Source organism: Cynocephalus volans, chromosome 2 (genome assembly GCF_027409185.1).
Source record: "Cynocephalus volans isolate mCynVol1 chromosome 2, mCynVol1.pri, whole genome shotgun sequence".
In the NCBI taxonomy this organism is placed as follows: domain Eukaryota; kingdom Metazoa; phylum Chordata; class Mammalia; order Dermoptera; family Cynocephalidae; genus Cynocephalus; species Cynocephalus volans.
The window spans coordinates 177,040,312-177,147,269 of record NC_084461.1 but is presented as its reverse complement, the minus strand read 5'-3'; the positions used below and the strand labels follow the sequence as shown (position 1 = coordinate 177,147,269).

General features: G+C 48.4%; 3 protein-coding genes across 5 annotated transcripts; 2 read left to right on the top strand and 1 right to left on the bottom strand.

The window, feature by feature from the left end:
- The first annotated feature begins 27,777 nt into the window (after window positions 1-27,777).
- P2RX2 (purinergic receptor P2X 2) lies at window positions 27,778-30,721 on the top strand. Of its 3 annotated transcripts, none has more exons than XM_063086935.1 (12): window positions 27,778-27,953; window positions 28,151-28,286; window positions 28,390-28,461; window positions 28,546-28,621; window positions 28,699-28,795; window positions 28,969-29,049; window positions 29,150-29,288; window positions 29,631-29,761; window positions 29,939-30,029; window positions 30,178-30,243; window positions 30,323-30,400; window positions 30,680-30,721. In XM_063086935.1, the coding sequence occupies exons 1-12, from the start codon at window positions 27,778-27,780 to the stop codon at window positions 30,719-30,721; spliced, it is 1,185 nt and encodes a 394-aa protein (XP_062943005.1). The 3 variants fall into 3 exon arrangements, with proteins under 3 accessions (XP_062943005.1, XP_062943004.1, XP_062943003.1); XM_063086934.1 differs by having other exon boundaries at window positions 30,323-30,402; window positions 30,616-30,721; XM_063086933.1 differs by having other exon boundaries at window positions 30,323-30,721.
- A 2,939-nt stretch (window positions 30,722-33,660) lies between these two features.
- On the bottom strand, window positions 33,661-88,536 carry POLE (DNA polymerase epsilon, catalytic subunit). Its single transcript, XM_063083109.1, has 49 exons — window positions 88,457-88,536; window positions 83,220-83,361; window positions 82,585-82,665; window positions 82,144-82,188; window positions 81,917-82,009; window positions 81,460-81,614; window positions 80,076-80,217; window positions 79,859-79,939; window positions 78,834-78,941; window positions 78,402-78,512; window positions 78,040-78,125; window positions 77,684-77,803; window positions 76,011-76,143; window positions 75,727-75,840; window positions 75,186-75,398; window positions 74,731-74,838; window positions 71,194-71,322; window positions 71,014-71,116; window positions 70,773-70,919; window positions 70,289-70,434; window positions 66,105-66,253; window positions 64,926-65,018; window positions 64,652-64,796; window positions 61,890-62,047; window positions 61,129-61,324; window positions 59,779-59,993; window positions 56,922-57,024; window positions 56,405-56,485; window positions 56,203-56,325; window positions 51,633-51,845; window positions 51,223-51,432; window positions 50,886-51,029; window positions 46,424-46,564; window positions 46,076-46,229; window positions 45,893-45,999; window positions 45,488-45,664; window positions 45,180-45,403; window positions 44,863-45,083; window positions 44,468-44,672; window positions 44,042-44,215; window positions 43,014-43,139; window positions 41,068-41,200; window positions 39,896-40,085; window positions 38,739-38,870; window positions 38,399-38,592; window positions 35,394-35,594; window positions 34,874-34,999; window positions 34,137-34,226; window positions 33,661-34,046 (listed from the first exon to the last, which is right to left on the bottom strand). The coding sequence occupies exons 1-49, from the start codon at window positions 88,516-88,518 to the stop codon at window positions 33,933-33,935; spliced, it is 6,858 nt and encodes a 2,285-aa protein (XP_062939179.1). The 5' UTR covers window positions 88,519-88,536; the 3' UTR covers window positions 33,661-33,932.
- A 271-nt stretch (window positions 88,537-88,807) lies between these two features.
- PXMP2 (peroxisomal membrane protein 2) lies at window positions 88,808-99,630 on the top strand. Its single transcript, XM_063087308.1, has 5 exons — window positions 88,808-88,979; window positions 90,860-90,973; window positions 92,518-92,680; window positions 95,830-95,949; window positions 98,609-99,630. Exons 1-5 carry the CDS (start codon window positions 88,858-88,860, stop codon window positions 98,675-98,677), a joined length of 588 nt encoding a protein of 195 aa, XP_062943378.1. The 5' UTR covers window positions 88,808-88,857; the 3' UTR covers window positions 98,678-99,630.
- Window positions 99,631-106,958: the final 7,328 nt, after the last annotated feature.

Sequence of the window (106,958 nt, the reverse complement as noted above, 5' to 3'; positions counted from 1 at the left end):
TTGCACATGTCACGGGTGAATTGCTGGGTTTGTGAATTTTATCTCAATAAATCTGTTAAAAAACAGCACTAGTGGCTTACACAGTCCTTGTTGTTGGGTCGCACCCATTCAGAGACTCCAAGTGGGAGAGCCGCTTGCAAGAAAAGGACCTCTTGGACGGGGGCTGAGTCTGGGTGAAAAGACATCCTGTGGAGACCACCCTTTCCCACCCCAGGTTGCTGGCCCCGGACTCTGTCCCCCTGGGGTTAGCAGCTGGCTTCCCCGTGGCCTCCCAGAGGAAGAACTGGCAGGGCTCTGAGAAAGAGCAACCACAAAGTTGTGCCAGGCTCCCAGCACTCACCGATCCTGACACCCACCCACCCTTGGGCCAGAGAGGCAGATGGGCAAACTGGGTGGGATTGAAACTGCTCTAACCCCGGAGACGTCCAGCTCCTCAGACTCAGCGCAGAAGAGCAGGCTCCTGTCCCTGCACCACAGGTCCCTGGATTAGAAGATAGAACCTGGGTGTTGACATTGGGCAGTTTCAGCAGCTCTGGAGGCCACAGGAGGAGCTGGAGGCTGGCGTGTGAGGGCATCGTGGGGCACATGCCCTGTCCCCCCACCAATACCCTTGTCCTGCACACAGGCCCTGGCAGGGTGAATTTCAGCCACATCTGCACCAGGAGAGGGTCCTGGCCAAGAGGTGTTATGATGGCAACCAGAGGGAGACCTGCAGACCCCAGACCCAAACCCACACTTCCTCTGGGGCCATGAGGGGAAGGGTGGAGACTGCTTCCCTCGGGTGGCTGGCCTGGCTCCTTCCGGTGCCGAAGTCTGAGGAGGTGGGGGCCCTGCCCTTCCACCATTAGCCCCCCAGACCCCGTGGGCCAAGTGCGTGTGCTGCAGCTCCCGGATGCTTGCTCCAGAGGGAAGCGAGGCTGGGAAACGCAGGCCTCTTTACCACGAGCGGCCACCTGAACCACAGCTGCGTGCCAGGTGCAAACCTCCCCTCTGCACCTGCTCCATGTCAGACAGACTTCTAGGGTGTGGTACACGTCTTCCCAGAGGTTATGATCCCTGACATGCTGGGAAGGCCTAACAACTGGTTTTGTCAGGGGTGGGGACCTGATGTAGCATTTGCCAATTTCCGTGGTGTAAATTCTCCTGCCCTAGCTGATATCAAGTTACCAGTGGTTTAATAACAAGTTCGCAGAGTTCCTGAAAGTTTAAAAGCCAACTGTTGTGAGCTGGCAGGGGCTGTCTGCAGCGCACCCTCAGCAGCTCACACACTAATCATGAAATGTGGTCAAAGTGTCTTAAAGAAGCCCTGTGTCAGGAAGAATACAGAATGGCTGTGTATACAGCGCTGTGAATTATTCTCGTGCCCTTTTAGTTTGGAGAACTCTACACACACAGGTCTGGGCTGTCAGATCCTTCCAAATCTCTCAGACTTCCAGCAGTGGGGGAGGCCATGGAGAGCGTTCTCAAGGGTTCCCACTTTCCTCAGGCCATTACTCCACCTGTCGTGGAGACAGTTAAATGAGGTGACAGGTGTGCAGCTGCCTGACACACAATCCTGGAAGTGGCTCTCAACTCTCCCCAACCCCACACATGTGGCTTCTGTGCAGCCCCAGGGACAGGTTGTCTCTGGCCCCCGCTCTCTGGGGAGCCACACAGGAGTCTCCCTTGGGACTGGCCCAGGAAGGAGGCTGCACTTGGCGGCTTCTCCCGGGGTTCTGAGTCCCGGGATGGGGAGGTGGGGGGAAGTGCCTGACCCCAAGAATGATCCAGAGCAGGGATACAAAGCTCTGTGTGTGCAGCTCTCTCCCTGAAACCCCCCCCCCAGCTACCCTCCCTGGGCCTGCAGCCTCTAGGTAAACTGGGGGGATTTCACAGTCTGTGGAGGAACATGATCATGAAAACTGCCGCAGGCCTCTCCAGAAGCAGGGCACTGGCTGTCCTAAGGCCCCCCATCGCCATCAGGTGGCCGTCCCTGGAACTGCATGGGGCACTGACTAGTGGCCATTCACTGGGCACTTTTCTGGGTGCTGCGTCGAGGACTAACTTTCCATGAGGTGAGACATGAAACAAGCAAATTGTAAGTATACACAGAGACAAGGAAGGGACAAGAAGGTGAGGGAGGCAACCGTGTGGGTACTGGAGGGAGAGCATTCCTGGCAGACGGAGTGGCCAGTGCAAAGGTCCTAAGGCAGGACCGCAGAGAGAAAGGGAGAGAAGAGACCCGGCTGGTCACTGCCAGACTCTGCTCCGCTCAGGGTGATCCCTGGAGGACTATGAGCTGTGGAGACGGTGGTCCCTCTGGTGTCTTTGGTAAGAACAGGATACCACTTCCTGCCACAGGGTGACAAATAATAACCAGTGTGTGGAGAAGCCGGAACCTTCACGCTCCACGGGCAGGAATGTAACATGGTGCAGTCACTCTGGGAAACAGCCTGGCGGTTTCTTAAAAGGTTACACATAGAATTGCCATATGACCCAGTCTCCCAGAGCATTGAAAACTATGTCCAAAAGAAAACGTGTACAGGACTGTTCACAGTATTATTCCTGAGTCAAGACATGGAAACAATTGGATGTTCCTCCACAGATAAACAGATAAATAAAACATCGTTTCTCCACACAATGGAACATTATTCAGCCCTAAAAAGGAATGAAGCTCTGACACACACAACGTGGATGAACCTTGAAAACGTGATGCTCAGTTAAAGACACCAGACACGAAAGGCCACATAGTGTGTTTCCATTTACATGAAATGTCCAGAACAGGCAAATCCAGAGACAAAAAGTGGATTCGTGGTCAGGGGCTGGGGGAGGGGGATGGAGAGAGACGAGGAGTTGGGGGAGGGGTTCTTTTTAGTATGAAAAAAGTGTTGTGGGATTAGATAGTCGTGATCATTGTACAAACTTGTAAATTCTAAAAACACATTTTGGTCAATTTTGTAGTATGTAAACTGTGTCCCAAATTTTAAGAAAAGGCGGGGGGGATGTGTGAACGCTCGTGCAACTTACGTTCGCGTGGATCTCGCCCTGAGCTGCTCAGCGTGACCGAGAGCAAACAAGATACGTGCAGAGCATGAGGACAAGGTTAAGTGACGGCCCACCCCGCCCCCGCCTGATACGTGAACACCCTCAGTGATGCTTTGCATCCAACCTAACTCAGTATTGAAAACTTTTTACTTCTGAAAATACATAGACCGTTAATCCTTAAAAAAAATCATGTGTTCATCTTTGCTTCAGTCTTACTTTTCCACATTCCCATTCAGATACATTAAATGTTTCTTCCGTATCAATCATCTTAGTCTGAACAAGTGAACAAATCATATCCCAGGATGATCTCATCTTTGCCAGGCTGCACACACACGCGCACACGCTGCACGCGCACGCGCACACGCTGCACACGCTGCACACGCTGCACACGCTGCACACGCTGCACACGCACACGAGGCGCCCTGCAGGACGGCGGGGTGGGGGTGCAGGGCCGGGCAGGTGGGCCGCGGCTGTGGGGCAGGTGGGGCAGTTCTGGAAAGGTTTCATAGGTGTGGCTGATGGGTTGTGCTGACGGATCTCACTTGGGTTATGAAAGCAAGAGAGGAGCCAGGGTCGAGTCGAAGCTGTCCCAGCCTAAGCCCCTGCAGGATGGTGAGTACATCCGCTGAGCCTAGAAGGCTGGAAAGGGCGGGTCAGGGCAGGGTCCAGGAGCTGAGCACTGGGCACTTGAGTGGGTGCCCGCGTCACCCACGGGTGCTGTCGAGCAGGCGGGAGCTGGAGGGGAGAGGGCTGGGGAGCCCCTGGGCTGCAGAGCTCGGGCCCCTTCCTCTCTATATCTTCCCTCTGCTGGGCTGTGGCGCAGACGGCTGCCCGGGTCGCAGCCCACCGCAGGCCATCATCACTATTATTTTTTATAGCACCATGGGCCACAACCTCCGCTGATCGGGGCTCCGGCACTCCGGATTCTTCCACACAGCATGGCCTCTAAATGCAAACCTGTGATTCCACCTGGCACTCAGCTGAAGATGTACAAATCTGTTCCAAATCCTAAAGACACAGGAAACTTATATTTCGGATGACATGAATTAGGAACGATGCTTAGCTGCCAGGAGTACAGAAATGAAGACGCAGGGACTCCAGGGAGGGGTTCCGTTTCTCAACAACAACACACAGTCTGGAGGTGGGCAGCCGAGGGGGTGCTTGTCCTCCGCAGCGTCATGAGGATCCAGGTCCACTTGGGTTTCCTGTCCTTCCAGCCTGGGCTCATGGCTTCCTCGGGGACACAGGATAACCGCTGGGGCTTCACCCGTTGCCTCTGGGTTCCAGGCTGAAAGGAGGAGAAGAGGCGGACCCCAATCTTCCATGAAAGCCCCCCTGACACTTTTATACAGAAACCGTTTTATCAGAAATATGTCACAAGGTCACCCATACCTGTAAAGGAAGTGTCTTAGTCTGTGTGCACTGCTGTAACTGAATACCTGAGACCAGGTAATTTATGAAGACCAGAAATTTATTTCTCACAGTTCTGGAGGCTGGAAGTCCAAGGTCAAGGTGCCGCAGGTGAGGGTATAGTCTCTCTGCTCCCAAGATGGTGCCTTGGATGCTGTGTCCTGTAGCCGGGGGGATAGCGTGTCCCCGTGTGGCAGAGGAGCAGAGAAGGCAGGGTGAGGCCCTCATGACACACATACCTCATTAGACCCCAACCCATGCTGTTGCACTGGGGGCTGTTTCAACATGGGCTTTGGAGGGACAAAAACATCCAAACCAGAGCAAGATGGGAAATTAGTTTATAGCTCAGACATTGTAATCCCCAAGTAAAATGAGGCTTCTGATGATTAAGCAAAAGAGAAGAACAGAGATTGGGGAGGACCCGAAGTACTGCCTGGACTCACCTAGAGATGCCATGTTGTATTGGACCTGAGCCTCATGAGCACAGACCTTCTCCTGCCTGCTCCCGGCCATTGTGCCTCTATCGACCTCCTCAGCTGGACTCACGGTTAACACTCAAGGCCAGGGGGGTGGAACCAAGAAATAAAATGTCACTCACTGTCCTCCCAAAGATGTTCCAAATGGCTTCTTCCTGCAAATCTCCTGGAGACATGTCACATGCCAAGTAAATGATGCCATGGAGCATCCTGCTGAGAGTCCACAGCTCGTGTGACACCAGCTGGCCAACACCACATCCTGTGTCTTCATACCTCTCCTGGCCACACAGTCCAGGGCTAGCACCACCAGGTGAAGGATCAGGCTGTAACCCTTGCCTCAGGCTTTGCTTCCTAGAGACCAGCTAGGACGTGGGCTCTGCTCCACCGAGATGCATCAAGTAATGTACATTGTACTTCATGAGAGGTTTAAATCGCTTTCAAGGACAATTATGTGTGACTTTTACCCCATGTGCTGAGCTGAAGAGCTCAGGGTGAGATGCAGAAGATGGTGCTGGGCCGGGCCTATAACCTCCAGGGAGCATTTCCCCGACCTGTGAACCGCCAGCATCCATGATGCGTGCAGGTGGATGTTGAGAAATACCTCTCGCAGCCATGTCATAGGTTCTTCTCTGTTTCATTTTCTGTCCCTGCTCATTAAAAGCATTAGAAAATTGGTAGCTTAAACAACAAAAATTTGAATCTTACAGTTCTGAAGGCCAGAAGTCCCACATGAGTCTCCCCAGGGTAAAATCGAGGGGTCGGCAGGACTGGTTCCTCTGGAAGCTCCAGGGGAGACTTCGTTTCATCAACTTCTCCAGATTCTGGGTTCCCAAGTCCCTGGGCTGGTGGCCCTTCCTCCATCTCCAGAGGACCAGGTCCCCCACGCTGCTGTCCCTCTCCTCTCTGTGGCCAGGAAAGGCCCTGGTTTTTCAGAACTCTTGATGACACTGGGCCACCTGGGAAATTCAGGATCCTCTCCCTCAACGTCCTTAATCTCAATCCCATCCACAAAGTCCCTTTTGCCCTGTGAGGAAACATGTTCACAGGTTCCAGGAAGTAGGATGCGGACGTCTTTGGGGACCGTGATTCTCCTTCCAGCTCTTGGCAACCTTAAATCACCGGCTGGTAACTCTCCAGATTCATAAAATAGGGCTGTGAGGTGTCCCATGAAAGGTGCCTCCAGAAGGACATCTCTGACTCTGCTCCAGTCCTGGGACACCCCTCCTACAGCCAGGCCTATTACCGCAGACCAGTCCCGAGGGCACAGGATCAAGGCCAGAGGGTCCCATGCTGACCCGTGGACGACATGGTCTGCATCACTGAGCCCCTGTCAAGTTCACACAGAAGAAACTGGTGCATAGAGAAAGCTGATTCAGGCTGTCTTCTAATGCAGCTCAGACGAGAGGGCCTATCAGATCCCCGATCACATACCAAAGAGAAGAGAACTCGGGTGGATCCTGAGGAAAGGGCGTTTAACAGGTGAGAGAGAGGCGGGTTTATCTGTCCTGGTCTTCAGCCTGACCAAGATCCCGAGAGCTCCAAATCCAATTTCTAGCCAACTGTGTGAGATCAGCTGGCAAAGGCAGATAATGAACTGAGTCACCCAAAGAAGAAGTAACACAGAACAACTGTCTCCATCCTGGCCCGGTCTCTTAACATGACTGCCTGGTTATAACAGTGGATTCTGTGCCCAGAGAGTTTGAGGTGGGATGCCTGAGCTCTGGGGGTTCCCCCACAGCACACGTGGCTCCCACAAGCCTGCAGAGCTGGAATCACATCAACGGCCTCGCAGGCTTCAGCACCAGGTACTCAGTTCCACCAAAGACAGTTCATCCTCAACCCTAGCATCCTTGTTTCCCTATTCCTGCCGTCATTTTCCCAGCAAAGGAGTGTTCCTGTTTAGTTGTGTCTTGCTTTTTAAGGTCTTTTTAAAATATAAAGAACCCCACACACCCCTCACCCAGATTCATCAGTGGTTGACATTTTGCCCTGTTTAACTCTTTTCTGAACCATGTGAGAGAGCTACAGTGTCAGGACTCTGCCCACAAATGCTCAGTGTTGTCTCTTACACAAACACAGCACAATGGGCAAAACTGGGAAATTTAACATGCACACGCAATTCAGTCTACAGCCAATCTTCGTACATCACCACCTGTCCCAGTAACATCCTCTCTAACGTTTTTCCTGCCCACCATCCAAATCAGAACGCTCCACCCCATTTAGTTCTCTGTCTAGGCTTTTTCAATCAGGAAGGATTCCTCAGTCTTTTTTTTAATGATGTTGACGTTTTTGAAAAGTACAGGTCAGTTGTTTTGCAGAATGCTCCACAGTGTGCTTCATCTGCTTGTGGCTTGAGGGCTGCGTGTGTAACGCTGTCTCCCCAGCATTTCACACCAGGAGGTGCAGGACGTTCCTGGTGAGGGAGACGTTGATCACCTGTGCACAATGAGGTCCCCCAGGTTCTGTCACTGTTCATTTCTTCTATACTTATTTGTCAATTCACCATAAGACAGAAGTGTCTCATTTATTTAGTGACACACGGACTTGCAATCTCTTATTTTGTGGGTTATAATCCATTCCTGGCTTTTAAGTTCTGATGCTAAAATTGACCCAATCTTTTCCTTTTTGAAAATCCCCTGCACCTGCATCGAGCAGCTCCCACCTGTGGTCTTGGGAGGTCATTTTCCTCATGCGAGGGTAACTTGTTCTGTGGTCTTGGCACTGCACAACACTCAGGTGTGCAAAATGCAAATTTCTTTATTTCTGTAATTCCTTTCATTTCTGATCTAAGCCCCACTCATGGAAGCAGAAAACCTAATCTAAGCAATTCGGGGGTTGATGCGGGGGTGGGGAGCATGGGGTGTTTGACCTTGTGGTTTCTCAGTGGCTGGTCTCAGTCCACCTTGGCCCCGGGGTAAATGTCCATTCAAAAGTGACCCTGGTGTGGCCTGAACCCCACCGGCTCCATGGAGTCGGCGAAGCTTGGATTTCAGGCATGTGACCACCTCCCTCTTGGGATGTGGGCTGACACCACCCAACCTTTATCGCTCCAGCTTTTCACCTGGTCTCATCATCCTGCAAACCCTTATTGGAAGGAAGCTTTTCAAATATCCCATAGGCAAAAGCCAAGTGCCCGCGAACCCCTAAAGCCCCCAAAATCTATCACCACTATCTTTGTGAGCTCGCAGGCTGCGAAACCTCCAGATGGTGCTGGTCGAGACTCCACCGGCAGGCCTGTCCCCTCGGCTGACCCAGGTGGCATCAATGTGAGGGTGCAGGCCTTTGGGGGCAGCCCTGGAAAGGTCATGGTGGTGGAGGAAAACCCATGCTTTAAATGTACAGATCGAGAGCTCATGGGTGGAAAATCAACAGACATATTAAAGTGTAAGCAGAAAATTCAGTTCTCAACAATTCCTAATCAAAATGGCAGTTTATTTCCATTTATTATGGAAATCACATTAAGTATAATTTATCAGAAGATCTGTGTCTGTGGCACAAATCTAGGGCTGTGTTGCCAACAGCAAGTTATCTAGATGTGAAGTTACATGTTCTAAGTGACATCTATCAGAAAAAAATTGAGCTCAATCTTATCCATGGGAAGACTAAATTCATTAATTTTTATCCTCTCTATAGAAAATATTATAAATGTTAACTTGTAAACATGTGATCCAAGACTATGAAGTCAGGAAAATAGGGGCAAAAGTGTTATAGAAGTGTTAGCAATTAATAAAAACAGTCTAATTGTTTTTTCTGGATGTTTGCTGCTTATGTGACTTGACTTTTCTAAATTCATCGTCTGTTGTGATTTTCATCAGTGTAAATTAATATATGCTTTTATACTTAATATTTTGTTATTCCTTTTCATAACGAAGGTCACCACAACTGTATGACTTCCAAGCCTTGCAGAGCCTGGCCACGGCCTGGCCACAGACACGCATCCGTGCTTGGGGTCCCTCCCCAGGAGGAGGCTGATGGAAGGCCTGAGGATTCGGGGAAGCACCCAGGGAGCAAAAAAAAAATTACTACACAGCAGCACAGCTGAAAAGGCAGGGGCCATGGGGGACAGAAACAGAGGGATTTCTGGAAGGACATAAAGCAGACACCGTCAGACAATGTAGAAACCAGACAGAGCTGAAGAATCCACGACCCCCCACAGGTGAGGTTCACTGGAAGGGGGGTGTCATTTTTAACAGAGCCCAGAGCAGGTGCAGTTGCAGGAGATGGGACATGGCTCCTGGTGCCTGGGAGCATGGAGAGCTGGCTGTGGCATCTGCCCCAAGAACCCACTGGTGGGAACATTCTCTATGTAAAATAGGTGTCCTTGCGTGAACCTTGTGGCCGGAGGGACGGGGGGAGGGGCCCAGGAAGCAGGTCATCCTCCAGGAGGTCTCGGCTCGGTCTGGGCTTGTGACCCAAAGTCATCAAGCACCTGTGTCGTTTGGACGGTCAGCAACATTTAAGGAAGCCTTTTCCGTTTGGAACACCCAATGTGCTACTTTTGCCTGCAGTGACAAAACCCACTTTCTTGTTTTATTATAGAAACTCCTGTCGGGGAAGGTGATGTAATAGCAACTAAGCGCCCTCGCTCCTGCAGCCGCTTTTCTCTGTGAGGGACAGCCATGGTTGCAGCAGGATCTTTGATTCGACAGGGCTTCTTAGCAACTATTGCATTAGACCTGGGCAGACTCCGCTTTTCTACGATCTCTGGATTTTCTACAAATTGTAATGCTTTTATTATCTGAAGAAAAAAGAAGGGACACAACACACTTTCTCATCCAGTCAGTAACATTTATTTCTGCTCAACAATTAAGGTGCATGTCCCAGAACCTGCAACTTGTTCTCAGATGCTTCACATCACTGGTCCCAAGGAGCTCATTGTTAAGAGAAAGTGACAGACGTCTCTAATTCCTATGGATTTTCAGAGCCCAGAAGGAGAGCAGTGTGAACTTAAATCCAGCCCCAGTCTTGATGAGATCCAGAGTGAGCATCATTGGGGACCGGGTTGGTTCTTCAGCACACAGGTGCACGTTCATATCACTAAAGAAACACCAAAAATTAGGAAATGAAGAGGAGATTCAGCACCTACGAAGAAGGAGCAGATGTCAGCCCTGGGTACAGCCGTAGTGGACACATCTGCACCGGCACTGCCGGGAGGTCAGCCTGGCAGGGGGGTCAGGACATCCGCGGGAGTCAGATGGTCTCAGCTCATCCAGCGAATATCTGTGAGCACCTGCTACACGCCTGGGACCATTCTGGGTGCTGATGACACCGACACCGTCGCCAAACAAGACATGGTGGTGCTCACAGACACTTGTGGTTCTTAACACTTGGGGGTCAGGCGGGAGTGGTGGACTCAGGGCCACTCTTCCAGCTGTGTCACGGGAGCTCTTTCCCTCCTGGTTTCCAGCTAGGTTCAGCCGGTGGAAGGCACCGGAAGAGGAGTCGGGGGGTGGGAGGAGAGAGAAGCCAGCAGGTGCCCGCCCTCCCTCCATGCAGCTCGCCGTCCCCTACCCCAGCTCCCTGCGTGGCCTCTCCACCCCCAGGCTGTGGCAGCTCCCGTGGGAGCTCGTCCCTGGCCCCTGCCCACAGGCTCCTGCCCGGCTCAGTGACAGCCTAGCAGCCCCACTCTGCCCACAACCTGCTCCCTTTCTGAAGCCCCCTGTGCGGTCTCGCATTCTGTGAACATGTCTATGGATGCTGCTCTCCAGGCGGCAGCCTCTCCCGGCGGGGACACCCACACTCTCCTTGCCCATGGCAGGTTCAGGTTCACAGCTGCCTGCCTTCCACCAGCAGCTCAAACTTGGGCAAATCCCTGGATTTCTGTACGACTTAGCTCCTTGTTTTGTGGATAGCTCGTGCAGAGGCTTTAGGTTAGGGAGGGACTGGAGGTCTCATTCCTCCAGCCAAGTCCCCCTGCCCCCAGGGACTCACCAGGGGCAGGCACTGGGCCAGGAGCCCACTCCGGGGGATGCAGCGGTAGGGGCTGACCTCGGTCAGCTGGAGGCAGCACTGGCTCCTGCAGTCCCCGTGGCTGTTGCAGTAATCTCCATTGGGCTGGGGGGACATGGGCCGGAGGTTGCTCCCACCCCAGGGCAGCCTCGAAATCCTCCCTTCAGGGTCAGGAAACAAAAGGCAGCTGCCCTCCCCTCAGCACTGCCTGGGGATGCCAGTGTCCCTCGGCTGCCCTCCTGCCACCCATGGGGGCTCACCTTGTGCCAATCCATGCACTGCAGGAAGATGGTCTTGGGGGTGCAGAACCGCTGGGAGCTGTAGCTGTTCCGGACGCAGCAGTTGCTCCGGCACTCATAGTGTTCTGAGCAGGTGTGCCTGTTCGGCTGCAGGGGACAGGAGACCGTGTCCTTTCAGCCCCTCTCCACCGCGACTCCTTTCTCTGGCTCTTCCAGAAGCAGGTAGGAGCATGGGGCAGTACAGCAGGCCTCAGTCCTCTCTGCCCCTGCTGCCCGTGCCCAGCCACACGGGTGGACGCACCTTTCGCCACGACAGGCACTGGAGGAGGGTGGTCTGGGGGGTGCAGAACTTCTGCGGGTTCGGGCTGTTGGTGACGCAGCAGTTGCTCAGACACTCGGAATGGTTTTCGCAGGCCTCTCTGATCGCCTGAAACATCGGGGCTCCGTGTACCTGCTCCAGGGCAGGCCCTGCAGACCCAGCTTCTCGATGCTGACTCAGAAACGGCCTCCACCCGCCTCTGGCTTCCCTGTGTCAATTACCCGTCAAACTCGAGTCCCACGCCACATCGCCTGGGAAGTTTCTGGAGCATGCCCAGGCCTCAGTAGATCTGGTAGATCAATGGTAGTGTACCCAGCGGCAAGGAAGGAGAAGGGAACGCCTGCCGTGAGCCATACAGACAGAGGCAAACCGAGGCACGGAGGGTCTAGGGGATGCAGCGGGCAGAGGGTGATGGAGGAGAAGGCTGCAGATGCGCCTGCAGGGCGGGCTCGGTGCCTCCTATGCCCAGCATCTTACAGGCGAAGAAACTGAGGCTTGAAGAGGGCAAGTGACTTGCCCAGGATCACACAGATCGCAGGAGCTAGAGCTGAGGTTTGAGCCCACGTCTGCGGCTGGCCAGCCCCAACCCCTCGCCCTGATGGCCGTTGCCACCATGCAGAAGGCACCAAAGTATGTGTAGCTTTGGACAGGTTTGGGCTTCATCCGTTTTTTAAGATTAAAAGGGGTTTTGAGAGCTGTGGTGGATGTGGGTTATACCTATTGACTTTTATGCATCAGACACGAACACTGAAAAGTTAACATAAGTAAAAATTTTTTTATGAAAAATAGGTATCTTTTCAAAAACAGAAGCGCAGGCAGAGCAGCCCCGTTCTGTGTCTCAACTCAGCTCTCTCAGGCCAGGGTTGTCGTGGCTGCTTCTGACTGCTGGGGCCTCGGGGGACAAGCAGGACTGGCAGCAGAGACAGATGCACTCTCGGGAGAGAATCATACACAAGGAGACTATGGGGCTCCTGCCGCCTTCAACAAAGGAGATTCACCAAAGCGTTTCCATCTAGGGAGACTTTTTGTTTTGTTTTGCTTTTTTTTATTTAAAGGTCTTATTGACTGAAGGTTAAAGCTGGGATTGCTTTAGAGAGACTGAGGCCAGGAGCCCAGGGGAGGATTTGCCCCAAAGCAGGTGAGAAAAGGGGAGCCCTGAGGGGAGGGCGTCCCTTCAAGGCTATAGTGTTTAGTGTGTCAGATCAACAGGACCTGGCCAGGTTGGTTTGAGGGAGGGATCGAGGGATCTTTAGGAATGTCCCCTGAGGTCTGGGGGTGTTTGTACAGGAGGAAGCCAGGAGGGCCCCTGGGGGGAAAGGGCCCCCACAGCAGAGCATGTGGACCACACCCTGTCCCTCATTGGTGACCCACATGCGTGCTGGGATTGGCCCACTGTGAGGTGGGGCCATGCAGCAGGATCCTGTGGGTTTGGGGGCAGAGACAGGTGCAGACATTCAAACTGCATGCTGTGTTTACTGTTTACAATCCACTGGCCCCATTGCTCCCTGTCAGGCTGCAGCAACCCCCCCCCCCCGCGCTGTCGTCATCCGCCCCCACCCTCCAACTCCCCACCCCCACCACCCCCACCCTTGCCTCCATACCAGGTACCTCCCCCACCTGCCGCCTCGTGCTGGGCACAGGCCTGAAGTTCCAGGCAGCTCCAACCTGTGTGAAACTGAAGTTTCACTGTTGGGTTTCTGGGCAAGGGTCTACTGTCCTTGGGACTGCAGAGCTTTAGTGGAGAGGATGCACTCATGTGCACCTCCTGTCCAGGGACCCCAGGAGAAGGCGTGGGCACAGACAGGAGGGGCAGGTGTAAGGGGCAGGTCTGTGGCCCGGCGCTCACCTTGTGGGACGAGATCACTCTGTTCCTTGCTAAGGACGCAGGCAGCACCCAGATCAGCAGCAGCAGCAGCGTCCACCTCGAGCCAGCCATCGGGCCCCAGGCCTACAGTGGGGGTGCGCCCGGCCTCTCAGCCCCCATGCAGGCATCGCGCTCCCTCCCTGCCCCTTCCCACTCCTTCCTCTTGCAAAATGATTTTTTAAAATTAATTAGACTTTATTTTTTAGAGCAGTTTTAGGTTTATAGAAAAATTACGTGAGTTCTCATATACCTGCTACTCTCCCCTGCCTCAGTCTCCCCTATGATTAACATTTTATATTACTTGGTGCATTTGTTGCAGTTGGAGAACCTATCCTGACACATCATCATCACTAATGTCCACAGTTTGCATTGGGGTTCACTCTTGTGTGGTATATCCCATCAGTTAAGACAAATATATAATGACATGCATCCACAATTGTGAAATCATAGAGAGTAGTTTCCCTTCCTTTAAAAATCCTCCATGCTCTGCCTATTTTTCCCTCCCTCTCCCCAACCCTGTCAACCACTGATCTTTTACTGTCTCCATAGTTTAGCCTTTTCCAGAATGTCCTAGAGTTGGAATCATACAGTGTGCAGCCTTCTCAGACTTCTTTCTTTCACTTAGTAACATGCACTTAAGGTCCCTCCATGTCTTTCCGTGGCTTGATAGCTCATTGCTTTTTAGAGCTAAATGGAAAATGGATTTTAAACAACTTTTCATTTGTTTTTCCCAGCAAATGATCATGCCCTTTACTAATTTAAACAGGAGCTTCTGTGTCAGCACTGAGCAGGCACCTGCAAGCCAGACTGTGTCCTCACACACAGGCTTGCTTCTCCCCACATCTCTCCTGGGGTCCCCTCTCAGAGAGGCCTTCCCTGACCAGCCATGTAAAAACACTGTCATCAGATAAACCCTACGACGTCATCCCATCTATAGTGCTTGTGGGCTCTTGGCTATCAGGGATCAGGTGCCCATGCATCTGTGTGTGTCCCAGCCTCTCATCAGGAGCCCACTCTGCAGGACCAGGGCTGGGTCCTTGTCCAGGCACGCCTGGCACATCACTGGCACTCAGTAGATGTCCGCTGAACAAACGACTGTTGTCTTTGCCCAGCATCTCCACAGACAAAGGAGTCTGCCCCGCCCAGAGTGGCGCAACCCCTCTAGCCACAGGGACAGGCCCAGGAGAGGTCACAGAACACTGAGTTGGACCAGCAGGACTCCTTCCCAGGGATTTTTCCAATAGAACTTGGAGGAAGAGGTTTTGGGAGAATATCTCTTTTTCCTCCCAGATTACAAAGCTATAAGGAAAAATCCAAGAGACCCTACAAATTGTCAGAAGTAATAAGAGAGTTCAGAAAATGGCCAGGTCAGGACCAACTTAGAATTCAAAACTATTTCTCCAGACCAGCCACAAATAACCAGAAAACAGAAAATAAAATACCATTTACTATAACAAGAAAACTATAAACTAGGATGAATAAACAATGCACAAGTCTATATAAAGAAAAATGTTAAAATCTCTCCTTCAGATACCCTCTCACACCCCAAAGTGTCTTGCGTGAGATTATTTGTCGCTGTGCTGTGCGCATAGGTGGAAATGGCGACCACGTGAACCCATCATCATGTAGTTGATGGCAGGTGCACAAACTGGAACTCTACAAAAGCACTAAAAGAATGAGGAAGCTCTCTACGTGCTGGTGCAGAACAACCTCCATGATATATCAGGTGAAAAAATCAAGATTCAGAACATGGCATAGAAAGCTGCTGTTTGTATAAAAGAGAAGAGCAGTGTTTCACATATAGGCCTGAATCTGTGTGAAACATCAAGGTGGCACCACAAGTCAATGGGGAAAGGATAGATTTTTTTTCTATAAATGATTTAGGAAAAGCAGTTTGCTATAGAGAAAAATTAAACTGACCACCTCTCCACCACGTAAAAGGCAGACTCCACATGGATTACAGGTAAAACCAAGAGGAAAACTCCACGAGGCCCGCGAGGTCTGGAGGAGCAAAATGCGCTCTCTCGCTCTCTCTCTCTCTCTCAACATTTTGGATGATATGCTGTTGGTAGTCTGCATTCTGTTATGTATCTAACAATATTATCTGATTGTTTTAACATGACTGGACTCAAACCCCAAAGTCTGTCTCCCGCGCAGCAGCAGCAGCCAAAGCCTCTGCTCAGGAGTTTCAGTCTCAGCACAGCTGCCAAGTTCAACCATCAGCCAGACGCGTGGGCTGAGTTCATGTGCAGAATTGGGGCTCCCTCCCCCCAGGGCTTTTCCCATTCCCCCTGCTTCCCAGCTGCTGTGGTACCTGCCAGTAGCTTGGTCCCCGCACCCTGTCCCCGCCTTGCCGCCATCAACGCAACCACCCACGAGTTTCCATGCTGCTTGCAGCTGCCCTGTCCTCAGCCAAAACGCCGTAAGAACTCACTCAGTGCTGTTCCTTCGTCCACAGCGACTCCCTCCAGTTCCCACCTGCTTTGGTCCAGTGCCTTCAGGTCACCATGTTTTAAATTTTGCGCAGAGTCGATTGTGTTGTCTGCAAGAGGCTTGATCCAGTACCAGCTGTTTCGCCCACACCGGCTGTGGGTGTTGCCTGCCTCAGAGCTGGCTCAGTCTGTGCAGTTAACCGCACAGGACCTTCACCTCCGTGGTCTTTCATACCTCATCATGGCACTGATCCTGCCCTCTTTAGATTCTCTTTTAAAGACAGACAAGCAAATCTGCCATGTGTTAGTGGTTTACAAGATGGTGTTGTGCACTTAGCATTGGTTGAGAGGGCAGAGCCCATGTTAAGTGTGCTTATCACAAAGAAGGGGGCACAAGGACACTTGCAGGTGGTGGATGTAATTTATCTCTGTGATTGTGGGGCTGGTATCACAGGTGTGCACACCTGTCCAAACTCATCGAATTGTACATAGCAAAGGTGCGGTTCTTTTGTGTATCAATCATACCTCAATAAAGCAGTTAAAAAATAATAACTAAAAACCTCAACTTGCTTTTTCCCCTATTTATCAATAATAGTACATCACCATCCCCAAGAAACAGCACAACTTCCTCCTGGTCTTTTCCTACGCCCTGAGCAGAGGAACACGTTCTGAGTGGGGGGGGGGCAGCCCTCCCTCCACACGTTCCTGCCTCTGCCTCAATCCCTCCCGCTGAGGGCTGGTGGCTAAAACACTCGGGGTCTCTGCTCTTTTTGCCTCCTCCTCCTTGGTGGGGTGGGCCAGCACTGCCACAGACCTTGGGTGGTGCCTACCCAGAGTGGAGTCTCCCCTGTCCCCGCCTCGCTCTCCAGGGCTCCAGCTCCATTGGGATCGTGGCTGGCCTTCCTTGTCCCTGCCCTACCTGCCCTGGCATAATGGGGGACCTAACCCCTGCAGCAGTTTGGGAATCCCAGCTACAGCAGCAGCCCCACAGGCTTGTTCGTGTGCAGCCCTAGTTCTAGATCCACAATGGAAGGCTGAGGGTACAGGCTTTGGGGTTGTTTGGTTCATGACTGTTCACGGAGCTGGCAATTTGTCCTCAGTTTTAGCTCCCAGTACTCTAAGTTGAGTTGAGACTCACAGAACATAAAATTAACTATTTTAAAGTAAACAGTTCAGTGGCATTTAGTGTACTCAAAATGTTGTGAAGCCACCCCCTCTACCTGGCTCCAGACTTTCCATCACCTCCAGGTAGTGGCTTGGGTCAAGAGCGGCCTGTGACCTGGATGGCATCCTTCAAGTGTTGGGTGCAGCCAAGCTGGTGCCCAGCAGGCCATATCAGCCAGCCCTGGCCATGTGGCTCCATACAGGTCATGTCCAGGCTGCAGGATTGGGCATGACCCCCGAAGGGGCCCCCAAGCTCCATCCCTTGACAGTACTCAGTGACACGAGCCCCACATGCCCACTTTCTGCTCTGCCCCTGAGGTAAACACCCTTTTATTCTTACTCCCCCTCCCAGATTCTAGACTCTCACAAACGCCACTGCCTTTCCAGTGTAGATTTCAGCCCCTCCACAAGGTCTGAGGCGACTTCGCCCCCAGCCTGCTAGCTTGGAGCCCACTACAGGCAGGATGTGGTGCCTTCCAGGCCCCTGGTCCTCAGAATTGCAGCCAGCACTGGGTCCTGGCGACCATGAAGGAATTATGGAGACTTCCTGGCACTTGGTGTCCTACCCTGTCAAACAAGGGCTCCTGATTCAACGTCCTGTCTGAACCTTGGTCTTCAGATGATTTCAGTGAAATCATGCTGTTCCGCTACCTTTGCTCTTTGCTGGGATCCTCTGTGTTGCAAAGCATGGTTGAGTTCTCTGTTTTTTTCCAGGCGGCTGTATGGGGAACCGAACCTTTGACCTTGGCATTACAAGGCTGCACTGTAACCTACTGAGCTAAACCAGCCAGCCCTGAATTTGTTTTTTTAACTTCCAGAATGGAGGCACAAGCACAGAACGGCTGATTCCTGGAGGGCACAGAGGAGAGGCAGAGATGTCCAGAGCTCAACCTCTGCATCTAGATCCCCGAATGGTCAGGCCTTGGTCAGTGACCACAGCTTCCCTAACTTTTGCTCCCACTTGTTCTGAAGCCAGCTGGGCTTCACGATTCCCACAGCCCACATTTCGCCTACAGGCTGGGTGGCTTCCCATCTACGGGCTCTCTCTCCTTTCTGTTTTCCCTGCTGCTTTGTGAGCTTCACGAGGTCAAGAACTTGAGGGACGGTCAAGAACTTGAGGGACGGTCAAGGCGCACAGGAACCCATTCTTATTTCCCTCACAGTAAGTCAAGGGTCTTGGATGACCCTTGTCACTGATCCTAGAGATGTGACACCAAGACAATCCAGTCGTATAAACATTTTCCAAAATGAATGGGCAAATCCATAGTCTTTGTACAAACATAGGAAACCCTATTTCCATATCATATCAAACCTAATCAATATAATTTTTATTGTATTAACTACATACAAGCTAAATTGAATAACAACTTGAACATTTTTACATTTTAAAATTGCAGTATTCTTTTCATCCTTTGATCCCAAGAAAAGCATGTTTTTTTCTGGTCTCAAACATTTTCATAGGCCTTTGAAACTTTCATTGGCTCTGTTTCCAAATTGGGAACTATGTGCCTGACAGATCAAACAGCCCCACACAACACAGGAACACACTGCTGCCCACGCTGAGAAATTCCAGTTTCTAAAAGGCCACGGGTACCCACTATTCATAGCATCATTATTCACAATAGCCAGAAGGTAGAAGCAACCCAGTGTCCACCGATAGGTAGACGGATAAACAAAATACGGTCTATACATACACTGGGATATTGTTCTGCCTTAAAAAGGAGAGAAATTCTGACACATGTTACAACATAGATGAACCCTGAGGCCATTATGCTCAGCGAAATAAACCAGCCACAAAAGGACAAATACTGTATGATTCCACTTATAGGAGGTCCCTGGAGTCCTCAGACTCAGAAAGTAGAATGGAGATTGTCAGGGGCTGGGGGAGGACGAATGGAGAGTTGTTAAATGGGGACAGAGCTTCAGTTTTAGAAGAAGAAAGCTCTGGAGATGGATGGTGGGGACGGTTGCTCAGCACGTGTGTTAACACAATGTGTACCGGATACACTGAGCTGTGCTCTTAAAAATGGTTAAAGTGGTCAATTTTATGTTAAGCATATTTTACCACAATAAAAACAAAGGTCCCAGGCCGACCTCAAGTGCCCTGGAGGCACAGTTGTTTCTCAACTTGGAGAACAGTCCAACCACAGCCCCATTATTTTGAAATGTTCATCTATACAAGAGTCTCTTTTCCTGGACACTCATTTATAAATCTCTCAGATCAGACACCTCTCCAGTTTTTCCTTCCAAACATCAATGTCGGGTTTGATTCCACAGTACAGCAATCTGCTAAATAAAAGCTTGATGCCAAATCTTGCGAAGACATTATAAATCCCAATAAATGATTCCCTAAATCATAGGTACCATTTTTTTAGCATAAGCCCCTCAGATTAATGCCATGTCTCCCCCACCTCCCTGGCCTATCTTTTAACCTTTACAGCAGCACAGATGACTGGGACCAACAGGAGATGGTGGGATCACCACCCAAAGGTGCACCCCTGACAAGGGGCAAAACTTGCTCTGCGGGACCCCAATCAGGGTCCGTGCAAGCGTCCTCTTGGACATTCACATACAGAAACACAGCGCATGCAGGAGAGCTCAGGAGATTGGATTTCTCTTGCTGAAAAACTTCTCCTGGTAGTTGATCATTGCTTGAGTATTCAGTGGTCCTACCTCTTTGTCTTAGGTTCTACCTGCTTTTCTGTGTAGAAGTGAGGCCAGCCAGCCTGCAGTTTCCAGACAAGACACCAGCCCCAAAGAGAGAAGCACACAGGAGCAGGTCCCAGGCAGAGCCTGGCAAAATCCCCCCAGTCCAGCCTCTTCGTCCTTCCCTGTTCCCGCCCTCAGCCTTTCATCATTCCATGTGCACGATGGCCAGACCACACATAATATCATGACCGTGGCCCACATGAGAAGCTGGAAGCCACACAGGCCTCTGCAGTGACTGGCCCATCAGCCCCAAGATTCAGGACCCACTCAGTGACTGCTGCTTCCGTCCCCACTTCCAACTCAGGACCAACCAGAGAAAGCCAAATAACCCCCAACCAATCACAAGGGATGCCCCTTCTTGTCCGCTGCCCCCACCTTCCCCAGGGCCATGGCTGGGAGCCCTCCTCCTCAGTCCAAGCCTCCTGCAGCCCCTACCTGCCCAGAGTCTGCCATTTGCTCTGAGTCAGCAGCCTGGGTTTGTTCTCACGTGGGCAGTCTTCATTTATTTCTGCATAGGTCTGTTTGCCAATTCAATAAGCATCTACCTACTGTTTGTTCGTTGTTTATTCATTACGGACTATGTGCCAGGCACCGTGCAGGCTCTAAGGAGGAAGAGCCTGTCCTGCTCCTGGCAGCGAGGTGATCTTGGTCTGTTTGGGAAATGGCCATGACTACAGATAAATGTGCAGAGTGTGGTAGACAACTTCAGGCGGGGCTGCCAGGAGGGGGCCAGCTCCGCAAGGCAGTCGGAGGAGGCTTTGCAGGGACAGTGACTCCTGCTGCAGAGAAGTCAGGCCCAGAAGGTCATGCATGAGAGAGAAGACCTCCAGGCACAGGGAAGGCAGTAGGTGGGGAGGGGGTGGGAGGAGCCAGGCTAGGCATCATGTCCTTTTCTAACAACTGGGTCATTGAAGGGCTCCAGGCTCAAATGACAGGCACGCTGTGGCCTTCTTCTGGGACAGGGTGAGGCTGGAGCCGAGGAGGCTGTAGTCCAGGCAGGGCTGGTGGGAACACAGGTGGGAAGGGAGGCCCCAGGGTTCTGGTGACAGGTGTAGATAGGAAAAGGTGTTTAATGTGTTCATTTTGGCTCACTGCACAGCTGAGCGCTCCAAAGCCCAGAGGCCTGAAAGGATGTGTTCTTACTGCTAAGGTCCATGGATTGACTGGGCTCAGCTGGGCAGTTCTCCCTGCAGGGGCCCAGGCATGGGCAATCAGAGTGGCTGGGCTGCCTAAATGATCAGAAGACTCGACCGGGTTGAGAGCCCAAGACAGTTCTTCCCTCACATGCCTGGTACCTGGGGGTGGCTGGAGCAGCTGGAAGCGATGGGCATCTCTGCCAGCCTCCTGCGGCTGGCTTGGGCTTCCTCACAATGTGGCAGCTGGGGAGAGGGGCACCTGCTCTCCTGTGGCCACCTTCCCCAGAACACATGCTCCAAGAGTGCCAGGAGGAGCTGCAGGTCCCAAGGCCACGAAGCATTGAGTCTGCTGCATCCTATTTGTCAGAAGCAAGTCCCAGAGACAGCCCCGGGTCAGTGTGGAGGAGATAAATGGAGTTATCTGAGCTGGGCTGTATGCTGGAGAGCAGCCACTCGAAACCGTGGGTGTGAGTGGACACTGTCACCCAATGAGAGCGTGTAGGGTGAGAAGCCACATGAGGTGGGGAGGGAGGGGTGGGAGGGCGATGGGTATGGGGTTTCCTCCTGGCGTGACGGAAATATTCTGAAATTAGACCATGGTGATGTTTGCACAGCCCTGTGAATCCCTAAAAACAATGAATTGTACACTTGAAGTGGGTGAATTATATCATATGTGAATTATATCTCAAAAAAAACTGTTATTTACTGGGGTTGGCTGGTTAGCTAACTTGGGAGAGTGTGGGGCTGGTAACACCAAGGTCATGGGTTCGGCTCCCCATACCAGCCAGCTGCAAAAAAAAAAAAAAAAAAAAAAAAAAAAAAAGCCATTATAAAATTTTCTAGAGAGAAAAGTTATATAATTTTAAAACAAAAATAAATCTGTTTATTTATGCAATACGTCTAGAACAGGTAAATCCATAGAAAAAGAAACTAGTGCTGGCCAGTTAGTTCATGGGTTAGAGTGCAGCATTATAACACCAAGATCACTGGTTCAGATCCCTGTACTGGCCAGCTGCCAAAAAAAGGGGAAAAAAAAGAAACTAGATTAGTGAGAAAAAAACCTAAATGTCCTTAGACAGATGAATGGATAAAGAAAATGTGGTCTGTACATACAATGGAATATTACTCAGCCTTTAAAAAGAAGGAAATTCTGACACAGGCTATGACATGAATGATCCTTGAGGACATTGTGCTGAGTGAAATAAGCCAGTCACAACAGGACAGATCCTGCATGAGTCCACTTAGAAGAGGTATCTAAAATAGCCAAATGCACAGAAGCAAAGTGTAGCCCGGGCCTGGGGGGACGAGGAAATTAGGCGCTCCCAACAATGAGTATAAAGTTCTAGCCAGGCAGGATGGTAAGCTCTGGGGGTCGGCTGCACGGGCTGCACAGAGTCTCCCCCTATAGTCGACTGTAATGCAGGGTGCACTTAAAAGTCTAATGGGGTCCATAGCTTAGGGTCAGTGTTCTTACCACAATAAAAAAATAAAGAATCTTAATAATAAACCCTGCACTTAAAAGTCTAATGGGGTCCATAGCTCAGGGTCAGTGTTCTTACCACAATAAAAAAAATAAAGAATCTTAATAATAAACCCTGCACTTAGAAGTCTAATGGGGTACGTAGCTCAGGGTCAGTGTTCTTACCACAATAAAAAAAAAAATCAAAAACTTAATAATAAACCTGCACTTAAAAGTCTAACGGGGTACATAGCTCAGGGTCAGTGTTCTTACCATACAAAAAAATAATAATTAAAAAAAAAAAAAGATTAGTGGTTGCCTAGAGCTGGGGGTCGGGGACTTGGAAGGTAAAGGCTAAGGAGTGTACAGTTTCTTTTAGGGGTAATCAGAATGTTTCGAAACTGACTGTAGTGATGGATTCACAACAATATACTGAAAGCCAAAAAAAAAAGGTTACAATAGTCAATCAAGGGCTGACCAGTTAGCCCACTTGGTTAGAGCACTGTGCTGATAACACCAAGGTCAAGGGTTCAGATCCCTGTACTGGCCAGCTGCCAGCAAATTTTTTAAAAAGATGGTTTCAATATACATAAAGCCATTGAATTGTACACCCTAAATGGGTAAGTTGTATGGTGTGTGAATTTTATCTCAATTTTAAAAAAAAGCAATCTACTTAAACTTTAAACTTTTGTTTATAACTTGGTTGTTTCACGGGTTTTTTTATAGATAATTTTTAAAATTTTACTCTTGCCAGAGATTTCCTTTTAGGTGAAGGTTTTAGAATTCAACTGAATAACTTAATTTTTTCACTGAGAAAGTGCCTTTTCAAAGTAAAAAACCGTTATGAGACTCAGTCCTCTGAAGGCTAATCTCTTTAACCTATTTAAATGTATTTATGCAAAATACGGATGTTAATTTACACTGTGGTTGTCATTACAGATTCTGTGTCTGGGGCCCCAATATGGATTTTCTTTCAGCCTGCAGAGTTTGCATTAGGAGTTTTCACTTGATTTCTTAATTTGCCTCCCAGGAGGCTTTGAGATACCTTATCTGAAATTCATTGTGAGCATTGTAGTCTCCTGAAACCGACCAGACACGGGCTCCTCGCTACACGTGAGGCCACACGTCCTCATGTCTAGTCAGGGGGACGCTTCCAAAGGAAGCTCAAACCTCTTGTCATCCCATATATTCCTCACAACACAGGGCAGAAACCTCAGCAACAAGTCTCAAACAACAGATCACTAAACCCTTGGACAAACTCGCGACTACACAGCATGCCTTTTCTTCCAGGAAAGGATAAGGGAAAACACTCCATCTGCTGAGAAGAGAAAACCCCGGCCACAGTGGGGAGGCCACCGCGCAGCGCCCCCTGAGCTTTGGTATTTCACCCAGCCTTTCTAGGTGTGTGCATTGTTTGAAGTCGTCCTGCCTGGGTGGCAAAAGTCGGATCAATCTGTGGACTCAGGTCTTCGTCCACAGGGGAAACGTTTTCTTCGGCGCGCGTCGCGGCCCGCGGCCTCAGTTTCCCTTTCTGGACGCGCAGTGGCTCAGCCTTCTGCACCTCTCCTCAGCGCTGCTCCCACACCCCCTCTGCGTCCCGCCCCGTGCCGTTTCTTCTCCTTGGTTTTCACGACAACTATTTAGCTTTGGGGGATGAGTGTGCTATTTTCGTTCATGAATGGATCGTGCCCCGGGTCCCAGGTTTTCTGGTGTCCTGACCGCGTCCCACCGCCAGTCCTGCTGACTTTGTCCCACTCGCCGGCTGCTCGTGGTCTGACACAGTGACCAGCCCAGGGCCAGCGGAAAGCCCTGGGTGGCCCGTGCCTGTGACCCCCGCTCGGGGAGGAGCCTCCCGCCGGCAGCAGCTCCGGCGGGCTGGGGACAAGGCTCTCCCAGCACCACAGGCGACCGGCGAGCGGGAGCTGCTTCCCCAAGAGGATTTGCAGGCCAGGTGGCTCCGAGCCCCCTGGGAGCCTACAGGGATCGTGACGAGGGCCATGAAGGGTCACGGGGGTCTTAGGAACGGGCCGAGGCACCCACTAAGGGACTCTCGGTGACATAAGGCAGCCCGCCCCTGAGGAAAAGCCCAGGGTCCGAGCTCCCAGAGGTCCTTCTGCCGGATGGCCCTTCCCACCGCAGCACCAGGACTCTTTAGCCATCACTCCCCAGGCCCCATTCCCAGGCCCTGGCAACCGGTAATCCACGTCCTGTCTCTATGGATTTGCCTGTTCTGGACGCTTCATATACACGGACTCTTACAATATGTGGTCTTTGGGGACTGGCTTCTTTCTCATACTTAATGCTCTCAAGTTTCGTCCATGGTATAGCATGTGTCAGTACTTCATTCCTTCTCATTGCAGAATAATATTCCGTTGTATGGATAGACCACACATTATTTCTCCATTCATCAGTTGACAGACATTTGGGCTGTTTCCAATTTTGGCTATGACCATTGCTGCTATGAACATTCATGTGCAAGTTTCTGTGTGAACATGTTTCCATTTCTCTTGGGTATTCCTCCTACAAGTGGAATTGTTGGGTCCTATGATAACTGTAGGTTTAACCTTTTAAAGGACTGCCAGATGGTTTTCCAAAGTGGCTGCACCATTTACATGCTCACGAACAGTGTAGAAGGATCCAATTTCTCCACATCCTTGTCAAAACTTGTTATCGCCTATTTGATTACAACTATCCTAGTGGGTGCAAAGTGGCTTCAATTTGCATTTCCCTACTGACTGATAACGCTAAACTTTTCTTTTTTTATGTTCATGTGCTTTTTGGCCATTTGTATATCTTTCTTGGAAAAATCTCTATTTGGATTCTTTGCCCAATTTTTAAATTGGTTGTCATTTTATTATTAAGCTGTAAGAGTTTTTTAAACATATATTCTAGGTATAAGTTCCTTATCATATATATGATTTGCAAATATTTTCTCCCATTCTCTCTTTTCACTTTCTGGATGGTGTTCTTTGAAGTGAAAAAGTTTTTCATTTTGGTGAAGTACAGTTTATCTACTGTTTCTTTTATTGCTTATGCTCTTGTCATTTGTAAGAATCCACTGCCAAATTTAAGATCACAAATATTTACTCCTATGTTTTTTCCTAAGATTTTTACAGTTTAAGCTCTCACATTTAGGTCTTGGATGCATTTTTAGTTCATTTTTGTCTGTGATGTGAGGTAGGGGTTCAACTTCATTCCTTTGCATGTGGTTGTCCAGTTGTGCCAGCGCCATTTAATTGCTGTCATAAGGCTGAGCTCTAACCAACTGAACTCATCAGCCAGCCCATTTTATTGAAAGACTACTTTTTCCCCATTGAATTATTTTGGCACAATTGTCAAAAATCAATTAATTTTATTCTATTTTACTTATTTTCATTTTATTTCTGGGCTCCAATTTAATGTATAGATCTACACTTCCATTCTTATGCCAGTATGTGAAATTACTGGTCCTGTGGTGACTTATGTTGAGTGCTGGCACTTTGTAGCAAGTTTTGAATTTGGGAAGAGTATGTCCTCCACCTTCGTTCTTCTTATTCAAGATTGTTTTTGCTATTCTGGGTCCCTTGCACTTCCATGTGAATTTTAGGGTCAGCTTCTTAATTCCTGCCAAGAAGCCACCTGGAATTTTGATAACGATTGCACTAAAGCTGCAGATACATTTGGGAAGTACTGATAGTTTAATAATATTAAACCTTCGGGTCCATAAACATGGATATCTTTTCATTGATTTAGATCTTCTTTAATTTCAATATAATGTTTCATAGGTTTCAGAGTATAAATTGTGGACTACTTTGGCTAAATTTATTTCTAAATATTTTACTCTTTTTGCTGCTTTTGTAAATGAAATTGTTTCTTTTTCTTTTTCTTTTTCCACAAGTGAAGGCCACTGATGAAATTGTTTCTTAATTTCATTTTCAGACTATTCATTGCAAGTATTAGAAATATAACTAATTTTTGTAAATTGATTTTGTATCCTGAAACTTTGTGGAGCTTGTTTACCAGTTCTAATAGTTTTTAGTGGATTCCTTGGGATTTTCCATATACAATATTAAACCGTCTGCAAGTGGTTTTCTTTCTTCCTTTCCCATTTCTTGCCTTCTTCCTCTAGTTAGAATCTTCTATTCACTGATGAATAGACGTGGTGAGACAGGACATGCTTGTCTTATTCCTGGTTATAGGGAGAAAGCATCCATTCTCTCCACCATTAAGAATGATGTCAAATCACAGAAGCAGACACTGGGGAGAGGGGTAATCAGGGAGCTGCTATTCAATGGGTATAAAGTTTCAGTTATAGTTATAGTTAAGAATAAGTTCTAGAGATCTCCTGTACAACATCATGCCTACAGTTAACAATACTGTACTGTACATTCAAAACTTGTTTAAAAGGTAGATCTCATGTTAAATGTTCTTACCACCATAATTTTTTTAATGATGTTAACTGTGGGTTTTTTGCAAATAACCTTTATCAAGTTGAGAAAGTTTCTTTCTATTCCTATTTTGTTGAGTGTTTCTATCAAGAACGGATGTTGAATTTTGTCAAAATTTTTTTCTGCATCTGTTGATATGATTGTGTGGTTTTTATTCTTTATTTTATTCATATGGCAATATTACCCAAAACGAACTAGAGATTCAACGCAATCCCTATCAAAATTCTAACGGCCTTTTCTGCGGAAATGGTAAAGCTGATCCTCAGATTCATATGGGATTGCAAGGGGCACCAAGCAGCCAAAACAATATTGAACAGAAACAAAAGTGGAGAACTTACAATTCCCTATTTCAAAACCAACTACAAAACCGTGTGGTACTGGCATGTTTTGGAACTAGACAGAGGCGGTGGATGCACCATATTGTGAATGTTGTAAATGCCACCTTAAAATGGTTAATTACATGACATGTGGATTTCACCTCAGTAAAAGAACAAAGTGTAAATCATCACCATTTTGTGAAATACTGTGATGTCTCAGATTTGCTTCAAGATAATGCGGGTGGGGAGGGAATATAAAAAGTTACAGAAAAACAACTTTGGTTTGCAAAGAAAAAAAAGGACCACAGGCGGATAGAAGCAGAGCAGAGAGTCACTGCAGCAACCCTGGAGAGACCGAGGCCGAGCCGGGGTGGGGAAGGGGCAGGAACCGACAGCCCCGCGCGCGTCTGTAGGTGGAAGCGAGAGGGCGGCTCCGGACCCGAGCGCCGGGCGGGCGATGGCGCTCCGGGTGGGCGGGCGGCGCCCTGCGGGGCTTTCTGGTCCTGGCTCCCGATCTTGGAATTCCGATTCTGCAACTTTCAGTGGGTGGGGATGTCCGGGTCCTCCCCCATCCCCTCCGCGCCCCCCACCTGCGCCCTCTCACCGAGCTGCGGGGTTGCGGCGACCTCGGCTACGAGCTCCACCTGGCGACACCTGCCCGGTCGCTTGTCGTCGGGGCCTGGCTGAGGGGTGGAGTGGGGTGGGGGACTAGCCGGGGCGGGGCGGGCGCTCGAGGCCACGCCCCCGGGGTGTGGCTCCCCCCGCCCCGGGTCAGCCGCGGGGCCGACCCTCGCCGAGCCGGGTGCGGGGCGCATCCCAGCGGGTGGGCGCGCCGTGGGGGCCGCCCGCGCCATGGCCACCGCCCAGCCCAAAGCCCCCGCAGGGGCGGCCGCGGCGCGGCGCCTGGCCCGGGGCTGCTGGTCCGCCTTCTGGGACTACGAGACGCCCAAGGTGGTCGTGGTGAGGAACCGGCGCCTGGGGGTCCTGTACCGCGCCGTGCAGTTGCTGATCCTGCTCTACTTCGTGTGGTGCGCGGGCGGCGCGGGCGGGAGAGCGGACCGGGCACGCGGAGCTGGGGGCGACCCCCTCGGGGGCTGGGGGCGCGGGGGGGCCCAGACCGGTGGCGCAGCCGGCCGGCAGGGGCGGGTGTCCGCGTCCCGGCTCCCGGCCGGGCGAGCCTCCTCCCGGGGTCGCCTCCGGAGCCGGCGCCGCCGCTGCCCCGCAGGTACGTGTTCATCGTGCAGAAAAGCTACCAGGACAGCGAGACGGGCCCCGAGAGCTCCGTCATCACCAAAGTCAAAGGCATCACCACGTCCGAGCACAAAGTGTGGGACGTGGAGGAGTATGTGAAGCCCCCCGAGGTGCGGCTCGACCCCGGCCCTGTGCCGCCGCCGCGCCCCCGGCCGGGACAGGGACGGTGGGGGGCGCTGCCGCCGGCCAACCGCCCCCTCTCTCTGAGCTCAGGGGGGCAGCGTGTTCAGCGTCATCACCAGGATCGAGGTCACCCCCTTCCAGACTCAGGGAACCTGCCCCGAGGTGAGGCCGTGGAAGGTGGGGCTAGGGGGGTGGGGCGCCTGGCATCAGCTGCGGGGACCCCTGACCAGGCCGTCCCCACCCTAGAGCGCGAGAGTCCACAAAGCCACCTGCCACTCGGACGATGACTGTGCGGCTGGGGAGCTGGACATGCTGGGGAACGGTCAGTGTGGCCGGGTGGGGGGCGGGGCGAGGGACAGAGCTGCGCCCTCACCGCCCCCTTGCGGCCTGTTTCCGCAGGGCCACGGACCGGGCGCTGCGTGCCCTATTACGACGGGTCCTTCAAGACCTGCGAGATCTCCGGCTGGTGCCCGGTGGAAGACGGCGCTGCTGTCAGGTGTGGCGCCAGCGACACCACCCTCCGGGCCTCGGCTCCCAGCCCTGCCACTCCGCGGCTCCTTAGACCAGATCGCCGGGGGAAGGGGGCGACATCGGGGGAAAGGGCAGAGCCCCTACTGGGTGGGGGGCTTTCAGAGGGGGACTAAGCAATCCCTGTCTGTGCCTCTTCAGCCAATTTCTGGGTAAGATGGCCCCAAATTTCACCATCCTCATCAAGAACAGCATCCACTACCCCAAATTCCACTTCTCCAAGTAAGAGCCGCAGGCGTGGCAACGGGACTGGTGTGGGCGGGCTGCCTACTGGGAATGCATTGTGTGGGCTCACGGCGTCTCCTTTCTGCCACATCTGCAGGGGCAACATCGCAAACCGCAAGGACCAGTACCTGAAGCACTGCACGTTCGACGAGGTCTCTGACCTCTACTGCCCCATCTTCAAGCTGGGCTTCATCGTGGAGCAGGCTCGGGAGAACTTCACGGAGCTCGCGCACAAGGTGAGGGCAAGGGTGGGCTGGGCAGCGGGCTGGGTGCTGCCTTCCAGCTGCGTGGGAAGGGTCTGTCACAGCTAAGAAGTCCCTCCTCAGGCAGACGAAAGAAACGTGACCTGCCCGACTCTTCTGTGTGTTCATGGCATCTGCCGAATTATTGACACCTGGTCACTGGTGGGCCACGAGAGCCTGTTCATGCCTCCCGGGTCCCCCTTGCTGTCGGCCCTAAACTGCCCCGTGGGCACTGTGACGTGTATCTATGCACAGCCACGGGGCTGTGTGTCCCAGCTCTGGAGGGTTCCCTCCCCTGTGCACTCCTCATCCCATCCTTGACTCCCTTCTCGGCAGGGCGGCGTCATTGGGGTCATCATCAACTGGGACTGTGACCTGGACCTCTCTTCAGCAGAGTGCAACCCCAAGTATTCCTTCCGGAGGCTTGACCCTAAGCACGTCCCCGCCTCCTCGGGCTACAACTTCAGGTAGCCTGCCCTGGGATGCCCACCCTGGCTGCTCCTGCTCTCCAGAGCCAAGAGGGCAGGTCCGAAGGCAAGAGCTGCCCCAGGAGCAGCCCTGGAGCTGGAAGGCGGAGGGCACCTGCCGCAGCCACCACTGAGTCAGGCAGCCTGGATACAGGTGTCTGGGTCATTCCGTTCCAGGTTTGCCAAGTATTACAACTTAAACAGCACCACGACCCGCACACTCATCAAAGCCTACGGGATCCGCATTGATGTCATCGTGCACGGACAGGTACCGCAGCCCACTGGGGTCGTGCTGCCTGGAGTTGGGGGCTCCACGTAGAGCTGGGCTGGCTCTGCTTGTCTCCCTCATGCACTCCTTTCCCTTGAACACCCTCACCCCAGCAGCCCCTGTCTAAAGTCAAGCCTGTTCTCCCCAGGCAGGGAAGTTCAGCCTGATTCCCACCATCATTAATCTGGCCACAGCTCTGACCTCCATCGGGGTGGTAAGGAACCCACTTGGGGGTCTGGATGGGCGTTGGGGGGGTTGCCAGGCCTTTATACTCTGGTCTCTGCTGGCCCCAGGGCTCCTTCCTGTGCGACTGGATCTTGCTAACGTTCATGAACAAAAACAAGGTCTACAGCCATAAGAAATTTGACAAGGTGTGTACACCAAGGCACCCCTCAGGTAGCTGGCCTGTGACCCTTGCCCTTGTTTTGGGCCAGGCCCCTCCCCCACCGGGTCACTGCCCTGAGGACCGGCCATCCAGCCCTCCATCAACCCTCGGTCCAGGAGAGCTGACCTTGGGACAAGGGGCAGAGCTAGTCCCAGCCGTCCTGCCCCCACAACCTTGTCCCCTCTCTGCCCCATCCGAGAGGATGGTGGACGCTCCCGATCAGAGTGTAGGACAAAAGCTTCCCACCTCCAAGTCTCCCCAGCAGGATTCCACACCCACGGACCCCAAAGGTCTGGCCCAGCTTTGAGCTTCCTGTCCTTCCCATCACACTGCACTGCAGACCTAGGCTCAGCAGGGTCACAGAGACAGAGTCCCCACTGCCCCGGCAGCCCCACTGGGGACCTGGCACAGTGGACCTGGGCCCCTGCCCAGCCACCTCAACAACCAAGTGTTTCCATGAGACTGGGAATCAAGGACCCCCGTGCAAGAGGATAAGGGGCTACGCTTCTGCTGCTGAGGCCCACCCTCCACCTTACCCACAGCCTCACCAAAGTCTGTAGGGAGAGGCACGTTCCTGCCACCCCCTCCCACCAGCTGATCACCCCACAGGCTCCTCAGCCCTTTCCTGCCCACCCACCACCCTCTCACACTGCCACCTGAGTGCTGAGGGACTCTGCCCCTGCTCTTGGGGCCACAAGGAAGCTGCTCTTTGCCCCTTCCACACAAGCTTTGTCACTTGAACTCTGCCTGGACCTTTCCTCAAGAAGTCACAACATGCTCAGAGTCCAATAAACCTGTGATCAGAAACTTTTGGCCTCATTCCTGGGGAAAATCATCAGGAAAAGTACCATGAACCCATGAAATTAGTATGAGATGGCTGGTCCCCTTCCCCAGACGCTTCTAGTCTCAGTGGGCTGCATGGTGTCCTTAGTCTGGGTCATTTCCCCTCTCCAGCCTGGGTGCAGAGTGTGCAGGACACACGCCTGCCTGCCCCCACATCCAGCCAGGTCTCGGCCACATCTGCCACGTTAAGGAACCAGGGCAGTGGGGACACAGGCTGAGTGCACAGGACTCCGGGCTCATCCCAGTGCTGGCTGCTCAGTCCACCTCATCAGTGCACTTGCCAGCATCCTGCAGGGTCACCCCTGACCCCAGACCTGTGTCTCGAACCCATGTCTGCCTCATCTCAAAATGTGGGAAAGGATGGCATGACTCCGAGAAGGGGGAGTGAAGCAGAGGAAGGCATGAGAGCTGTGCATGGGAAAGCGAAAGCCACGTCCATGGGCTCAGAGCAAAGGGCCTGTCCACTCCCCAAACCTCTGCTTAACACGGGGACTGAGGGGCAAAGGAGGACGGATGTGGATCCCAGGGAGCCAGCACTAACTGCATCAGGGACCGAGTAATCTGGTTACTGCCTCCCCAGATGCTTCTACAGTCAGACTGGCGCCTGCCAGGCCAGACGCTGCTGGAGGAGACCAGGGCTTGGCCCCATGGCAAGTGAGCTGGTCCAAGCAAGGCTGTACAGAGGGCCTTGTGCAGACCTCAGTGACAGCTGCAGATGACATCCCATCTCACAGACAAGGAAACCAAGGGGGTAGAATTCAGACCTGCGCCGTCTTTGGCACAAGTTCCTGGTCCTGGCACCATCATGTTTGCAGGTAGCTTGGGGTGAGACAGGCAGTGAGAAAAGTCCCCCCCCCCCCCCCCCCGCCCACACATGCCAAGCCCCTTCCACACTCAGTCATCAGCCTCCAGGATCACCTGGATGCCTGTGCCATCCCCAGGGTTTGGTCTGCAAGATATCCAGCTCTAGTTTTGGAGAAACTGGCTTTTCCAGTTGGGCCCCTTGGCCCGCAGCTCTGGAAACAGGGCCAGGGGCTCAGGTTTCCAACTTCCAATTCCTCCCCACCCCAAATGCCCCAGCCCTCAGTGGACCTCAGAGTGAACCCAGGCCAGGCTGGCACCACACCCTGCTGTGGGTGCTAGGCTGGGGACAGCTGCTCTCCTTATCCCCCAGGCCCTCTTCAGCTTTCCTTCCTGGAAGCCTGGCTAGCTGGTTCTCTCCTCCCCCAGCTGCCCTAATTTGATTAGATCTCCACTTGAGAGGCCTCGCAGCCTGCCTGGATACAGGGAGTCAGGTTTCCCTAGCAGGTGGCCAGGGCCTGAGTGGCCTCCAGGGGTCACACACATGCCCATTGGAATCTGGCCTTTGAGACCCAGCTTCCTGCACAGATATGCACAGCAATGATTGAAAGAAACTTTAAAAGTAAAAAAATAAATACTGTGTAACTCAGACATAACAGACAGCAAGGATGAATTTAAGGCCAGCTTCTGGGCCAACAGTGACGCAAGCCTGTGGGGCATGTGGGTCCCCCCAGCCGCCTTTGTGAGTCACACTTAATACTTGTTTGCCGCCTTGCTAACTTGGAGTATTCTTCCTGCTTCTGGTTGGTCCTCTGCGGGAAGTGGAGGTTGAGGGATACACAAGAAAGTGAGACACATTTGTTTCCTTGAGACTGATGAGGGGTCCTGAGTTGCTAGGCAAAGCTGTCCCGAGACCCGGGACAGCAGAGTTCCACCTGCCGGCCAGGCCCCACCTTGGGAGGCCTCGCCTGCTGCACTGACCACAAGGCAGCCATGGCCTTCCCTGGCCACCAGGAAGTCAGGACTCCTGGGAGTGAGTTGATCCCTCTGAAGACACAACTGCCACTGCTTTTCCCTCCTCTTCCCCCACCCCAGCCCCTATCCCCAGAGCTGAAGAACCTAAAATCTTGCATGTGAAGAAATATTTTCCTAAAATCCAGGTCTTATCATGTGACATTGAAGCCCATGATAAATGACACCTCAAGACCAGAGATCCCTGTTGTGGTCGTAACAGAAAAGGGTGGGTTCTGCAGGCCCGCCTCGGGGCCAAGCTCTGGTCTGAGGCCCTCTTCCTCGGCCTAGACTCCAGAGGGGTCTCACTGCTGAGACCCTCAGTGTCATGGACACTCCCCTCCAGACCCTATTTCCACTGACAGGAGCAAAGTCCAGGTCCCCATGGGTTCAGGGTCTGGATTCCCTGGAAACCAGCCCATATCCTGCTCCCGTGAGGCTGTGGGGAAGCATGCAGGAGCCCACTTGGCCCCAGGTCCCACCTCAGCCCAATCTCAGGGAGTCACAGCCCCCGAGGCACCTCTGAGAGGACTCTCCTAGTGCTCCCAGCAGGCATGGATAGCAACAGAGCCAAGGAACGTGTTTATTCAGAGAGAAAAGATCCCTCAGGACCCTCCAGCCGCCTCTCAGAGCACAATCTGCCTCAGTGGCGGCTCTGGCGAAGATGGAGACATCTGCTCCTGCAAGTTCATGCCACTTTTGAGTGCCCCGAAAATGGTTTTCCTTGGCTTGCCCCTGTTCCCTGCACTGTGGTCACAAGTTTGGAAAGTCAGGTGGTCAGTGGCCCAGTCACTCGGAGCTGAGGACGTGGACCTCTCTGGATCTGAGGATGCCTGGTGTCCCATGAGCCCATCCATGGGCTTCTAACGGCCCCACCGAGGATTCTTCTGCAGCAACCACTCCAGGGCCTCCATGAGGTACGTCATGCCATAGTGCTGGGCAATGTTCCGGAAGATTCCAATCTGGTCCATGAAGACCTATAAGAACAGACAGCCACAGTGAGACCCCAGTCCCACCCAGAGAGGAGGAAAAGGAGGCAAGGCTGAGCTGAGGCTGGGCCCACCCACCTGTGTCTGGATGGTGAGCGCGAAGTCCCCTGTGCAGCCGCAGTACACGGGCATGTTGGTCTCCTTCACACCACGACACTTGAGGCAGACCTGAAATGAGGGAGCAGCCTGTCAGGCATTGGCCCACCCATCCCTGCTGGACCCTTGCCCACCACCTGCTTGCAGCCTTTCTAAGGAGGAACTGATCATGGAACCACTAGCAAACTTCGGTTCCCTGCTGTTTGCAGTCAGGCCTCAGTTGTAAATAAAATTCAAGATTTTATCCTAACCCTGCCAGCTCCTTCCCAACACCCCCTCCTTTGCTATGGGCATCCCAACCCCAAACTGCCAGGGGCTTCCTCCACGCCCTGTGCTCACTCTATCAATCACGACAGGCCTGGACACCACCCCCCAAAGGCCGCATGGGCACATCCCTCAGATCTCTGAACAGATACCCCTTCGGCAAGTCCTTCCTGTGCCTTGCTGGGCATTGCAGTAAACCCTCTCTATCCTGTTCTCCTCATGCTCGCCACCACTGTCACACTGCAGGACTCGTTCTATTTCCCTCCACTACAGTGAAACTCTAGGAATCCAGCTCTGGGCCCAGGGTAGGTGCCCAACAGATGTTGACAGAATGAGTCAACGGCCCATGGGCCTGGACTGACCCGCTGAGGCGGTCACCTTAGAGGACACTCAGGACCTTCATGCCCCTGGCTTCCTGGGAGTATAGGCCGCACGGGGTGGGGCCTGCTGCTCACCAGGTCCTGCAGGGTAAAGGCCATCAGCTTCTTCTGCAGGGCTTCCACCAGGGCCATCTCAATGGCAGACAAGTCGTAGGCGACCTGACAGTTGGAGCAGAGCCACTGTGGTAGGACAGCCCCATCCTAGGCAGAGCAAGGAGAGGAGTGAAAGGTCACCCCGGCCATGGCCCCTCAGCCACAGCCCACCCAGGCAACCGTGCCATTGGCAGCATCTCCACAAGAAGACCCCGTGTGGGAGAGGAAGGGGCTGGAGAGAGTTGCACTCCGTGCTGCAGGGCTCAAATTACTTCATGCAACTGCACAGGCTCAGCCCTGGCCCCACCTGCACTGTGCCTTTACTGGGACAACTTTCAGGCAGGTGGCAGTACAGTGGCTTAAGAGGGGCACCTGTTTCTAACCCAATAAGAACCAGCAGGGGGAAGCAGTGTGACCCACAAAGCTGCAGGACCCTCTGATGGTCTGGGATGTCTGCATGTTCTGGCTCCACCAGCAAAGGGTTGTTGCAGCTGAGTCCCACCTGGGAAAAGGAGGAGTCTTTGCAGAGGTCCAGGTCTCGGCAGAAATTACAACTGTGGCAGATGACCTCGGGGAGCACGTAGGAGCGGCAGGGGTCTCTGAACTGGGCTTCCTCAGAGAACTCACCCACGTCCACCAGGCGAAGCAGGTCTCGGTTCAGCTTATTCACCTGGTTTGTGATGTTCGTGTCCAGGGACAGCACCTGCAGAGACCACAGCCCCTGTCAGGAAGCAGCTCGCAGGGCCTCCCTGCTGCTGTCTGGACTGGAAACCTCTAAGCTGATTCTTTCAAGCTATGGTTTCTCAGTGTTGTCTCCTCCCTTCCTCCGTCACCCCTTTAGACACATCAGAGGAGAGAGCTGCCTTCTCTACACCAACAGTTCTCCGTTATAGTGCAGAGGCCTCACTGGTGAATCTACCAAATATTTAAGGAAGAAAACCTAAGAGGGAGAGCACCCCAACTCATCCCATGAGGCCAGTACCACCCTGATATCAACACCAGATACAGAACAGTACAAGAAAACTACAGACCATCGTGAGCAGATACAAAAACCCTCCACAAAATATTAGCAAATTGTACCCACCAATATAAATATATAAAAAGAGAATACAGAAAGAGACCCACACAGATATGGCCAATTAAGTTTTGAAAAAGGTACAAAGATGACTCAATGGAAAAAGAATCTTTTTTTTTTTTTTTTGGTAGCTGGCCAGTACTGGGATCTGAACGCTCAACCTTGGTGTTATCAGCACTGCACTCTCCCAAGTGAGCTAACTGGCCAGCCCTAGAATAATATTTCAAACAAATAATTCTGGAATAATTGGATATCCTTATGCAGAAATATGAACCTCAATCAACAACGTGCACATTGTACAAAAATCAACTCAAAATACATCAGAGACTAAATGTGAAACCTAAAACTATAGAACTTGCAGAGGGAAACATAAGAGAAAATCTTTGGTTAAAGGAAAGCCTCCTTAGATAACAACACCAAACGCACAACCCATTAAAAAAATGGTAAGTTAGATACAACTTAAAATTTTTTGCTTATTGAAAAAGACTGTTAAGAGAATTTTGAAAAGGCAAGCCGAAGTTTGTTAGGAAATATTCAGAAATCACATGTCTGATAAAGGACTTGCATCCAGAATATCTCAAAATGCAAAAATATATAAAGAACTCTCAACAATAGAAAAAAAAAAAACCCAATTTTTAACAATGGGCAAAAGATTTAAACATTTCACCAAAGAGGATGCATGGATGGCAAACAGGCCCATCAATAGATGCTCAACACCATTAATCATCAGGGAGATGAAAATCATCATCATAATGATGCACTACCACACCACGACCTGAATATTGGAAATTTTAAAGATGAACAATAATGAAATCCCGGTGAGGATGCGCAGCAACTAGACCTCTAGTCATACACTGCTAACGAGAGAGTAAAACAGTGCAGCCACTTCAGAAAACAGTGGGTCAGTGTCTTATAAAGGTACACATACTCTTACCGATATGACCAACAATTCCCCTCCTGGGTTTTTTACCCAAGAGAAAATAAATTTATGTTCACGCAAAAACCTGCATGAGCATGTTTACAGCCACTTTGCTATTAATCACCAAAAAGTGAAAACAACCCAAATGTCCTTCAACCAGTGGGTGAACAGCAAACTGTGGCTCTTCTATACAACGGACGCTACTTGGCCACAGGAAGGGGAATGTTCTGATTTGCAACAACAGTGTGGATGAAGCTCAAGTGTGATTTGCTACGAAGGTAGACCCAAAAGGTTACATAATACATGATTCCACTGGTGATATTGGGAGAGGAGGGACTGACCCCTAAAGGCAGCATGGGGGATTATTTTTGGGTGGTGACTGTTTTCTGTCTTAACAATGGTGGCACAACTCTACATACTTATGAAAAATCATACAGCTGCACTCTACAAAGAGTAAATTTTAACACGTGAAACTTTTAAAAAATAACACAGGGACAGCAGACAGATCGGTGGCTGCTGGGAGTTGCAGGAGGGGGAATGTTGGGGGGTTGAGGGAACGTTCTGTCTTGACTGTGCTGGTGGACACAGGGCTGCACGCCTCGTCCAAACTCACAATGCACACTGAAATGGGTGAATTTTACTGTATGTAAATTATACCTAATAAAAATAAATCTAAAGCATTTTAAAGGATACAGAGAAATTAAAGTGGTAAACTAAAAACATTTCTTTACCACAGTCAAAACTGAGGCAGTCACTCGATCTTGAGCATTACCCGACTCGTGTGTGAGATGCAGTTTGCTGGGAAGGCCAAGTAACGTAATGGACAGTAAGTGCTCTGTGAGGGATGACACCGCACGGTCGTTATCTGGTAATAATATCCTCTTCTTGGACTCAGCCTGCCTTTCCCATTAGGGCACCAGCGTTCAACCAATCTCTCCTCTCATCTCATCTGGTCTCTGGAGTCCACTTCTGGTTCTTCATCCAGCCCACTGGCCTCACGTGACCCTCGAGCACCTTCCTCCCTCCCAGCCTCTTTCACCACTTGCTCGGCCTGTGACTTTCACCACCACACCCCAGGGCCTTTACACCTGTGCCGCCCCCTCTGCCCACATGTGCTTCCCTCTGATCTGCACGTGGTCCCTGTGAGGCTTGGCCCCAGTGCCCCTCAGAGGCCTCCATCCTCACAGCACACGCACCTCTAAACTGACCTGTCCCTTTGCTCGTTTACTGTCTGCCCCATCGGGGCACAGTGTCCATGATGGCAGGGCCTTTCCTCAACTAAGCCCAAATGCCTCTGCAGCGGCTGCATGTGACAGGGTTGCAGTAAATGTTGGTGGAATGAATGATCAATTTATGCCTGGCCCCTTACCTCACACACACATCGTCATCCTCACCTCGCACGTGTGTCAGCCTCACCTGCACACGTGTCACAGCCTCACCTCACACACGTTTCACATCCTCACCTGCACACGTATGTTGGCATCCTCACCTTGCACACAATCAGCGTCCTCACCTTGCATACGTATTTGATGAACTCCAGAGCAGGGTTACTGAGCAACAAGTGAGAACCAGGGAGGAGCGGAAACATCGCTGAGAGCTCAGTTGAGTTCCGAGAGCCTGTGACTTTCTTTTGAATCTTCTGAGTTATGGTGAAGAAGCTTTGAGTGAGTTCATTTGCCACGTAATCTTGAGAGAAGGTGATCATTCCTGGGAAGAAACATGATGCTGAGGAGAGAACTTGGGGCCAGCCCTGATACTGGGGACCTCCCACCTGTCTGCCTGGACCGGGAGGTACACAAAGGGGTCAGGTCACTGGCACACAGCAGTGGCCTTGTGAGACAGGGACTGCTCACCAGGAAGGGCTCCGGCTGCCCCCTCGGCCTCCTGGGAGAACTGGCTGGACCCCCTCCTCTTCATGGGGGTGCTCCCAGGGGCACTGCGCCTCAGCTCGTCCTTCATGCTATGGTACACAGCCACAATGTACGCTGCAGAGAGAGGCAGGCATGAGCCACAGGTCCTGAGGGTCAGTAACACTGGGAAATGCCCCCAGAATCTGAGGAGATCCTGTGGCTGGTCAAACTGCCAGACAGACTAGGCTGAAATGTCATTATTAGAGTTGATTTTCTTTGCTGCCTTTATTTTTTTTTTATTTTTTTTTTATTTAAAAAGATGACCGGTAAGGGGATCTTAACCCTTGACTTAGTGTTGTCAGCACCACGCTCTCCCAGGTGAGCAAACTAGCCATCCCTATATATAAGGATCTGAACCCGTGGCCTTGGTGTTATCAGCACCACACTCTCCCAAGTGAGCCACGGGCCAGCCCTATTTGCTGCCTTTAGATGAGCCAAGTCAGTCAGAGAAACGGGAGTAAGAGGGAACACTTGTTGACACTGGGTTCATCCTGAGAGAGCAATGCACACATAAGACAACATGTGTTAACCATCACAGTGGACAGTGAGTGAGAAAGTGGCTCCTAACAAAAGCAAGGCTGGACTCCTGTTATCAGCAAACTTCTCGAAAAACTCTGGGCCTGCACACTGGAACATTTCAAAAGAGGACTTAGACCAGCTTGTGGACAGTTGATTAAGGATGTCTCAGGGGTTCATCTTAGTTACTGTGTGTGCACAACACAAATGTCCCCAGGGAATTTGTGTGACTATGTTACTGAAACAGATCTTGGGAGCAGAACTGGGAAAATCCCTCAGTGACACACCAGTGGCAGCTGCTCACCAGGGGCTTTCTTGAGAGAACAAGGCCCGGAGGGAAGGACAGTGACCCTTCTCCTTCCGTCCTTGAGGGTAAGATGAGCCTGGAGCAGAGGGAGAAGGCACAGCAGCTGGCAAGGGCCGAGTCTCATGGACTCCTGACCATTGGGCACGCACCACCCAGACCTGATTCCAAGTGTCTCCCTTCCTGTGATGCTATCACACAGAGCCTCATTTAGTGACCACTAGCCGTGGCCACAGGAAAGCTTCTGTGGGGCCTGCCCCACCCTGTACTCCCAGCTCACCTGAAACGATCATGAGGAAGTAGCTTTGGCAAGAGGCTGCCTGAGGCAAAAACTGCAAAATGTTCCAGTTGTTTTCCAGTAACTCCTCCACATCAGATTCCTGTACATCCTCCTCCTCTTCTGTTTCTTCGTCCCCATCGTCCTCATTTTCCTGCTCGTCCTCTGCTCGCCCCCCTCTCTCAGAGTCTTTCTATAACAGAGACAAAGACGCTGTGTGTCCACATGGCAGCACCACAGTGGGGAGGCACTGGAGCAAGTCTCCTCAAGCCTGGGTCCATCTGACCCCAGCTGACAGTGTGGCTTCACACAGTCTGACACACAAATGCTCTACACATAGGTGACGAGGACTGACCTTAAAATTATTCACTCCTACCTCCAAGGAAGGGAAGCATCAACCAGAGATCCCCTGACCAGTTCTCCCTAGTTCAAGAATCTCTTCCTGGGATAGTGACAATCTGTCACAGACCCAGCTTTACTGTGGACATCCCTCCCGTGTGGGCCTATCTTCCCACCACAGCATGGGTCACTTCTATATGTAGACACCAACACCCGCTGCACCTGCCCTGACCACATGCTGGTCCCCTCCTCAGAGCTGCTGTCTACACCACCTGCCCTAACTGCCTGTACCTCCTCAGAGCTGTCGTCTCCACTGCCCGCCTTCTCTTCTCTCCTCAGCTGTTTACACCGCCTGTCCTCTCCTCAGAGCTATCATCTACACTGCCTGCCCTGACAGCCTGCACCTCCTCAGAGCTATTGCCTACACTGCCTGCCCTGACCACACAAACTGGCCCCTCCTCAGAGCCGTCATCTACACCACCTGCCCTGAGGACAGAGGCCTGTGTCCTGCATGAGTGTCCTCACAGAGGGAAGAGAGGAAGCTGTCGGTGGGCAGGGGGTGCAGGGAGCCACCTGCCGAGGCGGCCCACTTCACTCAGGTCTGTGCTTCCACCTTACACTGCAGAGCCACCGCCACCTCCTGCCCCCACAGCGAGCCCTCTGCCGCAGCAAGGCAGGTGCTGCGTCCTACCTGTCCTTGTCTGTGGCTCATGTTCTCCCCTGAAAGCTGATGCAAGCAGGCCCAGTGCCCAGCGCATGAGCCCCAAGCACTTGGTACCACTGCAGGGAAGAACGTGGAGCCCACAGCCACTTCAAATGCCAACCTCAGCTCCTACCTGTCCACAGTGAACACCAGATGATACTCTTCCTTTGATTCCACCATAGTTAGATGGGTCCATCCAGAGAAGAAACTCCCAGCATCGAGAGAAAGAAATTGTTAGGGAATGGAAGATCTCTCTAGAGTGGATGCTGTGGAAGAAGCAACACAGAAACCAAGGAGATGCAACCAACACCTTTCCCATTTGGCACTTTCCTCCTTTTTTCTTTGTACCTATCTACTTACCCGCCATTTAAAAATGAACTTAAAGTGGGTGGCTGGCTGGTTAGCTCACTTGGTTAGAGCATGGTGCTGATAACACCAAGGCCCAGGGTTCTATCCTTGTACCAGTCAGCTGCCAATCAATCAATCAATCAATCAATAAAACACTGTTAAAAAAAAGAAGAGCTGGCCTGTCAGCTCAGTTGGTTAGAGCTCAGCCTTATAACACCAAGGTCACGGGCTCAGATCCCTGTACCAGCCAACCGCCAAAAAAAAAAAAAAGAACAAAGTGGATTCAGACTCCATTATCTCTCAAACCTCCTAGGGAAAAGTGATAAACATAACACCAAGGAGACTGGCCACAGGTCCAGCTCTACCCCCAGGAGCTGATGAGAACAATGAGGAAAAGGAGATGGCAGTATATGCTGGGGGCAGGCCCTGAGGCTGACTGCCTTTGCTCCCTGGCCTAGCAAGCCTGCAGCAATGCGTGGCCAACAGCATGTGTCCTGGTACCCAGCTCTTATGAGTTATCTTCCCTCTCATCACGCCTTAGTCAAGCTGGTCTCCCTATGATTAACCTTGTGTACCTGCGGTCCATTAAAAAAAAAAAAAGAAAAGAAAACTCAAAAAAAAAGAAGGAATGAAGGAAATCCTAAACAACAATCATCGTTAAAATGCAGCTAAGTAAACCAAACCATGACTCCTCCAGAAGGACTTTTTATATTCTCCCCAAATCTGCTCTAAGGGTGAGAATGGTAGCCTGTCTCTCAACGTGACCCAACCTTGGCCCCCCACCCCTGGACACTCCAGGAGCTGTGCCCACAGCCCACACGGTGGGTGGGAGGCATACCCTTCTTATTAGTGCCTCAGCCACACTGTCTGAAATATTATTCTGGGCTCAGTCAGCCCTATCAGGCACATAGCATGACCACCAACAGATCAAGAGCTCATCTTGGAATCAAAGGGTCACGCTACAGACACAAGGGCACACAGCAGGTCTGTAGGAACACAACAGCGTTTTGTGCTTCAAATTACTCCAGTGCATGTGCTTTGATCGGGAATAAAAGTCTCCACTCTACCTCCTACCATTCAGCAGTAAGACAACTATTAATACCAGCTTTTCTGCGGTGCCCCTGCACTGCTCCTGCACTCTTACCCAGACCAGATCCACCCGGATTCTTGTGCCTCCTTTAGCAAGTTCTCTCTCTGTGCTTAGAAAAGTGTTTTGTTCATGTTCAATGTAAACGCACGCTGGGAGTGTGAGCTCCCCATAACAAATCAAACAAAAGGAGGAATGCGGTCGTGGAGATGCCGCTGTTGCCTTGTCTTCTATTTACGTTGAGAGATACCTAGTTACGACAAGGATGGCCAGGTCCAAGAAAGAGCCTCAGGAATGTCCTGGAATGCAGCCAGGCAGTCACTGCTGGCATGCCGCAACTACAGCACCCAGCTGTGGCCGCTAAGCGCTTTGCACAGACTGACCACCTGGAATCACATGACTCTCAGCTGCCTTATTGATGTGGTGAAAAGTTTACATCAACACTTTACTTGCCTGCATGCCTGAGTGCAGCCTACAACACGTAGACGGCAGTAACCCCCACTGTTCATGCAGTTGCTGCTTTGCCCTCAGTGTGTACTGTGCTCCTAAGCACCGGCCAGTCTAGCCCAGGACACTTGGCACCTCAGAGGGTCCCTTCAGCATCTCTCCCAAAGCCAACACAGGCTGTATCACCCCAGCCCCACCTGTTGGTGATGTACTCTACATAGGCAAGGGCATCTTCAATCCGGCGCTTCTTTGTACAGAGGATGATGCGATTGAAGTTGGCATAGATGACCGATGACCCCAGGCGCTTGAACTCAGCGATGAGCCTGCGGAGCAAGTTCAGAACCAAAGCTGGAGATGGCATGATGCAAACGAAGCCAGAGAACACCAGGAGAAACCACAAGGAAAAAACCTGATGATCCTGATGTGGAAAACTCTCCTAAATGTGAGTGAAATCCAGAAGCAACAAAGAAGAGCGAAGATTTCTGCACGGCAAAAAATCACCATAAACAAAAACAAGAGATAATCAAAAACCAAGGGAAAAAACATCAAGCTCTTACCACAGAAGAAGGACCACTTTTTATACAGAGAGAGCTCATTTGACTTTCAGTAAGAGAAAATCCAACAAAACTACAGAAAAATGGACAAAAGACATGAGGAGGAAGACGGACTTCATTCATATTATAGATCACAAATCAAGACTCTACCCAGACAACATCTTTATCCCACCAGAGTGACAATAGCACGGACTTGCAGGTAAGGTTGGGGCGGGCACGGGCACACTCAGGCACAAGCCTCTGCGGAGGGCTCTCTGGCAATATCCATATGTACCTCGTTACAGGTCTACCTCGTTAAAGTACCCCTCAGAACACAAGGCTAGAAAGAGCCTCAGTGTCCACTGTGTGGTGTATCCACACACAGGTCTCCAAGATATATGTGTATTATTAAGTAAAACAAGGTGTACAACAGTAAACACAGTGTACCTTGACCTGTGCAAAAAAGGAGCAAAAAGACCATATATTGCCTGTTATGCTCCGGGAGGACACACATGCAAAGCTGCCTCGGCAGTTAAGTTTTCCCTGGGATCGTTCAACTGTTATGTGTCATTAACCCAGGAATAGGTTCTATTTATCCCAGAGGTCCTGGCTAGGCCACCTCTCTGGTTTGGGGAACTGAGAGATCAGCACAGCCAGAAGGCACAGTCCAGCCCCAGGGCCACCGCACTCACTGCAGGAAGAGCTTCTTCATCATGTTATGGAGTGTCCGGTGCAGGGCGGGGTCGTGCAGCAGAGAGCACGGCGACCGGAGCCAGCGGTAGAAGTGCACCACCTGGTTGTCTGCGTAGACATTGTGGTACTGCATGATCTCTTTCACCCAGCCCACCACCATGCTCTTCAGGATCCTGAAAGAGAGGAGCTGGAGGACGACCCCGCCGCCCACATGCCAGGGCTACACTTCTGACTCCACATCTCCCCCCAAGGCAGGACAAATGACCAGATGGGAAGCCCAACCATGGAGGGTTTCTGGGGAAGTCTTTGGGACACTGTCTTAGGCCTTTGCTTTCCAAAATAAGGACACAGGGTAAAACTGCATCAAATGTTCCTTCCTTAGGAGAGCTGTGCATACAGAGAAGGAGAGGGGGCACTGGTGGCACCTGAAGGTGCTGGAGCACAGGGCTGTCTCGTCATAGCTGGCTGGGGCACTAGCAGCCTGGTTGCCCGTAATCATGTCCTCCAGGGAGGCCTGCGGGATCACGTCGAAGCTGATACCCATGCTGTCGGCGCCCTCCATGTCGTTCACATGGTGAGACTGGAGGATAGTGTTGACCGCCAGGTTCTGTACGTCCAGCTCCACACACACTGCACAAGAGATGCTGCTTGACCACACACCTGCCAGCTCCCAGGCTGACCCAGCCCACACCACCTACATGACAGTCAGTACTGCCCTGCGAGGCCACAGCACGACATGTCCTCTAACCAGCACAGGAGGCCCTGCCAGCCAGTGACCCCAGGATACCCTCTGCGGCCTCAGCTCTGGCACCCAACTCACCTGTAGAGTAGCAGCCTGAGCTGTTGATCTCCACTGTGGCCTGGTCATCAAACTCCATGACCAGGCGGTTGTCATCAGCCTCCTTCCCACCCAGATCGGGGCGGGCTGTTGGGGACAGCCAGAGCAGGTGATTGTGTCGTTGCAGGTGGCGGGCAAAGAAGAGGTCGGAGCCAAAGGTGGAGATGTCTTCTGGCAGGTTCCCAACGGGAATGTGGAAGTACCTGCATGAGGCACAGGCTCAACTGCGGGGAGAGGCCCGGGCGCTGCAGAGGCCTCTGAGGCCACTGAGACCACTGAGGCCGCCCCACCCTGCTCACCTGCTCATCTCGAAGGCCTGTGAAAGACAGGTGTCCAGGTTGAGGTAGTGCCGGATCATGCGCCGGGCTCCATGGCGCTGCCAGTCCAGGACTCCATAGCTGATCTTGTCGGCCACGCGGACAGGTACCAGTGGGAATTCCTCCAAGATGGGAACTTCGGCAGCCAGCCGCTTCAGGTCCCAGCTGGACTGGATGGCGATGAGTGTGGGCCCCCGGCGCTCCTCCTGGGTCAGGGCAGAAGGGAAGAAAGGACTGGGGTGAACCCAGCTGGGGTGGGGGCACCCAAGTGGGACCCTAACCACCCTCACCTTGTAGGAGAGCAGGAAGCGCTGGATGGCTCTGCAAATAGTCTTCAGGTCGGTTTCAGCCCGAACTTCAAAGGTGTGTTTGAGGGGCGGCAGGAGCTCAGGGCCCACCTTTTCCAGCAGGAGGCTATGCTCCGCTGAGTACAGGGCACTGAGGCTGGGCATCTGGTTGCTGCGCACCTAGACCAGTGCCACTGTGTCAGCCCCTCCCTGTATGCAGCAGGCAGGGGCAGCCCAGGGGACAGACCCCACCTCTGCTATCCCATTCCTAACTCAACCATGATAGGCACTCGTGGGCAAAGGCCTCAAGAATGAGGCCAGGAACGCCCAGGCAGCCTGGCAGAAGGAAGCGTCCTCCTCCTCCAGATCCTGCCCCAAGCAACGCACTCCCACAGCCCTGGGACTCACAGTGTCCAACACGAACACAGACGCTCTGCGTTGTGAGGGAATGAAGATCCCAAAGAGTGCTTTGTGGCCCTGTGAGTGGTGATACAGGTAGATGTGGCGGATGCTTCCTGTGGAAGGAAATGTGCCATCACTCCAAGATGCATGGGAGGCAGGGTGCAGCAGGGTGGCCAGCACAGCCCCTACCTGGTTCCAGGTAGCTGTACTGGGCCAGAGATCGCATCTCCAGGTGCTCGAGAGCAAAGGTGTCTGCCTCCCAGCCTGAAAGGTGTCTCGCCAGCTGTTTATTGACCACACACACACAGCCCAGCTGCACAAGTGCTCGGAACAACAATGGAACCTGGAAGAGGCAGGTGGATGGGGCAGGCTCCAGGACCACATGCATCCTGGAGCATGTGGCCACTCTCCACAACCGCGGGCCTTCCGCCTACAGCACAGCCCACAGCCACCACTGTCCACGGCCACACCCTGCGCTGGTTTCTCTCCTCTGTCCTATCCAGCTGAGCCCTTGAGTGTGGCTGAGGAAGACAGTACCTGAGTCTCATAAACGCCCTCAATGTCTGGTGCTGACAGCTCCGTATTGATCTCGTTGATATGTTCCTGGTACACGTCCTCTGACACCGAATACTCATAGAGATTGTAGACCACGTTGGAACGAGGAAGGACTCGATTCACCTGGTGAAGATGTGGTGGTGCCCTCGTCATGGCTTAGGTGGGCACACCATTCACAGGGTCCTGGGAACCTCAAGGACAAGGTAAGCCCCCCAGAGCCCACATCTCCCAGGGACTACAACAATGTTAAAAAGCAACCTGTGACCTCTGAAAAGTAGACAAGAACCCTCAGACTGGGGATGCAAAAGCATGGGAAGGGGTTCCCTGTGTATTCCCTCCTGGCCCCTGTTCTCTCTTGGGTTTAATCCAAGGGTAAAACCACAAGTTCCTGGTCAGAGGGCTGGAAAAGGAGCCCCTGAGGGGTCCTGGAGAGGAGAAAGCTGGAAAGGGGTGCCTTCATGGTGTGCAGGACCCAAGCTGTGCTCGCACAGGCAGACCCAGAGTGGCCTGGCCATGGCTTTGGAGACTGAGCTGACACTGGGCTCTACGCAAGAAGGCAAGACAGACTGGGGCCTGCAATTCACTGGGTTGGTTGGCTGCTAAGACAACAAGAAGAAAATCACATTCGCTAAAGAATTTTTTAAAATACCCAGTCTCACAATAAAATATGCAAAACGTCCAGAATGCAATAAAAAGTTTCTTGACATAAGAACCACCACCAAGAAAATCTGAATAATCCTCAAGGGGGCAGAGAAGCAGCAGGTGCCAGCCCTGGGGTGGCCCAGCAGTGACGGTACCTGTGCACCACAGGTGAAGGTGAGCAAGCACACTTGAAATGAATGGAAGACAGAAGTTCTCAGCAGAGAAATAGAAACAATAACAAAGAGCCAATGAACCTTTACAACTGAAAAATACAATATCTGAAATTAAAATTCTCTGGATAAGTTCAATAGTAGATTGAAGGATAGAAAATTGTCAGTAAACTTGAAGACAAGTCAACAGAAATTATCCAATCTGAAAAACAAAAAAAAATTTTTTAAGTAAAAGGAATAGAGCTGGCTAAACTATAGTACTCACACTCCACCCTGTCCCTCTCAAAAATGCACAGAGCAGCCATGTGAGGACTCAGAGGAGCAGAGGTGGCCTGTGGACTGGGAAGGAAACTGGCATTCAGAGTAAGCCCAGCTGGCAACTATCCTGAGTGAAAAACGCTGGACTCAAAATGCTGAATACTACATGAGTCCATCAACAGGACATTCTGGAAAAGGCAACACTGTAGGGCCAGAGGACAGGCTCAAGAGATGGGGTAGAGGGAAGAGATACGAGGGAATTTTCAGCATGAGGAGATTGTTCTGTTCTTGACTGTGAATCCGCTGTTGTAAGTTCATCCAAACTGAGTTTTACTGCATTTAAATAAATAAAAGAAAGCCTGGAACAATAAACACCAAATGAATGGTAGATATTTCCTTAACAGCTAGCTGGAAAATGGGAGACGGGAAATGGGAACGATGAGAAAGAATGTCTCCATCTCATTCTACATGTTCCTTGATGCTGCTGACAAGGACCACGTGGGCACACACTACATGTGCAGTGACCCCCACACACCTCCACGGACACAAATGACCCACATACAATACCAACCACAGGTAGTCATCACAGCTTTAACTGCTACAGCAAAGCCTTAAAACAGTCCACCTTTCCATCCACAGATGAGTGGCAGAACCAACCCAGCCACATCACACAATAGAAACAAAACTGCAAAACATTGAGAATGAAAATTTCTATGTAATGATTTGGGGAGATTTACACAATAGACTATGTTGGAAAAAAAATCCAGATGCAGAATCATGTACACAGTGCATCGCTTCATATATAAGAAAGGATGTAGCTATATTTGCTTATTTTTGCAGAAAAAACTAGAAAGGTAAACCAAAAACTAATAAAAATGACTACCAACAGGTGCAGGATTGGGGAACAGGGTGAGGTATAGCAACTTCTAAGTAAATCTTATACATTACAAAGTGTTAATTTCCAGTGAAAAAATTAAATCAAATCTAACTGGAAAAAATCAAACTCCTCCTAAAATTAACAACAGAAACAACTAAATAAATCTAACTATTTATTAATGCAACACCATAATCATTACCAATCAGAGAAAAAATCCCACAATACTTCTAAAAAGAGAACTCTCACTATACCTTCTTAGGAGATATTCCAAGGTCAAAAAGAAGAACTAAAAAACAATTAACCTAGCAGTCTAATTATTAGTACTATTGGTATTGATTTCAAACTATTGGGCAGATATGCAACTATGTTAATATCATTAACAAGATTTTCAGATTTTTTTAGTAAACTGAAATGAGATTCAGATACGAAAATCAAAGCAATTAGTAAAAAATTATGTCATGATAAATCTGAATTGGAATAATTTGTGTAACTTCATTATTATTTATATATATATTTCTTGGCTGTGTCCACTGATGGGATTTTGATGAAATGACTCCTAGAGGTAACAGACACTTCTCATGCCCTCTTCTCAGTTTCTCAATACAATCTACAAAAGGCCTGAGGCTCCTTGGAGAAATGGCAGGGAAAGTATAAGGTGAGCCTGGATGTCCTGGTGGCCAGAAAGCAAGGACGTGGTCAGAAACTCACAGAGACATATCCACAAGGACTTGGCAGCCAACTTGCAGGGACCCTGCTGGCCCACCATGGGATAATTTCAGTATCAAAAAGATAATGACTGTCCAAAGAGTCTGCTGTATGATTTCATATGAAGCTCTAAAAACTCAAATGCATCTAGTTACAGAAATACAGAGATCAGCAGATGCATGGTGAGGGGACAAGAGCCCTCTCTGGGTGACAGAAACGTTCTGTACCTGGACAGGGCTGTGGGTGACATGGGTACATCATTCGTCAAAACCAATCAAACCATACATTTAAAATCTGCATTTAGGGCTGGCCAGTTAGCTCAGTTGGTTAGAGCATGGTGTTGGCAACACTAAGGTCAAGGGTTTAGAGCCCTATTCCAGTCAACCACCAAAAACAAAATAAAATAAAATAAAATCTGTATTTAGCTGTACGCAAATTATACCTCAATATAGTTAACATGGGAGGGGGGTTGGCTATAATTGATCTTAAAACATTAAACAAATAAAAATTCACAAGTCCACAGTAATACTTTAAAAAGAGAAAAAGCAAAAGGAAAAAACTCCATTTACCACTCCCTACCTTGAAAATTAAAAATAATTTAAGGGGAAAAACGTAAGCATTTATCTTGCTTTTTTAAGGAAGAAACTATAGTCCACTTCCAACTGATCTGCACAAAGCTCTTCTTTATAGAAGGACACCAGCTAATCAAGTAGAAGAATTAGACAATCTCCATTCTGTTGCCCCAGATGAGATCACAGGTCCAGGTGAGATCATCGATGCTGATACCTTGAGTGAAACACTGAGGCCAGGATGTCTACACAGGGCCTGGGGATCACTCCAGAACGAGCTGATAACCAAAAAGGAAAAATTATCCCAAAAGTGAGGACATCCCCCCACATGATCACATCACCATACTGCATCTAAAGAAAGTTACAGGCATTCCAAAATATGCATGGTCTAGATGCATGTCCAACTGACTCCTCTGGCTGGAACCAAGTTTCACCTCCAGAAAGCCCCTCATCCAGGTACAAACACACACATCTGTCTCTTCACCCAGATGTCACCTGTTGTGACTTGCAGCATCCAACCCAAAGATGTGCACACAGCAGCCCAGCAAATGAGCTTTGGGCTGAGGAAACATGTGAGTTAACTGGGCAGCTCAGACTGAGACACCACATAAGAAGCCACAAAGACACATAGCCACACAATGATCCTCGAAAACAAGCCCCGCACAAAGGGCCACCTGCCATCACACAGCCCTGAAATGTCCAGAACAGGCAAATCCAGACAGTGTCAGTGGTTCTGTGAGGCTGGGGGAGGACGGTAACAGCTAAGGGGTACATGGTTTCTTTCTGTCGTAAAATTGACTGGTGATGGCTGCACCACTCTGGATGCACTAGAAGCTGCTGAATTGTATTTTAAATGATGAATTGTATGGTGTGTGAATTTATATCCCAATAAAGCTGTTAATAACAAAACAGCCTATTGAGAGAGACTGCAACCTCTGACAGCTGTCTACCCAGCACACCCCATGCCACAAGGATGTCACGCTCAGTTCATCAGGGCAAGGACTGCTGCTGTTCCTGTCCCACAGGGCTCTGTGCTCAGAACTCACCGACATCCTCAGTTAATTCTCACAACATCCCAGGAAGGTGCTCAGGAGACAGAGGCTTGAGGCCACTCAGTTTACTACAGCTTCGTGTCTGCAAAGCCGGCACTCCTGACTGACTCCACGTGGCCTCCCACTGCTGTGGAAACCACCTCCAAGGCTGCTGAGCAGGGGGTTCCCTACCTTACGATATGAAGGTCCCTCCTCGGCCTTGGCCACTCGCTGGTTCACGTAGAACACACGGGGGACGCTCAGCTTGATGCAGTGCAGGTCACTGTTGATGATGGCCCACAGCCGGAACAGGCCAGGCTGGCTGGTCTCACTGATCTAAGGGGAACATGTGGCTCGTCGCACAGTACACAACAGCCTGAGCAAGGCCCCGCTCAGGACCCCTGGACAGGCAGGAAGCTGAAAGTCTGCCCTTATCTTCCATCCCAGACCCCAGGGCCTGGCCTCCTGGCCATAGGTGGTGCTGCTGCCCCCCAGGGTGTCCTGCCTCCCCTTGGGTAACGGTCCACACCTGCACGATCTGCCATGGAAGGTCCAGGATGCTGCGGGCCGTTCTCCGCAGGAAGCTCCCCAGCCCTGTGGTAGGCCCTTCTCGAATGGCCCCAGGCCTCGGAGCACCCTCTGCTGACTCCAGACGCTGCCTCTTCCTGCGGGCGAGCCGCTGTCGTGCCTGTAGCTGCCACTTCTTCTTGTGGAACCGGAGCCAGACCAGCCACTCTTCCTAGACAGAGAGCAACCAACCAGTGAGTATGTGGTGACAGACACCTCTTCCCGCGACAACTGCATTCTAGGCCTCAGTGGCTCCCATATGCCCTGAGGAGTCCTCTCAGGGGTCAGGACTCCCCTTGGGGTCCCTGTGTGACCCCAAGGAGACAGTGCCCCAGCTCCCCCCGCAGCCCTGCAGCCTCCCCGACTTCTCACCTGAGTGGTTCCGAGTACAGGGGGCTGCCCCAAGATCTCCTGCCAGGGCACAGTCAGCTCCAGATCCTGAGACTCCTCCTGGCTCTCCCAAAGGACTCGCTTCCTCTTTGTAGCAATGGGGACTGCTGGGTGGGGTGGCCTTGTAAGGCCGAAGTCCTCCATGTCAGGAGTCCCTGGCCTTGGGCTGCCTTCTAGGACCTGGGCTGTCACAACCTGGAAAGACCAACGAAGCTTAAAACTCATGATCTCATCCCTGTAAACTCCATCTCTAGAAATATAACAAATACACCCAGGTCGCTAAAGTACCACCAATGAGTAAATGTTTGCATTTTACCATGCTTACTCCTGAATGCTCCCTTTTTATAACTAATATACATGTTTATGGACCATTTTTAACTTTCGTACATTCCAAATATCTTCTTCAAATTGTGACTTGTCATTTCATTTTATGGTGACTTCTGTGTTATAAAAAAGTTTGTTGTTTGGTTATTTGTTTACTTTCTATTATGAACATTTTCAATCATAATCAAAAAAAGTTCAGTGATAAATTTCCATATTCTCATCCCCCAGCTTCAACAATTACCAACTTTCTGCCATTCTTGTTTCAGACTATAGAAGATTTAGATTTTAATTAATTCATCAATCTTTCCCTTTACCATCTGTGTTTTCATGTGTGCCTTAAGAAGCCCTTCCTGTCCCATTATTGCAAAGACAGTCTCCTGTGTCTTCTTCCTAAAGATTTTAGTTTTCTTTCTCAATTTAGATCTGTACTCTACTTGGAATTTGCTTTTGTACTTGGTGTGAGATAGCAACTTCCTTCTTAGAATGGGAATAACCATTTCCCCAGCATTATTCATTGAATAAGCAGTCCATTCCCTAATAATGTGTAGTGGTTGCTCTGTAACATACCCCATTCCCATTCAGATGTGAATCTGTTTTCAGGACCCCAGTCAGTTGCACGGTATTGCTTTATTGTCTTACCTTTCAAGGATACAATGAGGTGCGTGTTACACAGTAAGATAAAAATCCCTTCCTTATTCTTCAGAATTGCTTGGTTATTCTTATCTTTCACTTCATAGGTATTTTAGGATTAGTCCATCAAGTTCTATCCAAAAAACTTTTTGCAGATGTTTTCATTGGAATTACATAGAGTGTTATGGATTACTTTGGGGCAAACTGTCACATGCTAATACTGAGTCCTTCCACCCATGAAGATGGTATGTCTCTCCTCTTAGGTAGATTTGTATACATTCAATATAGTTGTATAACTTTTTCCATAAATGTCTTACATACATTTTGTTCCCACAGATTTGGTGCATTATTTGCTACTATTATAAATGGTATCTCTCAAAAAATATTACCTAATTGTTTCAAGTGTAAAAGAAAGCTAGATTTCTGTGTGGCTGAAATGTCTTATTAATTAAAACAGTATCTGGGTTTCCTTACATTTTGTGTTAACAAATACCATTTTCTGCAAATAATGACATTTATGTCTCCCCTTCAGTCCTTAAAATTCAGTCATCCTTGTTTATTTATGCTGGCTGGGACCTCTGAACAATTTAGAATAGATGCAGTGGTAACAAGCACTGTTTCTTGTTCCTCACTTTAATGCTTCCAATGTTTTGCTGTTAAGTGTGAGATCTGCTGTTGGGTTTTGATAAGTACACTTTATCAGGTTAAGAAACATCTCATCTATTCTGACTTTGACTACTGAACAGATACTAAAGCTTATCAAATGTTCTTTCTGCATCTATTTGAGATGATCCTATGGGTCTTCTCCTTTAATGATGAATTAAATCAACAGATTTCACTCAAGATAAACCAAATTAGCAGACTTCTAAAGTTAACAATGCTCCCTAATCCTGGCATAAATCCATTTCATCATAACGCTACTGTTTTAAACACTGCAGAGTTTGTTAATCTTTATGCGTCTATTGTTCGTAACTGAACATGGTCCACAATTTTCCTTTCTTTTATTGTCCTCAGTCTTGTTATCAAGGTAACAAGTGGTTACCTAAGGACCTTTTTCCTCTTTTTTATTCTCTGATACAGTTTGTATGGAAAGTTTGGTAAAATTCCTCTGAAAAACCATTTGGGTTTAGTGTCTGTTTCTTTTTAACTATAATTCAATTTCTTTAATGATTAAAGTTCTCTTCAGGTTTTCTATTTCTTCTTAGGTCAGTTTTCATAATTCTTCTAGGATACTGCACATTCTATCTAAGTATCCCAACTGTTTAGCAGAGAATGATGATTTTTTTATTTTTCTAAGCTTTACACATCTACCTATAATTATGTCTAATTTCATTAGTCTTGAAAAAGACGTGTCTCTTTCTTTTCAAGAACAAGGTTTTGACTGCTGAGAGAAATTAGAGAGGATACAAGAAGATGGGAAGATATACCATGCTCTTGGATTGGAAGAATCAACATAGTGAAAATGTCCATACTACCCAAAGTGATATACAAATTCAATGCAATCCCCATCAAAATTCCAATGACATTTTTCTCAGAAATGGAAAGAACTATCCAGACATTTATATGGAATAACAAAAGACCACGCATAGCCAAAGCAATGCTGAGCAAAAAAAATAAAGCTGGAGGCATAACACTACCTTACTTTAAACTATACTACAAAGCTATAATAACAAAAACAGTATGATACTGGCAGAAAAACAGACACACTGATCAATGGAATAGAATAGAGAATCTAGAAATCAACCCACACACCTACAGCCATCTGATCTTTGACAAAGGCACCAAGCCTATACACTGGGGAAGAGACTGCCTCTTTAGCAAATGGTGCTGGGAGAACTGGATATCAATATGTAGGAGAATGAAACTAGACCCATACCTTTCACCATACACTAAAGTCAACTCAAAATGGATTAAAGAATTAAATATACACCCTGAAACAATAAAACTTCTTAAAGAAAACATAGGAGAAACACTTCAGGAAATAGGACTGGACACAGACTTCATGAATACGACCCCAAAAGCATGGGCAACCAAAGGAAAAATAAACAAATGGGATTATATCAAACTAAAGAGCTTCTGCACAGCAAAAGAAACAATTAACAGAGTCAAGAACAAGGTTTTGGTTTTGTTGCTTGTTTCACCTATTCCTGCTCCTGCTTTCATAACTTCCTTCCTGCTTCCTTGTCTCATCTGCTGTTCTCTAACTTCTTCAGCTGGAAACTTATTTAATTTTCTACTTGTTTTCCTTTTCTAATACATGCTCTTAGATATACAGATGTGCACACAAGTGCTCTTTAACTGCATACTACAAGTTTTGGTATTGTTTTTACTTCCATTCACTTCTAAGTATTGTCTAATTTCCATTGTAACTTCTTTGATCCATGAGTTACTTATAATTTTTTTTTTTTAATTTCCAAACATAAAACATTCCAAACATTATTATTCTATAAATAAATTATTTGGAATCTGTTGCAACTTACTTTGCAGGATATATATGATCATTATTGTGTGTGTTCTGGAAAAAAAATGTGTATTCTCTAATTACTGAGTGCAAGATTATATTTGTTCACTAAATCTAGCTAGTTACTAAATCTCAGCAGTTAATTGTGCCATTCCAACCTCATGTATTTTTACTAATTTTTGGTCTGCTAAATCTACCGATTGAGATGAGTTAAATAAATCTCCCAGACTGACTGGATGTCAATTCTTCTTATGATTATTGTATGTTATATAATTATATTATAATTATTACAGTTATAATAATGTAAATTTTTACGTAACTTAATTTGAGGTATATTGTTATAATTATTACACATTTCCAAGTGAATTATGACTTTCAGTATTATTAAATGACATCCTTATGCCTAGCATTATTCAATGACCATTCTTATGCCTACTAATATTTTTTGGCTTATTTTGTCTGGCATTAATAGAGCCACATCACTTTTCTTTTGGTTAATGTTTACCCGGTATATATTTTTTCTTATCCTTTTACTTTTTTCTGTGCTGTTATCTTTTAGATATAGCTCTTATAAATAAGATATGCGTAAGTTTTTAAAACCTATGTGAGAATCTGTTTTTTATCAGATAAGTTTGTATACTGTTCTGATTTATAGCTCACTTTTAATTTTTTAGCACTTGAGAATCTTGTTTTTGCTTTTCTGATTTTAGCTGTTACCTTTCAACACACTGTCTCCAGTGTTTCTAAGTGTTTCTACAGGGAAGAGTTTCATTTTACATTCAGAAAATGGAGGCCTCCAGGTATAATGATTCATTCCAAGTCACGGAGTCTGATTAGTATACCCTAATCACTACATATAGTAAGATTTTTCTTCCCACTCACCTGATGATTCACAATGTGTTTCCTATTACAAAAGAGTAGCAATGGGAAAATTAAAAAGTATCAAGGTGTACATTTTTAGAAAAACAAATCCATTTTAGAGGCTTGAATGGAAGCTTCACAAAATTACAGACAGCAACGTGAGCACATTGGCACCCTGTGAGCCAACAATGAGCCAATGACTGGCACCCCATGAGCACAGGGATGCTGCTCAGCCAGGTCACCACAGCCTCTGCTTTCCTGGGCCAGCCCTGTTACCTGTCTCTTGCCCTCAAGGACGAAGAGCTCACTGATCTTCTTCTGCTTGTAGATGTCATTCTTCTCCAGCAGCTTTCTGTGCAGCCAGTCAGGGTGTTTGACGCGTGGCACTGGGTTCTTCACCTGCATGAAGACAACATGACAAAATATCAGGGAAAGACCTTGTCTAACTCCACTCGTTTTCAACCACGTGGGGCCTCACCTGCTGCAGAGCTGCAGGGATTGTGATGATCTTCTGTATGGCGCTTCCCAGCCGCTCGATGTAGTAGTCCCAATCCAGAATCTGAGCATGCAGGAAACCAACAAGAAACAGCAATGGGAGCAACCACTGGTTAAGCTTTACTTCATGCTGAGCCCTGTGCTAAATGCTTTGTGTCTTATTTAATCCTCTTAGAGATCCTATAATTAAAGGTACCCATTTCATTGTGAAGGAAATTGAGGCAGAGCTTAAATGACTCCCCCAGCATCACAGGGATAGTAGGTTGTTGAGCCAGCACCTTGGCCTTGCTCCACCCAGGAGAACAGTTAAAGGACCTCCCCAGCATTCATCTTTTTCAGTTTTGCCCTAAAGGGTTACTATTTCCTCACCTGTCACACATCAGAAAGAAGAAAGCTAAGAGTGAGGATTCAACAAAAACGACAGCCCATGTCAGACACACTCTGCTTGGTCTCAATTTCTTCCTAAACTTTTTAGAGTAAAAAAAATAATTTGCACTCACTGTCCGAATATCAAAGTCCTGAAGGGAAGAGCTCTTGAGCCACTTCCGGAGAAAGTGTTTCCTCACCGTAGGCTCTGCTTGGAAAATGGCAAGTGGGATGGCCCTGGATGAGGAAAAAAGGCACAAGATCTACAAATGCTGAAATTCACCCTAAATCTGATTATAATTCTCATCAAAAGTACATGGAAATAAGGATCTATAACCTAGTTTGTAACCTACACTTTTATTTAGTGTTATTTTGTACAAACCATACCTTGTATGTAATGTTTATAATATTTAATAACTAAGTAACAGACCATCGTATTAAACACCCTGGTTTCATGCGCAGCCACCGCCACTGGCCTTCTGCCTGTTTTTGGTGTTTCGTCACTGGTAACAGAGCAATTTATGAACATCCTACATACATTACACGCAAACAAGTAAACATTTCTAAAACGTTATTTGTTGGGTAAAATATAGAAGAGTTGGGATGCTTTCCACAAAGAATGAGCCAGTTTTCACATCACCAGCAAAGCAACTGTCAACTCTCAATACCTCTCTTTCACTGGAGGAAGCATTTTTTAATGTGAAATATTATAGGGAAACTTAAAGAAACACAAATCTGTGCACCCACCCAACTCTACCCAGCCTCAATGCTCTGCCACCTTCACTTCTGTATGTAAGAGGACAGAGATCAGGATGAAGCCCTATGCAGCCCCAAACTGTCCCCTCCTCACACAAAAGTAAACACGACCCTTATTCTGGTGTTTATCCCATGTATTTGTTTATGCTACTCCTATCTGTAAGTAACCATTAAAAAAAAAAGCAGTTCTCATGTTAAGTTTTACATAGAAGGAAGTACATGTCATCCTGCAACTTGCTTTTTGGTTCAACACTGTTTCAAGCACTATCAGTGTTGTGACCTGTAGTCACAATTCAATCTTCTGAACTCCTGTATAGCATTTCATTGCCTAAAAATACATTTATCCATTTCAGGTCGATGGACACTTATGCTATTCTCAAAATTGGTGTTAAACACACGCAGTGTGCACATGAGGCTGGACAGGGCACATGCTCAGATGTGCCAGGCAAGTCTGTCCAGCTCCTCTACTTCCCCATGTCCTGCCAGGCTTCTTTCCAAGTGACAGCAACACTCATGCTCCCACAGCACAGTATGAAGGCAAGTCTACCTGTTCACCAACAACTGTTATCATTACACCATTTCTAGTCCAACAGATGCTTTAAAAACCTACACCACTGATTTCTGTGTGTGAACATTTCCACATATTAGCCATCAATTTCTTCATTTGAGAATTGCTTGTTCACATCTGCTGTCCACTTTTTCTTTGAGTTGTTTTCTTATTGATATGTAAAAATTCTTGGGCTGGCCAGTTGGCTCAGTTGGTTAGAGTGCAGCTTTGTAACACTAAGGTCAAGGATTTGGATCCCCGTACTAGCTAGCTGCCAAAAAAAAGGAATTCTTTATTTCACTCTACATACTAATCTATTTTAGCTTTATGTCAAGTTTCTTCTCCTTTTGTTATGACTGAGAATTTCTTCTTACAGAAATATTTGCTCGGCCTCATTTATTATCTCTTCCCTCCAGGTCTTTCTAGGTAGATGACTGTTCTGACTGAAGTCACCAGCCTTATCAGTTACCCGTTGCTATATAATAAACCACCCCAGAACTGAGTGGATTGAAAAATAACCACATTCTAGGGCCAGCCCATGGCTCACTTGGGAGAGTGTGGTGCTGATAACACCAAGGCCACAGGTTTGGATCCCTATATAGGGATGGCCAGTTGGCTCACTTGGGAGAGCGTGGTGCTGACAACACCAAGTCAAGGGTTAAGATTCCCTTACTGGTCATCTTTAAAAAAAAAGAAAAAGAAAAATAACCACATTTTTACTGAGAGTGTAATTTGGGTGGTCTCGTCTGGGGTTCCTCGTGTAGCTGAGCAGCCTCTCTCACAGGGAGGCTGGGCTTCCCGCAGGCCACCACAGGCAAGAGGGCATACACAGAGCTGCCAGCCCCTGTAGATGGGGATAGGGAGTCTCATGTCTCTCCCACCACAGTCCATCATCCCAGCATACCACCAGCAACCAGGCTCCAGGCAAGGGGAGGCAGACAGCTCTCTACGAGGTGAGCGAGGAGGTTAGGAGGTGTTGTGGACACTGTGGGGGCCACACTGGCCTCCAACTCTTTGGGATGATTTCTGGGACTTTCCTGCCTTGACCACTTGCTCTCAAGGCCTCCCCATGTGGTAGGAAGCATGACCACCATCAGACACTGGGATGAGTCCTTTTTATTCCATGTATCAACAGGAAAAGCCACACCTGTAACAACACAGTGTCTTCCTGTTTCCTTCGCACAGTCCCCCACAGCTCCAGTGGCCTCTGTTATTGCCCTGATGAGTCCCAGGAGTGGAAGGACATGTCCTTCTCGTCAGTGAAAGGGGGCTGAGGGGCACAGGCAGTGAAAGGCATACTATGTGGCCGTGGGGCTGCTCTACCCAGGCAGGGGCTGAGTCCCCTGGGGGCAATGAGTGACCCGGGCCCTGCTCTAAAGCAGAACTCGACCTCGTGAGGGGCCCGTGGCATCTGACCCCACAAGACACCACCACACCTCATGCCCACACGAGGGAGAGCTCTTGGGCTGACCCCCACAAACTCACGTGCTTTGGGCTCACCACACCTTCTCAGGGCTCCTGCCAAGACCCCAGCAAGGCCTTCCTATGACTTGATCTGCAGGGTAAAGACCCACCCTGCCTTCTTTTAACACCTAACTGCCATGTTCTCTCCATGGAGAGATGCCAGAGGTACCACAACAGGCACAGATTTTCAAGGCCAGCATCCATATCTTTGAAAAAGCCCCTACCTCTCGGTGACAGGAGAGCCCTCAGGTTTGCGGGAGATGATGTAACGGCAGCTCAGCCCTGCGTCCTTGACCATCTGGTCTCCCAGGAACTCGGCCAGGCGCTTTGCGGTGCTGATGGACGTAGACTTCTGCTCCCCATAATCTTCCAGTTTCCGAGACATGGAACGGTTCTCAGAGATCAGCTCAAACAGCTCAGAGTCAGGCATGTTAGCTGCCTAGAGTAAGAGGCAATGGGTAAATATCACTTCAGAAGCCAGGAAGCCTCAAGCCTAAGCCACCCAGGACATGGCTCCTGTAGGGTTGTATTTCTCTAGCCTGAGAAGCTGATGGTAGGCTCTGTAATTTCAAAGGGCTTCTCATATGACTCTACAGTGATACCTTAAAACACATACACACAAAACCTTAGTTTTTATTTCATCAGTGTATAAAATAAGTCACTGAGCAATAAGCACCAAGGCTGCAAAAAAGGAGGAAGCTGCTCTGCATAAGACAGGAAGAGCTGGTGATTTTTCTCCTGAAAGGAAGAGAAAGGTGGGACAAAAGGAGGCAGAAGGAAGGAGAACCCTGGTCAGGTGGAGAGCAGGCAGAGCAGTGGAGGACCCCTGGGACTCTACAGCAAGTAGGCACCTACCACACCAGCTACGGCAGGGTCACCTGTTCCCTGACCACCGGTCCCCTGTGTTTATTTGCACGGGTGGGTCAGCCTATATAGCCTAAGACAACATGCCAGAAACAGAAGCCCACAAAGCAAAGCCAGGAAAGTTTTCCAAAATATTCCAGGATTCCTTTTACCCAAATAGCCTACTCCTAGAAAAGAAGCAGGAGAGGAAGAAAAGGAAATTATTGATAACACCAGAAATCTGAAACCCATCTCACAGTCACCACCAGTGGACTAACTCAGTAGATTAAGGTATGCAACTGATGAAGTGTATGTACCCAGTAAAATACAAAGACTACAGAGAAACTTAAGAGTAACTAAACATTCTATGAGGAAGTATAACTAAAAATAAGCCAACACTGTCATTTACACTGTAAAAATTCTGTGTGCATTTACAGGACCTACAAAGACTTTAAAAATCATGAAATGGATGTGCTCCTTTGTAAACATCCTCTGAGCCCTTTTTATTATCATACTACTTTTAAAAATATTTCTCCCACAGAGCTGTGTCACGAACACAGACACTGAGGGAAATCAGGGGTGCTGGTGTGGAGAAGGTCTTAGGATTTTATCAGAACCAGCCCTGAGTTCACTCGTCACCTGGCTCTCCAGGAGCCCTAGAATCACTGGGCCCCCTTCCTGCAGGATCCCTCATCTTCAGAGCCAAGAGAGGAGCCAGGGCAGGCCCTTACTTTGCTGTACAGCACGTCCAGCCAGTAGTCAGCCACCTTGGCCACAGAGGCATACACCTCTTCCAGTGTGCTGCCCTTGAGAAAGGCCTCAAACACTGAGGACTGGAAGATTTTAATCAGCTGCAGCTCCCCACGGCGCTTGACCTCAAAGCCCTTTAGTTCAGCCAGGGAACCATCTTCATTGAATACAGCATACCTAGGAAAAAAGGTTAGGAAAAAGGAGAGCAGAGAAAACACCCTGTGGTGTGAGCTGCTTCTCTTCTCTCCTGCCTTCCTCCTGCCCTTTCTGACCCTCCCTTCCAGGCAGCAGGCATCTCTCCACCCTCAAAAATAGGAATGACTGGGGCCAACCCGTGGCTCACTTGGGAGACTGTGGTGCTGATAATACCAAGGCCACGGGTTCGGATCCCTATATAGGGATGGCCGGTTAGCTCACTTTGGAGAGCATGGTGCTGACAACACCAGGTCAAGGGTTAAGATCCCCTTACCGGTCACCCTTTAAAAAAAAAAAAAAAAAAATGATTGAAAGGCCTGCAGCCCACAGAACCAGAACATAACAGGTGGTGAACTGAGTTGGTGCACTGGTGTCTACAGGATCTTTCAAACTGAATCAATAAGACCAAAAAAAAAAAAAAAAAAAAAAAAAAAAGCCAAGGTCTGTTCCCATCCCGGCTCCTGGTCCATTTTCCTGCTTGGGTTGTTAAATGTAATCCAGCTCAATCCATTTCCTTCCTGAAGCACAAAGGCTGTGAGATTCCTACCTCTTCTTCAGCTTCTTCCCTTCCTCTTTGGAGGCTGGAAGGATCATGGCAAGGTAGGGTCCATCAACCTCAAAAAAGATGCTATTCTCTGAGCGGGTGACGTAGGTGAGTGATGAGGGATCAGCCAGCTCTTGGTACTGGTTGTTGGTGAAACCTTCCTAAGAAGCAAGGGTGAAGAAGGGCTGCTGCCTCCCTTGTACTGGCCCAATTCCAGAAACCACCTATTGGCCCTCAAGAGCGGCTGGATCACACAAGACAGGCGCCCTGGATGACACGCCCAACCCAGTCACAGAAAGGATGGAAGTTCTGACACGCACACAATGTGGGAATCCCAACTACATTTTGCTAAGTCCAAGAAGTCAGAACCAAAAGATTACGCACTGTAAGTTTCCATTTATACAGCATTCTGGAAAAGGCAAAATTATGGCACAAAAAATACACTGGGGGGGCTTTGGGGATGTTGGGGGGGGAATGGGAGAACATGGTTGTCCTGTGCTGTGCTGCAGTGGTGGACGCATGACACTGTGCATCCAATAAAACCTACAGAGCTGTGTGCCACCAAGTATGACCTTCACCATATGCAAATTAACAACCATTCACCAGGGCGTCAGGGATTCCAAGAGGAATGCAGGCTGGGACCAGTGAATCTAACCATGTTATCTGTGGGTGACAGAACCATGCTGAAGAGGGCAGGGAGAAGGGAGCTGAGTTTGCAGCCTGCTTTAACCAAACAGTGTAAGGCTGAAGACAAAGGTAACTGTGAACATCGTACTGTAGCTGGTGAGTTTTTTCCTCACAGGGGTACAATTCTGAAAAGTATCTTACACACATACACAGGTAGGCAAATAAATACACTGAAAGCATGAGAGACAGGTTTATCACTGCAAGGGAATGAAGTGACAAATGAGGAAAGGGGACTAGATCAGAGGTAGGTAAAGCACGATGGACTCTTTATGTATCTAGAAGCACATCCATGGCAGTTACAGAAGCAAACATGGGTGTGTGTGTGTGTGTGTGTGTGTGTGTGTGTGTGTGTGTGTGTGTGAAGCACATCCATGGCAGTTACAGAAGCAAACATGGGTGTGTGTGTGTGTGTGTGTGTGTGTGTGTGTGTGTTACAGAAGCAAACATGGGTGTGTGTATGTGTGTGTTAACAGACACACACATTTCGCAGCTCAATCCACTACCACCAACTGGAAGCTGTGACACCCCAGGATGACGGGTACAGCAAGCAGCACCACCCTGCGACACTCCAGGATGACAGGTGCAGCAGCACCACCTTGTCTTTCTAAGCCATTCTCCAAAAGAAGGAACCTGGCTTCTGGGAGAACTGGTGACTCCAGGGAAAACACAAGATGAGGCTGGAACTTCTTGTAGAACCGGGAAGTAAAAAAGGGCTCAAAAAACAAACACACAGAATGGGGCATGTCCCAAGAACATAGGGCAAACATGCAGGACACCCTGGCCAGAGGGTAACAAGCTAAGCAATGAAAAACATAAGGATCATGCTGGATTACTACCCAAACATATAGCATATCCCACAATCCATGCCCATGTGAGTGAGTGGGCTGGCAAGGTGACGGATGAGGGAAGAGGAAGTGACTCTTCCTTACAGAACTCCAGCTGGTAAAGCAGTATGGAGGAGGAGAAATGGAAACCCTTGGTGTTTCACCAAAGGAAACACCACCACCAGCTAGACCCCCCAAAAGACGCCAACATCAGCGGCCAAAGTTTAAGGAGCCAGTAGATATTTGCACAGTCTCAAAACACCTGCTCCACATATTCATTAATTACTGTAGTGGTTTCTGTATACATCCAGAAACTCTGACACTCCTTCCTCCAGGGAAAGTTTAATCCTCTCCCCTGGGAAGTGGGTTTACTGACTGAAGAACACTGTAAAGAGATGGGGCATGGGAACTCCACAGTGGGGCACCCGGCAGCTGGCAGCTCAATCTGGTGATTGGGCCAACACCCCAACTTCACAACAAACACTGATCAGTGGACATATCCATGAGAATGTGACAGGAGGACCTGTTACCCCGTGGTGCTCCTCCAAGAAAGCCTAAATAACCCCAGTCCAATAATGAGAAATAACAGACAATCCCAAATCAAGGGACAGTCCAGGGACAGTCAACAAAGCATGAAGGTCCTGATGACATGGAAAGACCAAGGAACTGTCACAGACTGGAGGGGACCGAGAACACCTGATGTGGCCAGAGAGCCTGGCTGGGATCCTGGACACTGGAAGGACTGTGGCAGTAAAATGGGAAAATCCGCATGGTCTGTGGTTAGTAATGGGGGCGGGGGCGCCAACGTGAATTTCTCAGTTTGGACAGTTGTGCCATGGTTTAAGTAAGATGTTAAAACCAGGGGAGGCAAGCTGAAGGGTGGATAGAAATTCTCTGCACTATTCTTGTAATTTTCTATAAGTCAGAAATTATTTCAAAATATAAAGTCAAAAGCAAGAAAGCCTGGGTGCTGTGCTGAGGAGAAAGCAGCAGAACTCACTTAACTTTTTCTTTTTCTTTTCTTTGGTGGCTGGCTAGTACAGGGACTCAAACCCATGATCTCAGGGTTATAAGACTGCAGTCGAGCCATCTGAGCTAACTGGCCAGGCTCCCTGGGTAATTTTTGAGCCCAGCAGTTTGACCACAGATCTTCAGACTACAGAAAAAGCAATCTGAATGGCTGACCAGTGTGCTCTGAAAATAGGAAAGTGGGCATGCTAGGGCCAGGCCCAAGGCCCCAGAGGCCAGACTCACCTTAACCATGATGTTCAACATGGCCCCAGGGTAGGAGATGGTCACCTTGGGCTTCTTCACATTGGTTGTCTTGATGACAAAATTTTCTGGGAAGCTATTGGGCAGGATGCACCATATTCCATCTGTGTCCAGCTCCAAGGGCCTCCTTCAGAGGAGCAGAGGAGTGAGGCCTCCTGGACACTGGGCCATGGCCCCACGGACTTGAGAACCAAGCATCAATTCCCCATGACACTTTCCCAGTGGGAGGCCCTCTGCGGATGGCATGCACACTCACCCAATCTGTTCAATGAGCTCACGCGCCTGGGTGATGATGCTGGCTCCCGTGAAGCAGACGATGCCTGCCATCTCCATGGAGTACCAGCGCGCCCTGGAAGGACAGCCACGGCAGTGGGCAGGCTAACACCAGGCTCACCTCAAGGGAAGTGAGAAAAGGCAGGGGAGAGGGAAGGACCCCCAGAAGGGACCATGGAAGCAGCCAAATATGTTTGGAGCAGGATAGAACTAAGACGGAACTTGGATCTGTCCTGAGGACACGTCTGTCCCTACTTCCGGGTGCCAAGCATGGCTCTGGAAAGTTCTGGAAGGATGCGGTGTGCTGCCACATCAGCTCACACCTGCAGCCCCAGGAATCTCGACACCACCCCAGACCCATCTCATGCCTTCTCTACTTGCTGCACACCTCCTCCTAAAGCCCATTCTCACCTGGGTCCCCGCCAGCCCACCTGACTGCCATCCTGCTGCTCTCGTTCCAGGGCTTGGCCCTGCTCCCCATGGCCTACCCTCTCCTCCACACTCTGCCAGGCAGCATTTAACATGCTCCAGCTTCTCAGTAAGTATTAACAACAAATACACACAGCCCTCCCTCAAACCCAACCCCCAGAGCCACCCTACTGGCCGACTCTCGCCCTCCACACCACCAACCCCAGCACCACGCCTCAACTAGAGCCCCTGCCCTGCTCAGGCCACATCCAACTGCCGTATGTCCAACAAACACAGCTCATGCCCTGTCCCCATCGCCCAACCCTACATCCTACTCTTTCCTCCTGAGAACAGTCTCCATCTGGGCTCTGAGACCCCCCGGCTCCCCCATGCCCCTTGTTGGCTGTTCCTCTGCCCATCCTTTGCATACACACAGGGCTGCTTCGCAACTGCTGAGTGCTGACACGTGCCACAAATGTACAGCAGACCAGCAGCTCACGCCCCCACAGCACTCAGACAAGTACACCCAGTGTGCTCAAGCACGCATCTCTCCTGGATGCCTCAGACCCCCAGCTGGCCTGGCTCCCACTGGCATATACTTCCCAGCCCACCCTATCCTCATCATCCCCTCGTCCAGGCCTGAGGGCTCCCGGCCCCACCACACACTGACCCAGTCACCCATGGAGGCCCTTAAGCTCACTGAGCCACTTGCTCACCCCACAGGTACAAAACGAGCCCCTCAGCCCCTCCGCACCCCTTGCGCATGACGTAGCCGTAGAAGGAGTTGAGGATGCATTTGTGGGCCAGCTGCAACGAGTCATATAGGACCTCCATGTTCCTGCAGCGCTTCACCTCTGCTGCATCGCCCGCCTCCACAGCCGCTGCAAGCTTCTTCTTCCATACCTGGAACCACACAGACACTGAGCACCTCACAGGATCTTCCATCCTACACTTCACAAAGCCAGTGGCCCAGGTTTTTAATACTGTGAAAAATTCCAGCTCTATAGAAAACCTGAAAAAACAGCACAACGAAGACTGCATGTTTTCCCTAGACTGGCCAACTGTTAATATTCTCTCGCTCTACTAACAGACCATTTGAAAGCTGTGGGTACATGACCTGATGCTTCTAAATACTTCAGCACACTTTCTAGGAACAAGGACATTCCCCTATATAATCACAGTACTGCTACTATAACCAAGAAATTTAACATGGATAGGATATTGATATTAGAGTCCACATACAAATTTCCCTAACTGTCCCCAGAATGTCCCACGTAGGGGTCGGCCACATCCCCTGACCCCAAGAGCCAGTCCAGAGCAATGTGCTGTGCTGGGCTTTCATATGTCCTATGCCACCTTTAACCTAGAACTGCCCCACATAAGGCCGATGTCCCCAAAGGAGCTCTGAACACTAAAGATCACGTGCACGTTACATTTTTACTTCTGTGAGACCAAGGACTAGGAGAAAACAATCTATTACAGCAACAATCCATTTAGCTCATACTTTGGGCAACCTTCAACCCCAGAACAGAACCCAGGTCTGAAAACAAGCTGGAGAGACAGGAAATCAATGTCTGAGGAGCAGCCAGAGGCCTCCTGGCTGTTGGTGGAGTCCTACGATGCACCCAATAGGCTGAGCTGCGGGCTTCTCAACACCAGATCTGGGGAATTGCTCACGGCAGCAAACAGAGTGTGTGCCATTAGAGGCCACATCCTTATACAACACTGTTTCCACTGGTCAGCACTGATGGACCCCAAGTACTCATCAGGTCCTGCCATGCTGGACACAGCAAAGCTGACAGAGGACATCTGAACCAAATGCACTGGGGTGGGGAGTGTTTTTAACTGTGGTGGTGGTGGTTACATGACTGTATGCATTTATCAAAATTCACAGAATCATATATGCCTGAAAAGAGTGAAATTCGTCCTGTGTGAATTCTACCTCACTAAGAAAGTGGACTTAACACTGCTGAGGGAGGTGGAGCTGCTGATAGAGTCACACTTCTCCCACTGTTTGCTAAGTGAGGTGCTGTCAGGTGATCAGTCACTGGACATTCTCCTGTCTCAAACATTTCACCTCTGGTTGCCCCAGCTGATGTGTTTACAGTAGCTGGAACAGTGTCTGGCACATAACTGGCCCTTGACAAATGTCTTGAGGCAATGAGAGGCTTCTGATAGGAGCCCACAGATCACAAATGCTGGCCCCTGGTTGCTGTGTCCTGGCAATGCCCTGGTGCCAGCTGAGGGGCCCGGGCCCCTGGTACCACCTGGCCCTCAGGCTTACAGATAGGCTGAGTTTTCTGAGTCAGCTCCACAGGCTCTCCTGCCTCATGTTGAGGAGGACGAACTGTTATGGGGGAAGGAGACAGAGCTGAGCTGAAGGACCACAAAGGGTTATGATATAACGACATGAGTCTCAGCTAACACATACTGTGCAGGGCTGGGGATGCCGCATTGCCAGTTTTGATCATGTGACTGGCTGTGTTGAGCCAAAACGTCCCGGGATGGAGGAGCCAGGTTTGTCTGCTGCCACCAGACTCAGGGAAACAAGAGCTACTTGGGAGGACCTGGTGAAGGGAGGTCAATAAAACAGAGAAGGCCACACATGTTTCAGCAAATCCCCCAGCTATCATAAGAAAATAACTTAAAGGCTTCAATGTCCCCCAAGCTCATGTCCAAACTTAATTCCAATATGGTAATTGAAAGGTGGGGCTTTGGGGAGGTGACTGGACCATGAGAACTATGCCCTCGTGAATGGGTTGATCAATTCCTGGATTAATGGGTTAATGGTTCGGTGGGTTATCAGGGAGTCAGCTCTGTCTCCTTTCCCCACAACAGTCTGTCCTCCTCCACATGCGGCAGGAGAGCCTGTAGAGCTGATTTGGGAAGCTCAGCCTATCTGTGAGCTGGGAGTTTCATAAGGACAGCAAATGAGTACGTAAGAGTGCTCTGGCTCAGTCCTCACCAGGTGACACCCTGGTCACCACAAGGACTCTGCAGAGACCCCCCACCAAGAAGACAGCCCTCACTAGAAGCAGCCCAATGGACTGTGGACTTCCCAACCTCCAGAACTGTAAGAAATAAATTGTTTCTTTATTTTCTTTATAAATTACCTAGTTTGTTCTCTAAACAACAGAAATGAACTAACACACTTGGTATTTAAAGAACAAAAAAGGGCCAGCCCATGGCTCAGCTGGGAGAGCATGGTGCTGACAACACCAAGTCAAGGGTTAAGATCCTCTTACCAGTCATGTTAAAAAAAAAATAAAAATTAAGTACTTATTGTAAGTGCCTACTATGTGCCAAGAACTCCATTAGACTCTAAAGAAAGAAACAGTCACTTCACTTTTAGCACTTATCTGATGAGGGAGACAGATGAACAAGTAATTTAGTAATTGCTTAATTAAAATAAAGTGAGATGGAATGACAGTTCCTTAAAAAGTTAAACAAAGAGGGCCGGCCCGTGGCTCACTTGGGAGAGTGTGGTGCTGATAACACCAAAGCTGCGGGTTCGGATCCCTACAGAGGGATAGCCAGTTAGCTCACTTCGGAGAGCGTGGTGCTAACACCAAATCAAGGGTTAAGATCCCCTGACCAGTCATCTTTAAAAAAAAAAAAAAAAAAAAGGTTAAATAATTACAGTATGATCCAGCAATTCTAATTCTGGGTATACATCCAAAAGAATTTAAAGCAGGGACAGGAAGAGAGATTTGTAACCCACGTTCACAACAGGATTACTCACAATAGTTAAAAGGTGGAAACAACCCAAGCATCCATTAACAGAGGAATGGATTAACAAAGTGTGGTGAATCCACACAGTGGAATACCGTCCTACCAGAAAAAGGGATGCAGTACTGACACGGGCTACGTGTGGATAAACCCCGGAGACACTGTACTGTGTGAAATAAGCCAGACACAAAGACATAAACACTGCACGATTCCGCTCATAGGAGGTCCCTGGAGCAATGGAATTCGCAGAGACAGAAAGTAGAATGGCAGGTGCCATGGGCTAGGGAGGAAGAATGAGGAGTGAGTGCTCAATGGGGACCAATTTGAGAAAATGGAAAGTTCTGGAGATGGATGGTGGTGATGGCCGCACAACAGTGTGAATACACTTAATGCCACTGACCGCGGTGCTTAAAAACCAGTAAGTTTCAGGCTACGTGTATCTCACCACTATAAAAAAAAGAAAGCCGATACAATAGGAACAAGGTTGCCAGATTTACACAGCAGGGGCCTTCCAAGTCCAGCAGGAAAGGAAAGTCTCTCAGGAGAAACCTGGTTTGAGGGCCGGCCCGTGGCTCACTCAGGAGAGCGTGGTGCTGACAACACCAAGCCAAGGGTTAAGATCCCCTTACTGGTCATCTTTTAAAAAAAAAAAAGAAAAAAGAAAAAACTGGTTTGACTAAACATAAAACCATCACCTCTTGATACTACAACTGAGGTATCCCTGTGTATTTTCCTTGTTCTTACCAGATGAAATATACTGGTAAAAACATTACCCTAATTCCTCTAAATCAGAGGTCAGCAAACTCCCGGACCAGAAGGTGAGTCTACAGGTGTGAGGCCTCTGCAACTGTTGGAACTGCTCCCCTTCATTGCAGAGGGAAGCAGCCAGACAGAAGCCAATGCAGTGAACTCCTCCAAGACTTGGTCACAATGTCTGCCCAGCTGAAGTCTGCTGACCCTGCTCTAAACAATCATCTCAGAAATGATCATGCAGAACAGTCCTGAGGCCTCAGGCTTCCTCTCTGGCCATTAGTTTCTCAGAGTTAAAAACAAAGGTGCGTTTACTGTCTGAGTGCACATGCCAGCTCTGAGCTGCTAGAGATGCCAACATATCCTGGGGGCCTGGAATGTTGAGACAGAGCTGAGCAGGGATCCCCTGACCAGAAACCCCACCTAGCCCCACTTTCACAGGAGCCCCTCGGCCCTCACCTTGTGCAGTCCTTTGAACTCATAGCGCCTGTCCCGGAAGGCACGCACTGTGTCCACATAGAAGGAGTTCTCCCGCTGGCAAATGGTGGTGAGGCGCTCCTCCACCTTGGTGACATGGATCTTCTTGTAGGCCTTGCGGCAGTAGTCTGTGCACAATTGAGTGCGGAAGTTTCATGAGACCAAGGAGCAGAAAACTCTGGTATGCTGTTAGTTTATTATTTCAGAAAAAGACAGCTCTGGGTTTGAATAGGCTGAATACTTCAAGACCACAGAAGAATTTAGTTCCTCCACAACAAGAAAGGAGAAACAAAGGAACCCTGTATGAAGAACATGGCTTACAGTGATACAAGACAGGTCATGATCTCCTTTAACTTTTGCTGACCCCACCCTGCAATGCACCAGCACAGCCCAGCCCAGACAGAATGCAGAAGGCCAGGGCAAGAGGTGCAGCATTTAGAGAGCCACAGCCATGCCAGGTGCTCACCTGCCAGCCTTCGCTTCTCATATTTAGCCTGCTCCTCACGGGACAGCTCATGAAAGGCCCGAGCAGGCCCCTCTGGGAACAAGGGGGGGAATTTCTCTGACTCCAGCTGGTGCTGGATCCGATGGTATTCGCTGCGACTGGCTGGCACTGGGAAGGAGGCGACAGGGGCAGGTTCAGAAGAACAGCAGGTGGGAACAGATCCACCTGTTTCTTGCCAGTGCCCTGGGAAGCCAACACGCACTGAACTCGCCCCTCCACTGCCAGGCCATCCTCCTCTGGCAATTTGCTCCAGGCTTGTTGAAGTCACAGGCGGCACAGGTGGCCTCGTCCACCATGGCAGAGGGCTGTGGGGACACGGTGAGAAAGCAATTAGGGTCTGGACAGAGCATCCCTCAATGCTGATGTGGGAAGTACATTTCACCTGCAGGCGGTTTGTCAGGATGATGTTTGGGTACATGGCCCCCACATCCAGGTGGTAGATGAGGGGACACTCAATTCGGTTAGGAACCTCCTTCAGGGAAGTGAGCTTTGTCTTGATCTGATCACACACCTGTGGAGAAAAGGCAAACGAATGGAGGTAGCAGCCAAGGTAAAAACTGGGAACTGCCCAGAGTAACCAAGATAGCAGCACTGGTCCCAGGTGACCCAATAGCTACCACACAGAGAGCCAGATATGTGTGATGCCTGCCAGAAAAGCAAAGCCAAATGAAGACAGCACCAATGGAAGCAAGAGCCTCTACCCCAAGAGAACTATTGAGGCTGGGAGAAAACTGTACAGGCTCGAGCTGCAGACCTCCACCTGTGACCCCCACATGGCATGAAAGGTGTGGCCTGTCCGTCAGTGAGCAGCAGGGACCTGGCCAGAGCATCAGTAGCCGCTGTTCCTGGGTGCACCTCGGGTGCTGATGCAGTGCCAAGCGCAGGACACACAGTCCCTGAGGGACAAGATGGCTCGAGGTTAGCATGGGCTCGTGAGACAGACCTTCCTTCTTAGTCCAAACCCTATGCTCTGAGCCCCTGCATGGAACTGTCTCCTGTAGCACTTTATAAAACAGTGATCAGACTTCTCTTTCCAGCCAAGGGTTGAGCTGTTAGCCTAAAAGCCTTCCAGATACCAAACACCTCAAAATCCTGTAAAAAATATGAAAACTATCCCTGCAAATGCAGAGCTGAACTTCTAAGCAAGGAACAATCCCCACAGTGCAAAAGCAGTGCACAAACTCAAAACAAGAGCAGTTAGCTGACATGGTGGGTGCCCTGGTGGGAGTTGGACCCTGTGTCCTTAGTGGGGGACTCACAGCCAAGACACATCCCAGCAAAGGATGCAGAGCGCAGTCAGCAAAGGGGAAAGGGTGGGTGAGGTCAGGAGGGAGCCAGGCATGTGCTCCAGAGTCCTCCACCCACGGAGTCACCCAGGACACATGCTCTTCTTGCAGCTTCAAATGGTGACATCACGTGTGTCTACCAGTGCCCAGGGGTTTTATTGGGTCTGGTCATGCAGGTACCTCTGCCTGGCACATTCCCAAATTCCAGACTCCCAAAGGAAAGCAGATGCTCAACATAAACCACAATGTTCACACAAACAACACAGGGACAGGGACAGCCTCAGAGAATGTCAGGAAATTTCCTGTAACCCAAGTTCCCAGATGCTGGCTGAGGGCCAGCCATGCACACCTTTCTGAAGCCAGCATGGTTGGCACTTTCTGCACACCTTCTCTCACTTCCTTGGGGAGAGACAACTGCACACCCAGGGAGGTGAGATGCAGAGCCCCAAACAAAGGCAGGACTCTCAAAGGCCACCTTCATGAAAGGACAACTAGAAAGAGTCTGCTCACCAAACTGCATCTGAATGAAGAAAAAGTCTTCCACAAGCACCCCTCTAACAGGTTTTGGTTTACATATATTTTCTACAAGGTCTGGGAATCCCCAAGTCAAGCCTGTGACGCTCCATGGGGCCAGGCAGTGACAAAAGGGAAGCCACCTGACGGCTCCCAACAGACTGCCCAAGCAAACTCCAGAATCACAATGCATGGGAGCAAACACTCACCATGACCAAGCACAGCGGGGACCCCAGAACTTCAGAAATAAACCCCCTGGACTGAACACACTAACTTGAGCATATTAAAAATACTAAAGACAAAAAAGCCCAAATCACAGGAAAAGAAAAACAACATACTTTGGAAAACAAAGCAGATTTTAAAAAGAACCAGTGGAGCTTCTGGAAATTAAAACATTGTCCTAAAAACAAAAATAAAACCCGTCACTGAAACCAGGTAAGGCTGCAGCTAAACAGGCTTCTCAGAGTCATATATTTTTATTCACTCCCCAAAACAAAATACCTCATTAAATCAGAACATTAGGTATGTGCTTACTTGATAAATTCATTTTGTACAAAATGCATGCAACACCAAGAGATGCAATACAAAGATTTAAGAACTGTTATATCCAGGAGTTAATCTAATAATATTTATTAGAAAATTTAATTCTAAGAGCCACTCTTAGCTTGCTGCTACCACTTGATAAAAACAGGCCCCACCTGCTGGCTTGCCAAGCCCTGCTTTAGCTATTGAAGAGTAAAAAAAGTTTAAAAACATCTAAATAGTGCAAAAATTTACCAGAAGAAAAGAGTTAACCATAAGGGTAGCCATTGTCTTTATCAAAATATTAAATTTAGAGTGAAAAAGAAATACATTACACTTGGTAAAGTCTTACTAGAAAATCACTTGAACACAAAATTACCCTTCGCATTAAAAAAATCCTTAAAACACTGCAAAGTAGTAAAAAAAACAGAAAACACACCTAAAACTGTAACAAACGATTATGAGAAATGACACCTATCACATAGAACAGGAAACAGCACAAACATTAATGCTTATTGTTTCTACTTGAATTTTAGGCAAACAAATCAATTAGGAAAATAATCTCCACTCAGTCCTTTCTCACCTGACAGCCGCATGTTCTGAAATGCTGCGAGGTCCCGCCCAAGCTGTTGGGAGGCCCAGCTGATGCCCCCCAGCCACCCTCTGCACCACAGCAACACAAAGGTGAACCTGTCCCCCTCATCTTTAAAGTCCCCCTGGGCTTCCCATTAAAGAACACTTTGTGGGGTTTGGGGAACAGCTAACAAGACGGACTGTCATCTGCAGAGCTTACTTCCAGCTCACCAGGAAGCCTGCAGTCCCTGGACCTACCCCCTCAGGCCTCACTCTATTCGCCCATTCCGTTGTTTCAGACCTTAAGTAGCATCTTTGCTCATTCTGAGAAGTTTTTCAACTCATATTTGTTATTCAGACTAGGCTGTCTTTCCAGACTATTTCACTGAGAATTGAGGTATAATAATAGCTATAGCTGACAACATCCAAATAGCACTTTACAGTTTGCAAAGAGCAAGTATACACTCCTTTGAATTTTGCGCAGTGAATCTATTACAAGATGTTTCTTCACATCAATACTGAAACTGTCAAAAACTCCACTGAACTTGCTCTTGTGTAGAGCAGTGCCTGACAGAAAGATCTGCAATGGACCACATCCCAAGGAGCCCACAAACACTGGATCTGCAGTCACGTGAGCACCGTGATAGTGCTTTCCAACCATTACCTGATGCGTTTTACAGTCACCCTGTTCTACTCTGACATTTGTAGGAATTTACTGTCATCATTTTAAAGTCTCCTGAACAATAAATAAATAAATAAATAACCTCTAATGGCTGTCCATTACAAAACAAAACAAAGTCCAAATGCCTCAGAACAGGCCAGAGACCCCTCATACCATGGCTGCAGCTCGGAGCAGCCCACACCCCACATCCTCATACCTCGGGAGACAGCATCATGCGCCACAACCATGATGGCCCTGGGCCAGCTGTCTCCGCCCACAGCCCCACACGCAGTAGGTGCCTAATAAATGTGCTACTGAAAGAGGCAGCCTGTGAGGAAAGGTGTCTTGCCTCCTCGACAGTTACCTCTTCAAAGTTGGTGACTTGCTCCACAGGCACCTTCTCCTCTTCTTCGATGGCATGGCGCATGGTCTTCTCTACGTGCTGTAGCAGGAAGACAAAGGCAGCAGGATTCTAGAGCAAATAACCACAAGACAACATGAGTTAGATGGGAAAACACACCTCACATTAGCCTGCCTCAGGTGTGGTGCTGCAGCTATGCATGCACAGAGCCCTGCTGTGCGCTATGTGGCAGAATGTGTCAGAGAACGCTCCAGAAGGACCCACAGGCTCACTCTGAAGTGCACGGGGCCCAGAATGCACCCCCTGGAGCCCCACCCTAGCCAGGCTCAAAGGGAGAGGGGCCCTATGGGAGACAGCGGAGAAGGGTTTTACTTCAGCCCCTTGTGGCTTTGGGGCCCACCATGGCACAAGAGTGGGAGGAAGCCAAGTCTCAGGGAAGACCCAGGAAGGAGGCACACCATCCTAAACCGGCAGGGGATGTCACTGCGGAAGACACCAGACTCAAGGGCCTCCACATGGCCCCCCACATAGGTCTCAGCATCCAGCACATGGCCGTCATCTGTCATCTTGTTGAACTCCTGCTCCTGCTTATTGGGGAAGATGATGTTGGCATGGAAGGCCTGTACCATCAGCAAGGCCTCACACAGTGTGCCAGAGCCCTTCCGCAGCACCTGCAGGAGAAACACAAGGCTTTGAACCAAAACCAGCTGCATTCCCACAGCGTATACCAGTGGCCCTGAATTGTAGGTCAAGTCTAAGAACCACCAGAAAGGCATCTAAACTTGACTACAATGTCGATCATCAGCCGTCACTCAGCCTGTGATTATTCCCACATGGTGGCCCCAGGTTCCCTGAAGGACATCAATGACATCACACAGCAAACTCACTGCCACCTCCAGCACGAGCCCTCCCAGGACCATCAGCCTCTGGGCCCTGCACCAGTGTATGCAGAATGGTGGAGAGCCCAGAAGAGGAGTGACCAGAATGCAGGACACTGACCTCATCAGGTTCCATGGGAATAATGGTGCACAGCGCAAATATGAAGGGATGGACGTACTTCATGTACAGGTAGTAAGTGGCAACAGCGTCAGACACTGAATACGTGGCCAGAGTCTGAGGAGAGAATGTCAGAGTAGGGCCATCAAAATGGAGGGTTCAGGGAACATGGGAGGCACAGAAGCACAGTGCAGGAGGAGGCCCAGCATGCCAGCCACCATGGGCTCACAGCAGGGGAGCAGGTGCAGGATGGGGCAGCACTGGAGGGCCAGGCGGGGCTCACGTGCCTGGGGCTGCTCGGTGGCCATGCGGCACATGTCCTCAGGGTCCAGCTCCACAGGGTCATAGCCCAGCTTGGCCTTGGCGGCTGCCTTGAGGTTATGACTGCCCACAGGAAGGTAACTGTCCCGCTTCACCCACCTGGGAAGGAGAGCAAGAACTTGTGAGAACCGGCACAATGACAGGTCACTGAAAGATGCAGGGTCCTGACAGATACCCAGGAGACACACAGGGAGGCCCCACATGGAAACCCTTCATCTAGATCCAGTTCATCTCACAGACTTACCCACAAGACGCAAGGAAATGCCAGAACTGGTTCTCTGAGCCCCTCACCTCACCACCCACTGCTGGCAAAGGACTTGGTCACTTGTTTCCAAGAAATAAAAATGCAAGTGGCAGGAATCCCACATCTGCGGGCCTCTCCACACCCCTCACTCTGTAAACCACACACTGGGCTTCTCTCCCCTCTCCTCACACTGTCCCTTCTCAGGGGAACACTCAAATCCACCCCTTCTTTCAAAGAAGGCCCCTGCCCTCCCCTTGGAACCCACCTCCACCTCCTGCCATCCCCCCAGCCCTTAGGGTCTGTCCAGCCCCATGACTGACACCTCCCCTGGGAACCACAGCTGCCCAGTGTCTATGTCCAGTCTCCACCTCCCAAGGCCTCTCTGTGCCTTCAGCCGCCCTCCCCCTCCCCCAGGTCTGCCTCCCCCTGCAGTGCCTTGGGGACCAGTCCTTGGCCCTCTTCTCCCCTCACTTCACCTCTCATCTAAGGAGTTCATCGGCTACCATGGCTTTTATGAAGACCTATGGTAACTCCTAATCCATGATGCAAGCCCAAACCTAGCCTTGAGGTGCCAGGTCACTGTGCTGAGGGTCTCCGGGGCCCCTCCTCATGGGTGGGGTTTCTGGGCAAGCATGATTGTGGCAAAATCACTTTCCACCTCAGACCTATTCTCTGCCCTATTCCCAGTCTCGACTGACAGCACACAGACCCCCAGTCGCCCACTCAATTTGCTCTCTTCATCCCCCATCCCTGCCTCTGACAAAGACTGTCCCCTTGTCATACCATGAACCGACCCCCAGCATCCTGGCCTCCTCCCAACCCACAGGCTGCAGCACCTGAGCTAAACAGAAATGTAGTCAGGCTTCATCCGCTGTACTGGCAACCATGCAAGTCAAGATGAAACTCACCCCACCCTGGCAAAGAAGCCCTGGAGAACCACCTCCTCTCTCAGCACTTCCACACCCAAACCTTTCCAGTGACCCCCAAATACAATACCCTCCGCACTTCTGAGCAACCTCACACACTTATCCCTCAGCCTGGAGTCTTCCAGCTTCTGTCTAGAACCCATGCCCGTCCTGTGAGACCAGCCCAGCTGCCTCACTCCCTGCATGAGCTCCCCCAGCACTGGGACCTCCCTCTGCCAGTTTCTTTCTGGTCTGGCCCTCCACCCCCTGCCATAAGCTGATATTCAATGGTGTCTGCTGACTGAATGAATGATTAGCAAACGATAATGCTGCACACCCATGGGCCCCACCAGAATGTTCAATGCTGTCCCCTGGGTGTCCTAGAACTGCTCCTCAGAAGCGACCCTCTTCCCACAAGAGACACGTGGACAGCACCAGCCTACAGAAGAAGGGAGTCTTCAGCACTCACGTACAAGCCTGCAGCATCTACCTGAGACAGTCCATGTGGATGCACTGGGGTGCCTTGTATTCCCCCTGGCTGTCCTTCTGGAAGCCTATCTCCTGGTACATGCTCAGGCCGTGAGCTGCCGCTCTGGCCTCCACAAATGGCCTGGGGACAAAAGCAGACAAACAAGCAACAGGGATAGGTGCATCTCTACTTCCTTCTCCCTTCCTCTCGTGGACACAGGGAAGACTGCTCCCAGGAGACACCAGAGTAAATCCAGCAACTCCGCACATCAGCCTTCTTCTCAACTAGAATGAGAAACCTGCTCATGGCACCAAGCCAACCTCCCCCCAACCCCTCCCCTGCCAAACACTTAGTTACAAGTAAGACACTAGACTCACCAGTCAAAAAAGTCCCCATTGTAGGTGACCATGACAGTGGGCTTGGTCTCCTGGACGTGCTCAAACCACCTCTGGATTAGATGGACCTGCACGCAACAAACCACATCAGTCAGAGATTTAGTTTTCTCTTTTTCAAGTGATTTCCAAACACCTGTCCCAAAGCTCAGATGAGCAAACTCATGCCAGCCCTCATCCTCAGGCCCCACCCAGCTCTCTGCCACAAAAGGCTTGTGCCCTGACATGAAGCTCTCAAGCTGCACTTCTAACTAAATGAATGCCCTAAGCCTTAGAAGAATCAGCATGCTGACTCTTCCCACTTCATCCCAAATACCAGGGCAGTTTCCCAAGTAACACTCCTTTACCTCATCGGGCTCATTGAAGACACAAAAGGGCCCTTCATACTCTGGCTTAGGGGTGAACTCAAAATCCTCGATATCTTCTGAAACGATCTCCCTGTTAGTGATGAGGTAGCCCTGGAAGTTCAGTAGCAGCACAAGTCAGAGGCTGTGGGGCCGGGACACAACCTCCCAGCCCTGCCCACAAACTCCGCTGGAGACCCCTACAAAAAAGAACCCTGCAGCAATGTGAAGGCAGCTCAAGTTTCCCAAAAAGAGACCCCAAATATTCTGAATTTACGAGAAAGAGGAGGATGGCTGGCTGTCGGAACAGCTTGCTTCTTCATGTTCCTGGACTCCACTCACTCATTATTCACCAACAATTGCTAACCACAGGCAGATGCTGCACTAGTTTGGGGGCCAGACAAGGTCCCCATCCCAGGGAGCCACCCCACTCACCTGGCCATCAATCATGTAGGAAATCATCATAATCTGGTCTGTCTCCGCATCAGGAAACTTGAGGGGCAATTTGGTCGTCTCAATGTCAAATGCCAAAACCACAGGGTCCTGCAGGAACAAATGCAGCATGAGGTTGGCAATGAACCAGCTCTGACACCCCATCGGTCCTCCCTGAACTCCACTGCTGGCCTGCTCCATCTCTGGTTGCCAAAAGAGTGGAAAGACTCTAAAAGAACTGGGATGGGTGCCTATGGATTGATTGACCTACATCAAGAATACCATGATTCACTGATGTTATGAACACTTAAGCATGTGAGAGACGAAGGCTAGAGCACCTGACCACAGGACAAGTCTATTACAGAATGCCTTGGGCTCAAAGCTCTTTAAAATGCAGCACTGCATTCTGACATTTGTGACAACCTTGACAGGTGATTTTGGATAGAGCTGACATCTTCATCTTGGAAATGAGAAAACAGTAAAAACCTTTCCCAATATCACAAACCCATACCTGACTTAAGATCTTCCAGTCACATATCCATTCTTCACCATATCACTTTGCTATCAATTATCCAAAAAGAGTCACAGCTTTCCCTCAAACATTCAAATCCAGCCTAGTTCAACTTTTTTCTTTTTTTTTTTTGGTGGCTGGCCAGTATGGGGAACTGAACCCTTGACCTTGGTGTTACAAGGCTGCACTCTAACCAACTGAGCTAACTGGCCAGCCCAGCCTAGCTCAACTACCGATGTCACAGGGTAACATGTACATGCAAAATGAAATTATACTCTCAGGTACACAAAAATTTAGGAAGGACTGGTCAGTCAGTTCAGTTGGTCACAGCATGGTGTTACAAGACCGAAGTCAAAGGTTCAGATCCCCATACTGGTCAATAGACAAAAAAAAAAAAGTATTTGAGGAAAAAGCAGCAAACAAATCTCAGAATCAAATTCACCTTTCAGCACTGAATTTGATCTCTCCAAAAAACAAAGTGAAATTTTAGGATGGAGGAAATGCAAGTAGTACTTACAGGTCTTTCTACAAGGTCATCTCGGCGGGCAATTTCCACTGGATAAGCATTTCCTCGGTATCTGACATTGTACCAATGAGCCTGCAGGACGTGTAGCATATTAGCTGAAGAGTTCTACGTCCAGGGAAGTCTACTTCTCTACGGATATATCCATAAATATCATCTCCTAGCTGTTAGGAACTTCACGTGAGTGGCTGCCCTCCCCCCACCCACTCACAACGTGGATCTTCAGGTCAATGGAGAGGCGGATGTGGTAGGGGACATCGTACTCGCGCATGTCCACTATGTTGTCCAACTGGTCAGCAATCTTCTTAGAGGTTTCCTCTTCATCAGTAATTACACCACCCCCTTGCAAAACACTGGGAAATAAAAAGAGAGAGCAGCTAGCAAAACTATACTCTGCTAGGGGCTGGAGGTGGTAAAGACCAGAGTCCATGCTGAGTAAACACAAAAGGTAAATTAAGGTGGTTGTGATGAGCACGGCAGTCTTTTCTTAAAGGATGGTCTTGGATGGTCACTCTACCTGATCAACAGGCCATACACCCAAAAAAACTCAGTGTACATTTAAGATGTGGGCATTTCATGGGATGTGAGTTACACCTCAGTTAAAAGAAAAAAGAAAGAAACTCTCAGCAGTGCTGGTCAGGAGAGCGCCTAGCATGGCCTGTCCCTGCCACGATCCCCTTTGCTACTTGGGAGCAGCCTACATGTGGGGTCTCTGCTGTCTGCAGATGTGGCCCACCCTTGGGGGAGGCAGCAGTCACACAACATTCAGCATGATACACAGCAAAGTGACTGGTAAATGTTCACTATTTCTGTATCAGTAATTCTTTCATATCAGTTATTCTTTCATATCCAAGCAGGAAATCTCTGTCACCAGAATATTCACTCCACTAGTAGCTAACTAAGCTCAAATACTGAATGGACAACTAAGGGGGAGAAAAGACAGCCAATAAGTGTCAGAGATTGCTCAGGTCTCATTCTGATTACACCTTACATTATTCTGAAAAGTAATTTATGGCATCGCTGAGGAAGGCAGAGTCAGGGGAAGGACTGCAGAAATGTTCAGGGTCCCAAACTGATCTTCTTTTGTTGAGAATATGTTAGTTCTGAAGTCATCCAAACTTAATTAACCCAGATTTTCTCTTCTTAATCTTTCACCTTGCTTCCTATTACTGCTGATGCCTAAACATCTGACAAAGTGTTTGGTGTTCTATACTTAAGCTTCTCTGTACAATACCCAAGGTTTTCTGGAGAAAACATGCTATATAGATCTCAGCACTTAATAAAATTTGTAGATGGACTGTGTTAAGGTGGTGGGATGAGGGATCTTTCTTTCTCTAAAATGTCTTTATTGTTGCAGCAACTCAATTTTAGAGCCACAAATCCACCCCCTATGTAAGAGAAGAGGAAGAGCTAAAATAAAAAATAAAATACAACCTGAAAAGCTACTGTTTCTTTCAAACAAACATACAAAAATTTCTATCTACTTGCTCAAAGGTGGTCAAGCAGAGCCATCATTAAGGTGGTGAGTTTTCCTGCTTCCTTCCCATACTGTTTTTCTGAGCAAGCTGGTGCCCAGCTCAAAAGACAAAGCTCACCTGGACAGCATGGCTGTGTACGTGTCACTGGCATGATCCTGCTCCCGGTTCTTTCTCACAGCAGGGGAAATCTCCTTCCTCACCTTGACAAGGTCCTCCACAGTGTGGAAGGAGAGTTTGATGTAATTTCTCTTCAAACCCACTAAGTGATTTGGCTACAAAGTGAAGAGATCATGCTCATGAGTTCAAGAAGAACAGGACTTTACTGATTAGGGAAAACTAGACTTAAAAGCAAACACAGAGTTAGTACTTCAAAAGCACCTTGTCCAACTCTGCATGTGGCACTAGCTGACACCCTGGAGCTCTCTGAAGAGGACCTTATAGATAGTCCCTAGTACCTGCATCCACACTGCCCCCACCAAGAGACACCCTGCCTTTCTGCCTCTTCTAATCTCACCTGCCATGGACAGTGTGGACACCACCTCACCTATCCCTGGAAGGTTTGGGTGATACTCACCAAGTCCAGGTCCTCTTTGGGGACAGTCTCTGCTTTTGCAATTTTACCCTGAAACTTCTTGGTGAGAAAAGATGACACCTCTCGCTCGCAACCCTAAATCAGGAACAGAATGAAAGGACTTTACATTAGAAAAACTATTTCCTTCCTTGCCTATTTCCCAGTTCGGGAGCCCACCACAGAATGAGGCACAGGTCGTCTGACCTGATTCTACAAACACAAAGACTTACCTTTCTAGTTGCAATGTAGAAATATGGTTTATAGGGCAAGGCCACCTGCAAGAGTCGCCCACACATCCAGGAGCAATGAAAAAGAAAAAAGGGAGACAGCAGTGAAGGCAGACTGTTTGTTGTTATAACCCACCAGCAGCCTAGATCCGATGCATCCTTGCACAATAGGAAATTAGGATCTGCACCTGTATCAGGGCAAGAATCTGGGACACAGCACTGCTCACCTTTCAGAGTCTTCCTGAGCTACCTTTTCTCAGGACATCTCACACAACAGCTGAGGCAGCTCCCGGAGGCCCATGTTCCCAACAGGATGCAGGCAGCTGAGGTCTGGGAACCCCTCACCTCTCCCAGATAGTCACAAAGCTAACTGAACACTCCACATTTTGGACTCAGCTACTCCCATCACAACCGGGCTCTAGCTTTGTAGAGCCAGGGGCTTACCTTAAATCTGCTTCCATCATCTTGAATAAAGTAGTAATCCACTGCACTAACTAAGCGTTTATCTTCATCTAAAATCTCAGTCTGTAAGAGAATCAGCCAACATGGGCAGAAGATTATCTTCTACACAGTACAAGACACTTTTCCCTTTTTTTTTTTTTTTTTTTTTTTTTGTGGTGGCTGGCTGGTAAGGGGACCTGAACCCGTCACCTTGGTGTTACCAGCACCATGCTCTCTCAAGTGAGCAACTGGCCAGCCCCTAAGACCCTTTTCCTTCTACTCTTTGGAAAGCTGAGCACATTAAAAGCAAAAACCCTCCCACCTAGTTCTTTACTCCACCCCAGCATAACCACCACCAGCCTCATCCCCAAGAATCACATCATAACCGACTCCGAACAGGGATTTCTCTTTCACAAGCCCAAAAGCTTTATTTTGATGGCTACAGGGATGCTCCTCACCTTAGTCATCCCACAGTGGCCTCTGTGTGTCCCTCAACATTTGAGGGGAAAGAAGAGAGCCACAAACCATCAACCCTCCCACCTGTGTCCCCCACACATTACCCGTGTGGCTCAGACAAGGCCTATGTGACAAAAAGAAGGGATGGGGCTGCCTTCCTGAGGAACGGCACAGGAGCTTACAGGGTGCATGTTGATGAGCCAGCCTGTCTTCTCACCAGGCTCCTTTAGCCTCTCAAATCCAAACCGTAAATCCATCTTATCCATCCACTGACTCCGTTCCAGGCGCTTGAGTGCTGAGACTGAGGACGAGGGGCCATCATCCCTGAGTGAAAGCAGAAGGGAAGCCAGTCTTCACTGTTCATGACACCACTTACTCCCAAAACCCTTAACCCACCAGTGTGTTTCCCATATAATATGGTATATGCATCCCTGCAAAACCTGCAGTTTGGCAAAAAGGCTCATTAAAATAACAGGACTTATGGGAAAAACACGACTGCGGCAGGCCCCTCAAAGCCTATTCAATTTTGTAACAAGAATTCTAAGAAAAACAGAAAGCAGGGCTGGACACTGCTGCTTCTTGGGCTACTGAAAATGCTCAAAAACTTTATTTCCTAAGCCAAGTGTATTCTCCACCCCTCAAAAATGTAAGCTAAGTGGGTTCGGATCCCTATATAGGGATGGCTGGTTAGCTCACTTGGGAGAGTGTGGTGCTGACAACACCAAGTCAAGGATTAAGATCTCCTTACCGGTCATCTTTTCCCCCCCCAAAAAATGTAAGCTAAGAACCAATTCTTGTGCCATTTTGTCTTAATGTAAATAAATGAGCTACTTTATAAAGCAATGAGCAGACAAAATACACTTGTTTAGACAGATGCAGACAAACAGGCAGGAGGTGCTAAGTGGATATGGTAAGCATGTAAATAAAAATGAAAATTCATGTTCATACAAAAACTTACAAATGGATGTTCATAGCATCTTTATTCATAGCCCCAAACTGGAAACAACCCACATTTTCCTCAACAGAATAGTTAACCTGTGGTACGCCCATACCGCAGAATACTACTCCGCAATAAAGAGGAACAATCTTGTTGATACACACAACTTGGATGGATTTCAAGAGAATTACGTGGAGTGAAAAAAGCCAGCTCCCCAAAATTACCAAGAATCCATTCATATAGCATTTTTGAAATAAAATTATAGAGATGGAGAACAGATTACTCATTATCAGGGATGGATAAAGGGAGGAATGGAAGTGGCTGTGGCTTTAAAAGGGTAGCACGAAGGTCCTTGTGACAGACTCTTCTACACCTTGATTCTGGTGAATCACACAAACATACATGATAAAACTATATACAACTAAATACACATACATGTGTAAGAGTGCTTGTAAAACTGGTGCACCTGAATAAGGTCGATGGATTGTATCAATGTCAATTTCCTGGTTGTGATATTGTACTCTAGTTATGCATGATGTTACCACTGGGGAAAACTGGGTGAAGGGATATGGGATCTCCCTGTATTATTTCAGACAAGTGTGTAAGAACCTACAATTCTCTTAAAATAAAAAAGGTGTTTTTGTTTTCTTTTTTTAAATGCACAAAAGTAAATGAATGGAGATGCTAGCTTATGACCTCTGACCATAGGAGAAAAGAGCACCCTGCCACAGGCTGAGAATCATGCAAGGCCAAGGGTACACCTCTCTAGAGAGGGAGGCCAGGAGCCGGCACTCATATTAAAATTTCTTAAAATAGAACCAATAGGATACATATCCATGCAATAGCCCAGCTAAGAGCTTCTTCCTTTCCTATAAAAGGTTATAATTCTATTCCTCTATTATGATTCCCCTCGCCTAGGGAAATTTGCAAATCAACCAATACAATCTTCACATTTTACCAACATCATTCCCTTATTTATCAATTGCATATGAGCTAACTGGGTTTAAACAAACACCTGCTGCAGCAAAATAAACTACATCTTAAAAATGTAACATATCCTTCTGGAGTGCCTGGCTCTAGATGTCAGTACAACCAAATATGGATAAAAATGGGAATAACAGATTTTAGCATAAATCTTAAATACTCAAGAAGACTTCCCACCACGAGAACTATCCAAACCTGTGCTGACTCCAGAGCTCAGATTCTCCCCAAATTGTTCACAATCTTTTAACTCCACAGCTGTGATCTCATCTGGGTAGACCAGAATAATTAGTTTACCTGTCTTCAAAATAGAGAAATCCTTTTGTTTATTAGCATTCCAACTTTAAAGAAAAAAAAGCTAGTTTCTTTAAACCATGGTTCTGAGATTCTACAGCCTTTATATTTTTGGCCAGAAGGCCTATTTATTTCCTAAGCCAAGTGTATTCTCCATCCCTCAAAAATGTAAGCTAAGAACCATTATTCTGTGCCATTTTGTCTTAATGTAAATAAATGAGCTACTTTATAAAGCAACGAGCAGACAAAATACACACGTTTAGACAGATGCAGACAAACAGGCAGGAAGTGCTAAGTGGACATAGTAAGCATGTATATAATCCCTGTGCGGAAGCTACCACACGCCCATGACTGCTTCCTGGCCTTGGCCACACAGGCATATGCAGATACCCTAGTTCTGGTTCTTGCTAGACTGCGCTCCTGGGCGATGCTTCCCTACAGGCTGTTCATGGGTTCTTCTGAACAGGACAACATGGGTTCTCCACCATAACCCAGGTCTCTCCAAGGTGTTCTCTCCCCAGCTATTGAGATATTTACTCCTGCCCTCCCTCTACCTCTCATCTCCCAGGATCTCATTCTAGGTACTTGCTATGTTTCCTAGGATACCACAATTCCTTATGAAACAACATGAACATTCCATTTCTGACACTATCAGGCTTCTCCATAGGTGAGAATGTTTCTAAAATATTGCTGTATCATTTGACCCTGCCCTAAGAATTTATGCCAAGGAAACTGATGAGCAGGAAATAACTTTTTTATTTTTTACACACAAATGTTCATCTTAAGTGTTTATAAAAGGAAAAAATAAAAAAGGGAAGACATCTAAATAAGCTAAATATCCAAAATAGAACCAGTTAAAGAAAAGTATTAAAAAAAATTTAAACCAAGCCTGTGCAGAATTCATGTCCTAAATTACCATAACATTTCACCAATTGTTAATTTATAAGCAGAAGTGGAAAGAACTGTTTCTTAAGAAAAACCTTCCTTTGCCTGAAGGTATTCCTTGGGTCACCTCCATCTGAAGAACAAAATGACCACATTCCAAGATTAGGATCCCTACTTTTTACAGAAGATTACGACCACTTGTTGTAGGCAGAACAATGGCCCCCAAAGAGGTCTATGTCCTAATCCCCAAAACCTATGAATGTTACCTTACATGACAACAGAGACTTTGCAGATGGGATTAAATTAAGGATCTTGAGATGGGGATTACCTAGGTGGGCCCAGTGTAATCACAAGGATCCTTGTAAGAGTGAGGCAATTCAGATCCCCTTACCAGAAGGAGGAAAAAAAAAAAGTGAGGCAGAAGGGCCAGAGTCAGGGAGGGGAAGTGGAGAGAGATTGGAGATGCAATGCTTCTGGTTCTGAAGGTGTAGGAAGAGGCCATGAGCCAAGGAATGCAGATGGCCAAGGCAGCCTCGAGAAACTAGAATAGGCAAAGAAACAGAATCTCCCTTACACCCTACAGAAGGAACATGACCCTGTAGATACCTTGATTTTAGGACTTCCTACCCCTAGAACTGTAAAGAGAATAAGTCTGTATTGTCACTAAGTGGTAATCTGTAACAGTAGCAATAGGAAACTGATACACCACCATACTATATGACCATTTAATCTCTAAAATATCTGGATTCACCTTTAATAGAAAACACAGGAAAACTTTTTTTTTTTTTTTTTTTTTTTTTAAAGATGACCGGTAAGGGGATCTTAACCCTTGACTTGGTGTTGTCAGCACCACGCTCACCCAGTGAGCGAACCAGCCATCCGTATATGGGATCCGAACCCGGGGCCTTGGTGTTATCAGCACCGCACTCTCCCGAGCGAGCCACGGGCCGGCCCGAAAACACAGGAAAACTATATTCCAGGCCTTGCTACAGAGCACAGCTTCAGTCTGAGGCCCAGATCTTTTATCAACATCAAGACCAAATGAAGTGCTACTTGTGAGGCATAGAGCCCTCTGTACTGCAGTCCTCCAAATACCTATACCCCAGCTGCTCACCTGGACCACGTCTCCTTCCCAAAACTGTTTTCTCTAAGCTGCATATCCCACTTTCTATCCAGTGATAATACAAAATGTGAAAAAAGGGGATATCAGTCACAAAGGTAACTACCATTTTCTGGTTACTTACTACATCACAGACATTGTCCAAGTACTCTGCACATATGCTCTCATTCAATTTTCATGACAGCCCCTGTGAAGGGAACCATGAGTATCCCCACTTCACAGAAGCAGCCCAGGCACAACATCCTGTGCCCTTTACCACTACCTACTGCTTCATGGTGGCACACTTACCTCATAAGATTGTTGTAAGGATTGAATGAGCTGATCCACGTAAAGCATTGAGAACATACAGCAAAAGTTAAAAGCTATTACTTAATTTGTGGGGGGCTACGACAGCCCTCCGACTGCTGCAAGGATACCACTGAGTACATGACAAGGCAGTGAAGGGAAAGAGAAGCATGTCCTGCAATTACGAAACCAGGTAAATCGCTTCACATCCCCAAGCACCAGATTCGAGTGTAAAATATAGGTAATAATAGTACCTACATCTTAAGGTTTTCCATGAGAACTAATGAGATTGTGCATATTAAGCACTTAGCCCAATAGCTGTCAGCTGTCCTTATCATTGCCGTTGTTCTCCAGCACATCACCCAATTTCTCCTTTGTGGAGAAGCTCGTTCAGGGTTCAGTGTCAGTAAAAAACCTGTGCACTTTGAAATATCTGCCTAAGGCAAACGAAGGCCACACACCAATCGCGTTGACATTTAGCTCGGTTTCACTGCTCTCCACCAGCGAATCTGCAGGGTCCCGACCCTCCGTTCCCTCCTGACTCTTCCCTCCAACCTGACTCTACCTATTGCACACACTGTGCGGAAGACCCGAGGGGAAGCGTAAACGCATCTGAAGAACGAATAGCAATAACGTGAAAAGCAAGGATGAACCCCTGCTGACGAAAAACCACTTGAGTGGCCAGCTGCGCGACCCACCCTTATGACCACTGGAGCAAGTGTCTCGCCTCGCAAGGAACCGAGGGGCGCACGTGCGAGCGACCCGCGCGCTGCGGGAGACAAGAGAAGGCGGAGGAGACGCCTCGCTGCAGACCCGCCCGGACTCTGGGGAGGCGCCAAGCCCCTCGCGCGGGAGCAGCGCCCCGGCCCACCCCGGCCCCGCCCTGCCGCTGCGCCCCGGGACCCGGCGGCCCTCACCGGCCGGCCTCGCCGTCCACGCCCGGCTCCGCGCGCCGCCGACCGCCGTTCCTCAGCACCATTGCGCCGCACCGCACTCCTCGCTTCCCGGGAGAAATTTGGCGCGCTGCCTCCCCCTCTCGCGAGAGCCCGGGGAGCGCCGCCTTCCAATCAGGGGGTGCGGCCGTCCAGCGCGCGGAGCTCCACTCGGCAGCGGCGCCTGGGGGAGGCGGCGCGCCAGGGTCCGGGGAAAAGTGCGCGGAGGTGCCGTGCGGCGAACCGCGGGGTCCGTATGGGGCGGCGCTGCGGTCCGCGCTGGGACCGGAAATGTCAGATCGTCCCCGCGCCGCGGTCCTGGCCCCAGGCCCCGCTCCGGGCCGGCCCGAGGTGGGGTCGGCGCCCGGGGCGGCGCGGCGGAGGCGATGGCGCCGGCGGCGTCGAGGCTGCGAGCGGAGGCTGGGCTCGGGACGCTCCCGCGGCGGGCGCTAGCGCAGTACCTGCTCCTTCTGCGGCTCTACCCGGTGCTCACCAAGGCAACCACCAGGTGGGAGCGGAGCGGCCGCGCGCAGGGGAGGGAGCAGCGCGGTCGGGGGACGGGGGCGCGGGGGAGAGGCGACCCGGCCCAGGGACCGAGCTGAACACACGCGTTTTACACGGGGGTTTGGGTGCCACAGTCAATATCCCCTTGTGTCAAAGTGACTACCGCCCCCGCAAAAGCCCTTAAGTAAACCAGAAAGTTCAGTAAAAGCGGTTCTGTGTTTGGCCCTGGAAAGTAATTCTTACGCAGCCTAGAATGGGAAAAACAGGGCCAGACTGAAGAAATGCAGAAGACCAAAGACTTCCTGCGCTTACCAACTCAGCACCTCGGTGCTACTGGTTAGTTCTGCCTTTGGGTTTGGAGGCTAAACCTTTTATGAGACATCTCCTGCTTTGTTACTGTTACTAATTAATTTTATAAGCTCGTTCCCTTTTATTAATTCAGCCACTCATAAATATGTATGGAGCGCTTCCTGTGTGCAGGTCATACCGCTGTGATCAGCATAGGTAGGTGAGGTCCCTACTCTCACGGAGCTGACTGACATTCTGATGAAGAACTGGACAAAAAGCAGATCCGTATACAGCACAGATAAAGTGCTCAGGGGAGTTTTTTCTGAGGAGGTGACATTGAATAGGCCAGGTAAGGAAGTTAAGCAAAAGCTGTGCTGGCAGCAAGTGCAAAGGTCCTGAGGGAGGAGCAAGCTCACCTCACGTGGGAGGAGTGGACAGAACGCCTGTGTCGCTGGAGAGAATGACTAGTGAGCAAGGGAGAAGAGTGCTGGCCTGTGGCTCAGTTGGTTAGACTGTGGTGTTGATAGGGTCCAGGCTTCCCCAGCTGCCAAAAAAAAAAAAAAAAATGGAAGGGGGAGATGAGAAGTAGCCAAGGATCGGATCAAGAAGGCCATATGGCCCATACTAAGAATTTTGGATTTTATAGCTCAGAGAGTTCAGAAGGGAACTGTAGACCAAGCCTTGGAAGGAGTGACTGGGCCTGTCTCCACCTTTTTATTACTGAAATTGTTATTGCAATAATTGTAGGTTCATATGCAGTTGTAAGAAATAGTACAAAGATAAAAAAGAAAAAATACAGAGATATCCCTATTACACTTTGCCCAGTTCCCCCATTGGTAACGTTTTCTGAAACTATATAGGGCTGGCAGGTTAGCTCACTTGGTTAGAGCATGGTGCTAATAACACCAAGATCAAGGGTTCAGAACTTCTTACTGGCCAGCCACCAGAAACAAAACAAAAAATAAAACTAGTATAATATCACAACTGGGACATGGCATGGATATAGTCCACAGATCATATTCAGATTTCCCCGTTTTTCTTGTATTCGTGTGTGTGTGTGTATGTGTATTTAGTTCTGTGCAGTTTTTTTTGTTTTTTTTTTTAAAGATGACCGGCAAGGGGATCTTAACCCCTAACCTGGTGCTATTAGCACCACACTCTCCCAAGGGAGCCACAGGTCAGCAGTTCTATGCAGTTTTATTATGTGTGTAGGTTCATGTATTCCATCACCTCAGTCAAAATACAGAACAGTGTCATCATAAGGATCTCTCTTGTTCTTTTATAGCCACATACCTTCCTGACTCCCTGAGTAGTAATATTTTACAAAATTATAGTATATAACATCACAACCAGGATATTGATGTTGATAGTTACCAGTTGGAACTCTTATTGTACTCACCTGCGTGTGTCTGTGTGTGAGGTTCTGTTTTCACCCTTTGATGTAGGGACTTTACGTTGCAGCTGCGTTAGTAAGGATTCCTAACCCTAACCCCACCTATCCATAGCATAATCTCAGAGCAGCCCTGCTAATTTACGTGCAGGAAAGGGATACCCTCGTGCTGGTTGCTCCTGTTCTGATTACCTTTCCATCCACAGTGGCATTTTGTTAGCACTTGGGAACTTACTGGCCCAGACAATTGAGAAGAAACGGAAAAAAGAAAACTCTGAAAATCTAGACATCAGTGGGCCTCTCAGATATGCGATTTATGGGTGAGTGCCATAAAAGTACAACAAAGCTGGGGTATCAAAACCAAGTTTTTGGAATAATCTAATTTGGAAAAATAATTTTTTAAAAACATTAAAGTAATCATCATGAAAATGAAATCAGAACAGCTTATACAATTTATGCAATATACATATTCATGTATATAGTTTTATAATTTTTATTTTGTATTGCATGGGTGGGGGTGGCTGTCTTAATTTGGCCAAGAGACAGACCTGAAGGCAGATAATTCACCTGAACCTGAAGTTAGACTTTAAGACTCAAACACCTTGAAAGCTTCTGGAGAGGAAAACCAACTCCAACATGACTAGTTTCTACTGTTTTCATTGTGTAAACATCCAGAAAAGAAATACTTAGGCATCCTGAAACATGTCTAGTTTCTGAACCACTCTCTGAATTACAGAAGCACAGAGATTCAAGAGTTTTAGCCAACAGTCATGTTATAGATGGATTATTTTGAAGTCATTTCTAACTAGACTGATTTTTTTTAATTCAAAATTCACAAAGATCATTTTTTTTACTTCATGCTGACTTGAGTCATCACGGTTTTTTCCATAATGTATTTAAGGCAATAATCCCCCCAGAGATTGGTGTGTAACAGGATCACATAGGAGCGCTTATCCAGTTACACAGCTTTCCCATCCCCAAGGCTTCCACTCTCTTCCCCACTGAGAATCCCTGCCACGAGCCACGTAACATCCTATGGCGGGATGGGAACACACAACTGAGAACCACTTGTTTAAAGACTTTCAATGTCAGAAGTTGAAAGACCTTTGGGTCCCTGCTCCTCTTTTCATTGTTGAATTTTATGGAGCTGCAGGTCTTTTGTCCATGTAGATGTAGCGGCTGGGTTCATTTCTCTCCCAACGTGCACTTAGGAATGAACAGCAGGAGCCCAGACAAGTCAGTGAGCAGCACCAGGCTTAACCCTTGCCAGTTGCCATATAGAGTTTGATGAAAAGCCATAAAACCAGAGATGTGCTCATTTATTTATTACTGAACATCTTCTCAGAGCCAGGCCCTGTTCTAGGCACTGCAGACACAGCCACGAGCAGACATGCACCACCTGCCTTGTGGAGTCTACCTCCCAGGGGTGAAGAGAGGCACAATATAACCCATCAAATGAGATAATGACAATGCTATGCAGAAATGAAAAGGGCCTGGAACAGGGAGTGGCTGGCACAGGGGCACGTACATTAGCCAGGACAATCAGGAAAGACCTCTCTGAGCTGATAGTGTTGAGAAGGAGCTGGCCACCCACATCAGGATTGGGGGGAAAGTATTGGGAGCAAAGGATCCACAGCGATTTTGGTCTGTTAGAGGCAAAAAAAAAGAGTGCCTGAAGCAGATTCAAAGAAAACACGTTTTGAAGGTCCATACAGACCTGTGTGGTCAGTACTGAGGGATGTCTGTGTGGTCAGTACTGAGGGATGTCGGCATGGTTTAGGACCTGGGATTTGGGGGTGAAGTTGGACCGATGAAGGGCTTCCGGAGAGCCCCAGTCTGGCTAACACCCACTGTGGGGCCTCAGGTTCTTCTTCACAGGGCCGCTGAGTCATTTCTTCTACCTCTTCATGGAAAGCTGGATCCCTTCTGAGGTTCCCTTGGCAGGGATCAAGAGGCTCCTCTTGGACCGTCTGCTCTTTGCACCGGCCTTCCTGTTGCTGTTCTTCCTCATCATGAACTTTCTGGAGGTTGGTGTCTGCCACAGCACTTACTACAGCTCTTTATTTAGCACTGTGATTCTTAGTCTGACATCCCTAGGTAGAATTCAGAGGGTCTGTGAACTTTTCACTACACTCAAATTGAAATTTTGCATTTTCCTTTATGAATGTAGGGAGCAAACCACTGTAGAATTGGCAGTATCTATTTGTCGCGATAGAGTAACGTATCAGTTGTTACAGATATCATTTAGTTCATTACTACTTGGACCTGCAATTAGGCCTTGTCACTGGATGTGTTAATAAAGCAGCACATATACTAGTCTATCGTAAAATTGTTTTCTAAATATTTTGATAACTGTATTTCAGTATAATATGTACCTTTGTTTAGAATGTATATATTTTATTTTATACAATATAAAACATGTTACAAAAGTTTAAGACCCCCTAATAATATTGCGGAAGTCTGTACAGACTCAGTGCCTGGAGCATCTTAATGCTCTGAAGAGGTTACCTTATCAGCATAAACTTAAAATTATAAAACTCCACATGATAGGAGGTGTGTTCATATGTACTCACCAGGCATGTCTGTTTTCTTAAATGTGTCCAACCTTCCTACTTCACTAGCACCTTCCATTTCACCGTCCCCAGAAGCAGGGGGTAGGGTTGTGCTGTGTGTCTGAGATGTGTCGTGTTCTGTCCTGAAAGTAATTTGTTTTTGCCAATCACAGCAAGTAAATACATCCCACTCAGATTTTATTTTGAAACAGCCTCTCAAGTTCTTGTTACTAAGGAGAATACTCCAGAAGTGATCCTGGGAGGAAGTAGGAAAGATGTTTAAACTTAATTATGATTGCTAATAAGTCCCTGATAGTAGAAAGAGATGCTGGGAAGTTCTTAGCAAATCTGAGTTAGGAGGAAGCAAAGGGTACCACAAATTAGAGGTTTGGGCACCTTCATATTTCCTTCCAAATATGAAGGGAAGATATTTTCATTTTAAAGACCTGTACATCTATGCCAAATGGTACCAAACTGCATAAAGTAATCAACATATAAATGATGTATAGTGGGACCACCCTACACACACACCCCCATGGATGCCTCTGCATCCTGCATCTTTAACTGTAGCCATCATGTTACAGGCTGTGCAGCATTCCACTGTATGCCTATCCCTATTGTGAAAGGATTCCTGTTTGGTTAATTCCTAAAATTGTTCTCTAAGAAAAGCAGCCTTTGTTTGCACCCCCTGCAGTGGTGTAGAATAACAGCAACAGATAACTTTATCGACATTTGCCTTGTCCAAGTTCTACATGGAGCACTTCATGCCGTTTGGTTCTGCCACCGCCCTTGGACAGCTGAGGAAGCTGAGACCCAGAGGGGGTAAAAAGCTGGCTTAAGGGCACATAACTTTGGAATCTTTGAGTCAGAATTCAGACCCTAGCCTTGTTTCCCCACACTCTTGATAACTCTGATGGGGTGCTTTTTCAAATAGTTTGCAGTCTGATAGGTGAAAAATATCTGCTATTTGTATTTCTTCCATGAACTTTGCTTCTTTTCTATTAGAACATTTGCTTTTTTCTTACTGATTTGTATATTTGCATATATTAAGGATATCAATCCTTTGCCAAATACAGGTAACAAATACTTTTCCCATTTTTGAGGTGTTTGTCTTTTTTTTTTTTTTTTAAAGATGACCGGTAAGGGGATCTCAACCCTTGGCTTGGTGTTGTCAGCACCACGCTCAGCCAGTGAGCAAACCGGCCATCCCTATATAGGATCCGAACCTGTGGCCTTGGTGTTATCAGCACTGCACTCTACCGAGTGAGCCACGGGCCGGCCTGAGGTGTTTGTCTTTTAACTTATATAAAGTTAAAATGTAAAGTTATATAAATAAAATTTTAGTGTTTTTCTTCATACAGAAATTTAAAAAACTCCTATTCAGGGCCGGCCCGTGGCTCACTCGGTAGAGTGCGGTGCTGATAACACCAAGGCCCCGGGTTCGGATCCCATATACGGATGGCCGGTTCGCTCACTGGCTGAGCGTGGTGCTGACAACACCAAGTCAAGGGTTAAGATCCCCTTACCGGTCATCTTTAAAAAAATAAATAAAAAATAAAAAATAAAAACTCCTATTCAGATCTGACATTCTTTTTTCTTTGTGGGTTTCCTTATAGGAAGATAATGGAAATACTCTCCTATACCTTTGTCTACCTTTATGATTTTATTTTGTATGTCTTGATACACTCAAATAGAAATATTCTCCTATACTTTCCTCTAGTATCCTTATGGTTTTATTTTTGTTTATAGTGGGAGATAGATATGTCTTGATTTTTTCCACTTCTATAGCAAATTGTCTTATTACCATTTATTGAACAATCCCCAGTATTTTGAAATGATAACTTTATCATATTATCTGGACTCTTTGTTCTTTTGCTGGATTTTTTTCATTTTCATTTTATGTTTTGGGTTGGTTGGTTTGTTGGTTTTTGGCTGTTTACCAGACTATTTTAATTACCATAATTTTATAGTATTTTAAAAAATCCCTAGTAAAGTAGGCCTTTCCTCTTTATTCTTTTACACAATGGCTATTCTTATATATTTATTCTTACAAGTGACACTTAGAATCAATTTTTTGGGGTCCCTTTTTTTAAACTCCTGACAAGTTTTGATTGGAAATGCATCAATTTTGGAGGTTATTTTCTTTCTTTCTTTTTTTTTTTTTTTTAAGATGACTGGTAAGGGGAGCTTAACTCTTGACTTGGTGTTGTCAGCACCACATTCTCCCAAGTGAGCTAACCAGCCATCCCTATATAGGGACCCAAACCCGTGGCCTTGGTGTTACCAGCACCACACTCTCCCAAGTGAGCTATGACCGGCCCTGGAGGTTATTTTCAAACAATTGACAGCTGAGCCACAGTGGCAGTTCTATGCCCAGGGCCAGCAGCATGATTCACACCATCAGCTCACCTGTTAGGAGCGTTGCAGGTCCTAACATCGCCTACCTCAGTGAGAGCATTGCCCCTGCTATTCCGACTGCTTCCCGCTGAGTGGTTGGCTGTTTACAGCTACACCGCTCATTTAGGACGCAGCTGTACTGTCTGTGCACAAGCCGAATAGCATCTAGTACCACGCAGTTCGGGGAACGGTGGGTTCGCTCACCGCCCCTTTTGCCCCCTCTGCAGGGGAAGGACATGTCTGCCTTCGCCGCCAGGATGCGGAGGGGCTTCTGGCCGGCGCTGTGGATGAACTGGAGGGTCTGGACGCCCGTGCAATTTATTAACGTCAACTACGTCCCCGTGCAGGTGAGGGCACAGGGCTCGTTCCCCCACAGTTCGTCCTCTGTCAGCCTTGGACTCAACCATCCCTTGGCTTTGCTGCCAACTCCGAGTCACTGATGGCTGTGGATTCCGAGAGCCAAGGCACCTAGTGGGATCTCCTAAGTGGTCCGTGCTTCATCTATTTATTTGTTCAGCAAATTCTCATGAAGAGCCCACTTGCCACGGACATCCTCAGGTTTTCCCGTGATAGACACGTTCCCAGGCCCTGGGGCTGCCCCACCTGCAGCGCTGCCAGAGCGGCACCTGAGCAGGGGCAGGGGTCTCCAGGGACGGAGCCAAAGCGCCAGGAGAAGGGCCTGCTGGGTCGCAGCCACTGCGGAGGGGTCGGGGTCCGGGAGCTATAGGAGCGGAGCAGGCTCTGGATGGTTGTCGGGTTCTAGTGTGTCATCAGCCACCTGTGTCAGGGTTCCCAAGACCACTTCCCCCTGGAAGGCCGCTGGATCTAAGGGGCAGGCCTGGTGGGGTCTGCGGATCCCTCACCGCACCCCCCGGGTCTCGCAGCATGCTCCTCCGGCAGCAGGGGCAGCGCCTTCTGTCTGTGGAAGCCTACTAGGGTTTCGCTGGGGGCTGGCCACATCCCCCACTGCCCGGCGTCAGCCAGACCCCAACATTCCAGACCCCCAAGGACAACAGGCTCATCGAGGCAAGAGGGACCCTCACCAAACCCACATTGCCCGCCCAGGGCTGTCCTCCAAACCATCCTGTCTGGGGACACCTCAGATTACCCAGGAGCCTGTTCTGCATGCTGTCAAGCAGCCAGCTTGAGACGCTCACATGGGGCTGGTGGCCACCCCTGCTTTGTGGGGAGGAGTGGAGGGGTCACTGGCCATAACCCCCTCAGGACAGAGCTCCATGGAGGAATGGGGAGAAGAGGGAGGCAGGCTCAGTATGTGCAGGCACACAACATACGCTGCACAGACACAGCACGCCACACATACGTGTATACACATCATATAGCATACACACACTGAACACACACCACATACTACATATACCACACACCACACCACTACACACATACACCACACACACCATCACACATACACATCAGACACACCACAAACTACATACACCACATATAACATGCACATCACACACACCATGCACACGTACACATATCATATACCATACATACCACCAGATACTATACACACCACCACACACTACACACATGTACCACATATTACATACACACATATCACACACATCACACACCATACCACTGCACATACATACACCACACACACATGCCATACATACATGTACACACCTCATATACCACACACATACCACCAGATACTACACGCGCCACCACACACTACATATATATACCACATACTACATAACACACATGCACACCACACACATTACACACACCATGCCTCTGTACACATACCACATGAACATTCCATACATGTACACGTCATATATCACACACATACCACCAGATACTACACAACACACTACATATATACATCACACACATACCCCACACATGCACACTACACACCACACATGTACATGCACACCACACACATACATGCACACCACACACACACTACCACATACACACACACCGTGTACACACCTACACACCACCAGATACTACTCACATCACACATACACCACACACTACATACACATCAGACACACCATGCCACTGCACACATAAACCACACAAACATGCCATACATACATGTACATGCATCATATACCACACACGAACAGATACTACACACACAATACGTACACAACATATACTGCATACATCACACGTACACACCCACCATACCACCACACACACACTACACATATACTTCACACACCACCACAAATACCCTACACACACATATACCACCACACCCACGCCACTCATACACACCCCACCCAATACTACACATACACACACAACTCCCATACACATATACATACACACCCCACAGACACTACACAAATACACATACCACATGCACCATACACATAACACACGTACACACCACACACCAAGTAGAGGCAGGAACCCAGGAGAATGTAGCAACATGACAAAGAAGGCTGGTCAACCATAGCGTAAGCTACAGGATAAAGAAAAATAAAAACAGGTTTCCATGGGCCTTAGCAATGACTTCATCAATGACCCTCCCATGAGCAACTTCAGTGGCATGATGGGGGCTGAAGCCAGATTGCTTCATATTGAAAAGTGGGAGAGTATAAAAGAAATCACAAGTCTAGAAAGTTTTCAAGAAATTGTGGAAAGGTGAGCAATAGAAGAGGGCCCAGCAGGTTCTGGGGTGAGAGAGGCTGAGCCAGGGGCTAGAGTGTCCAGTGAAGGAGAAAAAGGGACAGGTGTTTGCTTCTGTGATTTCCTGTGTCACTGTGTTTATCAGCCTGTAAATAATGCTAGGAGGGCGCTGTTTGTCCTCCCTGCCAGGGCCTGACAAGGTGTCTGGTGCAAGCAAACGTCTCAGTAAATACAGCATGGATGGGAGGGTGGATGGGTGGGTACAGACCAACCAGTGAACAAGTGGTTGGACACATGAACTCTGTCCTGGGTGACTGAAGCTTGATAAATATGGTCACAGCCTCCCACTTACCATGGCCTGTCCAACTCTATTCTTTTTGGCAGTTCCGGGTGCTTTTTGGCAACCTGGTGGCTCTGTTCTGGTATGTCTACCTGGCCTCTCTGGGGAAGTGAAGACGGCCCAGGGAGAGCATCTGAAGCACTATGGACATGGATCTGGGGACCCCCCACCTGCCCAGAGTGAGCGAGCAGAAGCAGCCCAGTCAGGACTTCATTTAACTCTAAATCATGTGATTCAAGATGCCGTAAAATAATGGATGGAGAAACGTAAATCTCTTAATGTCAGATTCTTGTGTTTTAAAAAGGCAGTAGCTGACTTCAGATGGTGCTGCCCTAGAAACTTAAAATATAGTACATACGATTTCATTTCTCACTTTGGACCGAATTAGCATCACAATAAACTATAATGTAGCTTCTTCAGTGGTTTCTCAGAACAATTAATTAATAATAATTTCTCAGAACAATTGCTGTTGCTTTGGGTTTTTTTATTGCAGTAAAATACATATAAAATTTACCATTTTAACCATCTTTGAGTATACAGTTCAGTGGCATCAAGTACATTCACAATGTGCAACCATCATCACCATCCATTTCTAGGACTTTTTCATCTTCCCAAACTGAAAGTCCCCATTAAACACTAATGCCCCATTCCCCCTCCCCCACCATTCCACTTTCTGTCTCCATTAATTTGACTCTAAGTACCTCATACAAGTGGGATCATGTAGTATTTGTCCTTTTATGACTGGCTTATTTTACTAAGCATATACCTGCTATGGTTTGAATGCGTCCCTCCAAAATTCATGTTGAAAGTTAATCCCCATTGGGGTATTAAGAAGTAGGGCCTTTGGGGAAGTGATTAAGTCATGAGGGCTCCACCCTCATGAATGAATGAATGAATGCCCTTGAAAGAGCTTCAGTGAGCATTTGCCCCTCTTGCCCTTCTGTCCCCTCTGCCCTGTGAGGACACAGCATTTCTCCCCTCTGGGGGATATACGGCACCATCTTGGAAGTGGGAACAGGACCCTTGCCAGCCAGGTCTTTAATCTTCAACTTCCCAGCCTCTGGAACTCTGAGAAATAAATTTCTATCATTTATAAATTACCTAGTCTGGTATTTTGTTATGGCAGCACAAACAGACTAATACAGTACCCTCCAAGTTCATCCATGTTGTAGCATGTGTCAAAATTTCCTTCATTTTCAAAAAGGCTGAATACCCCATTGTGTATATACCGCATTTTGCTTATGCATTCATAATCAATGGACATTTGGCTTGTTTCCAACTTTTGGCTGCTGTGAATGATACTGCCGTAAATGGGTGTACAGATATCTGTTCATGTCCCTGCTTGCCCTCAGATTTTAAAATAACTTTCAGTGCAGAATACCAAGGGGTGGGGTAGTCCCAAAGGAAGAAGTTTAGGGCATTTGAAAAAGTAACAGATGTTCCTACAATTGACAGTTCCTGTATCTGTCACTCCCCACTTCCCAATGAGCCCCACCCCAAGATGGAGGATTAAGGCTCTAGATCTCAGAGTAGACTCTAGAGATCGGCCCTAGTACTAACATCTGCTGAGGGATTACTTTGTTCAGGAGAGCTTCACATGAGTTAGCATTAGTTGATCCCACAACAATCCCATGAGGCAGGAACCGTTGTCCCCCCCCATTTCACAAATGGAAAAACCGAGACAAGACCCCTTTGGCTAGTAAGAGATAGATTCTGGATTCAGATGCAGTCTTTTGGGTTCCTGGGCCATCGTCTTCACCACTTCACCATACCGCTTTGTAGAATGTCAGGGTAAGGTCAAAACGGTTCACTGGAGCAGATTTTTTTTTTTTTTTTTAAATTTTAAGTAATGTGAATTCTTACCTGGTTTATCACAGCCTGCATTTGCTCAGTTCACTTAACACATTGAGGGCTGCCAGGCACAAGGGGGGAAGGCAGACAGCAGGAGTGTTTAGACTCCCCCACTTGAACATTATCAGTGATACAGAAAACACATTTCTTTTTTTTTTTTTTTTTTAAGATGACCGGTAAGGGGATCTCAACCCTTGGCTTGGTGTTGTCAGCACCACGCTCAGCCAATGAGCAAACCGGCCATCCCTATATAGGATCCGAACCCGTGGCCTTGGTGTTATCAGCACCGCACTCTACCGAGTGAGCCACGGGCTGGCCCAAGAAAACACATTTCTGAGTGGTTAAATGAGCTGGAAATAGTTCTATGAGGAAGAGCAGCACTTTTTCTTATACTTAGGTCTGAGTGCCTTGACCAATAATATTTTAATTGTATTTGAACAAAATGAATGCATCAAAAAGTCTATAAAACCACACTGAGTCATATGGTGCCAAAATGCAATGGGCTTGCCCTCCAAGCATGCCTTCCTTAGATCCTTTTTTATTGCAATGCAACGGAAATTGAAGGACTCCAAGAAACGGGAACAGCCTCTTGAGACAGAAAAGGGTTTATTTCCTAAAAAATGTAGTGCCTGCAATATCCAGATATGGCTCACACAGCATTTGCTCTCTGCCTGAAAGTTGTTTACAATTTCAAGTGGTCCAGAGCTCCAGAGCCAGTTCAGTTCATCCCCGGGTGGGGGTGGAATACTAGCTCCCTCCACCAGAGCCTCTCAGCACAGCTGGGGGCTGTCCCCAGGTGTGTGGGGAAGTGCGTGTGGCAGGGAGCAGGAAAGGTAAGCCAACAGTGACAATTACAGGTCTCAACTTGCTTGGGAGACTGAGGATCAGAATTCCCACTCTGAAACACAAAGCGAGCAAGCTGATTTCTAAGGGAAGGGCTAGGAGCAGAAGATGACAGACGGCACCCATTCCTCCCTGTGTTGATGTGCAGACTGTCTTTTTGTTGGAGTGAGCAGGACCAAAGCCAAGTTTGGGACCTAAAACCACCTGGGCTGTAGGAAAATTTAAGACACAGTTGTTGTTGTTTTCTTAACATGCATTTCTTTGAGTTCCCTCTTTTTCCATGGTTATTTGATATTTTGAACCTTGGTTATGGAGCAAGATGACATTATTTACCTAAATGTAAAATTGTTTTCCAGTCAGCCTGGAGTTGCAGACTTGCAATGAGACAAGCACTATCCAGACACTGAGAAACCAAGGAAGATGTCAATAAAGCTATGCTGATTCCACCCTGAAGCAAATGAAAATCCTGCAGGACCCCAAGAGAATGTCAAGGATGAAAACAGAAGCCAGAAGGAGACTTGGCAAGAATTTGCACCTGGCCCCTACCTGTTCCCCTCCCTCCTGCTTTTCATTTCCCACATTCCATTCCCTAGAACCCCTCGCTTTTAAAACCTCTCAGTAAATCTGAGTCTTTGAGATGGGTTAGTCTATCATCTCCTTCAGGTTACTAGTCCTGAATAATGCTGGCCTCCCTTATCACCAATATTTGACTATTGAGTCTTTTGTTTGGTCAAGTGGGCAGCAGACTTAGGTTTGGTTACATTTTTTCTGAAAATGGGCACAGAGCAGTGGGCATATCTTGCTCTCAGACAAAATGGTGCTCTCAGTCTGTCACTCCATCTGTTTCTATGAGAAGAGAAGGTTGCTAAGGATGCTGTTACCGGCATATTAGTTTCCTGTTGCTGCTCTAACAAATTACCACACACTCGATGGCTTAAAACACAAGTTTAGTATCTTACAGCTCTGGAGGTCAGAAATCCAAAATGGGTCTCATGGGGCAAAAATCAGGTGATGGCAGTGGTGCTCTTTCCAAAGGTGCTCCTGTTCCTTGGCTCCTGGCCTGGGATCACTCTGACCTCTGCTTCCATCCCACATTGCTTCTCTCACTGACCCTCCTCCCTCCCCCTTGTCAGGACCATTGTGATTACATTAGGCAAACCTGGATAATCCAGGATTCTCTTCCCATCTCAAGGTACTTAATCACATCTGCACAGTTCTTTTGCCACATAAGGAAACATGTTCACAGATTCTGGGATTAGGACACAGTGGAGCGCGTCATTCGGCCCAACACACCTGGTCTCAGCATCTCCTAGGGGACTTTCCCAAAGGTCTCCCATAACTCGTAGAAAAAGAAGTTGACTAAATGGCATAAATGCTCACTCAACAGTGTCACACATGGTGTACAAGTGTCACTGTGCCAGACCTCTGTCTAGGTTTCGTGCCAGCCGGCAGCAACACAGAAAAAGTGCTCATGGGTCTGTTCTCTTGGGTGTTCCCTCAACTAGTCTGAGCCTCTTCAGAGCAATCTCTGGTGTGTTTGTCTTTATTTCCCCAGCACCTAGCACAGTGTCTGGGGAAGAGTGGGCCAGAGATGTTTGGTGAATACGTGAGGACGGCAAAACTCTTGTGCTGTTAGGGGCAAATGGGCACAGAGCAGTTAAAGGCCTGGAATGTGTCTGTTGTGGCACCCCCGGCAGGACCAGTGTTTATCCAGGACATACATGTATCCTTGCAGGAATCACAGCCAGCACATGCCTCCCTCCTTGTGTCTCCCTCAATAATGAATGCCCTTTGAAAGCAAGACCTTTCCTGCGCATATTCAAAGCCTTGCTTCTTTTTTTATTTTTTTTAAAGATGACTGGTAAGGGGATCATAACCCTTGACTTGGTATTGTCAGCACCATGCTCTCCCAAGTGAGCGAACCGGCCATCCCACATAGCCATCCCTATATGGGATCTGAACCCATGACCTTGGTGTTATCAGCACCACACTGTCCCAAGTGAGCCAAGGGCCGGCCCAAAGCCTCACTTCTTGTAGGCACTCAGGTATTGTAAGTTGAACTGAAGCTTGAGGTAGGATTTGGGCAGATTTTCTATGCAAAAGCCCATGTTTGTAAAAATTTTTATTATTTTCTTTAAATCACAATTAATTATGTAAAACTGTTCTTTAAATTTCAGTTATGTGTAAACTACTGTTGCTACTCTGGCCTATATCATTATTTACTATATCCTCTGTGTAGAATGTCCTATATCATTATTTACTTAAAATTTTTCAAAGACTTATTTTTAACTTAAATTTATTTTAAAGGGGAGATAAAGGATAAAGAAAAATAATACAAAAACAAGACTGGAACATCTGTGTAAGCAAAAGATTAAATGCTTCAAAATTTTTCCTTCAAAACCTATTATTTACTATAGGAAATATTACTTTTTAAGTTTCTTCAGGCTTCATATTCAATTTAGCACATGTTTTATCTGGGGTCTCGAACTCACAAGCAGTCCTAGGCAGGAGTTGCTGATAAAGGTTGGGAGGGGACTGTTTATGCAGACGCGGAAGAAAGACAGGACATAAATATATAGTTAGAAAGAGGTGAAAGCTAAAACCGGCTAAAAAAAATCTTGTTCTCTCTTTAACAATCTTGAAAGAGTCCTTGTGTAATGGACAGAATAATGTCCTTCCCAAAAGTCACTAAAGCTTGAATTGTGTTCCCCCAAGTTTCATTTGAAATTTGGTCCCCACTGTGACTGTTAAGAGGGTAGGAAATCTTATTATGGTAATTGAAAGGTGGAGCCTTGAAGAAGTGATTAGATTGTAGGACCATGCTGTAGTGAATGGATTAAAAATGGCGGTCAGGAGTGTGGTTCTGAGGGCTTTCGAAAGAGAGGAGAGTCTGTCTCTCTCTCTCTCTTGTGCTCTCTGCTCCACCATTTTCACAATGTGATACCCTGCCATCACTGTCATGACCACCAGGACCTTCACCAGTTGTGTCCCTTGGACCTTGGGCTTTCTAGCCTCTGAAACTGTTAGCAATAAATTTCATTTTCTTACAAATCACCCAGTTCCGTGTATTTTGTTATAAGCAACAGAAATGGACTAATACACCTTGCAAGGTTATTTTTAAGAGGGCCTTTTAAAAAACCAGACTTTATAAGTTAAAGTGACCTGTGGAATATAACCACAAATCTCAAAACATTGCTAACTGGTAGTCACGGAAACTGTATTGATATTAGCATCTATAATTAAGAATATATAAAGTTTAAATAATTTTTCTTAGTGAAAAAGACTGAATCTTTGCTGCTTCTCCCTTTGATCAAAAGGAAACATAAGAAACCAGTGAATATCTCTGGTGATGGCATTCTCTTCCCAGGGGGGATTTTGTTTCAAAGAGCTCAAAGAGAAAGAACTGTATCCAGATCCAGAAACGGGTGGTAGGAAGGGTCAGGGCTAGCCCCAGGTCCTGCGGCAGAGAATGGTCACGGGTGGTTAGAACAGGGGAAGTACAGCCCTTGAGAAACAAACGGCTCCAGCCCAGGGAGAAAAAAAGTGGTTTAGGAAGGGGCAGACAAATGGTAGCTTGAGGCCTGGGGTCTGAGGCTGATACAGGCTGCTAGGGGAGGAGATGGAATGGGATTGAGGATTAAGAGAAGGCACTGCAGAGTTCGGGGAAGGAAGGCTGAGCAGGAAGGCAAAGACGGCAGAGGGGAGAGTGAGACCTGAGAAGGAGACATCAGGGGGAAGGACATGGCACCTATGCCCCTGTAGTAGGAGAATCATGGCCCCAAAGAGGCACATGGCCCAATCCCCAGAACCTGTGAATGTTATCATACCTGGAAAAAGGGATTTGGCAGATGTGATTAAATTAAGGACCTTGAGATGAAGAGATTATCCTGGATTATCAGGGCTGGGCCTATCCTAATCCTATAAATCCTTAGAATCAGAGAAACTTTCCTGAATGTGGTCAGAAGGAGATGTGACAATGGAAGAAAGGAACAGAGATGCAACACTGCTGGGTTTGAAGATAGAGGAAGGGGCCTTGTGCCAAGGAGTGCAGGTGCCACTAGAAAGTTGAAAAGGTAATGGAAATGGATTCTTCCCTAGAGTCTCCAGAGGGAGCGCAGCCCTGCCAACACCTTGACTTTAGCCCAGTAAGACGTTTTTAACTTCTGACCTCCAAAATTATAAGAAAAATTTGTGTTGTTTTAAGCCAATGTTTTTACACCTAATTACAATAATTTACTATCATCTCATAACCAGTTCACATTAAAATTTCCCCAGCTGCCTTTAAAGGCTTTATTTAAGTTATACCTGTCTGCTATGTTTAAGTTTCTTGGTCTAGAAGGACCCTTTCTCCATGGTGCCAGCTAGCTAAAGAGACCGTGTCAGTTGTCTAGAATGTCTCACTTTTGGTATTTGTCTATTTTTGCATTTTTAATATTGTGTTCCTTTATTCCTTGTATTTCCTGTAAACTGAACATTAAAGCTAAACATTTTTGGGAAAAGGCAAAATATTTTAAAGATGTATAATGATAAACAGGACCCCCTATAATTACATTTCTATTTTCTAGAACTGTTATCCCGGGAGTTAATAATATTCTATTTTTCTAAATTTCCTTCATTTTCCATTATCTGTCACTAATTCATTCCCAAATCCAACCCTAGAAGTTTGGTCTATAAACATTCATTCTAATTTATCAGATCACCTTCCTTTTTATCTTGGAGACCTTCCTCCCGGAGTCTCTGTACTCCTACTCCAGGATGCTGCTCAGCTATCTCCTGGGATTTTCCTTTGCCACTATCTCAGAGATTCCCTTTGCCTCTCTCTGTTAGATTCCATTTCCTGGATCTAGCATCACCTTCTTTCTTGATTTACTCCATGTTGGCAGAATACCACTGCCAGTAGCTTTCTGAGAGATGCACGGGAATTAAAACTTTTGAGACTGTGCATTTCAGAAAATGTCTTTATTCTACAATCGGTTGATAATTTAGCTGTTTGTCTAAACCAAGGCTGGAAATTATTTTCCATCCGAGTTTTGAAAACATATGCTCCAGCTTCTGGATTATATGGAGCAGTCTAATGCCATCTTAACTCCTAATCCTTAGTGATCAGTTTGTTTATCCTGAAATCTTTCTAAAGGATCACCTCTGTATCTTCAGAATTCTGCAATTTTATGATAATATGTGTCTTCATATGGTTCTTTCTTCATTCATTAGATTGGACATTCAGTAAGCTTTTTCATCCTGGAAACTCACTTTCGTCAATTCTAGGAAATTTCATTACATACTTTAATAATTTTCTCATATCTTTTCATGGACCTCCTGGATTGATGTTCTTTTTTCTTTTTTTTCCCAGCTGACTGGTACAGGAATCCAAACCCTTAACCTTGCTGTTATAACACTGCGCTTTTTTTCTAATTTAGAATTTTTCTTTTATTTTCTGCACAATCTCCTCCTTCTTTATGCCAACCTTTCAGCTGATTTCTTCTCTGCTCTCCTACTGTTCATATCTAAGCATCTCTGCTCCCCGCAACCCCCTTTTTTCCCTCATTCTAAGGACATTCCTTGATGGTATTCCATTCTTGTTTCCTGGATACAATATCCCTTTGACATCTTAATTACAGATTTTTGGAAGTTTTCTTCTGTCTCATGCACTGTTTTAGTTCTTTTATTTGTCCATTTGTTTGGGTCTCTTTCATGATCGGG

What these genes read in the sequence shown, in the direction of transcription:
- P2RX2 (XM_063086933.1), top strand. Translation starts at nt 27,778, where the DNA reads ATGGCCACCGCCCAGCCCAAAGCCCCCGCAGGGGCGGCCGCGGCGCGG. An exon ending in TCCTCGGGCTACAACTTCAG is followed by an intron (nt 29,762 to 29,938) that starts GTAGCCTGCCCT and finishes ATTCCGTTCCAG; the next exon opens with GTTTGCCAAGTATTACAACT. An exon ending in CTCTGACCTCCATCGGGGTG is followed by an intron (nt 30,244 to 30,322) that starts GTAAGGAACCCA and finishes TGCTGGCCCCAG; the next exon opens with GGCTCCTTCCTGTGCGACTG.
- PXMP2 (XM_063087308.1), top strand. Translation starts at nt 88,858, where the DNA reads ATGGCGCCGGCGGCGTCGAGGCTGCGAGCGGAGGCTGGGCTCGGGACG. An exon ending in CTCACCAAGGCAACCACCAG is followed by an intron (nt 88,980 to 90,859) that starts GTGGGAGCGGAG and finishes TTCCATCCACAG; the next exon opens with TGGCATTTTGTTAGCACTTG. An exon ending in TCAACTACGTCCCCGTGCAG is followed by an intron (nt 95,950 to 98,608) that starts GTGAGGGCACAG and finishes TCTTTTTGGCAG; the next exon opens with TTCCGGGTGCTTTTTGGCAA.
- POLE (XM_063083109.1), bottom strand. Translation starts at nt 88,518, where the DNA reads ATGGTGCTGAGGAACGGCGGTCGGCGGCGCGCGGAGCCGGGCGTGGAC. An exon ending in CCTACATGATTGATGGCCAG is followed by an intron (nt 78,513 to 78,833) that starts GTGAGTGGGGTG and finishes CTGAACTTCCAG; the next exon opens with GGCTACCTCATCACTAACAG. An exon ending in AGGGCGTTTATGAGACTCAG is followed by an intron (nt 46,230 to 46,423) that starts GTACTGTCTTCC and finishes TGCCTCTTCCAG; the next exon opens with GTTCCATTGTTGTTCCGAGC.